The following is a 141219-nucleotide window of genomic DNA, read 5'->3' as shown; positions in this document are numbered from 1 at the left end:
TTTTTTAACATGGTACATTGGCAGATTAACATAATACGATATTTAATGTTTGTTTGTATCAGCTAGCTACATGTCATAAAAAATACAATTTAGGGCAACAGACGCTCTCATTCTGCGGCATCAAGGAAAAGCCCCTTTTCAAACGGACTTGCCATATCAATATCCTAAAGATATTTGCACAAATCAATCAGCTGGATACCTGGTCGAATCTGTTCATATTGACAAATTTTGCTGGTTTGTTATGAAGCTCAATGTTCAATTTGCTGTTGTTTTAAATAATTGGTGCTAATGGCTTTAGTTGATTTTATTGCCATCAATTGAAATGACCTGAGATGTCTTTGTTTTGGGAACATCCTGTCAAACAAGGACAATGAAAACACACACCAGAATGACATTTTTACATCATACGCACATGTACAAGCACACAGGCACACACACTCGCTGACAATGGGAGAAACCCACACTTTTATTTTTTAGTTAAATTTAAAAAAATATTGTATTTAAAGAAACCAGCTGCGTATTTTAACTCTACAGAAAAGTTTCCGTCTGGAGACATGTTACACTGAATTTCAGATTTCACACATTTCCATAACTTTGTGAAATATACAGCAACCTTAGTACATCAGAACAAGAATGAGACTGAAACAGGCATTTTCAGGTCTTCAGGTGAAAAGGGTGAAGTTTCCAGGCTCCAAACTTCAAATGACGGTGCGTCAGGCGCTGGGATTATTACAGCGCGCTCTTTGCCGGCCGCGCTTCCCGCTCCGCGGCGCACCCAGAAGAGCAGATGACAGTAACCCAGCCGTGCGCGCTGAACATCTGTCGAAGCGTCCTTACCCAGAGCATCCTTGCCAGCATCTTGGAACATCAAAGACCAGCACAAGAACCAGCTTGAATTCGTGTTATTGGCTGGGAAGTTACTCCGGGAAGCGATCTGAGCCACTGAGATAATACAATGACTTAATGAGAATTCACCGTGAGTTCATATTGAATGAGGATGGAGGTCTTTCAAAGTGTAAAAATCTAATAAATGCAGCAGAGTTCGCTGTTTTATTAGCATTTTTTTTTTACTAGAATTACTTGAAAAAATACCGTGCTCTGTCACCACACTGAGCTGTACACCTTACTGCTCTTTTTAAACATATTTATCAGTACCTTTTATTTTAAAACCTCCATGTTTTATGCACAATGGCAAACAAAATCAATTGCCACAGTCTTACTTGCCTGCTGTATGCTATAGAATATTTAAAATTCTGTATCATTTAATCCTCACTTGTTTTTATTGGACGTTTTAGTCTCCGTCTTTCTGTATGTCATTTCTGCGTTTGCCCAGCGGCTGTTTTGTTTCCTAAGACAGAGTAAATACTATTTAAGCAGAACTTTTTGATGGTCTCAAACCAGGCGACTATTGCTGTCCTTGCGAAATATACAGGGCTGCCAACTTCGGTCAACTGGCTGGGGTGAGATTTTCAATTCCAGATAAGTCTGCACACACATGCACACACGTTTACATGTTTGTAACAGTTTTATTGCTTGTAAACGATCTGTAGGGTTTGCAGACTACCACCGGCTCTTTTGAGGTAGCTAATTTTGGATTTATAATGGGATAATATAGATTTCTTGCATGACAGTCAAGCCTAATTCATGCAAGTTGGTAACCCTGTACATAGGACGTGAAAATTGATACATCAGTGAATTTTACACAATAGCCTGCAGTCCAAAACTGTCGCATAAAACCCATACATAGTCTTACATACATTATTATGTAGACCACCACTTTACACGCTAATAGCTCTCAAAGTAATGGCTGCACTGGACTGAGGGAGGTAGTGCAGGAATTCCGGAAAGGGGGGAAAGTTAATACCATTCCCTGAGTGACAGAGGATTGGTCTGGGTGGGGGGGCTTTCGTGGGGCCCAAAATCAGCCTAGAGTACTGCCTAGATGCCCTTAACAAGAAAAACATCTGTGCACTGTAGGCAAAGTGTTAATGCTGGGCCTCGCAACAAGAGAATATCCTGCTAGATGAAAGGTAAGAACTACGAAGGAACATCACTTTAAGCAAACTGCAGTGCTCTAATTGTACTGAGCCGTAAGAGGAGTGTTATTAGTTATTTATTAGTTTAAATAGCACTATTTTAGATACCATGTATAAAAAGGCCAGTGTTTTTAAGCTCCTCATCAGCACTCTAATGATGTGCGTTACACTTCACTGGAAGCTTTTCTCATGTGTACCTGAAATATACTTTTGCTCTTTCGATATTCTGCCCGGTGTCTCTTACAGTCTGCCTACTGATTTTATTAATTCATATTTTCAGCTACTTTTGGCTACGTCAACAGCGATTGGACGGTTAATTTTCCATAGGCAATCATATGAAAGCGCGCTTAGAACCAGCGCGTTCATGCAGCAGGTTGATTAACCGGAGTTCTGTTAACTAGTTAACTAGTTCCGGAGCTTGTGGCGGGAGCTTCCGATACCGCGGAACCAGTACCGCCATGGCTGCAGCTGCGAGGGCTTTTCCGGGTAAAAGCCAAGATGGGAAACAGTCAGTGGCGTGCACAGACATTTTGGGGGGCAAGTGCTCCAGGGGGAAAAAAGGGCACTTTTTGCATATGTGGAAAACCTTTTCTTTTTATAATAAAAAAAACGCACAGGTTAAATGCAATTTGACTTTTATTTCAAAACATTCTCTAAAAATCAAAAATCACACCTACTAAAGACAGTCAAAGACATTAATTTCAATCTTACCAAAGTAGGACAGTAGTTGAGGTTAGTTATGGAAAGGCTAATCCACAAAAACGGAGAAACGTCCATAATTCTATTATTCATAATCATGTCAAGGTTTTAGGTTTTTCTGCAGTTCCATCTCTAAAAAGTGTGATGTCTTCCCGTCACTGACTTCAGTTTGAAAACTTTGTATTTATTCACAGATTTCCGTGAGATCATCCTAAAATTTGTAACGAAAAATGGGCTCAAAAGAGCCCTCTGCCTAACGGCATGTAGCCTATAGCATAACGTGATATTTTCAATAGTGTATGCAAAAAGGTCGGAATTGATGGAGAGTGGGGTTGCCTAAATGGTTTAGGTTACATTTTAAATGTGTCGTTTTTTTGTTTATCCATATGGATGGATGGAGGGGGCAAGCTGGCAAAGTTTGTCATGTGCAGTTTCTGACAGGCTACTTCACAACAAAACAATTGCAGGTTGGTCTTAGAGGGCAAACAGAATAATTTCACTCGATTCATGGGTTACCTGACTGGTTGGGAAGGGAAAGAGCTGCCGTGTTGTCCGCCGTGGCTCCCAGTCGCTATAGTTAGCCTACTATGCCTACTCCAAGTAGTCCTATGTCATGCCGCTGCTACACGCCTCACAACAAATGAACTGCAAGCGTGTTCACGTGACACGGTGACAGTGAAAAAGCGACAGGGTTCGGGTGTCTTTGAAGAAGGGGCACAAATCAAGCCATTATTTTCACACCTTTTTAAATCGCGCAGCTTTAAAAAAAAATAAAAATCACGTCTTTCAAAAGGGCACTTTTTTGGACTGAGGGCAAAAGGGCAAGTGCTTCAGCACCATCTCGTCTCTATCTGTGCACGCCAGTGGAAACAGTGTTACCACGACCTTCCTAAGGCTCTTGACATATCATTTAAGAATTGTCTGTCTAATTTGATGAAACATATAGAGGTAAGTTTGTCTTTTATCTTACGACTTAATCATGTCATTTCGGCCTGGTTAGTTAGGCTTGTCTACCGCGAACATTATACATCCTAAAAAGCACAAAGTTTGTGATGACGTTTGTCGATTTTTTAAGTTATCAACATTGAACAAGGCTAAATTAATTATTTTGTTTGCTGAGAATTTCAGCTATCTTGTCTAGCTAGCTATGGAATCTATTACAGGCTGTCACTGCCATTAATAACCTGATGTAACAGTGCTATTGTGAACTGTAGCTTGCTCAAATTGTGTTTTTTTCTTTGAAGGTTCGAAGTACTTGTTCATCTGCAGGAAAACACAGTTCTTAATGCTTATCATATAATGCTTACCCTTTTGCTTATCCAGCGTAACTCAAACAAATCACCAAGCTTCTACTTATTTTGATCAGTAGAGTATGTTTTACTTTCCAGCGAGAGAAATAGGCACTTAAACTGGTGGAAATAAACCATGCTGGATTTTGTTGAAGCACGGCTTCTAAATTTAATTTTTGGACTCTGTTACCTTTTGTCGCTGTTCCTCAGCGCCCCTATGAAAGGAGACAGTTCGGATCTGTGAGTGACATTCACAATGTCTGGGCCGCCCAGAGCAGAATGCGAGCACTGGCACATGGAAGACGCGCGTAATTGGCCGTCAGTCGCTCACGTCTTAACGGTGCCGTTTCAGCGCTTGGCCATTCATGCCATGTCAACACCCCAAGGGCCTCGAATAACGAACGCGGGTGGCTATTATAGACACTATAATTTTTTACATAGTTAAATGGCTGAAGTACAGTGTAAAATGAAAAATTTTATTATTTCCATAATTACTGCACTATAAGAAACCTATGATAACATATCCGAAGTGTGAATGTGACTGTCAGAACCATTCTGCCCATAGTGGGTCCCCACAATTACTGCACATCCAGTGCCCGGTCCAGTGTACTGCACATCCAGTGCCCGGTCCAGTGTACTGCGCATCCAGTGCCCAGGCTGCTTTTTTCACATTATCTTTGACAGAGAACTGCACCCTTATGTTTCCACTTTCTAAGTCCTGTTCCAGGCTGCATTGTGCCCCCCCCCACAACAATGTGAAATGTTGAGATGTTTCAGCGTCTGACGCTTTCTGGCTCATCATCTGCCCCAAACCCAGAAAAGGCCCTGACTGGCTCTCAGAGTGCGGCTGGACCAGCTCTCCAGATCATCCATCCTGATATAATGAAACTAGCCCAGCTTTTATGGCAGGTGTGATCACTCAATCATGATTGGACCAAAACAGTCACGTGACACGCAGCTGGAAGGCGTAACGTGTAATATTTACAAAATATGCAACTTTCCAAACTTTAAACAGAATAATAATTTTGCAATTTAAATGCTACAGTGTAATGAAAAAAAAAAAAAATTTTAACACTAGCAAAATTTTCTGAGAATACCATATCTATAAGAATCTACAAACACATTCATAGCACATTATAATGCTTTATAAATGCATTATAAACATGGCTATAAACATTTTTAAAGGGATCACATATTATAGCCTTAATTATGCATTATTAATGCTTTATGACGCTCTCATCTATAACGTGTTATAGATACCCTCATAATTCAGACAATCACATATCAATCAATCAATTATAATCCAGAAGACGGAACCACAACACAAGAACATTTGTATCATGGTTTTGGTCTCAGTTCCAGAAGTGTTACACCACTAATATTTTTGATTTTACATCATTAAATTTTTATTGGAACGTAAAACAATAAATATTTGCTAAACTTTCTGTATAAAATGCATGCATGTGATCTTAAAAGTCTCCTGTCAAACTTTTTGCCCTTAATCTCCAGTGTACATAGCATCATTTTGAACTTTGATCTTTGTGTCTAAATTATAAGAGCTTTTATATACCTTAATCTGACATAACTCATCAGAAAGATCTATGTTGAATCATTTTATTTGCCACATCTATTAAAGGAAAAATATTTTTGGAGATTAATCTCAAATAAATACTGAATGTGAGAATAGATACATAGAACATGACTGTCCAAGGCTTGTCTAATAGCAAACAAATATTTGTGTGATTCCTGTCTCTAATGCATATCGTGTCATTTTTAAAAAATGGTTGACATAATGAGCATCTTTATACTTCCTAAAACTGTAAGCACCTGGCATGCTGAACACTGCGGTCCCCTCAGGACTGCATTGACATTCACCGCCTCTCTCTGCTCGTCCTTGTCATCGCACTCGCACAAAGGTCATCGTAATGGTAATACTTTGGACTTTGTCTGTGAGGAGACGACTTACTTGAGACTAGCTGGCTTAATGAGACAAAATGATCTTTTGATGGTTCTAAATGTGACATATTTGCCTTCGGCGATGAACATACAGTTTGACAGCAATTATCTGACCGTAGCGAGATTATTCCAACGGGAAGGTGTTCATTAAGGAAAATGGGGGAAATCGAATGTCTGCAAGCTGACTGAGCTGTTCTGAGAATCGATATCCAGGCCTCCCAAGAACTGAAAAAGCTAATCATGGAAGCGTGTGGTCTGTGCACTGCCTTCTCATAATTTTGCATCATCATTACATTTTTATTCAATTTCTTCAGGTTTTATTACTCATATTTGACCTCTTTAGACATTGAACTGGTGAAATATAGAACTCAGCATTTGTGCCTTTTGTGAAAATGACCTTTTGTCATAATATTTACAATACAGCATCTGACTAAACTTAGGTCTTTAGAAGGTGGATGTCACGGGATTTGTCTGTGACAGTAGTGCGTGACACTCTCATTAACTCCCCAGCCAAAGCGTGGTCATATCACTCGGTGTTGCACTTTATGATCGTCTATTCATTTAATGACTAGCATCTATGTGTTCCCCCCTCCATCTCTGAAATGGTCTTGGGGGAGGGGGGCTGGATCCTACCCATGATAGAGTGCAGGGCACTGAGACGAACACTAACATGATGCGAGCAATTTAGAGACACCTGCTCACCGAACTGCGGGATCGCATTGGAGCGGCTGCAGAAAGCCTGAAGAGCACGGGGAGAACATGCAGACCAAACACACACACACACAGCACAAACCAAACACACACACACACACACAGCACAAAACAAACAAACACAGCACAAACCAAACACACACACACACACACACACAGCACAAAACAAACACACACAGCACAAACCAAACACACACACACACAGCACAAACCAAACACACACACACACACAGCACACACACACACACACAGCACAAACCAAACACACACACACAGCACAAACCAAACACACACACACACAGCACACACACACACACAGCACAGACCAAACACAAACACACACAGCACAAACCAAACACACACGCACAGCGCAAACGATTCCTATCTGTACTTTGCATTCATGCACCTCAGTATACGTCTGATGTAGCTCCAGACCTCCCGTGGTGCTGTAATTTGGATGGAAGCTGCAGTTTGCAGTGTGGACGTGGTGACGGCAGTAATGACACACTGCCATGGTGCTGTAATTTGGATGGAAGCTGCAGTTTGCAGTGTGGACGTGGTGACGGCAGTAATGACACACTGCCATGGTGCTGTAATTTGGATGGAAGCTGCAGTTTGCAGTGTGGACGTGGTGACGGCAGTAATGACACACTGCCATGGTGCTGTAATTTGGATGGAAGCTGCAGTTTGCAGTGTGGACGTGGTGACGCCAGTAATGACACACTGCCATGGTGCTGTAATTTGGATGGAAGCTGCAGTTTGCAGTGTGGACGTGGTGACGGCAGTAATGACACACTGCCATGGTGCTGTAATTTGGATGGAAGCTGCAGTTTGCAGTGTGGACGTGGTGACGGCAGTAATGACACACTGCCATGGTGGTGTAATTTGGATGGAAGCTGCAGTTTGCAGTGTGGACGTGGTGACGGCAGTAATGACACACTGCCATGGTGCTCTAACTACTATATCTTATTCAATTGTATATTTTGGGTCTTTGTGGTGAAGAAAGATGAAAAAAGTGTAAAAGGTTTTAAGCATTTGAAATCCCTAAGAGCACTGTGCAGGTCGACACAGAATCCCACACGTTTTCGTCCATGAGGACTGGAATCTCATTTTTGACGTCTAACTCTGAAAAGGTCAGTTTGGGACCAGAGGGCCCATGACTAAATTCCTCTAACCGCTGCAGGGCATGTGACTCACAGAGACGGGAGAGTCAGAGAGCAGCAGTGGGGCTTCCCTAGTGAGTCACAGCGGAATGACAGCGGCTGCCCGGCAGTGAAGGGGAGTCAGTCGCTGGACCTTTTCATCACGCCGGTGGCGGTCCGCTCATCAGGGCTTACCATAGTAAGGCCACTACAGTGGTGTTCTGGTTCTTTCAGGGGGAACTTTCTGGGATTATGCAGAAGCATACTGGTTTCAGGTAGGGACTCAGAAACACTGATACATTCATACACCAAATGTGGCAGTGATTCAACGTCACGGAAAACATGGAAAAGCGCTCTTAAAAAAATAAAAGTCTGCGTGAGTCTTCAGAATCGTCATCTAATCGTAGGAGATTTAAAAGCTGACATGTGCCTGCAAGTCAAAAAATACAGTAAACAGTTTAAAGCACAGTCCCTGAGTGGGGGTGAGGGGCTCACAGTCCCTGAGTGGGGGTGAGGGGCTCAGATTTAATCAAAAGTCTGATCATGGATATGTGTGCACTTAATAACTATAATATAGTTTTACCGTACTGCTTATGGGTCCTGCGCTGTGAATAACGATAACGTCCTGCTCACGTCGCCGCCCCACATTTCACTGCCGCAAACGAGCTTTGCACCGAGATGGCCTCCCGGCAGATCACCCGGCGTGGGAGGAAGAGGACCTGAGTCGACGGAAAAGAAGCTCACATCTGCCGTGGGGGGGTTAATCTGCTGGGAAATTGAAAGAGAGCTGGGAAAAAAGGCAGGTTCCTGCATGCCCTGAATTCTCCTGAATGCAGAAAGGAACCCCCCTCCTTGGGCTGAGCACTGACACGTGAAATCTACATGAGGGAGAATGCAGTGTTAATAGCAGTATTTTATATTCATTAAGCAAGCTGAAGGCACTGATCTGAGGCTAGAATAATGAAATACATATGTTTAAATGTAGCGCAGATGGGAGTATTCTCACAAATGTGTTAAAGTACAGCTTTGTTAAGTTTAAAATGTGAAAATTGAAAATTTGATTTCAATTCATCAACCAAATTTAAGCAAAACAATGCTAAACTTTTTAAAGCTTTGAGCTACACATTTACAATTCAGTTACTGCCTCACAATTTTTTATTAGTTATGTGGCATTTGTTACGATAAAGGTCTGTTTGTTCAAGCAAATCAAAATTAACTATATGAAATAAAACTGAAACATGATAAAAGTCCAAAACTAACTTGTAGTTGGGACATAATTAGACTTGACCTACTGGTTTGTTTCCAACAGGAACTTAATTCCAGTGGGAGTTTCCTGGTGTGTGCATGACCACCAGCACTGGACAGAATCCTGCAGTTCCCACGGAGCCTTTTCCAGTTATGCAGTATGAACTGCATTGTTTACTTATGAATAGCACCAGAGGTTCATGAGTAGCTATGATCAGAAATTAGGAATAGCTTCCTTCAGTGTAAATATCACTGTACAGGAACGTTTCAATAATGAGAAGATGACATCACAAGGATAAAGTGTCACACTGACTGGAAGCTTACCTGGGCTGACACTCATCGAGCGTGGCTGAATGTCACTGACCCGGCGTGACGGCCCCCACCCTCTCACCCCCTCCTCGGCATGGGGGGTCAGATTGCGCAGACAATGCTGAGTGGGCTCTTATGTTTAAAACATGATCAGTTGGATTAATTGTCGATCAGGAGATCTGACGAGTGTCATGTCATTACAAAGTTAATGACCTTGAAGTCTTCCAGTGGATTTGTGACATTCAGGCTCACTTTCAATATTCAGGTCTAGACTAAAAACACACAGGTCTGTTTAGTTTAGCCTATAGGGACTCTAGTTCCAGCTCCAGCTAACTGCTCACCCCCAGTTAGACCTACAGTGTGAGGTGTAGAGCTGGGTGGGGATCGGTGCCATTGGCTTTGGATGAACTGAACTGTCAGTCTGTCACTCTAGGTTCACCCCCCCCCTTGTGGGATTGGAGTGCTGACATTCAGGGACTCCCCATGCCTGCGTTCCCACCTGCCTCTCCCTCCTGCTTATGCTGCCATAGCCATATCTGCCATAGCCTACATACTGCACTCACCTAACTGTTAGCACTGCCTCTAGTCTCCCCTACTTTGGCTAATTGCACATTTTATTTCCCCTCCTCCTCCTGAGCTGTGCTGCCTAGAGACTTCAAAATATCAAGATATTCTGCCCACCTGCTGCCTTTGATGCCTCTACTACCTGCTCGCCCCTCTGCCTGCTTGCCCTTCCGGCCTGCTCGCCCCTCTGCCTGTGACGCCCTTCCGGCCTGCTCGCCCCTCTGCCTGTGACGCCCTTCCGGCCTGCTCGCCCCTCTGCCTGTGACGCCCTTCCGGCCTGCTCGCCCTTCCGGCCTGCTCGCCCTTCTGCCTGTGACGCCCTTCCGGCCTGCTCGCCCTTCCGGCCTGCTCGCCCTTCTGCCTGTGACGCCCTTCCGGCTTGCTCGCCCTTCCGGCCTGCTCGCCCTTCTGCCTGTGACGCCCTTCCGGCCTGCTCGCCCTTCTGCCTGTGACGCCCTTCCGGCCTGCTCGCCCTTCTGCCTGTGACGCCCTTACGGCCTGCTCGCCCTTCCGGCCTGCTCGCCCTTCTGCCTGTGACGCCCTTACGGCCTGCTCGCCCTTCCGGCCTGCTCGCCCTTCTGCCTGTGACGCCCTTCCGGCCTGCTCGCCCTTCCGGCCTGCTCGCCCCTCTGCCTGTGACGCCCTTCCGGCCTGCTCGCCCTTCTGCCTGTGACGCCCTTACGGCCTGCTCGCCCTTCCGGCCTGCTCGCCCCTCTGCCTGTGACGCCCTTACGGCCTGCTCGCCCTTCCGGCCTGCTCGCCCCTCTGCCTGTGACGTCTCTCCTGTATGCCCTGCTGCTGTACCACTGTTCATCTTGCCATCAGAAGCAGCACCAGCACCTGCCTGCCCCCCGCATTGAGACTCAATTCTTGAAATTTGGACAGTGTAAATTAGGTTGGGCTCCCCCTCTGAGTCTGGTTCCTCCCAAGGTTTCTTCCTTCTAGGGAGCTTTTCCTTGCCACTGTCCCCTCTGACTTGCCCACTGGGGGCTTTGGGCAGGGATAATGTAAAGCGCTTTGAGATGTTATGTTGTGAAAATGCGCTACATGAATTGAATTGAATTGAAGCCACTAAAGCTAGAATGACAAGCATGTGCAGTGTACTCAGCCTTGAGCCAGCCAGCATAAGCAGGGCCCCCTGGAGGAGAGCCACAGCACTGCAGGAGCAGTGTGAAATGCTGGCTGCTCAGAATCGCCACTCAGACAGGTTTCTGCGAGCCTCCAGCCCAATCGTTGATGTTGACTTTATTGGTTTGGTGACAGTGAGGTTAGGGTTGAAGGTATGGAGGACTCCCCAGTCCCCAGGTAATCTACTGGAGATGCTGGGAGACCTCTTTCAATCTCAAAATGTATTACTTTAAAAAGCTTTAAGGTGGCCAGTATAAATCAATGGGAGGTAAAACCATTAAAATCTTGTCAGGTGCAAAATGAGATATCTTGCCTGTCTCCTACCTACATATTGCAGGTATCAATCTACAATAATGAGGTAATTTGTCCAAAATATATAATCTCCCACTGAGTCTATGGACGTGACCATTAAAATTAAAATGCAGCACTGCATTCCTGCTAATGAGAAGTGTTCTGCAACTGTTGTGTGCCTCAATAATGGAAAACTGTGCAATATATTTAAAGGTGTTTTTAGGTTGAAGCATTTTAGGAGAAATCATGAATTGGTAAGTCTGGTCATGTGATTAAACCATTGCACTTCTTGATTTAATATACATATTTCTGTATATTTATAATCTAATACAGGCGCTCCTCTACTTACGAACAGGTTGTGTTTCGAACAGCCATTCGTAACTTGAAATGTTCGTAAGTCGTTATTCAGCATCATTTTAAGGATATAAGCAAGTACACAGAACTAGGATGCTGGGAGTTCGCACGCTACGCTGCTGCGCGGCGGGAGTAACGGCCAGAAGTCATACTAGGCGGAATTGGCGCGCAGAAAAAAAAATTGATGTTGCGGACAGGAAACGGGAGCCCAAGGAACATAATTTGGACTTACAGTCCTCTTCGTTCGTATGTCTGAAAGTTCGTAAGTAGAGGAGCGTCTGTATATATATATATGCATATATACCGTATGTATATATTCCCCCGATGGTGAAAATAGACCTGCATCCTTAGTAACAAACGCATTCTACCTAAGCATAAAAGTATAAAAGTGCAGAGTGTTGTGCATTTATTGTAAGTCGCCTTTAGACTAGTGTAGTGTTAGGTACTGAGGCTGGACCTCTGAAGCTGGACCTCTGAAGCTGGACCTCTTCATAGCTTATTCTGCTTGATATCACGCCACTGAATGAAGATGATCATCTCTTCAGCACCTAATGTACTTTATTGCATTTCTGCAGAACTGTTTTGCAGTTATACCCCACTGCTAGTTAGAATTACACACAAAGCACAATAGCAATTTATCTGAATTACAAACATTTCATTTTCTTAGCAACAGGTGACAAAATATCAACATGTAAATAGCAACGAACACTTTTTCAATGACAGTTACAGTTTCTAGCAGGAGTCCTTCATCTTCATGACAAATCCCTAAATAGCAGCACAAACACTTCCAGCTGTTTGCTTTCACATGTCATTAGCAGATCTGTCCACCCGGCTCTCAGCTCCAGGCTCACACTTAACTTAGGGCTCCTTCCCCTCACCTGTTGTGATTTGTCTCCTCTGAACATAAGAGCATCTGTGGGAGCTGGGAGTCTCCCCTGCAGGTGAGTAATGACTGACGGCACGGAGATCACCGGGGGACCGGCTGACTCAATCGCATTCATTGACCTTTGTGCCTTTGTGGATTGTGTGCAAACCGAACTCCCACTTGACTCTCCTTAAGCCATTCCAGGCCTCAGAGAGAGAGTAGCCTTTTGTTTTATCCCCGTACTTGTATTCAACCTCTCGCCAGACGCAGTTAGTGCATCTCCAGTGCTGGTCTAGAACCCGCTCTAGAACGGAGGTCAGGAATAGCTCTGGGGGAATCTCCAGGCAGTTTCCTCCTAATACCAAAAAGGAGCATTTCATTTGGGAACGGAACCCAAATGGATTTTGCTGGCTGTGTATAGGAATATTATCACTGTTATGATGCAGTTCATGGCTGGATGAAGCTGTTAGTTTTTCACCACATTGATCAATGCAAGAAGACACCTTTATTGTTTTAAAATGCAATAAATGAGCAAAAACAAAAAAACTATTCTGAATTTTTTACAGCAAGCACTTGGCAGACTGTGTGCAGCAGCATCCGTGTCTCCAAAGCTCCGTAACCAGAAAACGTGTCACTTGGCATTTGATCTGCTCACATTAATCCGGGAAAGAAGAGGAGGCTGAACTGCACACAGAAGTTCTGCTGATTCCCTGGGGGCTGTTTATGCAAACACCCCCCGGGAACAGCAAACAGGGGTACCGGGTGCGAGAATAATTAGCACGCTCGCCTCACATCACAGCCCAAGGAGGTTATTCCCGCCAACGGGAAGCCTTTGTTTTCTCTTTTAATGGAATCTTCCGGCAGCGTGACCTCTGTGTTCTCCAAGCGAATGCTTTCCACGGCGAAGCCCTTTGGCTGAGTTTTAGTTGTCTGCCTATGGTTCAAGTGTCAGAAATGGAGGCTGGAAGCACCACGCCAGCTGATGGATGAGCGTGAGGACAGCGGAGGTTCACCGTCAGCCAGGCTGAGGTGGTGACGCCCCTGCAGGTCTGGCTGTGTGTCCTGCTCCGACGCTGGAAGCTGCCTCCAGCCGTAAAAACAAGTAACACTGTTTCGCTCATCGCCAGACAGGGTCCAGTGAAATGCCATTACATGCATGGTGAACAGAGGGAAAAATATATACTTTTCTTCTCTTTTTGTCTCACCATGCATGTAATGAGATTTCCGGATAATGCGAAGATGAATTACAGATGTGGGAACACCTGTGTGTCCATAAGGATGACAGACTCACACACCCACTGCAGATGATCTCAGAGCCGTTCTTTGAAAGGAATCGTACAGATGGTTAAGAAAAGTGAAGTTAGTTTTGAGTCAAGGTCTAGCGATATTCGTTTGCACAAAGGAGACAGCTCTGTTCAGCACATCAGCAGAAAAGAATCAGTTTAATCTCCCATCTTCCACAGTTGGCTATATTGTTAAAAATGTTAAATATGAGGGAATGTGAACAGAGAAGATCAAGGCAGACCAGCAGCAGACAGACAGGCTAATTATAGGTAGAATGAAGAAAAACAGCAGCAGTACACTGGAGTCTCCAAACACCCTTCGAGGCCACTGTACACTGTACACTGTGTTTGAGGCAATATTTAAATAATGCATGACACAAAAGGCACATTTACTGTATAAGGAAACTAGCTTTCTAACTGCTTCTTAATGCCGTTCTTTATTGACACCAGTCAAAATTAGTCAAAGTTCTCCAATTAATGACTCCTCTGCACGTTCTGGGGCGCCATCACATCCCGAGTTCGTTACACTCATCTGCTCTGCAGCAAAGCGTTTCGTCTTATAGAGCCGTTCCCGATGCTTGTTAGTTTATCGAAATGCATCACTATCGACACAGATTCTCACTGCAGTGGTTAATAACAAGACCATCAGCCACCGTGCTCGTCTGGTGTGATTGCATTGATATTCTATTGCATTGATATGTATTTCAGCACCTTGGATGCATGTATGAGGAACAACACAGTCACTTAATGGAAAGTCTTACAGTTCATGGAACGTTCATGCATGACATGTTACAAAGACAGTAGCAAGTGAAAAAACAAGATACAGAACTTCCCAGATGGACCCGACTCTATAAGGTCCTGCATCTCTCTTATGGCAGAATCCAGTAAATATTCCCATAATATACTGGGTTCATTTAAATATCTGGCCAATTTCCACGAGTTCTTAAAATCATTTATCAAGTATTCATCCAAAGCCATAGTATTATTCCCCAAATTTTAGCAAGACACACAGTCATGCCAACAATGCATGCAACTGCTTGGAAACCAGTATAGTAGCATTATGGGTGAGTAAGTGTGAGTAAAAGGAGATGCTGTGTGTGATGTGTGGGTAATTAATAACCAGGACTGGGTCGAGTCCAGCAGCCCCAAGAACCAGAGTTATAAATGATAAACAAATGAATTATTGAAGCTGTAACATTACTTACCAAAATCTAATGAAAACGTGCTGCTGAAAATGTGTGATTCCCTCCAGGCCCCCTATTTCGCGGTTTGTTTTTAACACCCCTACCCTGTCCGCCCCCCCCCCCATCCACTGGTATGACTGACTTCCATCTGTTCCCTGTGGCTGGAGGCTCATATATACAGGACCTGGGATGATTTAATGCCACTCGGATCCGGGCTGCAGCAGTGCGGCTCTCCTGCTGGGCCGGTGAAAGTGTGATGAAAGTGTGATGAAAGCGTGATGAAAGCGTGATGAAAGCGTGATGAATGTGGCAGGGTGAGCGGATCGAAGGCCTCCACTGCGGTATGATGTCCAGCAGAAATCGGAAAGGTGGCCCTATTTCTTTCAGCGTGACTGGAGCGGGGGCCGGGTGATCGCTGGCAGGACTGTGGCTGAGGGCGGGTGCAGTGATGGCCCAGGACCCAAGAGCAGCTCATCCAGCTTGCAGTGATGGCCCAGGACCCAGGAGCAGCTCATCCAGCTTGCAGTGATGGCCCAGGACCCAGGAGCAGCTCATCCAGCTTGCAGTGATGGCCCAGGACCCAGGAGCAGCTCATCCAGCTTGCAGTGATGGCCCAGGACCCAGGAGCAGCTCATCCAGCTTGCAGTGATGGCCCAGGACCCAGGAGCAGCTCATCCAGCTTCCGACCTGTCGTGTAAAATTCCTCACCTGGGAAGATGACCTCAGGTGCCACTGAAGGCCTCATCTGTCATTTCAGTTATTAACATGATCCATCTCATTCCCACCTGACCTTGGTGGTAGATGGTGTTTAAAGCATAAACAATGGAAGTTTAGGAAGGATTTAGTGTAAAGAATGTGGCCTTCCTTCAGTCTGGCACGGGGAAAAAAAAAAAAAAACAACATCACAGAGTCACCTCTAAAGTTAAACAGTGAAAGCTTTCTCTCACTGTGCTTTCAGATGAAGATTGGCAAAATTATCAGGGAAAACTGAATTTGTAGTGATGAATTTGACTCTAAATAACCTTAAATACAATTTCTGAGGGTAGTCGGAGAGAACGGGAAAAATTAATCTAATTCAGCGAGAACTAAGTAGACCGTTGCAATTTAATCCACTGATGCAGGCCCTCTGACCTGGCAAAATCAAATCTTAGAAGTCACCAAGAGCGTGGAGATGCATGGGCTCCTAGTAAAATGGTCAAAATATAGTTTCCCCATAGTATGGTTTCTCCATAGTATGGTTACTCCATAGTATGGTTACCCCTCCACCACACTGCGATTCTCTGCTGGACAAGCAGTCAGAAAATCTAAGAATCAAATTTCATTTGGGGCGGTCCATGTTCCAAAATGCAATAATCTGTGAATTGATTTTCAATACTGTTCAGAGATTATAAGGTAAAAGAGAAAAATATTCTTGGTGTGGGCACCATGGAAGATTAAGATCAGCCATGACATCTTCTGCAGACATGTTGAGACATGACGAACCACAGTCACACCGAGAAGGACTTTGTTTTGAAGTTTTAGATGATACAATGGTTCCTCGTCAAAAATAAAAAAACAAGATCCAAAACAGGAACATGTACATTCACAAATGTTTCCAGCTTAGCGCACACATAAAGTAGATGAGAATGTAAGGTTTGCTTTTAATGTAGCCTCTGAGGATCTGATGGGTGACATTCTTATGAAGCGTAGGTGTGACTGGACAGGCTCCTTCGACACCATCTAAATGCTCCTGTTTGATCCTTGTTTGTTAAGCAGCATCACTGCATCCCGGGTTTGTGAATCATAGGGATGACTGGCCATCCAGGGGCAGCCCAACCAAAACCTACAACAGGTGTGTGCTGATACCTACGTTGATTTCCTCTGGCGCCTTTTAGTTTTTGCTTTCTGGCAAAAGCGGCGTAGCAGGGAGGCTACGTGTGAACCTTTCAGCCACACAGGGTCTGTAATCCCCGCCTCCGTATGCGGAAGCAGTATTTTGGAGGAGAAAAAAAACAGACACCTCAAAAATGAGGATGGTTCCAGTTACCTGGAGGACACCTCTCTGCAACAGAACTGGTCAAAAAACACCCCCCCCCCCCCCCAGCTCACAGCCTAACCATCTCTAAGCTTATCTCAGGTGCAGTGCTGATGCATTCACCCGAAAGGACAGGGACAGGATTCATATTAGCTGGCCATATGTAATATTTATCCATGATACTAAAAGATATTGCATTTTGACCAAAGTAAGAAGGAAAGTCTACACAGCAGATAGACCACGACGGTGGTCTTGGCTGTCTGCATGTGACCTTAGCCGATTCCCTGGCTAGATCACCACTGACATTTACGGTCTTGTAACTATACCAACTCCATATTTTCCTATTTTTCTGACCTTTTCAAATGCTAATAGATTGAACTGTTGAACGATGTACAGAACCGTGTTGGAAGAATGAATACATTTGCCGAGTTATCAGGCGGCCAGGCAGAGCTCCCCATTGTCTGCTCGCCGACTCACCGTTTTCCAGACATGAATCCCCACTCCATGAGGTGCAAAAAAACCTATTGAAATCAAGATGAAAATACATCACCTTTGGATGTGATTTGTCGGAGCTGACCAAGCCATTGTCCGCTATCGTGTTATCAGTACGTATTGTAGGACTGCCCCACCACAGCAACGGTCACTGGCCTTGCAGTTATCAAAGCAGCATCTGAGTCACAGTCAATCCACAGATCGACTTCAGTGCTAACACAAGGGTAGCATGTCAAGGAGGCCCTGATTTGATATGCATGCAGATGTGTGAGGTAAATAATAATTCATGTCTGAACTTTAAAATCCGAGTCTTGTCATTTAAAATTGAACGTCTGCGAAATGCAATTGCACTCAAGATCAGAGGCTTTTTGTTCAATTTAGAACAGAAGGTAAGAATCACTCTGAAAGGTCTAAAAAATTACAGGCCATTTTTCTTGGAAACGAGTTATAAAAATCAATTTGTGGCAAAAAATCAACAAATTATTAATGTTTTGATGAATTGCACTGTAGGCTTTGAGTGTGAAATCAGACACAAACTGCTTTCATACATCTTTCCAGTCACAGACTGAAAATACTTGTTTCTAGATTAGAAATAAATATTCAAATAAATGGTAATTAATGTTTGTCTGGCAGTACTTTTAGAAATCATAAATGATCTGTCAAAATGTTTGGGTAGTGTGCTGGATAATAGGTTAGCCTTCAAATCTGGACCTCGATTCCAGTAGCTGACAGGTAAAGGAAGGCTGGAGACTCAGCAGGGCTCAGAACTTAAAGTCTGTGATTTAAGTAGCCCTGGGTTAGCCAAAAAATTCCAGTGCTATTAGAATAATGCACTATAATTTATAAAATAAATACTATGTACAATAAATGTACAGACGCTCCTCTACTTACGAACTTTCTACTTACGAACTTTCAGACATACGAACGAAGAGGACTGTAAGTCCAAACTGTGTTCGTTGGGCTACCGTTTCTTGTCCGCAACATCAACATTTTCCGCCTAGTATGACTTCTGGCCGCTACTCCCGCCGCGCAGCAGCGTAGCGTGCATACTCCCAGCATCCTAGTTCTTTGTACTTGCACATACCCTTAAAATTATGTTATGAACATTTCAAGTTATGAACGGCTGTAAGTAGCGGAGCGTCTGTAGTAGCATGTTTATTTATGTATTAAGTAAATATATGCTGTCCAAATAGTAATATTACATTCTAGGTATCTAAAAAAGCTGAGCTCTTGAGGATAAAGCTGTAGAGTGATACTTCCCAGTAGTAACCATAATCATTAGAAACTTATGATAAAATAGCTTCCAGTTTAATTTACAATGCAGCCCAGTGCTGTTATAATAAGTGGGCTCTCAAAAATGAATTATTTACTACAAGGGCATCTGTATCTATTTGATTTAGCAGTCAAAGTGGTACACAGTATTGTCCTGACATTTCTAAATAAATTAGAATTGTGTTATTCCAACGACAAGGCCAAATTAGAAATGTAGTTTTGTAACGCAAAAGGTCGCTTCTGGCTTGTAGCAGAGACCATTGGCTATGATTCATTTACCTTTTTAAATGTCATTTGAGTAAGACAAAAGCACTACAGTGTTAAAGACGACAGGCTATATCACATTTAAAGGGTACCCAAAACCTAAGACATTTCTACCTCAAACACGCATTTGTATTTAACAAACTGTAGAGTAAATAAGAATTTTAATGACCTTTAGTAGTCATGTATGTAGTCCTGCTTTTTAAAGAATGTGATTCTAATCCAGAAACATCACTCTAGATTATTAACCAGCCGATATAATTGATTGTGAGTCAAAGATTGTTGAATGTTGGCCAAGAGGCAACATTGTGTGGAAGCTGTCACTCCCCACTGAAGTTCTGCTGAAGGTCATCATGTTCTCAGCTGGACTGCCTGAGACCTGTCACTCAGGAGTGGGGATGGTTACTCTGAGGCAGGGGGGCGAACGCGCTCACCCCAGCGCCGTGGAGCAGCCAGTAGGAATATGCGGGAGGTGGGCTTCAGCGAGTCACTGCGCATTGCACCTAGACTTTACTGCTGCAAACGGGAGCCAGCTTTGATGTTCACCGTGCTGCCCAGTGAGTCACTGCGCATTGCACCTAGACTTTACTGCTGCAAACGGGAGCCAGCTTTGATGTTCACCGTGCTGCCCAGTGAGTCACTGCACATTGCACCTAGACTTTACTGCTGCAAACAGGAGCATGTTTTGGTGTTCACCGTGCTGCCCAGTGAGTCACTGCACATTGCACCTAGACTTTACTGCTGCAAACGGGAGCATGTTTTGGTGTTTACAGTGCTGCCCAGTGAGTCACTGCACATTGCACCTAGACTTTACTGCTGCAAACGGGATCATGTTTTGGTGTTCACAGTGCTGCCCAGTGAGTCACCTGTTTCCCGCTACCCTCTGTGTTACCATGCTCTGTTGCCCAGGTGAAAGTACACCATATTCTTGGGTGTCCAACTGCTGACTGAAATTGTCCTTTGATAAATGTTTCTCTGATACACACTACTGCAGTAAATACTTGGCATTGTCAGTGATTCAGTTGCTCTTGTTCATTAGATCCTGCCTCTTTCCCTGTGATATCGGTAAAAAGCAGTGACGCAGTTGTCACCCATCCATCCCTGTTTGCATGGCAGCCTGTCCAGTGCAGGGTTACTGTGACTGAACTGCCGTTTCCATTGTGGTGGTTACGTAGTCTGTCTGAATTCTGTATAGAATATGCTTTTATTATTCTTAGAAACGTCTCCTGCTCCTTTCTCCTCTCACCACAATGTCCCAGAAAGCTCACACTGTGAGGCAGGGGGCCATTCGAAGATAAATTAATGCCTTTAGCACAGAATGTATTACAAAAGCATACGGTATGAGAACATTCAGCTAATTTATGTCTTTATTATTCAGCGTATTACAGAAGCACTCTTAAACAGTGTTGAAATTTACAAAATGATATGCTATGCAAATTGTAACATTTATAAATTAAAGAAAAAAACAAAAATGTTATTTACAAAAGTTAATATTAATGCTAATCATAATGAAAATATATTATATTGCTGTGTAAAGTATAAAAGTTGTTTTTATGTTATCTGGTCAGTGGTTCACATTCTCATTAACTCTTAAGTCTATACTGGTACATTGACAATCCACTAATTAAAAAAAATTATTATGATTGAATTTTACAGTATATGAATTTCAAGATTTTAACGGCAACCATGATAACCTAAATGTAGGCCTACATTTAAAATGAGCATAATCAGCATAATCAGATTCTCTTAAATGTTGCTAACAGACAGATATCAATGATAACAAATCACTTGCTTTTGCTCAATATCCTCTTTTTGGAATCCAAAAATATTTCCATTTCTTGTTTGTTCAGCTCTTTCATTTTAGTTAAATGTCTTGCAAACCTGCCACACTCAGCACAGCAAAGACAAAGCTGATGATGATGACTGACAGGGAGGAAAGTCTTTGCTTTTTACTAAAACTAATAAACCTTCAAAGTAGACAGTGACTAAACAAAATATAAAAACATCTTCATGTTCATATTATTTTAGCGGATTTTTTTTCAGTTTCAGTCATTGCATTTCATGCTTGACCTTTGTAATATGGGTACACTTTTATTTTAATTATTTTGGAATTCATTGGAATGCTGAGACATGATTTTTTTTTAATAGGCTTCATTATATTAATTACATGACATGAGTAGTGAGAGCGCAGAATTTTCTTTTGGGAATCTGTTCCCCACGTTGGATGTTCTTTGAGACAAGGCTTAATTAAGCGAGACCGTTAATCTGCTCCAGAGCAGACTTGTTCATGTTACCATGGCAGCTCGGCGGGGATTCATTTAAGACACGTTGATGGAACGGAACTCCCACTTAAATGAGCCAGACTTGTCGAAATAAGTCAGACTTTCCCTTAGTCCTGCTTCGTGGAATACCCCCCAGGAAACACTGGGAAACTACAAGTCCAAAGAAACACATCAAACATAACAACACCCACAATGACCAACAGAAGAGCAGGCCAAAGGCAGGCACTAAAATGCCCTGATAACAAGACTAGCCGAGGAACAGGTGAGAACCATAACCAATTAACCAATCACTAAGGACTCGGGACAACAAGGAACAGGTGGGGTGCATTACAATTTACAGGCACAAATAACTAAGAAGCATTAACAAATACTTAGGGTTTCCGATGCCAGGAGAAACCTGTAACACAAGAAAAACAGAACATAACTAAATAAAACGCAGGCAAGGTAACTATTAACAAGGACGAAACAGCAAAGACCTATTTTACAATACAGGAAACCAAGGGAAAAATAAGATCAAAAAAGCTCATGACGTAAAGGCTGCCTGCCTCTTACCCACCCACTCAGCGGCAGGACCTGGACCAGACAGGTACCGATCCTGACAGCCTTTCACAGGTAGCTGGGAAACACACGAAACGGGACGGTCAGCAGGACCTAGACCAGACGGGTACCGATCCTGGCAGCCTTTCACAGGTAGCTGGGAAACACACCAAACGGGACGGTCGGCAGGACCTGGACCAAACGGGTACCGATCCTGGCAGCCTTTCACAGGTAGCTGGGAAACACACCAAACGGGACGGTCAGCAGGACCTGGACCAGACGGGTACCGATCCTGACAGCATTTCACAGGTAGCTGGGAAACACACCAAACGGGACGGTCAGCAGGACCTGGACCAGACAGCTACCAATCCTGACAGCCTTTCACATTAAGAAAGGTAATGAAACGTGTGGCTATGCCTCTTATTCTGATCGATTTTACATTCCTCCAGTTATAACCCCATATTTGTCCTGCTCTTTTACTGTTTTTTAGACGTTTTTCCATTTCCTCAGGGTCCCTACTGTTCATTTGTCACATCTAGTATGTAAATTAATTAATGGAATATTTACTATAGAGAACTCATTGTAATTCAACGCATATAAGTACTAAGGAGCTTAAGGAGCAGATGGGTGTAAAGTTGAAACAGATGGAATGCCAAACTATTCTGTACACATACTGTATAGTGGAGGAATATATATTATAGGGTTAGAAGTATGAAAACTCACATCTGTTTGTTTATATGCTATAACATAATCAATAAAGCATCCAGCCACTGGTCAGTTAATTAGGTAGCTGCTCATTAAGGCAGACAGCCTGCGTCTCCAAGCAGTGAGCCTTACTGCTCCTTAGTACTTATATGCAAGCAGCACGCAGACAGGGCCGCGAGCTTCATTACTGTTCGACTGCGCAGCTAAGAGCCCCGATGTATGCAATTTTCAGCAAAGTGTGATAATGCATGGCGATTTCTGGGATTTTCACATAGTACAGAGAATGGTGGGGTTGTTGATGAGAGGCTCCAGAGAGGAACATACGCATCATGCTAATAATTCGGTATCCTTTAAGCATTACTCACAGAATTGCAGTTTCGTGATATTATTATCGGTGCTGTTTTTACACACCACAAGAAGGTTTTTTTATATTTTACCATCAACCAGCAATCCCATAGCAGCTCCAACAGAATGAGGAAGTTTTATCAAATAAACAACAGGTAATAACAAGGTGAACATTAGGTCCCGAAAAGCTCAGAAATACTCCAAAATACTCCAGCGCTGTTTTGGTAATTTCGTGACGCATAAAAAGAGTGAGTTACAAGGTAAGCATGTATGATAAGGCAGTTAATAGAACTTAAAAATATGACTCATACGTAAACAAGCCAATATAAACCGTGGGGCGACCATGAGCAAAACCACTTAGGCGAGTAAATGGCAAGCACTCATCTACTAACTTTTTATGCCCATGCTTACACACCCACAGACACACTTTTTTTCGGTTGCTAATTGAGTTATGCTCTTCTGCGCTCCATCACTCGATTAGAATAGCAGTAATAATAACACACAAAATAGATAAAACACAAACAACCTTGGATAACGAATCGTATGCAGAACTGCACTGAGAATCGGGGAATCAGAAGGGGGATGTTTAACACAGAAAATGACCCGTCTGCATCTTTTGTTTGCAGATGGAGAGCTTAGGACGTGACTTTTCCATTCTCGTACTGATCCTATGGCCGCAGAAACTTTACACCAGGACAGAAATGCTTTTGTTCTCGGACAAAAATAATTGAAAGGAGAACAAAGGCATATGATCTGCCTCGATTTACCATCAAGCTGTTTAAAGCTCATTATACCGGTGAACTGGCTGCACTGGTTACTGTCAGGCATCAGCATCTTCGGAATTCGCGCACAGAAGGAAACATCTGATCTCTGTGAGTCACAATCCAATTATAAAGTCAGGCACACTGTAATTGTCAGATTAAAAAAAAACACATTGCCATGATAACTTTTCTTATTACATAATGGAACTGCTATGATCCTGTGGATTGTGAATTTTTGTAAATAACTATCTGGTTTCTGACTTTCTGAGAGTATCAAGGTAATGTATACATCCACCTTCTCCCTGTATACACCCACCTTCTCCCTGCATACACCCACCTTCTCCCTGCATACACCCACCTTCTCCCTGCATACATCCACCTTCTCCCTGTATGCACCCACCTTCTCCCTGTATACACCCACCTTCTCCCTGCATACACCCACCTTCTCCCTGCATACACCCACCTTCTCCCTGTATACACCCACCTTCTCCCTGCATGCACCCACCTTCTCCCTGTATGCACCCACCTTCTCCCTGTATGCACCCACCTTCTCCCTGTATACACCCACCTTCTCCCTGTATACACCCACCTTCTCCCTGTATACACCCACCTTCTCCCTGCATACATCCACCTTCTCCCTGCATACATCCACCTTCTCCCTGCATACACCCACCTTCTCCCTGTATACACCCACCTTCTCCCTGCATACACCCACCTTCTCCCTGCATACATCCACCTTCTCCCTGCATACATCCACCTTCTCCCTGCATACATCCACCTTCTCCCTGTATGCACCCACCTTCTCCCTGTATGCACCCACCTTCTCCCTGTATGCACCCACCTTCTCCCTGTATACACCCACCTTCTCCCTTCTCCCACTTACTTTTTCATAAAGTAGGGATTACGTTGGAGGACCTATCTAGGAAAGTTCTGTCAGCCACCTGTGAACTTCCTGAACAGGCTTTTATTTAGAAATTACAACTTCAGAAGTAATTACTGTTTAAAAGCTTTTTATGTGGAGTGCTTAGTGCTCAAACTGCTGCTGACATTAGAATAATCACTCTGTTAGCCATCCCTGCATAGCATATTTCACCTGGGCTTTGGAATGACAGAATCACCTCCTATACGACTCCTTGTCCTCCTTTCACGGTATGAAGGACGCTTACGTTTGACTGTAACCACATCTTCCAGTCTCCTTAAGCAGGGAATAACATTTACAATTCGTTGAAGTATGATACACTTTTGCAACTGAGGAAGTCTGGTTGTTTTGAGTTTGAGAAAACCTGTCAGCCTGAATGTCGCCTGTGCACAGCTGTGCACGAACCTGCAATGTAAACAGAGGTCTAGAGCCGCGTTTTAGTTTTACTTTTCTTATGCTCCATTGAGCTGGTTTTAAAACGGTGCTACATTTAAAATGATGTATTTCTTGCCATGTCGTTGTCCAGGTGACAAATAACAGCCTCGTAATTGTCACGGTGCCTGAGCACAGGGCAGAGATGACACAAGTGCCCTCAGAAAGGCCAGGTTTATGAGAAGCCAACAAGAAAACAAAGCGGGTGAGTGAGGAGGTGGAATTTAAAAATAAAATGCAGCCGGCAGTCAGGGGTTCGATTCAGGGCTTGGTGTGACAGTGGTCACTGTGCAGGTACGGCTTGGGTATGGTCTTGGCTAAGGCTCGGTTATGGCTCGGCTATGGCTCGGCTATGGCTCGGCTACGGCTCAGCTACGGCTCAGCTACGGCTCAGCTACGGCTCAGGTACGGCTCAGCTACGGCTCAGCTACGGCTCAGCTACGGCTCAGCTACGGCTCAGGTACGGCTCAGCTACGGCTCAGCTACGGCTCAGCTACGGCTCAGCTACGGCTCAGCTACAGCTCAGCTATGGCTCAGCTGCAGCTCGGTTCTTGGTGGCAGTGGAAAAGGGCCATTTACCTGTTTTCTTTTGCTGCTCTTTTGTTGTTTCCTTGTATTAATGATGTACTTGGCAAACAGTAATGAAAAACTACCCAGCAGGCCGTTTTCCCCACAATGTGACTCAGAAACACACCCCCGCAGACGGAGGAGGCTGGGGCCTGCAGCCTCCATCCCACCCATTAACACCGTGTCCAAGATCAAGCCCGGTAATTTGGAGCCTGAGGAACGAGAGGCCATTCAGCAGCTGTCACCCCCCTCCCCCGCACACACTCACCCACACTCAGATCCTGCTATTTTTTGGAGCGCAGTGAAAGACAGAATGTTGGACATGTTATTGTTTCCTGTTGACGTTAGCAAATGTTGGACAGGAGTTTGTCTTCGTCACGCGCCGACACTGTCACTTAATAACACAAGTAAACAGAAAACTGCCTGTCTGCTGTATAGAAATGCTTACATTGATTTCTAAGGGGGTCACCATATTAATTGCAGTGAATATGGGTTCTGGGCCAGGTGTTGCATTCTCCGCAGGCTAAAAACACATAAATGTGAGGAAAATTCAACAAACGAAATTGCCATGGGTGGGATCACACGTTCTGTTTTTAAAAAGCGCAGCAGCGAATGGTGGTAATTTCAACGGCTTCATTTTTCTAAAAATCACTTACAAAATAGCACAGAGTGGATCATTAATTGCTATGAACAGCTGCAGTAATGACCAACCAAACCAAAATAAAAAGTATAAACACGGCTACTAGGAGAAGGATCGATTGTCACCATCCACACCGGACTAGTGGAAACACCAGTACCATAGCAGGTTGATTCCTGATGCTGTAGTTTTCAGTATCTGAGGCACAGTGGGATCTTGCAGTGACTCAGAAGGTGAGAGCTAAGTGAAGCAGGATGAAGTCAGGCATTGGTCCATATCTGCCCGTTTAGGGAATTCATAGTCACAGAGTATAGAGGCCACTGAATCTGCACTGAATCTGAATCTGCATCACAGAACGCCTGGACAGGAAGCCAAATGGCAGTTGGTAGTTAACTCCAAGCATGCAGTAATAATCATTGGCAAGTTCATCCCAAACATGGCCTCTCGCACATCAGATGTCCTGCTGGGATTCAGCCCTAGTACTTCTGTTACTGACATCCATCCACAGCCTGCAAATACAGGGGATCTCGACTCCACCCCCTGTGAACAATGGTGGCTACAGGGGCTTGGAGAGCTGCATCCATCGCATATCCACCTGCCGCACATCCACCCCGGTCCACTGCACATCCACCCTGCCGCACATCCACCCCGGCCCCCTGCACATCCACCCTGCCGCACATCCACCCCGGCCCCCTGCACATCCACCCTGCCGCACATCCACCCCGGCCCCCTGCACATCCACCCGCTGCAGCCTGTGACCTTGAAGACAATATGCCTGAAACTAATTCCTCTGAACGGATAACCGGGAAATTAGTCTGACAACTTCTCTGACCCCTTGGACTCATCATCAAAGTCTCCTTGCAGGCATGGGCAGATTGATGTTTGTGGCGAGTGGGAGAGAGAGAGAGACCCAGCTGCACGGTGAGGCGGGCGCCCGGTGCAGGGTGTGATCCAGGAGAGGGCCAGTGCAGATGTGTAATTTCACAGTGTCCTGTGCAGGCGATGGGGAGGAATTGCTATCAAGGAGTAAACGGAAAAGCGGCTGCAACATTTCTAGGCACCTCATTGACATGTGATCCGTAAGCAGTCAGCAGAGGCTCTCAGGGGACATGCTCAGGTTTGCATCCCACAGAAAGGGAGGCTGAAAACTTCCTGGGCCCTTTTGTGACAAATACAATTTAAATACCTCACAGCATGCAGATTCCTGCTAATGTATTCAAACAGCGGTGCACCTGGGGAGAGGGGGATGTGGGTGGAGATGGGGGTGGGGAAGGGTGGAAGAAGGGCTGTTCTGTGCTGCTGCAGTGACATACTCCCCACTGTGTCACACAGTGTGTACAGTGACATATTCGCCACTGTGTAATACAGTGTATATGGTGACATATTCCCTACTATGTCATACAGTATATACAGTACAATGACATATGCCCCACTGCGTCATGCAGTGTTTACAACGTCATTATTTATTTTGCCATACAGTGATGTATTCCCCACTGCATCATGCAGTGAATACAGTGACGTATTCCCCACTGCATCATAAGGTACTGTATATACAGTGACATATTCCCCACTTCATCAAAATGGTAACGTTTGCTGACATTATCTTTGAAATATATGAAACATCAGAGCCAGTCATTAATACTGCTGAAAACAGGAGTGTATGTCTGCATTTGCATTTATTGCAAATAAGTACTTAGAAATGCTTAAATAATTATAGGCAATAATTGTTTATATATTAATTTTCTTGCTGCTGTTACTGGACAGACATTTCAGGTTCTTTGTGTTATTTAACATTTTCTTTACTGTATCTCTGATCTGTGAAGGGATTTCACTGTTCCGGGGGGTATTTCCTATGGACAGCTGTGTATTTAAATGGAATTCAGCATTATTAGTGGGTAGCTGGCATTCTGGCCCACATCTAAACACAGTTGTGATGGCCGTGTTAGTGGAGTGGGACATTATCCCGTCTGGAGGTCTTGCTGTCTATACTGCCCTCTTCTTACAGAGAAGGTAGCCTGAAGCCCTTTCTGTCCCGCCACTGGTTTGGAGCCTCTCTGGTTTAGCAGTGCCGAGGAATCATGTGATGTCCTTATTGCACACTGCATTTTAAAGTGCTGCCTGTTCACTTCATTTTTAAGATATTCATAGCATCTTTATACATGCCATGTATAACCCAGAGTGTCATATAAAGGCATTGCTGTTTCACTGTTCCACCCACTCAGCTCGCAATCGAACGCGCTAGTTATCATCGCCCGTCACCGTGAAGGTGGTCAACATAATCAGCACACGACAACAGTGAAGTCAAGCGCACAACAACAAGTACACTATAACCTTTGACAAAAATCATTTTAAACCGTGGAGGAAAAGTAAAAAATAGCCATGAAAACTGAACATGTCCCGGTGTAATGCACGCCCCAGGGCATGCTGGGATTGATCTCCCAGAGGTACATAGATTTCAGTGCTTCTGCTGTGCTGCATTACATAAATAACGCTTTTAGGTGTTTTCAAATTTTTCACTTTGCATCTCGCAACTTTTTGTTTTTTCCTGTGCTGCTTTTCTGCTCCCATATTGGACCCCATTCTGATTTAAGAAGGAGATTTATGTATAATTTACCCTAAACTAAAAGTGTCACGCCCGGCTCGTCCGATCCTCGTGTGTGCCACGCCCCCCTCGTTACCTCATGTTAATTCCCGATTGTATTCACCTGTTGCCTGTTATGTTCAACCTATCCTGTGTATTTAGTCTGCGTCTGAGTCAGTATTCCCCAAAACTGTCATTGATGTTAGTCTATCGTTGTTCTGTATATAAAACCCGTTTGCCTGTATTACCGGCTCGGCTCGCCTGCTTGCCGAGAAAAAGCTCTTGAAGGGATGGCTTAATATTTCAGTAGATTTCATATAGCAGTCGATTTTACTATAATACGTGTTTTCCAGTTTAGAAGGGGGCATTTTCTCCATTGTGTTATGGGTATATTGCGGTGTGTTCAGTACTGACCCTGCATGTGTGTTGGGCTCGTTTTGGTGCTCAGTGTCCTGTGCTCCTCCCTATCCTCTCGATGAACGCTGAAGCATCCAGCTCTCGCTGCCACGCCATGATGTCTGTGCAGGAACTTGCCACCACTGCAGACAAGCTTAAATGTCCAATGCAGAATTTAAAAAAGTTGCTGTTGTAAACAGGTCAATAAACAAGTTTTCTTAAAAAATAATGAACGGCACTTCAGAGGGCACAAATTGATTGTCTTCATATTAGTACAGATCATTAACTTTCCCAAAAAGAAAAGACTACCTGAAAAATCCAGATCCTAAATGCCAAACAGATTTCATAGGCACCACTGGAACAGGGGGGGTGGGGCGGGTTTTGGCTGGGGTCACAGTGGCTCCCAGTCAGATGAAAACATCACAAAATGTGAACAGCCGCATAAAGTGCACCCACCTATATCCGCTGAGAGAGATGCTTCTTGGTGGTTTCTGGTTCTTGTTGGAAAAGATTTCTATAATAAAAATACTACCCTGTTAGGGGCTGGCACAGAGGTTAGCACAGTGGTGCAGTGATAGCACTGTTGCCTTACACATCTGGAACCTGGGTCTATTGGGCCCCCGCCATGTTCTCCTCATTGTCGTGGGGTTTCCTCTGGGTATTCTGGTTTCCCCCCACAGTCCAAGAATATGCTGAGGTGTGTGAGAGTGCCCGGCGATGGGTTGGCACAATGGGTTGTTCCCCAGCGGTTACAGAAAATGGATGTACAGTATGGTTAGATGGATGGATCATCCTGTCAGAAACACAGTCAGAGATATAGCTGTGGATTCCAAAACATCAATATGACTCCAAACAGCTACAGAGTCTTAATTAAACCAGCGTGTGAATGAATGGTGTTTATTCACCTTGAAGGGTTACCCCCCCAAAGATGAGACAATAATCGGCAACAGTGTTTGGGAAATGGAGGCATTTTTACAAACATGCTTCATCCTGGTGGACTTCAGACTTCCCATTGGGCGCTGCTGTGGCTGATTCTCCAACTAGAGTGATATCTGCACGATGAGTATATTCAAATATTGGGAGACATTATTTATTACAAGCAGGTCCTCAGTCTGCTTTCCCGGCACGTGGTGAGTGGCTGGCATTAAGAGTGTTACTCCTCTCTACCTGTAGGCGGAGCGAAGAGCCGCCGTTCGCACCTGCGGTGCAAGGCAGGGCTTTGGGTCTTAAAGGGGATTATATGCTGTAAGGTGCCCATTATTTATGGAAACGGGCTACCACAGGCTTTTATGATAATTGCTGATGGCCGATAAGGTTATCCGCCGATGCAGAGAGCTACTATCTCTGAGGCGGTAAAGGCGAAGGGTTTAACTATTTTGCATGCTGTAAGTAAGGGGCTAGTAGAGGCAGGTGGCAGGGGGGTCGTCCAGCAGGAGCGTGCTGTGGGATGGGATGGAATGGGATGGAATGGAATGGGATGGGATGGGATGGGATGGAATGGGATGGGATGGAATGGGATGGGATGGGATGGTATGGGATGGGATGGGATGGGATGGGATGGTATGGGATGGTATGGGATGGGATGGGAGGCAGGGCTGCTCCCCCTGGTGTGAAGATCAGCCCATGGACACAAACCACCGGCTGAGATCTGCCGCTGCAGCCACTGCCCAGATGTTGGGGCGCCAGAGTGAAGCTCCTGTCCGTATTTTAAAGCTTAGGAGCAGGACAACATTGTGCCAAACGATAATGACTTTAACAGCCACTTCCTGTCCCTTAACATTGCTGTAATCCTTTAGGAACCACCAAAAGCGATTCAGGGTCCCACGTTTACTATGACGACGCTGTCCTTACTGACGACTCTGAGCGTCTGATCAGGCCATTGACGTCCTGTTGATGTCCAGCACAGGCCAAAGCGTCGCCCGTTTCTGCGTCCAGGCGGAAGCTCTCTGAGGTTCGGTTTGCTTTCAGTAAAGCCATTCACATTCCGTACGGCTGGTTACATGTACCTGCTAATGAGCGTCAGGTCTCGCTTTCTTCCTGCTATTCTGCCTCTCTGCGCTAATTAGGGTGGCATTCTCGTTAAGCTCCCGCTTGTAGAGAGGCACCGGGGATGTGATGGTGTCCTGATGTGTGGCACAAACGCAGACGGCATGTGGGGCAGCGTGACGGCCGAGGTGAAGCCCCAGAAAGAGACCTGGGCTGCACCAGTGGGGAAAGTCACGTGGTGAACATTAAACTGGCCCCATGATTGCGTTAAAAGAAAAACATGACATAACCTCTCACAGCACCAAGGTCACATGATGCACACAGCACTAATTACTAATTCTTTGTTCAATGAGGCTGGATGCTCCACTGTCACAAGCTACACCAGCGCTGTGTTCCCTTCCGATGCAGCTTGAATGCTCTCTATCGCAAAACGTTTGCAAGTTCCAGGGCTGTGGGAGTCAGGGACTTATTTTTCTTGAGATTGTTTGTGATTCCTAGCCTGAAGACAGACGTAACAGAACCTAAAACGTGTTTTTCGCAACATTTTTGAGGTGTTCGCACTCCTGAAAGTGCGTAGCTTAAAACGCCAGGCTAGTGGTTTCCGGATAATTCTTTAATCATCCTGACAGCGAGGCCAAAGAACCAAGGGTCTCAAAACTCAATTACTGGGTTTATGCAGGGTTTCCCCTATTAATTAATTTTCTTTATCATTTTAGTTCTTTTGACATTTTTAAGCCGATAAAATTCATTTGAGGACAGAGGCTCCTTTCAGTATTTTTTAGAAAAAGCAGTTTTTAAATGCCAGAAACATTGATAGTGACAGCAGAGATAACCAGACCAATTAAGTTAGTTGCATGGGTTTGAATAAAAAGCAGACATGTGTCCCACTAGGGTGTGAGATCGAGACCCCAGGTTTGAATAAACCTTAATCGCTAGGCAACCCTCCAGGCTCCTTAGACTCGGGCACCTCACATCATCATCATCATCATCATCATCATCACAAATCACCTATAGGACTTTGTGGTTGCTTGAGAAATTTTTATGTAAAATTAACAACTATATTCTGAAGTCAGTGTGGAAATATCCGGTGATTAAGCGGTACACAGTATTTTCATCAATCTCTCTTTGGACTACGAGCCGCTCGCTTTGCCTGCTTGAAGGAGGCGTCCAACCTCGTTGTGGAGAACCTGGACTGGCTGCTCTCTACAGGCAGACCAGCAGCCGAGTGCATTTCTCACTACAAGCACTAGTGATGCAACTGTTAAATGCACTTTGCCCTATATTGTGTAAAAGAGAAAATGCTTCACTCCATTTTGCAGGGAAATAAAACACATGTTCCTGTGTGAAATGGAAAATAATTAGTGCAGAAAACTTGAAAAATTATTTTTATAAAGCATAAAATAAGTGTGATAGACATTTTCGGAATTTGTGGTAACGATTTCTTTATACTCATTTGAACTGAACATCCTTACATGAAATCTACCATGTATGTATGAATCACAACACAAGATGGAATTATTAATAATATCAATGTTTTAGGTATCATTTAAATATTCAGTATGTAATATTCAATTCAACATTCAAATAATCTTATGGTTTGGAGCAACATATATTTTTTAGTATTTGTTCAGTATTTAGTACTAAAATGAAAGCGGTCTTTATAACATTGCATGGCATTCTCAATCCAGAAAGTAAACGTGCAAACTCTGACGCATGTACATTTCGGTTCTGAGTGAATGACTTGCAGTAGTAAATTCTGCAGGTCCTGCTGCCTGTCCATTTATACATGCATCTCCTGCTCACGGCCTGCAGACACGGACACACACACACGTGAAGCACAGATCATGGATTTCGGCACCCAAGATAGATTTGGTCACATTGACGGAGACCTTCAAGGACGTGAGAGTAAAATAAAGTGCCACAGGGTGTTATGTTGCTTGATTATAGTCTGCTGTGAAATTACAAAGTGAAATCTGCATTCTCCTGGATCATACAGTATGTGTCAGTCTGTGTTGTGTAATAAATATTTTCTAGTTGATATTTCACCTGTGCAGCCCACATAGCTTGATTGTGCAGTTTTATTAGGCTCTTAAATGACGCGACTGTAATGCAGCTGCTCCTGCTGCAGTCTGCAGGCCTCAGACGATCATTGTACGGCTCTGTGCAAAAATTACTAGCTGGTTGATGCACGGGAAGGGGTCACTCACTGCCTGGACCCCCTCATCCAGCGTTAGCGCATCAGCACCTCTCCGAAGGCTGGACCACAAAGTGAAATTCGACTGCCAGACTTTGAATGACACAGAGCACCAGAAACCTGCCTACCATAAATCCGGAGAACAAAGCAGGCGCGGGGGGCTGCGCGTCAGACACGTCAAAGACAGCTTGGAGCGGCTTAAATATCCTCAGCTGCGCAGATCCTGCAGCCATGTCAGACGCAGCAGGCTGCCTAGGCCCGCTCACAAGCACGCATCACCGCAGCGGACGCATTACCTCCTTCGCCAACGGGAGCCTGTCTCTGAAAGGGGATTGTCATTTTTCACCCCTAATTTAAAGACGACCCCCAACGTGCATTTAATAACAGCCTCTGTTGTGGCCACAGAAAATGACAGTGAAATATTACTTCCATTCTAGTACATGGGGTACCAAAATATGTAATTAAGATTATATCTGGACTTAAAAAACTTGTTTTAATTAAATGCAAATGGGACACCAACCAAGATGTAAAAAAAAAATATTTAAATATATATATATTTGGAACGGCATTCTAATTCCGGGAAAGTCCCCATTTTGCTCTCAGAACGGCCTGAATACTTTGTGGCAAGGACTCAGCAAGGTTCTGGAAACATCCTTTGAGATTCTGCTCCATGCTGACGTGATTGCATCGCATAATTGCTGCAGAGTTGCTGGCTGCACATTCATGCTGTGAATCTCGTGTCACACCGCAGCCCAAAAGCTCCGCATTAGATTCAGATCTGGGGAGTTGTGAGGCCGAACTCATGAGACCGGTCTGTGACGACTCGTGCTGTGTCACATGCAGAGTTATCCTGCTGGAGGTAGCTGGCAGAAATTGGGTAAATTGCAGCCATAAAGGGATGCATCTGGTCAGCAACAATACTCAGGCTGTGGAATTTAAATGACCCCTGACTGGTATTATGGGGTCGTATGTGTGCCAAGAAAACATTCCCCTAATTACGCTGCCACCAGCAGCGGCCTGGACTGCTGACACACGGCAGCTCGGGACTCTGGATCCATGCCATCTGCGCCAAATTGTCACCCTACCATCTGCAGGCCGCAGCAGAGTTAGACATTCATCAGACCAGGCAACACTCTGCCAGTGTGACTGTCCAGGTCTGCTGGGCCGGTGCTCACTGTAGCCTCGGAGTTCTGTGCTTAGCTGATGTGGTTTTCTGTTGTAGCTGCACATCCACCTCACGGTTAGAGGTGTTGGCCATTCAGAAACGCTCTTCTCAACACTGCTGTACAGAGTTACTGTAGCCTGTCTGTCTGCTCAGACCTGTCTCTCACCAACACGGCATTTCTACCCAATAAAGCAGATTTTTTTCTTTTTTACTGATTACAGAGCTTCCAGGGCGTGTTACAAAGGTGGCGCCATCATAGGGACATTTGTCTCTGTCCTGTAAGCAAAGATGGGATAATCACGACTAATGGATAGACAGAGCACACCGTGGCTGACATGCAGTGTGCAGCACTGCACAACTGTGTCACAGCAGGAGATGCCCGTGTGCAGCACTGCACAACAGTGTCACAGCAGGAGATGCCCGTGTGCAGCACTGCGCAATTGTACACAGGAGGAGATGCCCGTGTGCAGCACTGCACAGCAGTGTCACAGCAGGAGATGCCCGTGTGCAGCACTGCACAACTGTGTCACAGCAGGAGATGCCCGTGTGCAGCACTGCACAACAGTGTCACAGCAGGAGATGCCCGTGTGCAGCACTGCACAGCAGTGTCACAGCAGGAGATGCCCGTGTGCAGCACTGCACAACTGTGTCACAGCAGGAGATGCCCGTGTGCAGCACTGCACAACTGTGTTGCAGTAGGAGATGCCCGTGTGCAGCACTGCACAGCAGTGTCACAGCAGGAGATGCCCGTGTGCAGCACTGCACAACTGTGTTGCAGTAGGAGATTTCATGTTGCCGTAAAACTATGATATTATGTCTGTCAAAGTGTTTTAGCCATTTCAGAGCCTCTGCTAAAGCCACCCCAGTACTTGCAGCTCCCTTCCACTACACCCTTGTATTTTTCGATTCGACCATAAACACACCTTGTATGGCTAATCAATATCTCATTGACTTTTGTAAACTGATTAATTAATGAAGTGAGCTGGTGGTGAAATTTAACAAATACATGAACTGGCTGAGGTGCCCCTGAGGAGAGGTTTGGAAACTGAAGCGGTGAAGACATTCTGACTAGTTTTTATTGTGTTACTCCTAATTTGTATATGTTCTAATACTGTGTTATGTGTTTTGTTCTGAGTAAATGTGCACTTACTACCCAGATAAACAGCTTTAAACATTTCCTTTGACTGCATGAGACTTTTGCACAGTGCTATACATGTTCAAAAATGCGCACGATTAATATCCCGAGTATCATCCACTGTGGAGTGCTGGGATCAGTTACTCTCCTCAGTGCGATTCATGCCTGGAAGCTTCCATGCCCTGAGAATGAGATCAAACGCGCTCACACACACGTATTCTAAGATAGAGCGAGGAGTGTGACACAGAGTAAGCACAGATCACTTACTGCTTTGTTGAATCATTCATTTCAGGCATTTTTCAGGGCTGTCCTATTATACAAAAAATATGCTTAGCAACATTCCAAAAGTGATTTTCCTTGTTGCATTTCAGAACGATTGGAAGTCAACAATCAGTTCATCCATCCATCTACGGCAATTGCTTCTCAGTGCAGGATTAAGCTAATTGAGAGACATATACACACACTTAAACACAGACAGTGACACACACACAAACACAAACATAAACTGCACCGTAATTGCGGAGCTGAAGACCAGATACTGCTGCTGGTGCCCCATGGATACTAGAAGGGCACACAGCCAAATGACAAAAAGCGAGAGCAGCTGGCTGCAGTATATGCCAGGCTTGGTGATCACACATCACAGGAGCACAGACGCTTACTGATGGAGGTGAGCTTCTACAGGGCCAATAGAGTCCATCCATCCATCCTGGCCTGTCCTGTACAGGATGACAGAGAGTCTGCATTCTACCTCAGGCAGGACAGGACACCATGGACGGGATGCCAGTCTAGCACAGGGCACAGGGCAGGGGACACCCTGGGCGGGATGCCAGTCCATCACAGGGCGCAGGGCAGGGGACACCCTGGACGGGATGCCAGTCTATCACAGGGCGCAGAGCAGGGGACACCCTGGACGGGATGCCAGTCCATCACAGGGCGCAGGGCAGGGGACACCCTGGGCGGGATGCCAGTCCATCACAGGGCACAGGGCAGGGGACACCCTGGACGGGATGCCAGCTGAGCAGCAGTTTAATCAAAATAAAAGAAGAGAAGTGAACACAGTGACCATTTAAATAAATGTAAACTTTTTAACTTTACAAGCACTGTTCTGGCAAACCACTTCCTGATACATATGTGTGTGTGTGTGTGTGTGTGTGTGTGTACATTACTATATCACAGGAGAGAGGGCTTAGAGAGGCCAGGTTATGCTGTTTATACAGTAAGTCCAGCTCCCAAACTCCTCCTCTGATCCCTGGCTGCTCCTGGGACTCGGTTCTGCTCTCAGTTCATGGATTCCCTAGAGTATGACTCCAGGCTCCAGTCTCCCATCACACAGATCTGCATAATCTTGATGGAAGCAAACCCCACACATTCTTCTGATGTGACACAACGTCTGTCCCCAGACACATGGGCCTTGGTTTCTGATTAGCGAAATTTCCCCTGAGAATCACAATCCCACCAGACTGAGGTAAGAGGCAGAGGGCAGGCGGGCGGCTGAGGGGGGGAGCGCTCCGCTTTTGGCAGAGAGAGGCTGAGGGGGGAGCGCTCCGCTTTTGGCAGACGGCAGGCCGGCGGCTGAGGGGGGAGCGCTCCGCTTTTGGCAGAGAGAGGCTGAGGGGGTAGCGCTCCGCTTTTGGCAGAGAGAGGCTGAGGGGGGAGCGCTCCGCTTTTGGCAGAGGGCAGGCCGGCGGCTGAGGGGGGAGTGCTCCGCTTTTGGCAGAGAGAGGCTGAGGGGGGAGCGAGCTCCGCTTTTGGCAGAGAGCGGCTGAGGGGGGAGCGAGCTCTGCTTTTGGCAGAGAGAGGCTGAGGGGGGAGCGCTCCGCTTTTGGCAGAGAGAGGCTGAGGGGGGAGCGAGCTCCGCTTTTGGCAGAGAGCGGCTGAGGGGGGAGCGAGCTCCGCTTTTGGCAGAGAGAGGCTGAGGGGGGGAGCGAGCTCCGCTTTTGGCAGAGAGAGGCTGAGGGGGGAGCGAGCTCCGCTTTTGGCAGAGGGCAGGCTAAGGGGGGAGCGAGCTCCGCTTTTGGCAGAGGGCAGGCTAAGGGGGGAGCGCTCCGCTTTTGGCAGAGGGCAGGCTAAGGGGGGAGCGAGCTCCGCTTTTGGCAGAGGGCAGGCTAAGGGGGGGAGCGCTCCGCTTTTGGCAGAGAGAGGCTGAGGGGGTAGCGCTCCGCTTTTGGCAGAGAGAGGCTGAGGGGGGAGCGCTCCGCTTTTGGCAGAGGGCAGGCCGGCGGCTGAGGGGGGAGTGCTCCGCTTTTGGCAGAGAGAGGCTGAGGGGGGAGCGAGCTCCGCTTTTGGCAGAGAGCGGCTGAGGGGGGAGCGAGCTCCGCTTTTGGCAGAGAGAGGCTGAGGGGGGAGCGCTCCGCTTTTGGCAGAGAGAGGCTGAGGGGGGAGCGAGCTCCGCTTTTGGCAGAGAGCGGCTGAGGGGGGAGCGAGCTCCGCTTTTGGCAGAGAGAGGCTGAGGGGGGGAGCGAGCTCCGCTTTTGGCAGAGAGAGGCTGAGGGGGGAGCGAGCTCCGCTTTTGGCAGAGGGCAGGCTAAGGGGGGAGCGAGCTCCGCTTTTGGCAGAGGGCAGGCTAAGGGGGGAGCGCTCCGCTTTTGGCAGAGGGCAGGCTAAGGGGGGAGCGAGCTCCGCTTTTGGCAGAGGGCAGGCTAAGGGGGGAGCGCTCCGCTTTTGGCAGAGAGAGGCTGAGGGGGGAGCGCTCCGCTTTTGGCAGAGAGTGGCTGAGGGGGGAGCGCTCCGCTTTTGGCAGAGAGCGGCTGAGGGGGGAGCGAGCTCCGCTTTTGGCAGAGAGCGGTTGAGGGGGGAGCGAGCTCCGCTTTTGGCAGAGAGAGGCTGAGGGGGGAGCGCTCCGCTTTTGGCAGAGAGAGGCTGAGGGGGGAGCGAGCTCCGCTTTTGGCAGAGAGCGGCTGAGGGGGGAGCGAGCTCCGCTTTTGGCAGAGAGAGGCTGAGGGGGGGAGCGAGCTCCGCTTTTGGCAGAGAGAGGCTGAGGGGGGAGCGAGCTCCGCTTTTGGCAGAGGGCAGGCTAAGGGGGGAGCGAGCTCCGCTTTTGGCAGAGGGCAGGCTAAGGGGGGAGCGCTCCGCTTTTGGCAGAGGGCAGGCTAAGGGGGGAGCGAGCTCCGCTTTTGGCAGAGGGCAGGCTAAGGGGGGAGCGCTCCGCTTTTGGCAGAGAGAGGCTGAGGGGGGAGCGCTCCGCTTTTGGCAGAGAGTGGCTGAGGGGGGAGCGCTCCGCTTTTGACAGAGAGCGGCTGAGGGGGGAGCGAGCTCCGCTTTTGGCAGAGGGCAGGCTAAGGGGGGAGCGAGCTCCGCTTTTGGCAGAGGGCAGGCAGAGGGGGGAGCGTTCCGCTTTTGGCAGAGGGCAGGCTGGCGGCTTTGGGTGGAGCATGCTCTACTTTTGGGAGGGGGCAGGCCGGCGGCTGAGGGGGGAACCCGCGTCGCTTTTGGCAGAGAGCGGCTGAGGGGGGAGCATGCTCTACTTTTGGCAGAGGGCAGGCCGGCGGCTGAGGGGGGAACCTGCGTCGCTTTTGGCAGAGGGCAGGCCGGCGGCTGAGGGGGGAGCGCTGCGCTTTTGGCAGAGGTGCCTCCCATTACCTGTGCCACAGGAGCAGCAGGCTGCCGGGGCAGAGATGGCACTAATCAGCGTCACATTCCCACCCAGCCAGATCGTTATGGTCCTTAATCATTCCCCCTGTAGCCCGGGCCTCTTTCTATCCGAATTGTTGTAATTACCAGGTGATTTGTCACCTTACAAATGACCATATGCCATAACGCAGCCGCCTCCAGTCCCATTATCGGCCCATTTACGTGGTCAGCTGAAGCTCAGTGACACTCTCCTGCACCCGGGATGTCTTATTTTCTGCGCCCGGTGAGTCGGTCCCTGGTGGGCCCCAGGGAACCTGTGATTTTTCATCCAGATTTCACCTCCGTCCAGCCAGGTCATTTAGCAGGAAGCATGGCCTGCCTGTCAGCTTTTGCAAACGCCTTGTGCCTCCTGATGGAATCATGCCTAGTGATTGACCGGTTAGCTGAGCTGGTTAGCACATAGTGCTAATAATGGCAAGGTCGTGGGGTCACTCCCTGATTGGCTGGTTAGCTCAGCTGGTTACTGCTTGGGGCTAATAATTCTAAGGTCATGGGGTCGCTCCCTGATTGGCTGCTTAGCTCAGTTGGTTAGTGCATGATGCTACTAATGCGAAGTTCACGGGGTCGCACTCTGATTGGCTGGTTAGCTCAGCTGGTTAGCACATGGTACTAAAAATGCCAAGGTCGTGGGGTCACTCCCCATATCTGCCACACCTCACTTTAGTTCAGGCTTCTCCAACCACAGCTAGTGTGGGAAACACCTATCTGTTTTCCTGTTGGGACTGGGGCACTCAGGTGTCTATGGGCCAAGTGTTACTTTCAGCGAACCAGTTGATTACATTGTGAGTGTGACTGTTTTACTCACCTGGCTGGATGAAACAAAATCATAGTCTGGATTTGTACTTTCTGAGCCTAAACTTCCCACCTCTGAACATTTTAACATGCACAATGAAGGAAACCTGTCGGCAACGGCCGCTGAGTTTTCCTCTAAAGAGCCGGAACATCTCACTGAATTCATTAACTGTTTGCAAACAATTATTTGAAAGACAATCCACAGCAGCAATGTTCATTTTTTTATCGGCAGGGGCAGTAATAGTAAGGTCACCAGTTACCGCTAATGATACGTGACAGCATCCATAAAATGTGAATCGCAGACCTTATTCATACCATCCAGCTTTATTCGTTTCCAGTTAAACGAGCTCTCTGGGGAAGGGAGGACATGCTCATTCAGCCAGAGTTCCCCTCCATGGCTGAGGACGCTTCAATGGCTGCTTAAGTGTGGCCACATTAAGGTAAGTCAGAAGTTATTATGCTGATAACACAATTTTTATTGCAAAAAAGGCATTTTTGATCAAAGGAAACCTTTTCTGGGAAACTTAGGCTAATATACATCACCTTTCAGATGGGATGAATGCATGTGTCCTTCACTTAAAACCTGAAGGCTAGATTCCTGAGATCAGAGATTATTTACCTTGAGAAAGACATTTGTTACCATGGGGAAAGAAGAGCTTCATGGTGTATGCAGGGTAATTTGAAATATTGATTTTATTCCTGACATCATTCTACAAAGCAAATACTCTCCAAAGACCGCGCACATTTTGCAGAAGTCGCACATGTATGTGTGGGAATGCTTGTTTGCTTTTGCTTTTATATCATTATATCATATACTACACTGAAGAAGTCATTGTCAGATTTTTAAAAATGATACAGTGATCACCCGCTATATCGCGGTTCAGCTATCGCACCCCTGCCATTTTCCCCGGACGCATCACAGTTCTCTCCACACACATGAAACCCAGGCAGAGACTCGAACCCAGGCCCCAGAGATGTCAGGCAACTATGCTAACCATCACACCACTTTTGCAATATTGCTTAATTTATTCAAAATAAAACTTTTTTGTCTTTATTTTCCATCGGTGTGCTACAGTACCTGCGTTATCCTTGGCAACTCTGCAGCAGCTGATCAGAACCTGCATTCGTTCCCTTGACAACGGCTACATTTTCTGTATTTCTTCATTAACAATATGCTTCAGGAGGAGGAAGAAATGGGGTCAGGTGACCACAATTATTTGTTTTGATTGGTTACACCCGTCTCCCATTCCTGGTATTTGTACCTAATGACTTGCTCTGGGGAATCTGGGCCAGACCCTCCTTGGTGGAGCACAGCGGGTAACATGAAACCTTTGTGTTTTAGAGCTTGTTAATATGCAAGGTCAGTTTGACTGCCTGTTCCCTCGTAATTCTGGAGAAGATGGTGCCACGTCGGCACTCCGCTCTGCTTCAAAAGCTTTGGTCCTGACCACCACACTGGCTCTGTCACACAGGCGCAAAGCGGTTTGTCTTCACTCAGGGAATGCACTGGTTTGCAAAAGGAAGAATCCAGGAAGCTGCCAAAAGCCCAGCACAGTAAAACGACTGCACCCCCCAGGCACAGGGTGCCAGGGCGGGGGGAGAAACGTCATGCAAGTCAACGATAAAAATTACGATAAAAATCCAGGCTCCATCATGCTGCTCTGTGACGAACTATGTACATTACAATGAATATTTTCATTTTCCAATGTCAGACTGGTGTTTTCTGTACCATGTCATACTGTAGTACCATTTCAGATCGGTGCTAAATATTTTCAATAATCAGATTTCATATGGTAGAAGGTTGATGATTCAGATCTTCATTCGTTGCCTATAGGAATACAGTGAAGACAAAGGTCAATTTTTCATGAATAAGCGTCTGCACGCATATGTCTGTCATTGTTGCTCTGTTTTTGTGTCGACCGTTGTGGGCAAAAGTTTTGAGAATGACAAAATGCAGTGCTGGCCCTTCTTTTTCAAGACCTCTGCAATTCGCCCTGGCGTGCTATCAGTCAACTTCTGGGCCAAATCCTGAGTGTTGGCAGTCCATTCTTGTATAATCAGTGCTTGGAATTTGTCAGAATTTGTGGGTTTTTGTCTGTCCACGTCCTAGCTGGAGGATCAGCTGGGGGTAGGGAAGGCTGCAGGGATCTGTGGTATCCGGGGTGAACTTCTCCAGGCTGGTGGTAAGGCTGTCCTCCTGGCATTGCAGGCAATCTTTGCTTCCATTTGGGAGTCAGGCATCATCCCCACTGACTGGAAAACAGGACTTGTAGTCCCTGTCTGGAAAGGGAAGGGTGATCGCCTGGATTGGGGCAGCTACAGGGGGATAACACTGCTCTCAGTGCTGGGTAAGGTCCTTGCTAGGGTCATCCTTAACAGGATCCATGATTACTTGCCTATCTGTCAGCGACCAGAGCAGTCTGGTTTTACACCTAAGAAGTCTACCATCGACTTCATCCTGGCACTGAGGGTTCTCATCGAGCGCGAACATCGGCAGAGGGTCTTTGCAGCCTTTGTCAATTTTCATAAAGCATTTTATCCTGGTTGATCGAGTTGCCCCGTGAGACACCCTGAGACTTCGCAGGGTCCCCCCAAAGTTGCTGGACGTCATAGCCGGCCTGTACACTGGTACTGTGAGTGCAGAGTGGAGGGGGAACCTCCCCATTCTTCCCAGTTGATTCTGGGTTCGCCTGGGGTGTTCATTGCATGTTGGGCAGGGTTGTGGGGTCCAGCAGCTGTAGCTGTGGGGCACCTGTTGGTGAAGGAAGATTTACTGATCTTGACTTTGCCGACGATGCTGTGATCTTCGCGGAGTGACTGGAGGCTCTGATCGGGGCTCTCAAGGGGCTGAGCGAGGAGTCTGAGTGTCTGGGCTTGTAGGGTGTCCTGGATAAAGACCAAGATCCACAGGCCTTTAATGACTTCTTGGGCACAGCCATCAGTAGTGTGTCTGTCTGTGGGCAGAATGTCGACCTTGTCGAGAGATTTACCTACATCAGCAGCGACATTCATGTCTCTGGTGACTCTTCCTATGAAGTCAGCAGACGGATTGGGAGAGCATGGGGGGGTCATGAGGTCGCCGGAAAGGGGTGTGTGGCGCTCCTGATATCTTTACAAGAGGACAAAGGTCCAAGTCTTTAGAGTCCTGGTGCTCCCTGTCATGCTGTATGATTGTGAGACATGGACACTATCCAATAAACTGGGACGAAGACTGGACTCCTTTGGTACTGTGTCTCTTTGGAGAATCCTTGGGTACTGCTAGTTTGACTTTGTGTCGAATCAGCAGTTGCTAGAGGAGTTCCGAATGGGGCACATCACTTGCATTGTGAGGAGGCGTCAGTTTCTCTGAGGGTCTTCTGGCTTGCAGAATGGGATTAAAGTCTGGGGAGTTTCCTGGCCACGGACCCAAAATGTTGATGTTTTGTTCCTCGAGCCACTTATCCTCGAGCCGTTATCACTTTTGCCTTATGGCACGGTGCTCCATCATGCTGGAAAAGGCATCATTTGCCACCAAACTGTTCTTGGATGGTTGGGAGAAGTTTCTCTCTGAGGATGTTTTGGTACCATTCTTTATTCATGACTGTGTGAGTGAGCCCACTCCCTTGGCTGAGAACCAACCCCACACATGAATGGTCTCAGGATGCTTTACTGTTGGCATGACACAGGACTGATGGTAGTGCTCACCTTTTCTTCTCTGGACAATCGTTTTGCCCCAAATAATCAGAAAGGGGATTCATTAGAGAAAATGTGTTTATTCCAGTTGAATCCCTGTAGAATATCAGTCTGTCCCTGATGTTTTTTTTGGAGAGAAACACCTGCTCTGTACTGGTGGTGCCTCGATCCCGCAGCTGAATCAACTTTAGGAGGCTGTTCTGGCGCTTGCTGGACTTTCTTGGCCGCCCTGAAGCCTCCTTCACAACAATCAAATCTCTCTCCTTGAAGTTCTTGATGATCCGATAAATGGTTGATTTAGGTGCAATCTTACTAGCAGCAATATCCTTGCCTGTGAAGCCCTTTTTGTGCAAAGCAGTGATGACTGCATGTGTTTCTGTGCAGGTAACCATGGTTAACAGAGGAAGAACAATGATTTCAAGCACCACCCTCCTATTAAAGCATCCAGTCTGCTATTCTAACCCAATCAGCATGACAGAGTGATCACCAGCCTTGTCCTCGTCAACACTGTCACCTGTGTTACCGAGAGAATCACTGAAATGATGTCAGCTGGTCCTTTTGTGGCAGTGCTGAGATGCAGTGAAAATGGGTTTTTTGGGATTAAGTTTATTTTCATGGCAAAGAGGGACTTTGCAAATATTTGCAATTCCTATGCTCACTCTTCCTAACATTCTGGAGTATATGCAAATTTGCATCTTAAAAACTGAGGCAGCAGATTTTGTGAAAACCAATACTTCCCAAAGCTTTTGCCCACGACTGTATGTCATCAACCCACTGAAAGAGGTGTCCCCTCCTATGGTGAAGTGAAAGTGAAAGTCACCTGCTTGACCTCAAGGGCCTATGTTTCTATGCTTGGTTCCAACACTGGTAGGGATCGGATCAGCCCTGCCCCCCAAACAGACACGGACGTGTCCCCACCATCCATACCCAGATCTACACCCAGGCTCCACCTGAAAGCCCATGGCAGCTGATCCACATCGTATTTCTCACTGCCGAATATCTCAGTATTTCAGCTGCACCTTCAGAAACGCCTCGAGGAACGTGGCGACCCTGACAAATGCGGTCTGTCACCCTGCTAAGCCGGGAGTGTCATGCAGGCCACGGCATGTCAGTGAAACGGAGGGTCAAACGCGAAGGCCGCTCTGGCGTGCGGCTGCCAGCCGTGTGACAAGCTGTGTGACGGGTGACTGTTTCAAAGCAGATTTTCTATACATATGTTACTGAATTCACATGTGAGATGGAAGCTTGGGCAGAGTAGAGAGATTATTACTCTGATACACCAGCATGCAAAAATGTCTAACACTGCTGTTTTGCTTCATAAGGTGTATCATATTGTTTAATTAGAAAATTATGCATGCAAACATTGATGTAATTATGTAATTAATACTCATAATTAAACTGCAGTCTAGTTTTCCTTCTTACCTCAGTTTGGTAGCAGCTTTAGTAAAATGCTTGATAATGTACAGCTTTTTTTAGGTTGTTTTTTTATTTTATTCCAAAGAGTTTGGTTTTACGATTAGTTGCTTTGTTTCTTGCATAAGCTCTGGTGTGTAATCCTGTTTTAGGGATATTTTTTATTTTTTCTTGAGAGAGAGTCTTTTTAGTCTTTACTTTGATCTGACTTCTTCAGATATGACATTAAGTTGAGGAAAATGGGCACATGAAAGATAACAGTAGCTTCTGTTTGGCACATAAGCTCAGAAGTGAGTCATAGCGGAAGGGAGCTTTTGCTGGGATTTTGGGTGGTAAAGACTGGTCTGTGACACTAACCGGGCCGGAAAGCGAGACTCTGCTGGACAGGAGTGGAAGAGGCCCACGTTCCGTGTCTAATGCCACTGAGACGGGTCTGTGACAGTAACTGGGCCGGAATGAACTGCTCATAAGACATGCAGAGGATGGGAGGAGCTACATGGATTAGGTGAGGCGGGACCGTACCGGACTCCGCCTCTCATCACCGGCCAGGATGTGGGTTCCTGTAACTTTCCAAACAGCTGGGATTTGAGAATCATTTCAGCTCTTATCTCTTCTAATCATACTGCATCTGTTCAAATGGGGTTTTTTATTTTTTGTTTAAACTGTGCTTTTGTCTGGCCAGGACTTTGTTTGCCCTTATCTGTTTGTTGTGCTGGCATTTGTCACGTAAATGAACCATGGCAAACTATGGTAATCCTCATTTATTTTTTCCCTCTCAGCCACAAGCTTCTGGTTACTCTGCAGTTAAAATCTTAATGTTCTCATAGGACGATCATCCATGGAAAACAGAAGACATCTAATGGTGGCAACTGCATGCATGCTAATGGTTTGGAATTTGGACATTTAATTCCATTTTCATCATCCTTCAAATGAAAAAAAGAACTTTCCAGTAACGTATTTGTCATCCTAAATCAAATTGCACAGCACACAGTAACAAGTTGGTGTTAATCATTGAGTATTCTCATTTTTTATTGTATAGTTGAAATTGTTTTGAGGTTATTTGTTTTTACAACTAATTTTATTTAACATATACAAAGAAACTACTTGGAAAACTTTTAAATTATTTATTGCAGTTTAAAGTCGGTAAATAATTTTTTGCATAATGTAATATCTGTACGTTCACTCTACAACAAAATTAGTTTTCAAATTAAACAGGAATTTAAATGGGAATGCTATACGTTGTCATAAAACATGTGTTAAAGATTATCAAGTGAAATTCATTTATATTTTAGAATAATACAATAAAATGGGTTATTTTTAAATGCTGGAGAGTGGTGACGATGTAAATATTTATGATTTAATTTTGAAATTAAAGAGGTGAGCAATAACCCTAATGGCTGTGTGTTTGTGTGTGTGTGTGTGGGTATACGTGTGTGTGAGTGTGTGTGTGGGTATACGTGTGTGTGTGTGTGAGTGTGTGTGTGGGTATACGTGTGTGTGTGTGTGAGTGTGTGTGTGAGTGTGTGTGGGTATATGTGTGTGTGTGTGAGTGTGTGTGTGTGTGGGTATACGTGTGTGTGTGGGTGGGTATACGTGTGTGTGTGAGTGTGTGTGTGGGTATACGTGTGTGTGTGAGTGTGTGTGTGGGTATACGTATATGTGTGTGGGTATACGTGTGTGTGTGAGTGTGTGTGTGGGTATACGTATGTGTGTGTGTGTGTGTGTGTGTGGGTATACGTGTGTGTGTGTGTGTGGGTATACGTGTGTGTGTGTGTGTGTGTGTGGGTATATGTGTGTGTGAGTGTGTGTGTGGGTATACGTGTGTGTGTGAGTGTGTGTGTGGGTATATGTGTGTGTGAGTGTGTGTGTGGGTATATGTGTGTGTGAGTGTGTGTGTGGGTATACGTGTGTGTGTGTGAGTGTGTGTTGGTATACGTGTGTGTGTGTGAGTGTGTGTGTGGGTATACGTGTGTGTGTGGGTATACGTGTGTGTATGAGTGTGTGTGTGGGTATACGTGTGTGTGTGAGTGTGTGTGTGGGTATACGTGTGTGTGTGTGTGTGTCTGGGCACAGTTGCAGAGAGATCATATCCACGTGCTGACGGTGCAGTAACACTGAGACACAGCTGCTCCAGCCGAGGTTCACGGGCCACCGTGTTTAATTTGTGATGTATGTTAACGAGTCCGCTGGAGACGGGAAGCCACCAGCCGCGTGTCCCATGTGCGTGTCGTGTGTCCCATGTGTGTGTTGCGTGTGCGTATAGTTACCACGGTACCCAGTCGCGCTGTTAGTGGCCACATCAATAATGTTAATTAGGGTGAAATTGCTGGATCTCCTTCTCTTTACGCATTTAGCCGACGTGCTTATCTGGCGGTATCTGTAATGAAGCGATTCGCAGTAAGTGCCTCATCCGGGGCAGAAATGGGGGGTCTTTTGCGTGTCTGAGTGGCAGTGCGTTTTACGTGTCTGATTGGCAGTGCGTTTTGCGTGTCTGAGTGGCAGTGCGTTTTGCGTGTCTGAGTGGCAGTGCGTTTTGCGTGTCTGAGTGGCAGTGCGTTTTGCGTGTCTGAGTGGCAGTGCGTTTTGCGTGTCTGATTGGCAGTGCGTTTTGCGTGTCTGAGTGGCAGTGAGTTTTGCGTGTCTGATTGGCAGTGAGTTTTGCGTGTCTGATTGGCAGTGCGTTTTGCGTGTCTGAGTGGCAGTGCGTTTTACGTGTCTGATTGGCAGTGCGTTTTACGTGTCTGATTGGCAGTGCGTTTTGCGTGTCTGAGTGGCAGTGCGTTTTGCGTGTCTGAGTGGCAGTGCGTTTTGCGTGTCTGAGTGGCAGTGCGTTTTGCGTGTCTGATTGGCAGTGCGTTTTGCGTGTCTGAGTGGCAGTGAGTTTTGCGTGTCTGATTGGCAGTGAGTTTTGCGTGTCTGATTGGCAGTGCGTTTTGCGTGTCTGATTGGCAGTGTGCATTGTCTCTCCAGCCCTCCAGTGCTGCTGTTGTGGTTTGGCGAACAGGGCGATCCGTACTGGCACACTGGGGGAAAAAATGGCACGACATGGACACAAATTGGAGATTTGAAATGCTGCTTTATTTCCCATTTTGTACATGTGGAGTATACTGTAGGTACACTGGAATGCTTCTGTCACATATCCCGTCATGCCTTCCCCTGAGACACACACACACACACACACACACACACGCAGCAGAGCTTGGGCAGTGAGCGCTGGGCCTGGCCATTACTCTGCTGCCCCTGCAGCATTTTAGAGGCTAAGGCTCATGCACGAGGATCCAGCAGAGATGTGACTATTCTGCAGAGGCCAGGGCTGGAGTCAGTGACCTTCTGAACAAAGGCAGAGAGGATGAACCTGCCACACATTGCCCCCCCTTGCTAAAGGCAAATTTAAATATAATCTTATAATTTCCCTGAAAGTCTACTGTCCCCTGCCCAAAACTTGGTTTCACACCCCCAGTTAAAAAATCCTTGACTCAGTTTTTCATTCCTGTGGTGCTGAAATCCGTGTCTCACCTCGCGCTAGCAGTGCCCTCCCCCCGCAAGTGCAACACACAGGGTGATGCGATCCCCCCACGCACGCCCACACCCGCCTGCGGCGCCGAGCCACCTTCCGCTGACTGACAGCTGGGGGGGGTGGGCATCCAGTGAGGATTCCCAAGCAAAACAGACATTAAACTGATTGGAGGTGGAATCCCGCGCGCCTGGGGGGGGGGGGGGGGGGAGCCTTTACGTAGCGGGGCTACGGCTAATGGAAGCAGAAAGCCAGAACAAAATCCTACAAAGCGACTTTGAAAGGCATTGCGGCGTCTTAGGGACAGTAGCGGCCTCTTGGGACCCGTCTCCGGGGAAACCTGCAAAGCCCCCTTTCCGAATCTCGAATTTTAAAATGCTCCGACGTGCAGCTTGAAAAAGTAAATATTGAGATAATTGGTAACGACGGATTAATATGATGTGTGATAATAGCACAGTCTTATGCCATTGGCTCTTTCGTCGGACTGCGAATTGCCACAGCTGGAAATACAAAATGACAAACACCCGTTACGTGCTGTTTCTTCACTGCGAAACAGTGCAGCTCGAGTCCCTCTGTAAAGATAGATACTGAATAACCATTCATTCTGCAAGGGAGGGCATTGTATGCATCACCCAGGTTTAAATGGACTGAAAAACAATATGATCAAATAATCACAGGGGGTAATATCGTTAGTGGCCAGCGTTCTTCAGGTGAGTAGTAAATTATATGGAATGCAAGAGTCGGAGCATTTTAGGCATCATGCTAATCAGACGGTGTCAGTCTGCATTGGAGGGAAGCTGTATGACAGGTAAAGCTTCACAATGACTCCTGTAAGGTACGACCCAGGCTTATGGCCTCTTTGGGTCCGTCGTAGCTTGTCGGTGGGGAAACTCTCCCCTGAGTCCGCAACAGGAGGCCGCTACACTTCTGCAGGTGGAGAGGATGATGACCACATCACTGTGCTTCTACAAGGAGGTCACTCAAGGTCTTGTTTTGGTCAGGCTGGAGAGCAGAGGGCCGCGGAGAAAGTCGAGGGCCGCGGAGGGAGCCGAGGGCCGCGGAGGGAGCCGAGGGCCGCGGAGGGAGCCGAGGACCATGTGAGCCGGTGTCTTCATACTCTGGCCAATAGTAGCAGTTTGTTTGCATTGATTTCATTCAGTGTTGCCTTTTCTATGATGTAGTCAGGGAACGTCAAAATAATACCTATCAGGAACATTTGTTCCACCTAATAGTTTGTGGCTTAGAGATTTATTTGACTTTTGTCAAGTGCTTTAGCTTCTTGGATCCAATTATGCTGAATTTTTGGAGCAAATCGCGAAGGTTCCTGGACTTTTTAGCTGTGGACAAAACAAAAGAAGCACATCTTTAACTGGACAGCAGTTCAATGTCCAAGGCAGGTCCATAGATATTGTCATTTTAATCATCTCTCTCTCTCTCTCTCTCTCTCTCTCTCTCTCTCTCTCAGAAAGACCTGCAATTCACATTCTCTTTCTCTCCCCCATCTGATGACAGAAAGACAGAAAGCCTGACAACTTTGTAGTGCATCGCAAACCTCAGCGAACAAAACGGGTTCTGGAATAATCACATGGGGTCACATTGAGTCACACTGAGCTTGTGAGGCTGGTCTTTATCAGGCTAATAGAGACCATAGCAGATACAGGTGACAGGCGTGGTCTTCAGGAATCTTTTCCATTCATAGCTTCTAAGATGCGGCACATGCAGTGCTGCCTTAACGCATCATCAGTCACGCCTGGGCTAAACACAAAAGTAGAGTTAGCACAGAAAATAACATCCCTTTAATACTTCTCAGCCAATCGTTTGAGCAAAGACACACAAACCCAATTTGCCCCAGCAAGGGAATTATTTTCTGTACCTTTATCTCACTAGTGAACTCCAGGAGCTCTTTACAATAAGCCATAAGCCAGCTGGGAGGAAGGATTTTTAAATTGCAAAGTAATTGCTTTACTTTTACTGTAAACAACATTATTAATTTGATTTATCCCATCTCAGAGAATATCAATGGGATTGTGTGTCCTGGAATGAAAGTGCTCTTTTAGAATAAGTCTTTGACTGTTTGCCCTTGATATTATTAACGGGGAGATTCTGAAGTTTATAGCCAGATGCATAATTTAACTCCAGTCTGTGTGGGTGTTTTATTATCCAGTGTTGCTAATGCCACTCACTGCATCCCCTACATGGCTGGTGCTACAAGCGAGATATTTAATGCAAGATTGGGCTTGTATTCCGTGAAAAGAGAGACCAGATAAAAAACAGGCCACAGAATATGATCAGCAGGAGAAGGGCAGGCTGACTACAGACTTATGCGTCCCATTGTCCTTTAGCGTACAGTACCTGTGTTTGCTCGTCTAGTCCACTGTGATGTCTTACACCTGTCTGTCCTCAGTGTGTCTCTGTACTGCCCTGTCCTGTGCTCCCCAGTCTGGTCATTGTACCCCAGTTCATGTCCATATTCCCTCTATGTCTGTGGAAGGACCCACACATTGCAGTGATGCATGTAAAAGCAGGGAGCTCACATGACGGTAGTGAGCTTAGCTGCCAGATAAATCACTTGTGTATAGTTTATATTCATTAAGTAGGAAAGGAAACAGAATATAGACACGAGGAGCTGGATACGGTATATAAAAATATGATGGGAAAAAAATCAAGGTTTGGGCACCTGAAATGTTTGTAATTTTGGCATTACCAAGTGACTCTTGTTAATGGGGCATTTGTTTGCATCAGTGTTCTCAGTATTGCGATGTGAGGCCTGTCACACGACTGTAGGCTTCCAGCGTGCGTCAGGGTGCGACTTTCAGAATTAGGTGGTCATTGTTGATGCACCACAGCACACAACAAAGAAATGTGTCCCCTGCATTTAACCCATATGTCACATAGCAGGGGGCAGCTAATTCAGCACCCGGGGGCTGCAATCTTTCAATTACCAGTGCGCTTCCCTAACCATTAAGCCACCACTGCACCACTGGAGAACTGGGAGGGAGATGGCGAGCTGTGCTGCTGCGGGTAGATTTACCACGCTGCCAAACGTACGGGAGCACGGCGAGTGTGTGTCAGAGCGACACTGAGGGCGGAACAAGGCAGGGAATGCAGCTACAGGCCTGAAGAGAGAGACAACGGCCCCTTAATATGTGTAATTCATATAATTCAAGGAGAAGGAATGTAAACACCCCCCCCCCCCCCCCCCCCAACAGTACAAGGCAATACAATACCCTGCTTGCTTGTTTATGTCTGTCAGGTTAAGTACGTTGATTTTAAAAATGTAAATATATTTACTTGTTATATTGCCGCATAAATAATGTGTCTCCTTGTTGAGCTGTCAGTAATTCTGTAAGTTCACTGTGCTTTGTACCTTTGTGCATCTCTCACTCTAGTCGGTATTATTTATCACTGTCCAGAGTAAACATTTTTCTGTGCTGCTCTGTTGCTCTGTCAGAGTATAAATTTAAATAGAATGAAGCATCATCACCTGCCTGAGCTTTCTGCTTTAACTGTGTTATCCATCAATTTCTAATCATATACACAACTTTGCATCTGCAAGAACAACATTAACTCCCTGTAATTGAACATCAGACATAATAAGCTCAGGCTTATACTAATATTTAATTGTAAGCATTTAAATGAAGCTCTAAACACAAACTTCAGTAAGAAAACAACTTTATATGTGAGAATTGTGTAACTGCCACTGTATGCATCGTATCCGATTTATTAGCAGCTAGAAAGTTGAATTTAGTCAATGAAACTCATTACTGTAGTGAAACAAATTATAGCCATTGCTACTGCAATTTCCAGTGCAATTTACTGGTGGGAAAGCTGCAGGAGTGCAGCTCGGATTTCTGCACTGTACACTGTAATAAGGAGCTGTTCGGGTATCTGCACTGTACACTGTAATAAGGAGCTGCTCAGATTTCTGCACTGTACACTGTAATAAGGAGCTGCTTGGATTTCTGCACTGTACAGTGTAATAAGGAGCTGCCCACAATAAACGTTCTGTAGCCTTTAATGTTGGAAGCTTTGGACACAATAAATGGTTTAGAAAAGCGGACAGAAGATAAACAAGCAGCCGAGTCTGGCTGCTCCTTCGGTAATTGGGAGAAAAACACAGCGTGTGAAAGTGTTAAGTGAGCAGATCTCCGCCTCGCGTTAAGCTCTGCCGCCAAAACGGCACTTTCCAGAACAGAGGGAGCTGCTCACTTTAGCAAGTCTAAGCGTGAAAATAACCTGATATTTAAGGAAAACTTCTTTAAGGACTATTAGGGCTTAAACTCACAAGGCGATCAGCATTACATCTGCAGCACTACGGTTATGACCCTGGTTCCAAAATAGCCCTGCACCTGATCCTTAGCCCCCACACTGGGAGTGGTGAGCCCATTAAATGACGATAACAATACTGATGTTGACGATGATGATGACGACGATGATGATAACAACGATGACGATGATAAGCTGCATGGGAATAAACAGAATTTGTGCTGCTTGCCCTGGCTACATTGTCAGAGAACTTGCTTTGCATAATGAATTTTAGCATATTCCCTGCCCACCAGTGAGATCTGTCAAGTCTTTCTATGACAGCAGGCAGTTCAAGTGCAGGTTACACAAGAATGAGATGGCGTTCTGATCACAGCAGCCAGCTCTGCACCTGCTTCATACAGCCAGCTCTGCACCTGCTTCATACAGCCAGCTCTGCACCTGCTTCATACAGCCAGCTCTGCACCCGCTTCATACAGCCAGCTCTGCTCCCGCTTCATGCAGCCAGTTCAAATCCCGCTTCATGCAGCCAGTTCAAATCCCGCTTCATACAGCCAGCTCTGCTCCAGCTTCGTGCAGCCAGTTCAGCTCCCGCTTCGTGCAGCCAGTTCAGCTCCCGCTTCCTGCAGTCAGTTCAGCTCCCGCTTCGTGCAGCCAGTTCAGCTTCCGCTTCGTGCAGCCAGTTCAGCTTCCGCTTCGTGCAGCCAGTTCAGCTCCCGCTTCCTGCAGTCAGTTCAGCTCCCGCTTCGTGCAGCCAGTTCAGCTTCCGCTTCGTGCAGCTAGTTCAGCTCCCGCTTCGTGCAGTCAGCTAGATTCACACCCTTTCAGCTGTTAGCAGTGTCGCATGCATTCACAAAAGTTCACTCTTCTGTTCTTTGCAAAATCAATGACTACTGGTCCTGGCTTTGTGTGCTGCGCAGTTTGTGCTCAATGAGTGACGAGTCAGTAATCAAAGAGGCCAAAGCTGTGAGGATTACACCAGCTTTGGAAAGAAAGCAATCAGCACCAGCATGATCAGCTTCCTTTGTAGTCTCATGTTTCTGTAAACCCCCGCGTGTCGTCTTAAGCACAAAGCTTTCGGCCTCCTCCCCCGGTGCAGATATCAGATCTACTGCAGAGAGCCTGTTCAAAGTGTCTCGTGCTACAGCGCTAGAATATTCTGCGTAACAAACTCAGATGCAGCCAAACTGAAATGCGAGCCATTTCATTTTAAAGCATTTTCATTTCAAACAGTCTAAACCACACATTTTCACATGAATGCTGAAAGCACAGTTTGCTAATGTCAGTCGAAACATTCATGAAAAATCCCTCTACTTTCCATTATATTTTAAATACGCACTAGTGGCCCTGCTATTAGGTACGAAAACAACCTGAATCATGCAGCTACTGCTGAGGATATGCAGCGTAAAGGCCAGGCCAGGAGGTCCAGCTGCTGACAGGCAAAGCATTAAAACGGCTAATGAGAGCATCTGAAGCTGTGTACGGCTAATGAGCGCATCTGAAGCTGTGTACGGCCAATGAGCGCATCTGAAGCTGTGTAGCACACAAATCTGAAGATAGGTACCCATGGGTGGCAGGCGGCCTCCGGAGAGAGATACGGATCTGCAGCTGAAGATTAGGTTCCATCCCGGCGTCCCCAACGTGACGTCCCCAGGTATCAGGGGACTCGTCCCGTCGATGGGAGATGGCCCGTCATTTGTCGGACGTCACACGAAGGACTGTGGGAGGCTTAACCATTAGGAGAGAGCGATTGAGGGCAGGTAGGAAGCGGCCAGTCTCATTTATCAAGCTGAAAGACTGCTGCTGGTGTGATTAAAAAAGAGCATCAGCGGTGATGGAGCAGCGCATTACACGCCCCAATGGGCCCGAACACCAGGGGGCTGTTTACTGTGACCCATAATATAATCATTGTTGAATTGTTAGTGTACCAATTCAAATCCCATTGAGTGCAGACAATTCTGGGAATGTAGCAAGCATGACCTCTGATATCAGCAGTGCTCACCACACGTCCATTTCCCTGAAAGGCATCAGGTACCCAGACCCACATCCACTTTTGTATTTGAGATCGTAAACACTCTGCCCAAAGGATCCTCATCAAAGGAAATGAAATCAACCTCCTTTTGTAAACTCCGAGTAACTGTTCCGTTGTGCCCTCAGCTGTAGTCAGCAATGTAAAGAGATGTTTTTCTTTCAGGATTCCTCTGCAAACTGTGACAGACATTTGACAAAGAGGCACTAGGATTAAACAAAGAAACAGGCAAAGTACAGGGAGATTAAATTGCTGAGTGTGTAGCAGGAGTCGCTGTGGATGGGGTGCCAGTCCGTCGCCGGGCTGACCATAAAATGTGTCATGAAAAATCCAAACGAACAGCTACTCAGCACATTAACGCAGTTGATGGCTGTCCATCATGCAAGGTCTGTCTTAGGCCTAAAACAAATAAAAGGACCTTCAGTACAATGACACACTCCCTGAAGGGCATCGAGTCTGTAAATGGGTGGTTAGCAGTCATCCACGTTGCTGGGTGACCATCATTTTCTAACAGGAAGGTGTCATGATGGCTGTAGTGCAGCGTGACGCAGCATCGCCACCACTGGTGTCCTGCCAATTTCAAACTGAGATCACTCTTCGTAGGCGGCCTGCACAGCACTGATTGCAGCAGAGAAACTGCAAATGGACTTTAAGTGCATATGTGACCCATTGTGGCCTTAGTTTTAGCTACACAGAGGAATTTTTCCAGAAGATTCTGTAACTTTGAGTGGAGTTATTTTAATTCATGTCTGGTTTGCGTGCTGTAGCTTAACTGAAAGTTACTGCTGTGTACTTATGTGTGCTGTGTGTTTCTGTGAGCTGTATGCTTCTGTGAGCTGTGTGCTTCTGTGAGCTGTGTGCTTCTGTGAGCTTCTGTGCACTGTGTGCTGCATGCCAGAATGCCACAGACCAAATCACAGCAATACTGAAGCTGCTAAGTTCACAGCTGACTGGTGATGTTAAATTAAATTAAACATAAAAGCTTTTTCACGGTAATAATGAAAACACTAGTTTTCAGTTAATCTGCTTAGTGCTATAATTGTTTCTCATGAATAATTTTTTATGCTCCCACCTGGAAGTGACGTTTATCAAGTCTTTAACCCCTCCCCTAAAATATGTCATTATTGGGAGGGGGGGGGTATTTTGTATTACCCTAATTCCATTATTTATCTGCACTACACAGTGATATTTCAGTGACTTGCCACAGTAACATGTCTGCGATACAAGGCAAAGAGCAAACTTTAGCCACTCATCCAGGTGGTTGCAGACACTTGTGTGTTTCCGCTAGCAACCCCCAGGGAAGGGGAACCGGATCCGCACACTGATGTCAGCAGTCGGCTGACTGAAGGCGGATTTGGGGAGTCGGGGTGGACGGCGAGGTCAGCGGCTCCGCTCGCAGTGAAGCACGATGCCGGTTGCTTTCGGGGACTCGGGGTGGACGGCGAGGTCAGCGGCTCCGCTCGCGGTGAAGCACGATGCAGGTTGTACTTTATAAACAAACTGTACTTTAGTATAGTTGACAATACTGAGAGACTGATTCAGTTTTATGACTTAGAGGGTACTTAGAAAAAAGCTTTAATCCTGAACTAAACCTTTGGTTATATCTGATGAATTTAATTTAGATGGGCAAGGTGATATCCTGGCTCCTCTCTAAAGTCAAAAGTTTCTTCATTTAGGTAAATGCTAAGCTCATTCCTATTCGTCCAGCTTTCATTCTTGAACATCACGTTCAATATTAGAATGGTCTACAGAAGAAACACAACAGAGAATCAGCCTGAATAAACATCAAGTGGCATTTTTTATTTGCCTAAATTCTCTTCAAGGGTAAGCAGTTTGTGATTCTGGGTAGGAGCACGTAGCAGGTCCCTTATGGGAGACTCACCAGTCTCTGCTCTCCTTGCTTGGTGGGTTCTGTCACAGAACACTCACCTCCGGACCCACAGAGGTGCAGCTGCAGATGGCCAGGCGCGTCGCAGAGGTCGGAGGAGCCGAGTATCCCTCCATGCCCGTGAGGAAGTCACAAACACAGCAGAGGAACAAGGGGAACAAATAATTCATGCGGATTTGCAAATGCCAGAGAGGCAGATGGTGTTAGCAGAAGCCTAAAATCCCCAAGAAGAGGCCCAGGACAATGTGACCAACCCCAATGAACACAGTGCGATCGCCTGCTCTAATCGCAACGCAAAAATGTCACGCTTTGGGGAATCAGCCTCCTCATTCTACTCTTAATGAAGATAAAGGAAGTACAGAGTCTTAATTTATATCTTAAACCGAAGGACAGTATGTGCCATAGACTGATTCATATAACATCATTCTTAAGATAATTCTGACTTTCTAAAGCACTGTGTCGCTCCATTGTGAAGAAGTTACTGGCAGTGAAAGCTTTGATGGATGGCTGATATGGGACACGACTTATCTAAATTTGAATTTGATTGTCCTACTTAATGCTATTGTGTCTCTAAAGAAATCAAAGCTACACATAAGTATTAATGTTGCCCTGCTCTGAAATTCAGGGAGGATTAAATATAGTTCCATCGGGGACAGTGAAAATGACTGTCCTGTTCTTTGCACAGTGTCACAACCCCAAATAACCCAGCTGTCACCCTCATCAGCACTGTTCTCCCACAACCATGTAAGAAATATAAACCTCCACATGACTGACCCTAAGCACGGCACTAAACACGCTCATGGTTTCTATCTGAGGTCGTAACACATGTAACTCAAGCATGGCGTTAGCAGGATACTTACACGGGACAGTGAAAACTTACAAACAAACAGGAAGTACATCGAGCTGAGGCAGTGGTGTTCATAAATACTCACTGGATGAAAAAAGAAAACATTCAGCTAATGTTTCTGATACACACAACAGAAAAAAACGGCAAGCAATGCAGATGGTACTCGTTTTCGGGCAGAGGGCAAATTCTACAGGAAACGATTCACTATTTGAGGATTTACCTGACCATTTTGAGACCGATTGGTACAATAAGCTAAGAGTTAGAAACGTCTTATATTTCTGCATCTCAAAGCACAATATCAGTATCCAGCTGTGCTATCTGTTACAGGTGATATCAAGTAACATGTAAGTCAAATCTTACCACGCCAGGTCCAAGTCAAACCCAAAGTGAAAACAGGCAAGTCTCGAGTCAAGTCATAAGTCAGGATAGTCTAATACCAATTCAAGCTCCGAGTCAACAAACCAGTGTCTCAAGTCAAGTCATAAGTCAGGATAGTCTAATACCAATTCAAGCTCCGAGTCAACAAACCAGTGTCTCGAGTCAAGTCATAAGTCAGGATAGTCTAATACCAATTCAAGCTCCGAGCAACAAACCAGTGTCTCTATGATTTGTTGACTCAAGACTTGACTTGTTAGACTATCTTGACTTATGACTTGACTCGAGACACTGGTTTGTTAACGCAGAGCTTGACTTGTTAGACTATCTTGAGTTATGACTTGACTCGAGACACTGGTTTGTTAACGCAGAGCTTGACTTGGTGTTAGACTCTCTTGACTTGAGATTTGACCCGAGACTTGCCTGTATCCACTCGGGATTTGACTTGGACCAAGAGTGGTAAGATTTGACCAATTTATTATTGACTTGTTCCCACTCCTGCTATCTACTGTCTAATGTTGTGTAACATGCTGCAGGCCCACAACATTAAACTAAAATGAAACTAAAATGTGTTCAGCGAATTGCTTACAAAATACTGTACATTCCCTTACCTTAGCATACATGATTAGGGGGTACGGTGCTTTGATTATGATATTTTATTTAAAGGCTGCTTGGTGTTGCTTTCTGAGCCGTGCATTTTTCTGTTGCTGCTGCGGTTGCCTAGCTACAGCCATCGGAAACACCAGTATGCTTATGCATCACAGGTTCATGTGTGACATGTACGGAAGGAGAAGCAGACGAACGGCAAATAATTCAATGATGTCACCCTGTAATAGGGGATGGAGGCACTGGGGACACACAGGTGAGGTGACTCTATCTGCGGTTGTCAACAGGCAAACTGATATTTTATGTGGCGCCTGCATTGAAGAAACTTTTAAGACTGAAATGGAGCCGCGATACTAGATTAGCAAATCTGAGCAAAGATGGAAGTCGTTTCAGAGCCATTTTCTTGAAAAATAGCTTAATCCATATGCACCAGGCCAATCAATGGGGGGAAAGTCCCTGGGATATTAAATGTGGTGGTGATGAGTCCAGGTCTTAATGAAACTGTCAAGGGGAGATCATTCCAAATGGGGTTCACGCACACTGACCTTAAGGCATCGCTAATGGTGCTGCAGCAGATGAGTGCAATGCCTTATTCATGTATTTATTTATTTATCTATCCATCACAAAAGTGTCGTTCGTTCTAATGTACATGGGTGCTGTAGCGGTTCATTGATCAGCACTGATTCCCCCTGTGGCTACATGGTTTTTCTTATGGGTCTCTAGGGTTTTTGAACTAGTGTCTCTAAATTGCTCTTAATGTTCAAGTGAGTGTGAGGGACTGGCATCCCGTCCAGGGTGTCCCCTGCCCTGTGCCCTGTGATGGACTGGCATCCCGTCCAGGTTGTCCCCTGCCCTGTGCCCTGTGATGGACTGGCATCCCGTCCAGGGTGTCCCCTGCCCTGTGCCCTGTGATGGACTGGCATCCCGTCCAGGGTGTCCCCTGTCCTGTGCCCTGTGATGGACTGGCATCCCGTCCAGGGTGTCCCCTGCCCTGTGCCCTGTGATGGACTGGCATCCCGTCCAGGGTGTCCCCTGCCCTGTGCCCTGTGATGGACTGGCATCCCGTCCAGGGTAGTTGTGGAAGTTGGATGGATGTATGTATGGATGTATGTATGTATGTATGGATGGATGGATGGATGGATGTATGTATGGATGGATGTATGTATGGATGGATAGGGAACAGGGAAGGTGCAGAGCCTCTTGGCCTCTGGGTCGACCTGAACACCTCGCTAGGTTTGCCGCCTCCATCGTTTACTGAGAGGCCAGCAGTTCAGACATGAAGGAATCAAAAGCGACGTGCATCACCGCCGTGTCACACAGGTCCGCTGGCAGGTTTAACGCATCAGCGAGTTCTCTGTACGAGACGCAGAGATGCTGCCTGATACTGACATCAACATCGTGGAGGTGACCTGAGGATCCTTGGAGGCGTGACAGCATGGATGCATTATGTTTGGGCCACTCCAGGAGACTGGCCAACCCAGCCGGGGAAGCAGCGAAACTGCATTACTGGGGAAGTTCTCAGTCATTCCCTGACTTCGGACTGGCAGCTGTCATGTTGGAAGCCGATGTGCTTCTTTGACCTGGTCTCCTCTGCCAGTAATCTACCCCTGCCCCCCCCCCCCCCCCCCCCCACAAACACACACTTCAGTCTTTCCCTTTGCTACACCAGGGACAGCAGGGGAGAGAAAAAAGCAGCGGCTAAGACGTTCCAAGTTCATGTTTCAAACCTTAATAGCTATGTGTACATTATCCAGTGACATTCCTACCAGTGTGCCTTCTCCAGTGACATTCCTACCACTGTGCCTTCTCCAGTGACATTCCTACCAGTGTGCCTTCTCCAGTGACATTCCTACCACTGTGCCTTCTCCAGTGACATTCCTACCAGTGTGCCTTCTCCAGTGACATTCCTACCAGTGTGCCTTCTCCAGTGACATTCCTACCAGTGTGCCTTCTCCAGTGGCATTCCTACCAGTGTACCTTCTCCAGTGACATTCCTACCACTGTGCCTTCTCCAGTGACATTCCTACCAGTGTGCCTTCTTCAAACCATTGTGGCAAGAAATAAATGATAACAAGAACAGCAAATAACATTAATCAGTAAACAGACAATGGTACATGCAGATAAAGAATACAAAAGTGATCTGATGTCAAAGTACAGTCTCCCTGTAGCCAACCAGCAGAGATTTATTAATCAAGAAAACCTTCTGTAAGTCATGGAACACTGTATATTGGGTAGGACTGATTCTTGTGTTTTGAATAAAAAATCCTTGAAACAATGTGAAATGTTGCTTTGTTGTGTGGATTAATGAATTCACAAAGAGACATGAAACCCTCTTTCTCTCAGCGGGGGCTTTTTGAAGTTATTTTAATGTTCTTATGCTGCAGGAAAGCATCATTTTTACTGATTAGGCTCCCCTTCAAGCAGAGCATAAGTGCCCGAGTACTGGCTAATTCTAAAGTGTGAGATCTTTCCTGCTAACAGTACACACTCCAGTGTCAAAGGCACCCTTATTCTATCTGTTCTGTTGTTTGATTTTAAAGAATGTGCTGTAGCTAGGATTTGTACTGGCTTAAATGACTAATAATGATAACTATGTTTTGCATCATCAGAGACATGCAAGTTAAACTGTTAGAATTCAATAAATATGTAAAGTTTTGGGATGAAAAGCATTCAGATTCTGTTTGTTTTATATTTACATTAATGATGACTCACTTTTTGCTGGTGTAACACAGGCCAAAATATTCTGCTTTCATTCCTTTCACAGTTTTTCTCTTATTATCCTGGCAGCAAAACAAATGACACGAAACTCAGATCTCGTCTGTTTGATGTTCACACATCAGTATGTAAATATTTTCTTCATTCCATTCATCCATCTTCCAACTGTTCATCCTAAGCAGGGTGATGGGGGGGGGGCTGAGCCTTTCCCTGGCAGGATGGGGTAGGAGGCTGGGGACACCCTGGGCAGGATGCCGGCCCATCGCGAGGCACACACACACACACACACATGTAGGGTAAACATATCCTTATGGGGACCGCTCATTCATTTCAATGGAAAAAATGCTAACGTTAACTATGACAACCTTAACCCCTACCCTGCCCTAACCATAACCATAAGTAACCTAACAAAATACAAGAGTTTTTGCATTTTTAGTTTTTTCATAGCAGTCACCGATTTTCATAGAATAGAGTTTTCCCTTATGGGGACCAGGAAGTCCCCCTAAGTTGACAAAACCGGATATTTATCACGTTATGGGGACATTATGTCCCCATAAGGATAGGTAAACCCGCTCGCGCACACACACACACACACACACGCACACATCTACCCAGCTCTAACCTTCATGAGAATTTTGACATTTTTACTTTTTTGATTGCATTCACAGATTTTTGTTGTCCCACGACGTCAGAAAAACAGGTTTTTATTACATTGTGGGGAACATTTGGTCACCAAAAAGTAATGTAAACCCAATCCACACGCCCACAGACACACAGACACACACACACCCCTCTTCCTGTAAGTAATTGGGAGGAAACCAAGCTCCTAAATAACTAAATAAAATGTCAAATAATCTCATGGTTGAAATAAAAGAGCTGAGTAACCAAATGAGTAATAATAGCTAACAGTTTATGCATCTGACAAAGTCACTCACCAGTCAGCATGTCATTACTCTGCAAATCCTCTTTGCCAGCTACATTTTCCCAAGCAGTGCAGTGGGTGTATCGCATTAGCGATCCTAAAACCAATCAATTTTCCTTAATCAATCAATATAGTCAATCAATCAGTCAGCGGGACTTTGTGCAGCTCACTCTGTCAAGCAGAGTTCCCTCAAAGAACTTTGACAGCTGGCAGTATGCGGTAGCAGGGATATAAAAAGGTAAAAGCTGAAAGAGTGATGTGGCTGTTTCCCAGATGTATGGTGTGTTAAGAGGGAACCGGCAGATCGCAGCACTCTGACCCAGAGGAGCTGGACCTCTGCCCAGTGAAAGCAGAACAGCGGAACAGGGAAAAGTTTCGGGTGCAAATTAAAGAAATGTCACTGTAATAGTTGCCATGTATCTGACCTATTTTTCCTGCCTTAGTGTAATGTGTGGAATATGTTTCCAAAAACTCCACAAAAGTTCACCCTGGGGCGGTATTAAAATATGCATAATCTGCTAGTTAAAGTTAGTTCACACAGCTTCTCATGTTTGGACTGATTCTGTGTGGTTTAGATAGAATTAGACGTGAAGTTCGAGAATAATAACACGTCTTCTTTATTTCTTTATTGACTTAACAAAATTAGCTGCAGCTGATGTTGTATAACCGTCCAACAAGCTATTTATGAGGCTACTTGTTAGCAAAATCTTAAATTAAATATACGGAGTATTGGGGTTTAATAATGTTTTAATGTAGCTGTGTTTTTTTGCCACTGTCAAATAAATAAGCACATCAAACACACACACACACACACACACACACAGACATCCATAATGTTACATCACTACAAACTAAAAAATAACAAGTGCATTTAGCAGTTCAGTCTCAATGGGCCTTTGGGCTCCTGCTAGGATCTACTGCTTCACACACGAGGATAAGTTCCTTAAAAGTCTCGCTGTCCTTCAAACAGACTGTTATTTGAGGGATGTGACTTTTTTGTTCAGCCCAATGCCTTTAAAGCATTTTCACAATTAGAGATTTTCAGAATTGAGGAATTAGCTAGATGGATATATAATTACAATGATCAAGCGATTCAAAGAGCATTACTGTCTCCAGTCTATTAAGTTAATCATCGTCCCCAATTGTTTTGCCGTTATTAAGAAATAATTGCAGTCGTTAAAATGCCGGACATGAGGAGAAAGTGGCCCACAGCGCCCCCTGCCTTCGTAAGCACGCACTCATCCCTCGCGATTGGCTGCTGCGTCTTCTTTCGAGTGCGTCGGAAGGTGAGTCGCAGTTTTACATCCTGTCATCCGCAGCTGCCGTTTCTGACCGTGGCAAAGAACTGCAGCCTTTTTTATTTGATAAGTAGCTCCAGTTACTGTGTTCCGTAAACAAAGACGCCTCCATCCTGCAATGCGTACCTAACTGGCCCCAAAAATCACACCAGTGTGGCATGTACTGTCAACTGTAAACTGTCAACTGTAAACTGTCAACTGTAAACTGTCATGAAGACCAAAACTCAGGGACACATTTTGTTTAAAAAAAAAATCACTCTCAACATGCCTGAAGTTTAACAGGTTTCCCTGCTGGAAAATGTCCTTTTATTTGATTTTTATATATATTATACATTACATATATAAGTTAAAGCTTATGTAGACTTCTGTTCATCTCATAACTTTAGTTAGTTTTCCCAAAAAAGTTTCAGTCATAGCATTGATAGACTTTGGCAAACATGTAGAATTAAACGTATTTGAAGACCATTTTGAGTTCCACATTTGGTCATGAGATGGGACAAAAATTGCAGAAATATGGTGTCATTAAATACATTGTAATGCTTCCTATTATCAAAGAGCACTAATTACACATTCATAATCCATGAGAAGATGAGTGATATGAGTTCACATGATTTCCGTATATAAGCAGGCAATACATTTACCAGAGAAAAATGCATGCAGTGTATTTACATCATTGTACTGATATTTGCGATAGCAGTAGTAGCTCAGTGAGTGCCCCCCAGCACTGAAGGTGAGCCGTGGTGGTCCAGTGAGTGCCCCCCAGCAGTGAAGGTGAGCCGTGTTGGTCCAGTGAGTGGCCCCCAGCACTGAAGGTGAGCCGTGGTGGTCCAGTGAGTGGCCCCCAGCGCTGAAGGTGAGCTATGGCGGTCCAGTGAGTTGCCCCCAGTGCTGAAGGTGAGCCGTGGCGGCTCAGTGAGTGCCTCCCAGAGCTGAGGGTGAGCCATGGTGGCCCAGTGAGTGCCCCCAGCACTGAAGGTGAGCCGTGGTGGTCCAGTGAGTGACCCCCAGAGCTGAAGGTATACAATAATTCTGCTCTCCTCAAACTATGCAAACAATTTTCCAAAACTTAGGATCTGTCATCCAAAAGGTCACTCGCTTATAGAACTAAAAACTTTAATTGAATCATTCTATTATTTTTTTTTTCTAGTGAACCCTTCGTAATGAGAAATTTTTACATTTCAAACTTTTTTTGTTTTTTTTTTACTTCAGAGAGCATTGATGCAACTTCAAAGGAAGAAAATCAGACCATGAACAGACTTACAGTCTGTATTCAAGGCTAACTTGCTATATTGGCTGAGGTCCTCGGGAGCAGGAAGAGGACACTGTCACAGTAGGAGATATTGGCAGCCGTTCTATTTACATGTGCTTCACTTCACTAACTCCACTGTGGAAAAAGCTGACTGACAGCTTAATAAAAAGACGACATTCCTCTCCTGTAATACTGCTTAGATGCACCCAAGGAACCGGATAGGGAAACTGTATCGGGGCTGCATGCAACAATACTGCAAGCCGCACGATCGAGTTGAAATTCCGTCTTTCAAAGAATGGTGCAGATTCGGCTCTTGTTGAGGGCAGAACCCCCCAGCTGGGGTGCTCCAGAATGCCAGCCTCTGGCCACACCCTTGCCCCATCCATTGACTGCCCTGACCAATCAGAAGCAGGGTGTCACACCTTTCAGCCTGTAAGGTGCCAGCGCTCATAAAGTGATGGACGCTGCTGCCCACTTGGGGTCCCAGCTGGTGAATTCTGATGACGATAAAAAACCAAAGGCACGTGAGCCTTTGCTGTTCTGACGAGGAGCAAGTTCTGTGTCTGGTGGAGATGAAGGAGCAAATAATTCCCAGGCTGCCGGCTGGTCGGCTATAGATGGCTTTAAACTCCACACTCGAGTTTGGAGTAAACGAACCTTCACTCACTTTGGCCCTGTTCCTCGCATCAATTACCTGAGCCGTGCAGCTTTTAGTCTTCAGACATGTAACTTTCCTGGGGTCATTTTTCAGGTTCCTGAGACTCGCAGTGCTGACAGTGTGTGCCTGGACATAATAGATTGTCGCCACAAAACGCCTGAAATCCTCCTCACAAGTGTTTAATTTCTGCTCTAGTAAGCAGTCTAAGCTGATCTGAAAAGTTAAGGCTGCTCTGTGGTTTGCTACTAAAGGACACGTAGCAGATGTGAAGCTCGTTACACTGCAGTGCGCCTTCGAGATTGCTCTTCACGTTCAGTAGCCATTCTTCGTGAACCTCTTCATATCACAATGGGCGCCTGCAAAATGAACTACACAGCTGACAATTTTTACTCTTTTTCCCTGTAAAATGACAAAAACAATCATCTCACAATCTTCTGGTGTCTGATCTCATGTACCTCTATGAATCTGACGTTAAAAAAAAAAGTTGAGAGCTTGGAAAAAAATGATAAGCTGTTGTCTCTAGAGGGCTTGAGGTCTAATTAAAATGTGACTGTCTGGCATGTGGAGCAATAACCACGTCGTCCTGCCAGTGACATTAACTGGGGGGCTGATTGAGGAGCCCTGCAGATGGCAGTGCAGATGAAAGACACCGAGGGCATGTAGCTGTCGCCACTCCTTGCACAGACCTACCGCCGCACGCTGACAAGAACCCGTCTCCGTCATTTGGGTTCTAAAAGTTCTGTTACCTTCATGTGCATTTGCTGGATTGCTGCCTTTGGAGTCTCCGTGTGAAAGGAGACGGCAGTGGTGATGTGGTTTGTTTAGAGGTTCCACCTTTCCGCACTTCTGGCCGGTCTCGATGTACTTAGATCGTGGCATTTTTTCATACTGATATTTAACTGAACTCACTAATTCTATGAGATGTTCCTTTAAAGTACTCACACAACTTTAATTACATATAGTTAGACAAAGCTTTCTGTATCTACCTTTGTATCCCACAGAAAAGTTGGGAGAGGGCTCTTTTAGCATTTCCATTTAACAAGGCATTAAGAGAAAAAAACTTTAAGAATAAAGACAACAGTGCCCCCTAGTGAGCAAAAGTGTAATGTCAGGGCAGACTACCACAGACTATTTGCGTTGCTTTTACTTTAACTCTTACTTCCTCCTTCCTTGATTTCAGTCAGCCATCATTCATGCCATGGATTTTGCTGGTGGAAAATAACCCCAATGGCATCTACATTGGCCATTTGGTGGTTTTCCTTGATCATCGTCTCCCTTTTTTGTATCCCACATTACACCATGATGGCTATAACGTAACTATTTGAAGTTGCTAGGCTGTTTTTATCCTTAGTCTGCTGTGTAGTTGCATTGACATAGGGTTACAATAATATAAAATAAAATAGCAGCATCTTATGTGGTGGTCTAATGGATAAGGGAACACACTTGCAATTGAAAGATTGCTGCTTTGAATCTCTGACCAGCATGGTACCACTGAGCCTTATCTAAGCAAGGTACTGCTCCCTGGGTTAGGGTTAGGGACAACTGTCAGGTAATACCGACACTCTGAGTAGCTTTGTCAGCAAAGAATGTACAAGAGGCTACAGTGACGATATGAGTGGGGTACATTTAGACCCGTGGGTGCTGCAGTGCGTGCCAGTGTCTACTGCCTGATGATTGAGTCCTGTGTTGCAGGGTGAAAGCAGAGTTTCCCCAGGATTTCTCAGTGACCACATTAACCTGTCAGTCCCTTTAAAGCATCAGTTTTTAGTTTCTTGCAGGCCTGTGTGTATAGTGAACTTGTCTTAGCCAGTTATTGATAGTATGCCATAATATTACTCTAATTCAGTGTCATATTGATAAATACTCCTGATGAGTAACTCCTTTCCTTCCACAACCACTCATCACCTGAGAAATGAAGCATCTTATCTGAGCTTGTGCCATAATCCTTGGCAGACGTCGCATCGCATAGCCCACAAAAGGGTAACTATCATTTATTATAAGGTAATTGGAACCACCATGAACTTTTACTCTCTCATCATTCTAACTAATTCTGTTTTTTTTTGTGATGACACAGGACGTCCGTGCACCCAGTACTGGGAGACGCCATGGTAGCATTTCACTGCCGCCACTGACGGCCAAGTTCTGTGTCCAGCCCTCATACAATGTTATAACAACTCCTCACAACTCATTTCCTCACAAACAGATTACAAAAGCTCTAGGAAGATTGTGAAGATTGTGTGGATGTCCTCATATCCTGGCTCAAGAAATGATGCCCTCTAGGCCGTAAGCCTGGTTCATACTTCACTGTTCCGCAGGTGCTTTTGGGTTGGGAACGATCGTGCGCACAGCGGCTTGTGTTCATGCTGTTTGGCCACGGACGCAGGTGGTTGTGGTCGGTGCATGCACGCAGCAGAGATATTCCACCACTGCCAGCAGAGGGCAGATGTATTCTTGCAAACACAGATACAAACACTCTAGTGAAACTGGTAAACTTTTTATTAACAGTTCTAAAGTTGTTAGCCAAGGCTTGGGTGGTATTAAGCTAGCATATCGTGGTGTTTTGAAAACCTTTCAACAAAATTGTGTACGACCCCCCAAGGACACACACTGCCACCAGCACTCTGGTGCAAACCCCTGTTGACGAAATTTACATCACCTCACCTAGTGCACCACCAAAAATATACATGGAAAAGTGAAGTAATTGTCCTTAACAAATAAAAGTAGAGTTTAAAAAGAGTCTGTCATTAATTTAAGCTTTCAGAAGGTGGATGGTCAAGTCCTCTCCTTTAAAAAAATGTTTAAACATTAGATCAACCGGTGATCAACCAGTTCTCTAAAAGAGCTCAGAGGTACATCTCATGAACCTTCATTTGGCATGAATATATTGACAGAGTGCAACACAATGTTACAATTTGACAATGGAAGAAAGAGGAAATCAACAGGGTGAACAGCCGGTAAGAAGATGAGGAGTAAGGCTGCGTGGTGGAAGGGCAAGGAGGCAAAACAGAAGAGGCAGAAGAGCCCAAGAACAGAGGCACGTTCCTGATGAAATAAGGGCCACAATTGTGGATCATTTCCTCAGTCATGGCCGAGGCTGGTCAAAGGGTGCGGGTGAATATGAGAGAACAACCGTGTCAATTATTTAAAGGTTTCATAGAGACAACAGGTATGTAATCCAACTCTCAGCACTGTACTGTAATACTGTACACTTACTGCGATGCTTCATGTTACAGTATTCCACTTGCATTTTATAGTATACAGTAAATTTACTTTATACAGCTACATACCGGACATATACTGCACCACACATGTAAATGTATGCTTATTTACAGTGTGTACTGATGAAATTCATATTTCATACAGAAAAAGTACAACTTTGTACATTTTCCCTCGTTGTCATCAAAACCTTAGCTCTAGTCTCCATTGGAAAATGCCTACAGAGTGACAAAGTGGCTGAGCATTTTGACCATCATGTTTGCGAATGATGACACAAGGACTTGTCATTCTGGTGGCACTGACAAGTTCACTGACATAAATATTTATTTTTGAGGGATAAACTAAAGATTTTGTGAAAGTTATTGGCTTTTGCAGGTAATCAGTCCATCATGTGGTGCTGTTTGTATGAATTCTTTTGAGAAATGCACTTAATGTTTTTCAAATGTTAAGGATGATTAGAGGAATGTACCAAAGCAACTGAGAAAACCCATAAACCTGGTGAATTACCTTCAGGGTGTAGTTTTGATGGTTTGAACAGAAGATGGCAGTGCCGGACAAATACGGGGATTTTTAAAAAGTTACATTAAGAATGGAAAACACTGCATATCTCCATTGGATTATACCCACAAACCTGAATGTACTCAGAATGTTGAAATCGATTGTTATATTTAAACAGGTTGCTTTTCAATATTTAAATTCAGGATTTGGGGAGCTAAAATCAGAGGCTAGTGAAAAATGAAAATACATATTAGGTATTGAAAGTTCTTAGGAAATGTGAGGAACACAGTTTTTTTTAGTCATTTACCCAAATTTTATTTACATATAAAACAGCTTTAAAAGCCTCTACCCACGTCCCCTTCAGATGGCTGTGACTGTCCCAAAGATGTTCCCATTGATTATATGTCCAGGCACTATGGGATTTGCATGGTATCACGTGATATTTTTGTGGGCCGCCTATAGCGTTTCTGGTAATGGATCCCCATGATATCTCCTCTTCCTGGATAAGTGGGCATTTAAAATCACAGGTAAACACGAATATCGGCAGAGGTTCTTTGCAGTCTTTGTCGATTTTTGTAAAGTGTTTGACTCAGTTGACAGAGTTGCCCCGTGGGACATCCTGAGACTTCGCAGGATCCCCCCGAAGTTACTGAGCGTCATGGTCGGCCTGTACACTGGTACTGTGAGTGCTGTGCAGAGTGGAGGGAGAACGTCTCCATTCTTCCCAGTTGATTCTGGGTTCACCAGGGGTGTGTTCTGGCTACTACTCTGTTCAATGCATGAATGGACTGGATGTTGGACAGAGTTGTGGGGTCCAGCGGTTGTGAGGTATTTGTTTGTGGACAAAGTTTTACTGATTTTGACTTTGCCGACGATGCTGTGATCTTCGTGGAGTCGATGGAGGCTCTGATTGGGGCTCATAGAGACTGAGAGAGGAGTCTGAGTGTCCTGGATGATCCAGGCATTTAATGACTTCTTAGGCACAACCATCAGTAGTGTGTCTGTCTGCAGGGCAGAATGTCGACCTTGTCGAGAGATTTACCTACATCAGCAGTGACATTCATGTCTCTGGTGACTCTTCCTATGAAGTCAGCAAACGGAGTGGGAGAACATGGGGGGGGGGGGTTGGGGGTCATGAGGTCACCGGAAAGGGGTGTGTGGTGCTCCTGATATCTTTGCAAGAGGACAAAGGTCCAAGTCTTTAGAGTCCTGGTGCCACCTTGTCTTGCTGTATGGCTTTGAGACATGGACACTATCCAGGGGGCCAAGACAAAGACTGGACTCTTTTGGTACTGTGTCTCTTCGGAGAATCCTTGGGTACCGCTGGTTTGACTTTGTGTGGAATGAGCGGTTGCTAGAGGAGTCCTGAATGAGGTACATTACCTGCATTATGAGGGAGTCCCGAATGAGGCACATTACCTGCATTATGAGGGAGTCCCGAATGAGGCACATTACCTGCATTGTGAGGGAGTCCCGAATGAGGCACATTACCTGCATTATGAGGGAGTCCCGAATGAGGCACATTACCTGCATTGTGAGGGAGTCCCGAATGAGGCACATTACCTGCATAGTGAGGGAGTCCCGAATGAGGCACATTACCTGCACTGTGAGGGAGCGTCAGTTACGGCACTACGGCCATCTGGTACGTTTCCCTGACGGTGATCCGGCTCGCAGGATCCTCATTGAGGAAGTCCCAAGTGGCTGGACCAGGCCGAGGGGACGCCCACGTAACACCTGGTTGTGGCTGATGGCCATTTCTGGAGGGTGGGACTGGACCGTGTGTCTGCCTGGGGGGGCCGCCAGGCGGGATCCCAAGGAGTTTTGCCATGTGGTGGGTGTGGCAATGCGCTGCATCAGTGCATGCTCCCCACCCTGCCCTGACTAACATACATGGTTAGAAAGACAGATTATTCTAATATTAAGCCCCAGTTGAAGCCATGGTCCCATATTTGTAGCGTTTGTCGGAGGTCTCAGTGGGAAGCTGGACGAGCCTCCTTGAAAGCTGAAATCCTCTGTCACCTGTTCCTCCAGCAGGCATCCCAGTGTCTGGCTGCCAGTAAGCTACCTGTGGCTCTTCCTGTACCACTGAGGCAAAAAAACAGCAAGTTTGTCTACTAAATCGGTGCGGTGATTTTATTCAGTCAAAGCTGGCTTGCTGTAAAGACTAAAGACTTCTGTTTTTCTGGAAAAGCTATGTACTTTTCACAAACCATTTCTAATCTTCCTAGAGTGACCTACATTTATGTTGTCACTTTAGTTTTAGGCTATTTTAGGTATTACAACTACTAATAATAACAGTATAATTGTCGCCATTGTCGTCGTCGCTCCCATCAGCAGTGATCTGGAACACTGGGGATCTTAAAACCTAAAAGATAAAAAGCAAACTATCCAGTTCTAGATGAGACGGTTTTAAGTAACAATGTTTCAATAACAGGAATCTGATTCATCTGAGCTTTTGTGTGCATAATTGTCATTACTCTGTCTCAGTTTCGTTTAGGTTACTTTGCGTCATCCATATGATACCTAGCGGAAAGGAGACTTTATGGGATCGCTGACGTCTGACTAGCAAATGATATCTTCAAAAGGACCTTATTCATCATGTTCGTGTTCCCCCTGTCACCGCTGCAGTCTCTTGTGGATGTCGAGAGAGTTGAGAGGTGAAAACAGACAGACCTTTGGGAGGGCGGGCTGAGTGGAAATCCTCGGATGTGCTGTTTTTGCTGAGATTAATATGCACATCTGCTATTAATATGCACTGTTTAGTGCGAGAGACACGTTTGTCAATAACACAGCGTATGTTAACATTTTAAGTTTCCTGTGCAAAATAGAAATACTTCCCACAGTCATATTTCATAAAATTTCAGGTCATGCTTTGTATAAATATCCTCATCTCGTGTGATGTCTCATATGTAGAGATATAAACCTATTTTGTTTTTGATTACATTATGTAACTGTTCAATAATTTCAGGGGTCACGTGAAGTTCTAATATGGATTTCAGTTTTTTACATGCCATGTACAGCATATGATCACGGACGTGAGGGACATTATAATTAGCGTCCTGCAAACGGCTCATTTTATGAGCAGATTTTCGTCCAGCATCACACGCATTTCTAAGATGGAGCTAAGAGCATAAAACAGAAAAGCTTACATGAGGAAGTACCCTGTGGCTAATGAAGCTCATAATTACTGTTATTTATAAGTATATGTTAATATCCTGGAATAGAGCGTCCTGGACGGATATACTGAAAGTCGATTTCCGGGGCGATCACGTGTCATTTTTAATGCGCTACAACAGTAAATTAACGCTGTATTGTAAAGTGTGATGATGAAGATGATGATGACGGCGACGATGATGATAACGTCATTCATTGTCACACATCCGATCATTTTCAAACGATCACATCAGATTTCGCCAAACCTGTTTCATTGTATTTCCCCGCAATTCTTATTGCAGTTAAAATGCTCTACTGCATCGAAAAGTGAACAATACTGTCCTTGTATAACAAAGTTACATATTTATATTATAGCTATATAATTAAAAAATAGAATTACCCGGATTATGTTAATTATTGTGTTATGTTAATATTAACATTAATCAAACTCCCAAAAACCATAAGAACAAGAACAAACCATAAATCGGTGGGGCTGCTATTTCATATATATGTTTAGTAAAAGGCAGTTTAAGGAGGCGATCAAAGGCGAGAGGTGCGGGGAGCGGAGCGAGCGGACCTCCTCATGCCTCCATCACGGCCCCACACTCGCGATCCTGCCCGGCACCGAAAGGGACGTGATTGGCGGCGGTGCGGAGGAGGAGGAAAGACGGCGACGCACACAAGAACAGGCGCTCCATTGGTTGCATCTGCATGGTACCAACAGGGAGGCTGAGGAATTGCCATCCTGATGTAGTATTTCTCTGAATAGACGGCCAGGATCCCGCTGTCCCCTCCTCCCTTTACCTGGATATTGTACGTTGGCGAAGATGGGCTTCAAGACTAGAGTGAAGTATGTCAGTCATGTTTGGATTCTAACGCTTGGCAGAGGAGTATGATTCACAGACAGGTGGTGTTATCCCAGGTAAGCTGTCTTTGTCGATGGTGTGCATCGTGCAGAGAGACACATTGCCCGAGCCGCCAGCGGATCTGCGGCCATCCTGCGGCGGCAGCACATCGCTATGCTGCGGCAAACAGACCTTCGCATGTTTTCCTCCTTGATAAAATATCAAAGCGCCGAACGATACATTTCAGTTATCCTCCATATCAGCACTTATTTACGATTTGTCGTACTGCTTGGTATTTGTGTAATTTAACCCGAAATAAAGCCTACATATTTCTTTGTGTTGTCGATAGATATGTAATCTACTTACAGTAATGGCCTCTCGCTTGCTGCCTTATAGAAAATGCATCGTAATCACCGTACCGGATCCTGTCTTTGCAGGCAAGCATGCAATATAAACATAGCTTGGAATTATGAGCTAAGGATTTTTAGCAATAATAATAATTATTATAATAATTTTAGTATTGTGCATTTTGGAGTACACACGGGCTGCACTGCGCGCATCCTCCCGCGGTCATACGCGGCGCCTCGCGCTGATGCCGTGACGTTTTAACGCTTTGCTGCTCGCCTCGCACCGCCGTACTGCACCATGCCTGTTCCGCCGCGGGCGGCGTCTCACCCAGCTCTCCCCCCTTTGTCAGGTCCCCCCCGCAGTGGAGCGGTCTCTCCATTCGGTGTAGCCCCAAGTAGCTCAGCGGCTTTCTGTGGGACAGCGGGCAGCATGTAACCCACCCCCGGCCGGTTCACACACCTTCCTATGCAAGGTGGGTTGGAGTTTGCGGATGTTCGGAAAATACTCCATGCTCTTCCCGGTTATTGTTACTTTATCATCAAAGTGTTATATATGAAAGTGTACTGATGAGCAGTAGAGTCCAGTTTTACATATTACGGTAATATAGTCATTGTGTAGTACTTATTAAATTGTTGCGAATAAAGGATTTAATCTAAAATGTAAGATAACTGAATATTTAGAGGTAAACCTATATGTGTAATTACATAAACTATACAAGAAAAGAATGTATAATATAAATGCTTCCATTGCTGAAAACAACCTGGAAATATCTACAAAATAAGTCTCTTTAGGTTCCAGGATTGTCCAGGCTTTTTAAATGAAGGCTTTCAGTGTTAAACATGCAGAATAAGCATCTGAATGGCATTTCAAAACCTGGCACTATGGATACCCAGCATGCACTGCGCGAAGACGCCGAACCCGCAGGGTGAAAAGCCAGTGTGGCTTGGCTCGCGCAGTTACTGCTTTCTAGCGTGCTGTGTGTCAGTCATGGCCTCAGATGTCACTGGAAGTACGAAAAATTGGCACGAAAAAACACAATATACACTTAATGTATAAATACTTTGGCTGGCTTTTCAGGTGTTTGAAGATTACCACTTTATTAATTGCACTAAGAACAACTCAACAGTTAATCGCTTATTCTGTATTTTTATTTTCTACATCTTACATGTAGTATGCATAATTAAAAAATGCTTTTGTTATGAAAATTCAGTTTTATGAGTGTTCTCCAAACGGTCTTTCAAATGGTGCTTCTTCATGACTCTGACCCAATAGGAAGTATCAAGTCACCTGAATACATAGTAAAGGTTAGTTATGGGTCAGGGTGATACATGATGTTTAATGATTGTAAATCTACACAGGATCTATAATTACAAAAAAAAAAATGTTTTGTACACTCTTAAAGTAGATCTTAAAGTAAATTTAGGTCACTTATTGGACATGAAATGTATATAGACTGTGTCGCACATACCACAAACCCATCCCCTGCATGTAGACTGTCGCGCATACCACAAACACATCCCCTGCGTATAGACTGTCACACATACCACAAACCCATCCCCTGGGGTTTGGCAAGCTTTTTAAGAATCAGCACAGCACTGCAGGTTCCACACGATTCACGTCCCTATTGTAGTGTAAATCGATGATTGTCTGCTAGAAGGTGGGATGTTCTGCTCATGATGAATATGGGGGGGGGGGGGGGGGGGGTCTGTCACTGTCCATGGAGTCCTGCCTGATGCTTCCACAGGGATGCTGGTTCTGGCTGACCCGGTTAATTAGCTACATGCATTCCTAATTATGAAGTTATATAGCTAAATAGGTTCTGGATGGAAAGGGTATCAGTATGTTTTTGTTGCTGTAATTATAAGTGAAGGTTACATGCATGTGTAGGTAATGGTTGTTCACCAGTCAGCCCCATCACTGTACATTTTCACCAGCACGTCATGAAGTGCATGCCCTCTGTGCCATCAGTCTGGATATTTACCAGCAGGTACTGATGTCAGGAGTACAGTACCTCCAGGTCCCAGCGTGTGTGCTTCCGTCATCACTGCCCTGGAATTTGCTAATAAATCATTCATCTCCTCAGATGCTCACTGGCTTTATTTGCAGAGTCCTTTGGTATTACATTCCTCCTTGAAACCAGACCTGAAATCATTACTGTCGTCACGCTCTGACATTTCCAGTGCTGGCCTGAGGGTGTTTTCCAGCCTAGAGCAGAAGTCCTGCTTAACTGACTTCACATTACATCTTTGGTCCTGTTTGAAAGCTGCAGTTCTGTGGAACTAAAGGTGGGCCTTTGCTGAAAAGGTAGGCCTTTGCTGAAAAGGTAGGCCTTTGCTGAAAAGGCGGGCCTTTGCCAATAAGACTTTTTGCAATAAGCCCTTCGCGTGTGTTACTGTCAAGGTCCTGCTTCCAGTCCTGGAATTTAAATATATGAACTATTGTACGCAATGCAGTCTTACTTCAAAAGCCTTCTGGTTTGTTGTATAGGTTTCATATCATACTGAGAACTCTGGTAAATGTCTGTGTTTTGTTTAAATGGATTGATTTGTACATAATAAGGGGTATTTTAAAGCGTATTTGGAACTCTGTGGACCAGTGTTTAACCAGTTATACCATAAGATGATCACACCCGCTTTAAGAGGGATGTTGGACACGCAGGGCCTTTTAGCAGAGGAACGATAACCCCCCGGTATTGTGATTTTTTGCGTTTTTTTCCCCTTGTGCCACATAAGGGGGCCTGAACTGTTTCCGGGAAACGTTCAGGAGGCTCCCAGTTGTGGGCGGCCAAACTGACAACTGTGGTAGAGTGAGGCGCTCCGTGTTGGCAGTGACCGTGTCACGGGCGCGGGTCTCGCTGGAAGAGTGACCGGCTGCTTATTGATTGCAGCTGAGGAGCAGGACGTCCGGAGGCAGAGCTGCTGCTGGCTGAATACACAGCAGGCCGCAGGAGACAGCAGTATTTGGTATGCACTGATACTCTTTGTATACCAGTAAATATGTAAATGCCGTTACTCATTACTCTAGTCTAAGCAATATGTTTACAGACTCTGGTTGATAATATACTTATAAACCTCAGTACATAGCACTCTTTTATAGGTAAGCAAAGAATAACCATTAACATCCATAATCACTGACGCAGTTAACTAATAACATATTTGTTGTGTGCTTTTATCCATTCTGGCAAAAACCAGTTCAAACATGAGAAGGTCGGTTGACTTGGTGATCAGCGGCACTGCAATGTGCTTAGTGACTGAATGGATCGTCCTGTTGGTGATCAGCGGCACTGCAATGTGCTTAGTGACTGAATGGATCGTCCTGTTGGTGATCAGCGGCACTGCAATGTGCTTAGTGACTGAATGGATCGTTCTGCTGGATACATGACCTGAAATGGATCTAGAGCAGGGATCCCCAGTTCCAGTCCTGTAGGGCCAGTCTGCAACACAGTTTGCAGATTTCACTGCTCAGACACACCTACTAAATTAATTAGCTGATTTATATGTGTTTGAACAGGGAAATCTGTGTTGGTTCTAGACCTCCAGGACTGGAACTGGAGAGCCCTGGTCTAGGGGTTGTTGGGCTTAGTGGTTTTGGAGACCGGGGTCTGGAACAGAGATCTGAAAATGTGCTTCTGGTGACAGAATGTAACCTTTGATTGTAACCTCTCATTCCTTGCTCTGAACGGTCAATTTAATCATGCCCTTTCATTGCAAATTCCTTTAAGTCTTTCGTAATTTGTTATGTAGTGATGCTGTTTTTACAGTGAAATTTAATTTGGACAAGTCAAATTTGGTATTTACAAAGACTAAAAAGGTTTTCCTTATTTCCGTCAGATGGAGAGAGCATGGAAAGGAGACTTTGTATATGTAAATGTTGTATGGTTTTGAGTGAGACATGCATGACAAAATATTTTGGACATTCCTCTGAAACGTGAAATGAAAACAGATAGATGAACTGAACGCCCAAGGAATGTTCCGGTGAAGCAGGACGTAATCCATTTAGCAGATGAAACGGGCCATTTCCAGCCAGCGTTTCTGTGCAAGTGCTTAATGAGCAGAAGCAGCCAGAGTAAATAAAGTGGTGCTGAAAATTACTACGCTGTCGAGTGGCGGGAAGCATCAGAAGCCTCCCTGTTTACGGCCGTGTTTAATTAAAAAAGCAGCCGCATGCATTGCAGCTGAGCATTAAGCAGGAGAGCGCAGTATGCTTGGAGCAGAGGGAAAGAGGGAGAGGGGGAGAGAGAGAGATAGAAAGAGAGAGAAGGAGAAAGAGAGAGAGAGTGACATTTAAAATCCCTTGTCACAAAAGCACATACGACATGAAATTCACAAAAAAATCACACATCCGCAAAAGCCAGAAATGTCATGCATTGTCACAATTTTAACACAAGGCCTTGATCATCACCAAGTTCACACCCCACCTAGGCCCATACAGTCGAGAAATCCTGCAGTACATGGGTCAGCAAAGAGTTTGCATGCTCACTCTGGGCCTCATTGCCACCAGCCACACCAGACTATGGGTCCGTCAATCCAGCCCCTCTCAGCTTATTCTCCTGAGTCATCCAAACTGCAAACTTGGCTTCATGTGGGTTCACACATATGGACGTGTAACATGTGGGGCTTCGCCATCTTGTCCAAGCTGAAAAAGAAAGAACTTGCGGCAACCCTGTCCCTAATCTGAGACATCCCAGTTCGGACTAAAGCCACTTTCACCCATTCATTCAGGAAGGAGCTCAAGTCCCTCTCAAACAAAGCAACGTTCCTCTCCAAATCCTGAAGGACGCTGCTACCCGCTGCCCTTGACTGAGCAGCATCCGGCTGGCTATAAACCCTGACCTGAACCTTACCCACATCCCACCAGGATGCCACATCCCTAAAGTGCCTCTTTTCCATCCTCAATCTTTCCCAGAACGCAGCAAAGCCCCTACAAAAACACCCATCAGGAAGCAACCTAGTGTCGAAGCTTTCTTTAAATCCCCGATGATCCTACCAAAACAGGAAAGATCTCGTGCAATATCCACATCAGGAACAAAAGGCAGCACATTCAAAACTGCAGTTCCCACACTTGGCGAGACCCACTCTCATCAATCAACCAATCGACTAAGTTCATGTCCTTCGAAAATAGCAGCACTGCCTTATTCCTACGAGATGCCAACATAATGCTATTGCATCCTACCTGCTGTCCCACACCTCAGAAGACGTCACCTCGGTGCCACAGCTCACACCCGACCCTGTGTCACGCCCATCAGAACAGGGCGCCATCACAGTGCATCAAAACAAGAAAACACAATCACGCAGCTGCAAAAGAAAATGATATATAAAATAAGACAAGATTATAGACAAGATTGTGTTGATTCACTGAAGTGTGACATGGCCCACAAATACTATATAATGTATTATGGAGAAAATGTCTAAGGAACTTCATTAGAACATGAGAATATTTATAAATATTTAAAGGCTCACTTTATGGGAGATAGCCATCGCTATGCTGCCATTGCTCTGTGGTTTAAATGGCATGCCAGTATGCCAGATATCCCAGTGGGATTTCTGCAGTACATGTAGCAGAATGCCATGCCTTGCTAAGTTTAGATACCTGCTTGTGGGAGTCTGCTGATGATTAGGAGGAGGAGAAGCAGGAGAACATGAACGTTGAGTTATATCTGATCGTCTATCTTGTCCAGCTAGAGCATGGCGCCTCCTGCCTGTATGGCAGATTCATATAACTGCTTTTTCTGAAGTACATTTTGAAGTTGGGCAGTCAGAGCTAAGCAGTCTGAAATAACAGCCCTTCCTCCATTTACGTTTCACGTCATTCTACAGTTCACAAAAGTCAGTATGTTTTTGTGGTTAAGGGTTATCCTAGAGAAGATGGTGTATGTTTAATTTTTGAGGCCTCTTGCAGTTGAAAATATTACTTTTGGGTAAAGGTATGCCTTTGCTTATGAAAACATTGATGAATGTAGCAATTGACAGTATGATATGTACAGCAGTACGTGAGACTTCAAGACAGCCTCACCATGAAAATCAGAGTGACTGGAGGGGTCTCTCCTTCGCCAATGAGCACGAGGCGGGGCGTGGATGTGCTTTGGAAGCTGTGGTTCTCTTAGCTTGCTGTCCCCGTTTGTGCAACCAGGGTCGTGTTCTCTTATTCGCTGTTTTATCACAGCAAACCCATTGCACACACAAAGAGCTGCTGTGGCCAAAAGCTGCTTCTGTTTCTGCTCCATTGTTTAACAGTTTTTCTCTTACTATAAATTTCCACCAGGAGCATAATGGGAAATAATCTCAAAAGGGATCTAGTTACAGTCGTGCAAATAGTGACCCTGTAAGGTCCCCAGCCTTCGCGAGATCAGTCTGTGACAAAAAACTCTGTGACTAATGACACATTGTCTTTAGATCTGAGAGGGTGTTCGACTTTATTGTTTAAAAAGTCTTTTCAGGGTTTTTCAAAGTCTTCTAGTGTATGGTTAGCTTTAGACTGTATCGGCTCTGTGAGGTGACTTGTGAACGACCGTGTTGCCTGGTCCCTGTTAGCTATGTGAGGATCTCAGGCTGTACTTTGTGACATGGTGAGATGAACGTTTGATGATCTGGACCACAAGCAGCTTGTTGTTTGAGTCTCGCTCTATGACTTCTTCACGCAGGTGGCTGAGGCTCTCACTAGTGAAACTCGGACACAACGAGATCACTTTGCCGTTGTCCCGTTATCCTGTTTTGCTCATGGCAGAAACGGAACATTCTAGGAAAGCTGCTTCCTGCTCGTTCAAGGTTCCCACATTCCAGGTTCATGCTCACTTGTGTGCTTAGGATGGTGTAAGGAAGCTCACAGCTAAGACACCATGGCTGCAGCCCTCGGTTCACACACAGGAACACAAATGACTGGCTGCCCCCACATTTCCAACGTTACCTCCAGGTGAAATATGAACCGGTTTCTGTGACGTTGCACCTGAAAGTGCATGCACAGAAACGGAGCTTGCTGTGTTGCCCTGGCCCCCGCTGCCACGACCTGGTTTACCCCCCTGCCCCTTGGCCCCCTCGTTCATTCGCTTCCTTCTCAGACGTGTTTTGCTTTCCTGTCTAACACTCTCTTGCAGGATTGGTCTCTATTTCTCAGACAGTGCATGTCCCCTGCCTATCTCTCTCCTGTCTGTTTGTCCATTTAATTAATTCATTTGTTTGTTTATTGTGCCTTCATGGCTTCTGGTCATGAAGATAGACTTACTTTGTGCTGGCCAAGCCTTACGCTTACTGATGGGTCCTGGATGATAAAGATTATCGGAGAGATGCACAGGTCAAATGAAACCTCCCCCACTGCATGGCTTATAGGGTCACTTACCTGTGTGCTTTTTGCTTTATTGCTGCAAACAATGTTACGACGCAAGAATTGCACGTGCATTAACACTGGATGCAATGCAAGCACGCCCCGAGAAAAAAACAGAGCCTGCTGTCTTGTTAAACTCTCAGCTTTGTTGGAGTAACTTCATGAACTCTTCCTTAGGAATTGATGTGCTTTCAGTTGGCCGGTCGTAATGCTGCTGCACCTCTGTAGTGTCAAGGTCAGTGTCCTTCTTCTGTACACCTCAAGTCACCCATCCCATCCCATCCGAGTTTCAGAGCCATTCATAATGGAATGTTCCGGAGCTCAGCTGCATCACCCTGCTGCCCGGGGCAACCCGCCCTCGCCTAACTGTCCCCTTTTCTGCTGCCCTGCCGTTCATTCGCTATACCTTCAGTCTCTGTTCATATTTCTCACCTCTGACCCCTCTACCCCCCACTCCAACATGGACCATGAAACTGAACACTTGGGATCTGCTGGAGTTGATTTGCGGGAATCGGCAGCGAGCATGAGCACAGTGGTGAGAGCATGTCCCCAGACTGCGTCGCGGTGCTTACATATCAGAGGGATTTGTTCAAAGGGCACTGCTGCAGTGCCACAGGGCAGACAGGATGAGGGGAGCAGAATATTGAACGTCGTACCCCATACTAAAGTCAAAAAATCACAAACGGCTGTTCAGGCAGTGACCTCCCTGTCGTAAACGGCTGCTCAGGCAGTGACCTCCCTGTCATAAACGGCTGTTCAGGCAGTGACCTCCCTGTCATAAACGGCTGTTCAGGCAGTGACCTCCCTGTCGTAAACGGCTGCTCAGGCAGTGACCTCCCTATCGTAAACGGCTGTTCAGGCAGTGACCTCCCTGTCGTAAACGGCTGCTCAGGCAGTGACCTCCCTATCGTAAACGGCTGTTCAGGCAGTGACCTCCCTGTCGTAAACGGCTGTTCAGGCAGTGACCTCCCTATCGTAAATGACTGTTCAGGCAGTAACCTCCCTATCGTAAACCGCTGTTCAGGCAGTGACCTCCCTGTCGTAAACGGCTGTTCAGGCAGTGACCTCCCTGTCGTAAACGGCTGTTCAGGCAGTGACCTCCCTATCGTAAACGGCTGCTCAGGCAGTGACCTCCCTGTCGTAAACGGCTGTTCAGGCAGTGACCTCCCTATCATAAATGGCCTGTAAATGCATGTATGTAACTGTCTTCCCGAAATGACTATTCTTGTCTTGCACACGCAGACACGGAGCGGGGTAGATGAGGGGACTTGGCACACAAGAGGATCGGCATGTTTGGTCAGAAAACTTCATAACAAAATGACTGTTTAGTCTGTAACCTCCTTCCTGAAATGACTTTGTTTTGTAACCTCTCTCCCAGAATGACTGTTTGGTCAGAAAACTTATTAACAAAATGACTGCTTTGTCTGTAATCTCCCTCCCAGAATGATTGTTTGGTCTGTAACCTTCTTCCAAAAATGACTGAGAGATCTATAAACTTCCTCTCAGAGATTGTTTGGTCTGTAACTTTCCTCCCAAAATGACTGTTTGCTCTGTAACCTCCATCCCAAAATAATTGTTTAGTCTATAACCTCCCTCCTAAATGAAACCTTATATTTATTTTTAGTCTTTCATTTAAAGCTGTTTTCCAGGAAATAGAATGAGTAAAGATTACTACATTTTAAGTATTTTTATAATGTTTCCAGCATGTCTGAGAAATAGTTTCCTGATCTTATTTTTGTTTCTGTAGGTTTGGATAACAAATGAAAAAAGAATGAGCATTTGCCATTCAAGAGAATATTGTCTTTGTTGCAGAACTTGATACAACCATATAAGATACCAATATTCTCTTAAGAGGTTTTGGAAAAGAAGTGCACTCATGTTTTTGTTTGGTAGGATTTAGGGTGCTGTTGTCTATGAGTGGAATATCCTAACCCTGAAACACTGTCTACTTTATTTTGCCTGAGTGAAAATATAGAGAAAACTGAAAAGAGCAGAATGTCATTCAGAAACATTGAGATGACTGATACTGAGTCAGTAAAATACAACGTTTCCATATCACATGACTTAAGGGCTGTTCAAGTTAAATTGTTCATATTTCAGGATAAATATCGTCCTGGGCAAAAGAAATGTATTATCTACTGATTGCCTTCCCTCTATTTCTAGGTTGTTAACATCACTGGGTAGGGATGGTGTAAGGAACCAGTCATTTTTTCAACTAGATCTTTAACCCATTGGTGGCGTCTGTGATTGTCATTGTCAGTGGCACTAGTGTAGCATCACAATGGAAACGGAGACTGTTTGGAGCAAACTGATTGGCCAAACGTTCCGTGTCTGTGGCATGGTGATTAGAGTCGGTGATGAGTAGGCCGTGAAACTAGCCAATAGGGAGACTGGGCCGCCCGGTTTACACGTCAGGTGTGAACCTGGAGGGACATCGAGGTTTGTGCTGCTGGCCTCGTGTCTCCAGCAGCTGGAGGAGACCTTCCTCAGCATCTGCACTGCAAAGCAGGATGATGAGCAGATCGATGAGCAAAGCCCAGGACACACTCAGATTGTTACATAGAGATTATTTATAATTTGTCATTAATTGTCAAGATACTGTCTTTTCCTGAAATTATGTTGTACGTTAAGTAGATAAGTATATCATTTTTTTTTATGAATACATAATTTTAGTCATGTACTATTTGTTTATTTGATATTTTTTGTACTAAAGTGATTTTACTAGAAATGAGTAGATGTATTCTCCTGCGAATAGCTTGACCATCACGTATAGAACACTACAATTCTTGTTTCTCTGAAGTATTTACACCGTATTACAGCAGCCTGCAGACAAAGTCAGTGTTACGGAATGTGGCCTGAGCATCCTGAGTATTGTTCTGTTCCAAATTTTCATCGTTATGGTCATGGTCATCGTCATAGTTACTGTCCCATATTTGTGATTCTCTTAGGGCTGTTTAGTGTTTGGGGGAATCTGGTGAATTCTGTAGGTACCTGAGGATAAGTGATATTTTAGGTTTATGTCTGATGTTGCAGAAACAGGAGAAACATGATTTCCTCTCACATGCTGCGCACAAGGCATTCCAGCAAGCTATTCGTTGTTCAGGTCACAACAGATACAGTGTGGGAGTTCAAGTAAATATATACGCGTGTTGGCATTTGGGGCAAAAGCACAGCTTGTCTATCCTCGAGGAAACAGAGCTGCTTTCCGTCTCCCAGGAGACCACCTGGGAGGTTTATGGGATGCTGGTTCGGCTGGCAGAATTAGCACAGAACAGAGAGGGGCTGAGCTGGAAGGGTGGAAGGTCTACGGGGTCGTGGGGGTGCCGACAGAGAGGGGCTGAGCTGGAAGGGTGGAAGGTCTACGGGGTCGTGGGGGTGCCGACAGAGAGGGGCTGAGCTGGAAGGGTGGAAGGTCTACGGGGTCGTGGGGGTGCCGACAGAGAGGGGCTGAGGTGGAAGGTCTACGGGGTCGTGGGGGTGCCGACAGAGAGGGGCTGAGCTGGAAGGGTGGAAGGTCTACGGGGTCGTGGGGGTGCCGACAGAGAGGGGCTGAGCTGGAAGGGTGGAAGGTCTACGGGGTCGTGGGGGTGTCGACAGAGAGGGGCTGAACTGGAAGGGTGGAAGGTCTACGGGGTCGTGGGGGTGTCAACAGAGAGGGGCTGAGCTGGAAGGGTGGAAGGTCTACGGGGTCGTGGGGGTGTCGACAGAGAGGGGCTGAGCTGGAAGGGTGGAAGGTCTACGGGGTCGTGGGGGTGCCGACAGAGAGGGGCTGAGCTGGAAGGGTGGAAGGTCTACGGGGTCGTGGGGGTGTCGACAGAGAGGGGCTGAGCTGGAAGGGTGGAAGGTCTACGGGGTCGTGGGGGTGTCGACAGAGGGGCTGAGCTGGAAGGGTGGAAGGTCTACAGGGTCGTGGGGGTGCCGACAGAGAGGGGCTGAACTGGAAGGGTGGAAGGTCTACGGGGTCGTGGGGGTGTCGACAGAGAGGGGCTGAGCTGGAAGGGCTTAAGTGCACGTTGCTCTGGGTAGCAGGCTGCAGTACTCAGGCATGAATATTAGTTCATGTTTCTCTCTGGTATAATGACCATTTGGTTTAAAAAAACACAAATTAGATCCATCGACATTGGCACCGATTCCATGTGCATCGCATAGTGAGAATGAGCACCTCACTAATACTAGGTATTTTTCATCAGATATGCTGTGGGCATGAATGCTGGTCTGTATTACGTAAGAAGCTGCTGCATTCATTAGTGGGGATTTATTGTACCTTTTCTCTTACTATGTCAAGTTACTATTAATATCCATTCAGCAGCCGTGAGGCACCATTCCTCAGCCTCCCACACTCAGACTCTTACCCAACACTATTGACACTTGTGCTGTCTGTCTTTGAGCCCCCGCCTCGCTTTGAAGCTCACGTCTGCACTCTCCAGAGACTACACCGTTCCGTTCACCTTGACTGCCGTGTGTTTACGCAGTGTCACAGAGTCCAACAGTGCTGTGCGTTGCCCGGAAACCCACTTGTACAGCCAATCGCATGGCGCAGAGCTGACTTGGAGGGATGTCCCATGATTGGCTGATCTCGCGGAGGGGCGGGCCCGTCTCCAATTTGTGTAACGAATAATTGTTTGCCCATGAAGTGCATGTCCTAAGACTTACATCATCACAGGCTTTTTTTCACAGTGTAGGTAAGGAGCCCAATAGTATTACCATATAGCCAGCCAACAATATTACCTTCTTTGAGCCGTTCTGTTATTTTCACAAAATGCTAATAACTACATGGCAAATTAATTTCCCTTGAGCTGATCATCAGGACGTGTCTTGCTGTACATTTCCGAACGGCTGTTCTGCCTGTAAGCGGAGTCCACATCCTCCATCACACAGTGCATGAGGAATGCACCCATGCGCATTGCCATCAACGTCGTGCTATCTACTGGAGCCCCTTCCAGCCTCTCCTTCCGCCTCCACTGTGCATACCGTTTGCTCTGCTCTCTCTCTCCCACTCCCCCAGCAGAACTTGTACCAGAACCGCTTCCTCGGGCTGGCGGCCATGGCCTCCCCCTCGCGGAGCTCCCACGGTCGCCGTCGCTGCAAGGACCCGGCGCGGCACAGCTACAATCCCGAGCAGTTCCAGCAGATGGCGCTGCCGGACGGCGGCCCTGAGGCGACCCCCGCACAGCGATCCACCAGCGACACGGACTTACTCACCTGCCACAGCCGCTCCACACTGGCCGTCAGCAGCTCCTTCTACGCCATCGGCCAGTCGCAGGACATCGTGCTCTCGTGGGACATCAAGGAGGAGGTAGATGCCGGGGACTGGATCGGCATGTACCTCATCGGTGAGCACTGCAACGCCAGTCGGGGAAGCCGTCAGATGTGTCATGTACATCGTTTGAACAGTAAATAAGCATCTCTTCGGTTTTACGTCGCTGTCAGTCGCCTTTACCGAGCCGGCCCTTCTGCAGTGGAAAACCAGACCGAGCTGGAACCGTGCTGTAACTAGTCTCTCTGTGTCTTATGGCTCAGGTACAGCTCGTGGAAAAGCGTCATAAATGTGTTGCTAACAGCTATTTCCCTTAAGGTGCGTTAGGGAATCTCTAGATGCTGAGTGGTCTCCGGTCTTCTCTCATTTGCAGACGAGGTCCTGTCCGAGAACTTCCTTGACTACAAGAACCGCGGTGTGAACGGCTCCCACAAGGGCCAGATCGTGTGGAAGATCGAAGCCAGCTCATACTTTGTGGAGTGTAAGTGTGCGAGATACATGCCAGGCCAAGGGAGGCATAGTTAAAGATGAACCTTCATGGGATGGAGAGCGAGCATCTGACTCCATGGAGTAGTGTGGTCCTGCCCTGTAGAGCATACAGACCGGCTGTAACGCGGAGAGTGAGCGCCTGTCTCCCTGGAGTAGTGTGGTCCTGCCCTGTAGAGCATACAGGCCGGCTGTAACGTGGAGAGTGAGCGCCTGTCTCCCTGGAGTAGTGTGGTCCTGCCCTGTAGAGCATACAGACCGGCTGTAACGCGGAGAGTGAGCGTCTGTCTCCCTGGAGTAGTGTGGTCCTGCCCTGTAGAGCATACAGGCCGGCTGTAACGCGGAGAGTGAGCGCCTGTCTCCCTGGAGTAGTGTGGTCCTGCCCTGTAGAGCATACAGGCCGGCTGTAACGCGGAGAGTGAGCGTCTGTCTCCCTGGAGTAGTGTGGTCCTGCCCTGTAGAGCATACAGGCCGGCTGTAACGTGGAGAGTGAGCGCCTGTCTCCCTGGAGTAGTGTGGTCCTGCCCTGTAGAGCATACAGGCCGGCTGTAACGTGGAGAGTGAGCGCCTGTCTCCCTGGAGTAGTGTGGTCTTGCCCTGTAGAGCAGGCTCTTGCTCCTTAATGAATGTGACATTTGCTCTCTGATACTCGCTGGCTGCCTGTCCGTCGCTGGCTGCCCGTCGCTGGCTGCCCGTCGCTGCCTGTCCGCTGTGTTGCCTTTTCCGACCAGAGACAGAGAGGGCTAAACCTTTCCAGGACCCAGATACTTGTCCTACCCCTTTGATTTGTGTTTCTTCCTTTTCTGCAGCCGAGACAAAGGTCTGCTTCAAGTACTACCACGGCCTGAGTGGGGCACTGCGAGCGACCACGTCCTGCGTGACTGTGAAGAACCCGTCCGCACCGGTGAGTTCACTGCACTGCTGCTGCAGTGTCTGCCCGCTCCTTCCTGCTTTATTTACACTGTACTTCACTGTGTTTGCCCATAGAGAGCTCCAGTGGTCAATAGCAAGGTGTTCTCTTGGATCCTTGTGTTGGGTAACGTCTGAGAATCATGTTTATTTTTGGATAGCTGGGTCATTTCTCTTCTTTTGCCTTATTTTGTTGTTTTTTTTGTCAGTAAAGCAAAATGAACCACACCTGCAGAGTGTGAGTGAGCAAGTTCTAGGACTTGTGTGGGTGAGCTTGTAGTCATAAGTCCGGTTTCTTAACTGAATTGCCACCCACTGCATTGTTCTGATGTTATCCTTCAGAGGTCGTTCTGTTGCGTTCTGTGGGAGAAGTCTTTTATATCTCATAATGCTGTAGACCAACATCTTTCCCCTCAATATGATAAACAGCTCGTGTCCAGCCGTGGATTCCCATATGGCAGGGAAGGTTAGTCAGGAGCAGGATGGAAGCGTGAAGGTGGAATCACATGATGAGTCACATGACACAGAAACGGGGCAGCCCCAGGGACACCAACATCTCTTTCTCACTTCTGTCACTAATCTGCTCTTAATCCAGCTCACAGAAGCTCAGTTAGACACCTGCCTGTGCACATGATTTCTGAGATGGCGGCCTGATGAGTTCATCACGCGCCAAGGCCACATATGAGTAAATTAATGAGCTAGACCTCTCGATTTCGGCTCCGCCCGGCGTGACGGTTCAGGGGCTCTGCAGCCAACCTAAATGCTTTATTATACATTAAGTGGCAACAGGGCATGCTGATGCTGATGCTGAATTAAACCCTCATGTTTAAGCGGATGATACAGCTTAATTTGGAACGGCCTCAGCTTCCCCCCCACACACACACCTTGCACAGATGGGTGTCGCCTTATGTCCTGTGATGGACTGGCATCCCGTCCAGGGTGTCCCCTGCCCTGTGCCCTGTGATGGACTGCCATCCCGTCCAGGGTGTCCCCCGCCCTGTGCCCTGTGATGGACTGGCATCCCGTCCAGGGTGTCCCCTGCCCTGTGCCCTGTGATGGACTGGCATCCTGTCCAGGGTGTCCCCTGCCCTGTGCCCTGTGATGGACTGGCATCCCGTCCAGGGTGTCCCCTGCCCTGTGCCCTGTGATGGACTGGCATCCCGTCCAGGGTGTCCCCTGTCCTGTGCCCTGTGATGGACTGGCATCCCGTCCAGGGTGTCCCCTGCCCTGTGTCCTGTGTAATGGGAAGCAGATGCTGGGTGATACCTCAGTAAAATGTACGGTGAGCCTATTTCTGACAGTGTGTTTGTGAAGGTCGTGATTGTGAGATGACACCACTGACTGAGTGGAGAATAGGCTGCTCTTTGGGCTGCTCTTTGGGCTGCTCCCTGATTGCAGGGCCTGCCCTTCCCAGAGGCCCCCGGTGCCTTTGGGGGTTGTTCTGAAGGCCACTGATGCCGCTGGTGTATATTTTAAGGTGACCACGGCAGTCCTAATGCCAGCGCCTATGGAGTGCCCGCCCTGTGCCCTGCTCTGAATGTCACCATTACCTGCTGTGCGCTTTAATGATTCATCTCCATTTCTTTTTCCTCTGTAAATCTGTGCATCCATTTTTCTTAATTTATATGATATGATATGTAGCTGGTTTCTATTAGTAATATCTCGGCATTCAGAAACAGTGCTCAAACCTCGGACGATGGGGATCAGTAGATTCTTTCAATGAGCATAGTATGGACCATGTGAACAAGTTAGTATGTCACGATATGGCCCATGTGTGAGAGTTAGTATGTCACGGTATGGACCATGTGTGAGAGTTAGTATGTCACGGTATGGCCCATGTGTGAGAGTTAGTATGTCACGATATGGCCCATGTGTGAGAGTTAGCGTGGCACAGCATGGCCCATGTGTGAGAGTTAGTATGTCACGGTATGGACCATGTGTGAGAGTTAGTATGTCACGGTATGGCCCATGTGTGAGAGTTAGTATGTCACGATATGGCCCATGTGTGAGAGTTAGCGTGGCACAGCATGGCCCATGTGTGAGAGTTAGTATGTCACGATATGGCCCATGTGTGAGAGTTAGCGTGGCACAGCATGGCCCATGTGTGAGAGTTAGTATGTCACGGTATGGCCCATGTGTGAGAGTTAGCGTGGCACGGTATGGCCCATGTGTGAGAGTTAGTATGTCACGATATGGCCCATGTGTGAGAGTTAGCGTGGCACAGCATGGCCCATGTGTGAGAGTTAGTATGTCACGGTATGGCCCATGTGTGAGAGTTAGCGTGGCCATATTTGCTGATTTACATGGTCTATAAATGGGAGAGGATCATGTGAACATTGCTTCTGGTGCAGAGAATGGGTCTGTCTTCTCAGTGTGGAGCCCATGGTCTTTCCAAATGCGCTGGCTCCAAATGGGGCTGCAATTATAGCAGAAACAGCCAATGACCCAGGTAGCCTGTGAGACTTGCTACTTGTGTTACCGTCCAAGACTAATGTGCAGCCCAAACAGGTAACCAGGTTGCCGCATGTGGTGCATTCAGTGGGGCTGCAATTCTTAGTCTGCTAACAGCTCAGCGACTGACAAGCTGAATTGTTGAAGTGAGAGCGCGGTCCTCCTGTCAGCACAGAAATATCCCGCTTCTTTTCCTGAGTTCCTGGTATCCACAGATAACTGCGGATGAGGGCTTTCCTCACCGTTTGCTAGCGAACGGGTTTAGTATGAGGAATCTTTAATTAGCCAAGAATGCCGACTGTGCGGGAAAGAGATCGCCTTGAAACGGGTCCATGACAAAGGCTGTTTCCCAAACCCAGCGATCAGCAGACATGACGGCACCTCCAGTGTCGATCCTCCCAAGCCGTGGGAACATTGAGGTGACCTGCAGGTTTTTTTGTTTATATACTCTCAGTGAGTTTTGGCCTTCTTGGATATATGGGCGGCTGAATTTACTACGATGATCCTGTAATGTGAATTTGAATGGAACATTTCATGCAGCTGCTTCTCTCCTTTTGTTTTTTATTCTTCATTCGTCTATCCATCCAGTAGAGGTTCTGGAGCATATCCCACAGAGAACAGGTCACACAGAGAGCAGCCATCCTATACAGCATGCCAAGCTTTTTAAGAAAGCAATTAAACTAGAACCATAAATTGTATTGCGGTGTTATTTTGGCATATTGCTGGATGGTGTGGGGTTCTGGAACATTCATATACTAATCAAAGTGGATAATCATTGAAGCAGTGCAGCAGTGACTTGCTGGTATTGCTGGATGGTGTGGGGTTCTGGAACATTCTGTTTCCATGCAGGAAGAGGATGGTGAAGCTGGTAGGTGCGGCTGAAGCCGCGGTCTTTAAACAGATAATCAGGCGGGTTCACGGCACGGGCTTCTGGTGCGCCTGATGTTGCCCGACTGGGCCCGTAAATCCGAGGGGGGTGAGACGACCTGTTTTGTGCATCGGTAGTGCACTGGTGCAGTTGTGTAGCCATGGGGTGTCGTGTTCGGGGAATACGACACCCCACGGGAAAGGACAGATAGGAAAGCTGGCCAGTGAGATCCTACCCCCGATTCCGGGCCCTTCCTAGGTTGCCTATCAAAGATCGCTAACAAGGATGCACCAATGATCCGGGATGGGGCGTGCAGGGTGGGGGCTGAGGGGTGTGTCCCACGGACTGGACTGACCCTCCCCTCCCAGCCCCCTATCCCTCTCGTGTCGTCTCTCTGTCCCTCTCTCTCTCTTTCTCTCTCTCGCTCTCTCTCCAAGCCCTCCCTCTTGTTGTCTCTCTGTCCCTCTCTCTCTCTATCTCTTTCTCTCTCTCGCTCTCTCTCCAAGCCCCCCCTCTTGTTGTCTCTCTGTCCCTCTCTCTGTCTCTCTCTCTTTCCCCAGCCCCTCATATCCCTCTCTCGTCGGCTCTCTTCATTACCTTTCTTCTGCATCACCCTCCATTTCCCCCCCCAGGTGTTCAAGCCCATCGTCGGTGAGGACGTTACGCAGACCCAGGGCAGCCGCCGCCTGATCAGCTTCTCCCTGTCCGGTGAGCACCCCCCCCCTCCTCCCCCCCCATTGCTGATGCTAAGGCCACGCCTCCTGTGGGAATTTGGGCGCGAGTGTCGGGGACGGGCCGTTTGACTTCCAGCACTGTATTTTTAAAATGCGCTGAGTCACCTTTCCCAAGCCGCTCTGCTGTACCGCAGCGGGTCGGGGTGGCGCTGAGTCGCTCCTTTTAGCAGCGCGTTTCTGAAAGTGAAAAACGGCCACCCAAATATAGCTCTCCGCGATTAAAGATTCCGAAGATTCTCCCCGACCAGCTGAGTCACGCTTTGGCCTCCATGAACCCCTTTTTGGAAAAGTGAGGCAGCAGATATCTGTCGGCTTGCACGCTGGAGGCGAGATACATAGCGGATTTACAGTCATTCTCCGTGAGGCGCTGACATCTGTTTGTAGACTGCTGAAGGTCTCTGGTAGTCTGACCTTCGGGCGGTGGTCCTGCCCTCCGTCAGGGTCTCCCTCAGCTGTCAGTACGGTGCCTCCTCGGTACAGCGGAGTGCTTTCAGGTGAATTTCAGCAGCCGTCGCAGTCCTAGTTATAAATGTTATTGCAGACCTATGCAGCGACAGAGAGGTACGATTATCCTTCTGCTGACCCTGTGCCCCGTGACCCTGACCGGGATACCTGCTCGTTTTTATCAGTTTGTGTTTAGCGATGTACATTCTGGAGCCTTTTTGCCCGGATGATGCGGCGCTTTGCCGTGATGTAAGGTAACGGAATCACTCTGACCTTAGTGTCAGAGCTCTGGCTTCTCAAATGAAGGCAGTTTGCCTCATACTAAGATGGTTGACATGTCTAAAGCCACAAGCTATGGGTCTTTGCTGGAATTGGTCTTTTGAGAAGGAGCCGACTGATGCCCCGTTTCCACTAATACGGTGCCAGAGCCGGTGCCGGGCCTCTTCTCAATCCAGAGCCGGTGCCGGGTCTCTTCTCAATCCAGAGTTGGTTCCTCACAAAGAACTGGTCCTGGGCCAGAAAAAGTGGCTCCACAGAAAAGCTTGTCTCAGAATTTGGATCCGTAGCACCAGCAAATGTGGGACAGGCTACCGTGTCCAAACCTTCCGCATACCTGGAAAATTCAATCCATACAGTTTTGTCTAATTTCGCCGGTGCTGCTAGTGAAACAATTTGGCAGCTTATTAGCGAAATAACGTTACATAATTTTTTTATTCTGTGAAAAATGAAAGATCAATTTGCTGGCCAGATTTAGTAATAAATTATAAACGTTGCAGGTCAAATATATAAAATATTATAGCACTGGAGTGGCGAGAGATCATGAGGCAGACAGCATAGTTCAGCTTTTAGCAAACTTTTATTATATCCTTAAAAGGATGGCAGTAAAACAGCGAGAGAGACTAAACTCATTTACACACATAAACAGGAGAGGCAATAGAGACAGAGCGCAACAATGTCGTATTCAGCTTATAAGAACTTAAAAACCGAAACAGGTCAAAATAAATCCAAAAAACAGAATGCATTTGGACCTTTACTTTACTCTCATTTCTGCCTAAGTAACATTTGCATTCTGTTTTTTTTTCTAAAACTGGTGGAAATATCCCATAATCCTTTGCACTTGAAGAACTTTGCTCTGTAAGAGCACTGGGTGGTGATCTGTCTCCCTTCTGCCACTGCAGACTTCCAGGCGGTTGGGCTGAAGAAGGGCATGTTCTTTAACCCGGACCCGTACCTAAAGATCGCCATCCACCCGGGCAAGCACAGCATCTTCCCCGCCCTGCCCCACCACGGCCAAGAGAAGCGCTCCAGCATCGTCTGCAACACCATCAACCCTGTGTGGCAGAGGGAAGTGAGTGCACTCTGGTTTTCACCATAGAAGGTTGGCCTTCTGGTCCCATGGCGCTGTCAGGTGGGGAATCCCCATGGCGCTGTCAGGTGGGGAATCCCCATGGCACTGTCAGGTGGGGAATCCCCATGGCGCTGTCAGGTGGGGAATCCCCTGCTGCTTGTACAGGCCTGAGATGTGCGTTGATTAAGGTGCTGCGATGAGCTGCGTCTCTGCCCTCCACTGGCATACAGTTTACTGTGCCAGTGGGAGCTGTGCGTCTCTGCCAGCTGCTCTGGCTGCATTTGCCCCTGGAGATGCACCTTGGGGGAGGCCACCAACATTTCAAGCAGGTGACATGGTTTCCATGGCAACAGGCAGGGCCAGGAGGACAGGGGAGCAGGACCCAGTTACAGTGTCGACAGTTACAGTGTGATCTGGGACGGTGAGATTTAATGACGCGGCTTCTACTAACACGGCATGCAGTGAGCAGCGTCAGTGTGTGTGTGTGCGCGCGTGTGTGTGTGTGTGTGTGTGTGTGTGTGTGTGTGTGTGTGTGTGCGTGCGCGTGTCAGGATCGCGGGAAAACGGGCCGGCGAGGCTGTGTGATATGAGCGTGTCGGCCGGAATGTGGACTGGCTGTTACAATGCGTCTGCAGACCGTCTGCGTGATGAGTCACAGTGCAGGCCAGACTGCAGCACCAGCCCTCAGATTCAAGGTGCTAAGCGGGACGAGATGTGTCACGTCGAGGGTGTCACGCTGCCGGGCCAGAGGGGTGTTACGCGAGAAGGGGGTGGGGGGGCGCGGGACACAGGGCTGCTTTTTGGAAGGCGGGAAGGCCGCCTCCACAGTTTGGGGTCTTTTCTGCCGCTTGTGGTCTTGACTTCGTCTCCTCTGACCGGAACCAGCCTGGAAATAGCATTGAAATGAGGGAAACCCTATATCATTCTAATCAAACTGTTTCAATGTACAGACATGTTCTCTGAGCTCACAGAGCAGAGGCAGCACTGAGGCTCACATTGTGGCGGCCTAGAAATGTGACATCATCTACTGTCAGGAATGCTGGAATTGTCTCTAGCATGTGAAGCTGTTTCCGCCACAACCACACTGTAAGTAGCGTGTCTTCTGAGCCAACAAAGCTCTGGGCTGTGTTACGGGGCTCGGGAAACAAGGGGTTAAGAAGAAAAGGCAGTGTCAGCATCTCCATGGTGACGAGGGTGCTGAGTGTCTCCACGGCGACGGGATGTTTGTGAGCTTAAAGGCACAGCGTCGCCGTGGGGGCAGTGCAGTGGCAGCAGGGTCTCCGTGAGAGAGGTGGGGGGGGTGGGTGGCTGGACACTCCCATTTGTCATTCAGCACCGTCGCTGCCTTCGTCCCACCAAAGACTCACTGCAAGGTCGTGGGATTGGAGGAGCCTGCAGCCACTGGAGGCTAAAAATAGCACCCCCCCCCCACCTCCCAGCCCCATGGAAGATTCATCATAGTCTATTTTTAGCTGCATTAGTGGATTTGAATAATGCAGCAGACACTTGGGGATTCATGTTTAACAGCCTTATGCACCTCTGCCTTTACTGCCCTCACGTGCTGAAAGCACCATAACAGGCCAAAACACAGAATGTGCCCCCCCCCCCACACGCCCCCACATCTCCTCATTGAACACTAAAATGCCATATAGGACTGACATCAATGGTGATACACATTGTTGGGTCTGAGGGGCACCGGCCCAAACTGAAAGCTGACCGCCCCCCAGAATGCTGATTGACCTCCCAGGACCTTCTACGGGCTCTTCTTCCTGTTCCTCCTACCGGCTCTCCTCCTAGCACTACCTCCCAACACATTCTACCGGCTCTCCTTCCAGCACCTCCTCCCAGCACCCTCGTAGCCTCCTGCTGAAGGCACGCTTCATTTCTTACACCCCGCAGGGCTCTGCATCCGTGCCCCTCTGACAGCCCAGGGCACTGTGGTCCTTCATGAAGCCCCCAGCGGCATCCAGCCCCGTCCAAGAGCCCACACGCTGGCTCCTTCACAGCCAAAGGCCTGACTCAGCGAGTGCTCACTTTCAGCTGCAGCATCCCCCCCCCCCCCCCAGGTCACCGTGCCCCCTACCCCCCCCCACCTCATGCAGGCCTGCTTTCACATCACGGCCTGACTGACGGAATACTGTGTGAGGAGTTTCACCTGACTCCGCCTGGCCCTGGGGTGCCCGCACCCCCCCTTCCTGTGTCAGCGCACCCCCCCTTCCTGTGTCAGCGCACCCCCCCTCTGTGCTGTCTGCCACACCATGCAGTTCTGTGTTTGCTCCTTATTTGCTGACAGTATTTGCTTTTCTCGGTGCAGCACTTAAATATTTTTAAATATTTTTTTTTCTCTGCATCTTCATCTTCACAGTGATGACTGGCCACACAGAGGCCACTGCAGGCCGCAGATGACATTCGGGGACAGGGGAGCCGCACTTGGAGACCCGCCCCACTGCCTGTCTAGTTGCAAGCAGGCCTCTGGGATCTTTACTCTCCCAGACCTGCAGCCGGACTGCTGGAGTCACGGCTTGTGCTCTGGGAATCCAAAAATAGCCACCGTCTCCAAAGTAGCTTCAGTCAGCCCTCACGGCCGACGCTGCCCTCCCTCGCAGACTCGCGGTGTCGGCTGCCCCCCTGGATGTTTGGCCCTCCGGGGCCCTCGTGTATGTCGGGTCTGGCCCTCCGGAGCCCTCGTGTATGTCGGGTCTGGCCCTCCGGGGCCCTCGTGTATGTCGGGTCTGGTCCTCCGGAGCCCTCGTGTATGTCGGGTTTGGCCCTCCGGAGCCCTCGTGTATGTCGGGTTTGGTCCTCCGGGGCCCTCGTGTATGTCGGGTTTGGCCCTCCGGGGCCCTCGTGTATGTCGGGTTTGGCCCTCCGGAGCCCTCGTGCATGTCGGGTCTGGTCCTCCGGAGCCCTCGTGTATGTCGGGTTTGGTCCTCCGGAGCCCTCGTATATTTACTTTGTCGCTTTCTTCCCGCCTCCCAGCGCTTCAGCTTCGTGTCCCTGCCCACAGACGTGTTGGAGATCGAGGTGAAGGACAAGTTCGCCAAGAGCCGGCCCATCATCAAGCGCTTCCTGGGCAGGCTGTCCATGCCGGTGCAGAGGCTGCTGGAGAAGCACGCCATCGGGTGCGAGTGGGCGGGGCTGGGGGCGGGGGCGGGGCCTGGGGCCAGGAGAGCCGCTCTCCGCCCTATGAAACACCATCCGTCCAACCAGATTTGTCCCAAACCTCCTTTATTTCAATGAGCTTTTAAGTCTGAATATGAGATTCTCCCTGTTTTGTAAATGCAGGGATACCAGCTATCATGCATCTGGTGTGACACTCAGGGTGTGACCATCTGTCACTGAAATATTATCATGTTATTATCTTAGTCCATGTTCCTCCTCACTGCTGCGAGCACCAAGCCATTCATTTGACATGAAGCATACACCCCTCTCCCCCCACACAGAGACCGCGTCGTCAGCTACACCCTGGGCCGCAGGATGCCGACGGAGCACGTCAGCGGCCAGCTGCAGTTCCGCTTTGAGATCACGTCCTCCATCCATCCAGGTGGCACCGCTCACTGCGTCCCTGTCAGCATCAGCTAGCCTCCGTGTGCCCAATAGCATCAGCTAACTGCTGGGACCCTCTTTAGCACCAGCTAGCCACTGCATCCCCATGCATTAGCTAGCCGCCTGGGCCATAGTCAGCATGGGCTAGGCACCCCATCCCCATTAGCGCCAGGGTCCTAGTTAGCATTAGCTGGCCACCTTGTTCCCATTAAAGGCAGCTAGCCACCAGGGCCCTTGTTAGCGTTAGCTAGCCACCAGGGCCCTCGTTAGCGTTAGCTTGTCACCAAGGCCCTAGTTAGAATCACCTAGCCGCCCCATTCCCAATAGTGCCAGGACCCTCGTTAGCATCAGTTAGCTGATGTGTCCCCATTAGTAGCTTCTAGTAGTGCCAGCTAGCCACCGTGGCCGTCCTCAGTGCCAGCTAGCCACCATGGCGGTCCTCAGTGCCAGCTAGCCATTGCATCCTTGTTAGCACCAGTTAGCCATCCCATCACTGTTGGTGCCAGCTGACCATTGTGTCCCCTGGTAGCACCAGTTAGCTGCCCAGAGACCTCGTTAGTGTTAGCTAGCTGCCATATCCCTATTAGCGTTAGTGCCAGCTAGCTTCTGCATCCTCGTTAGCATTAGCATTAGCTAGCTACACACTTTACACCTGACCTTAAGAACAAACTTAAGCTTAGCTGGTTCAACCCACTGCTGATGTGCATAAATGCAGGTATACGTGGCAGCGGCATGTGCCAACTGTCGGATCTGCAGAGCATGACTCACTGTTGTGGTGCCCCCCACCCCCAACAGATGATGAGGACACATCCCTGAGTATGGAAGCAGACTGCGCACCCTCCACTGCGGCAGCTGGACAGCAGGGGGCAGCAGCGATGCAGCTGGTCCAGGAACCTCAGGACCAGGATACCGTGAGCTTGGGGCCCGAGGCCCCAGAGCTGCCTGCAGACGGGACCCCTGTAGGGGGCGAGGCTGTCAACTTGGCGACCGGTGCCCCCCCCGAAGTACAAACTTCTGGTGATCACCCGGAGCCCGGGGAGGCACCAGGGAGGGTGGCTGATGGGGTTGGTGCCCCCCCCACAGAGGACCCACCTGAGAGCAGTGAGGCAAACAGCCAAGTCCCTGCTGATCATCTGGGGGCCGCTTCTAAAGAGGAAGGGGCCAGGGGACCTGCTGACATCCCCCCAGACAGTTCCCGGGACATGGCGGACGGGGAAATGGTGGCAGAACTCCCCCCGCAGGCTGAGGAGGGGGACGGGGAGGGAGCTGGCGCCCTGCCCTGCATGAGGAGCGCCCCCCGGCGCAGGGGCAGACCGTGTTCGCTGCCGGTGTCCGAGCTGGAGACAGTGATCGCGTCAGCCTGCAGCGAGCCGGAGACGCCCAGGAGCCACTACATCCGCATCCACCACCTCCTGCACAGCCTGCCCTCTGCCCAGAGTGACGACAAGGCCTCCCCCGAGCCGGGCATCCCAGAGCCCCCGCTGGGGGAGGGGGCGTGGCCCGGGGATGGGGCTGGGCCTGAGGATGGGGGGGGGGCTGGGGAGGAGGCAGGAGCAGAGGACGGGGCAGAGCCAGAGTATGGGGCAGAGCCAGAGGATAGTGCGCCCGATTCGGAGCCCCAGGAGGCGGCTCTGGACGGTGCAGAGGCCATGGACGACTCGGAGGCCACTGACACCCTGCAGCCCTGCCCCAGGAGGACGCTGCCCCGCAGCCTGTCCATCGAGCACCTCTCCGACCTGAACCAGCTGCTGGAGAGAGCGGGGCCGTGCCATGGCAGCGAGGGCGGGGCGGGAGGCCCCAGGGGCCTGGGGGATGAGTGCGACCTGTGTGACGCCTCCTGCTATAGCACCTCCTGTTACAGCACCTCCTGCTACAGCACCTCCTGCTACAGCAACTCGGGCTACGAGGGCCGGAGGCAGCTCTGCAGCCACACGCGCTTCTCTTCAGTGGACAGCGCCCACCTGTCGGGCAGCACCGTCTTCTCCTCGCAGGAGGAGGAAGAGGAGGAGGAGGAAGAGGAGGAGAACAGTGCCTTCGAGTCAGCAGCAGACTCCACTCTAAGTCCCGTGACACGGGAGTCCGACGACGGCCCGGCGCAGTGGCAGGGGGAGGGCTCGCAGAGCACCAGCGGGAGCAGGGTGTTGCCGGAGGCGGGGCCCAGTGGGCGGGGCCGAGGTGAGCGGTCACATGACTACCGCGTCCTGGTACTACTGCCACCCGTCCCTGAAGAAGAGCACCCAGCATTTCCATTTACAAACACTTTGTTTCATTTATTTTATTTTTTTCTACTTGAATGTGTCCAGTATCCAGGACACGCCGTTTTCTTCCATCTCTCTCTTTATTCATCTTTTCCCAGTAGTAACTGTGCAGTTGTTAGCTTTATTTTTTCATGTAAATGTGTTACTTTTTTAGATGTTTGTGATTCCACCCTGACCTCTCACCGGTATGGTGGGTCACCGTGTAAAGATAGAGTAGCCATTTATACTTTTTATCATTACCTTGCATCACGTGTTACTTTTGTCTGAAGGATACTCTCTATATACTACAGAGCAGCCCTGAGTCCTGTGCTGATCTGCAGCCGGTAGTCATTTTCCCCTAAACGTATAAATATGTGTTTATTTATTCTTTGATTTTGTGAACCGATTTAAGGGAACAAATTAGGTTTTGATGCCTTATGTTTTCCAGAAATAAATGATTTTTGCAGAAATAGCATTTTTGATATAATTTTTCAAGTAACCTACATATGCTTACCTAAATGCTTGAACTGACCCATAAATCCCTTTGGAAGAAAAAGTTTTTGTGAATTAGATGTCAGTGTAAATTATGTCGAAATCAGCTGTAAAATGAAGTACAACTGATTCCTAACGATTAAATAATGAAACGGCCAATTTCTTTGCTGTCCACAGCTAATGACAGAGAGCTGATTGATTGCTTTGTTCCATTCACACCTTTTAATGGATTTGAGCCAGTGCTTGACACCACCATAACTATTTTTGCCCCGTGTGTATCTTTGTACTGTTGTTTTTGTCATTCTGCGGTTGAGGTTTTCAGTATCCAGCCATAGCTCCTCTTCAAGGATCCAGTGTGAGCCATAGCTCCTCTTCAAGGATCCAGTGTGAGCCATAGCTCCTCTTCAAGGATCCAGTGTGAGCCATAGCTCCTCTTCAAGGATCCAGTGTGAGCCATAGCTCCTCTTCAAGGATCCAGTGTGAGCCATAGCTCTTCTTTGAGGATCCAGTGTGAGCCATAGCTCCTTCTCAAGGATCCACTGTGAGCCCTAGCTCCTATTTGATGACCCAGTGTGAGCCATAGCTCCTTTTTGAGGATCCAATGTAAGCCATAGCTCCTCTTTGAGGATACAATGTAAGCCATAGCTCCTCTTTGATGATCCAGTGTGAGCCCTAGTTCCTCTTTGAGGATCCAGTGTAAGCCATAGCTCTTCTTTGAGGATCCAGTGTGAGCCCTAGTTCCTGTTTGAGGATCCAGTGTGAGCCCTAGCTCCTTTTTCAGGATCCAGTGTGAGCCCTAGCTCCTTTTTCAGGATCCAGTGTGAGCCCTAGCTCCTTTTTGAAGTGCATAGGTCCACCTGTAGACTCTTAAGCCTGTCATTTGAGTGACACCATTTCTGCAGGAACAGGAGCCCCCCTTATTTTGCTGGTTGTGGGCGGGGGGGGCGGCTGCTTTACTCTCTTCTTGCTGACGCCTGTGAGTCCCAGCAGGAGGCGATGTTGTCAGACTTCAGTCGCGTCACTTGCGTTTAGTTGCTTTCAGGGCGGAAGAGAGGCTGGACCCCTGGACCTTATGTCAGCTTATTACATTTGCATGAATCCTTCCGATTTCTCATTTCCCTTCAGTCTGACGTTTGATCTTTTTTCGTTCATAGGCGATTCGCCATGCAGTCACCCGCCAGTCCGCCAGCTCCCAGCTTTGCGACCCGACCCCCATCATTACCCGACTATAGACGAGCCATTGCCACCAAGTAAGCTCTCCTGTAGCTCCTGCTGGCCCCCGGGGGCCTTGCTCCTCTCCTTGCTGTCATTGGTCAGGGGGCATCTTTGATGGAATGCCAGTCCATCACAGGGCACAGGGCAGGGGGCACCCTGGGCGGGATGCCAGTCCATCACAGGGCACAGGGCAAGGTAGCCATTAAGAGGAGAGTGTGCTGCCACCCAGCCATGGCAGTGATTGAGAGAAAGAGAGAAGGTGAGAGAGAGGGAGAGACAGAGGGAGATGAAGAGGGAGACAGTGGGAGAGACAGAGAGAGAGAGGGAGATAGAGAGAGGGAGATAGGTAACGCGAGATCAGGGTGAGCGAGATGGAGATAAGGTGAGCGTGAGAGAGACAGGGAGAGAGAGAGGGAGACCTCTCACATCAGGCTGTGCTTCACTATGCTATGTTCCTCACAAAAGAACGAATAACCAGAGCATCATGCCTTGTTTGCCCCCCCAGACTGGGAGGCGCGCATCGACAGCCACGGCCGCGTGTTTTACGTGGACCATGTGAACCGCACCACCACCTGGCAGAGGCCCACGGCGGCCGCCACGGCCGAGGGTCTGCACCGCTCCGGCTCCATGCAGCAGATGGAGCAGCTGAACCGCAGGTGAGGCCCGGCAGGGTGTGGGTGCACGCCCCCCTCCCCAGGCTGCTGGGGGGATTGGTGCTCATGGACACAGGCGTCATGTTTTACTGACACAGGTTCAGATCCTTGAGAAATAAGTACCCCAATAAAAATGTGTCATGTTTTATAAACAGGTTATTCCTGATTCCCACTCTGGTCCTTTAACATTGCTCAGCTTAAATGCATATCGGCTACAATACACTGTGTTATCAGCGTCAGCCTGTTAAGTTGTGGTAGTTCCCTGTCAGGGAGTCCAGATGTCTGATGAGAAATAGCGCTCTGTTATAGCACCATGTGAAATCTTCACCTGGCATCCAGAGTCACCCCAAGAATCGCACTGCACATCTATTTTGAACAGCACGTGCTATAAGCCCACAACTTTGACACTTTGCTGCCACCTAGAGGTTGAGATTTGCACTGCGCCTGTTCTTTTACTCAGGATACGTCTTACAGTTATTCAGCGGGAAAACTGAGAAAGGTGTTTGGTAAAATGTTACATATGGCTTTGCTTGTTTTCCACCAAGGTACCAGAACATCCAGAGGACCATCGCCACGGACAGGACTGAGGAGGAGGCAGGAAGCCGGCGGGGAGAGCGTGCAGGCCTCGAGACTGAAGGCTCAGCGCCGAGCGGCGGTAATGTAGCGCCGCCATGAGGCCGGCGGGGAGAGCGTGCAGGCCTCGAGACTGAAGGCTCAGCGCCGAGCGGTGCTAATGTAGCGCCGCCATGTGGCCGGCGGGGAGAGAGGGCAGGCCTCGAGACTGACGGTTTAGCGCTGAGCGGTGCTAATGTAGCGCCGCCATGTGGCCGGCGGGGAGAGAGGGCAGGCCACGAGACTGACGGTTTAGCGCTGAGCGGTGCTAATGTAGCGCCGCCATGTGGCCGGCGGGGAGAGAGGGCAGGCCTCGAGACTGAAGGCTCAGCGCTGAGCGGCGGTAATGTAGCGCCGCCATGAGGCCGGCAGGGAGAGAGGGCAGGCCTCGAGACTGACGGTTTAGCGCTGAGCGGTGCTAATGTAGCGCCGCCATGTGGCCGGCGGGGAGAGAGGGCAGGCCTCGAGACTGACGGTTTAGCGCTGAGCGGTGCTAATGTAGCGCCGCCATGTGGCCGGCGGGGAGAGAGGGCAGGCCGCGAGACTGACGGTTTAGCGCTGAGCGGTGCTAATGTAGCGCCGCCATGTGGCCGGCGGGGAGAGAGGGCAGGCCTCGAGACTGACGGTTTAGCGCTGAGCGGTGCTAATGTAGCGCCGCCATGTGGCCGGCGGGGAGAGAGGGCAGGCCTCGAGACTGACGGTTTAGCGGTGAGGGGCGGTAATGTAGCGCCGCCATGAGGCCGGCAGGTACACGCTTGACCCATGTGGCAGCACACACTCAGAGAAACACTGCATACATATCTGCATGTACTGTATCAGAACGAAATGCCGGTGCCCTTACACCCAGCTTTCATACTTTATAATCATTATATGTTCAGAATCCCATCCCTTCTTCCAGCTGTGTCCCCACAACCTCTCCTGGCTATGGCCCCACCCCCATCTCCCGGCTCTGTCCCCACCCCTTACCCAGCTGTGTCTTGTCCCTTTGTCTTTCAGAGTTGAGAAGAGACAGTCCTTCGTCCCCCATTAACAGCCAGAAGATCACAATGCTGCTGCAGTGTCCTGCCGTCAAGTTCATCAGCCACCCGGAGTTCTTCACTGTCCTCCACGCCAACTATGTGAGGATTCAGCCCTCCACCCCTCACCCCCCCGACATAACTCCCCCCCCACGTCCCTCCCCCACCTCCCTCGCCATGTCCCTCTTCCACGTCCCCTGCCACACCCCCCCCCACCTCCCCCCTACATCCCTCCCCACCTCCCTCGCCATGTCCCTCTTCCACGTCCCCTGCCACATCCCCCCCCACCTACCCCCCACGTCCCTCCCCCACCTCCCTCCCTACATCCGTCCCCCACCTCCCTCGCCATGTCCCTCTCCCACGTCCCCTGCCACACCCCCCCCCACCTCCCCCCTACATCCCTCCCCACCTCCCTCGCCATGTCCCTCTTCCACGTCCCCTGCCACATCCCCCCCCACCTACCCCCCACCTCCCTCCCTACATCCGTCCCCCACCTCCCTCGCCATGTCCCTCTCCCACGTCCCCTGCCACACCCCCCCCCACCTCCCCCCTACATCCCTCCCCACCTCCCTCGCCATGTCCCTCTCCCACGTCCCCTGCCACACCCCCCCCCACCTCCCCCCTACATCCCTCCCCACCTCCCTCGCCATGTCCCTCTCCCACGTCCCCTGGCACTTTCAGCCATGCGGCTCTGTCCCTCGCTGCAGGCCGCCTACCGCTTGTTCACCAGCAGCACCTGTCTGAAGCACATGATCCTGAAGATCCGACGGGACGCGCGCAGCTTTGAGCGCTACCAGCACAACCGCGACCTGGTGGCCTTCCTCAACATGTTCGCCGACCCGCAGCTGGAGCTGCCGCGCGGCTGGGAGGTCAAGAGCGACCAGCAGGGCAAGGTGGGCGTGGCAGAGCCTTCCACATGCAGGGTGGGCGTGGCAGAGCCTTCCGCATACAGGGTGGGTGTGGCTGAGCCTTCCGCATGCAGGGTGGGCGTGGCAGAGCCTTCCGCATGCAGGGTGGGCGTGGCAGGGCCTTCCGCATGCAGGGTGGGCGTGGCAGAGCCTTCCGCACGCAGGGTGGGCGTGGCTGAGCCTTCCGCATGCAGGGTGGGCGTGGCAGAGCCTTCCGCATGCAGGGTGGGCGTGGCAGGGCCTTCTGCGTGTAGAGCACAGTGTCCTCCTGGTTTTACGTTTCTCTTCTTTGACCAATCACATTCTTCATTGAATGATATCACCACATTAATTAAAAGTAGTGTTTTCAGATTTCTTAAATACCTGCTTTATTGTGTCTGCCTTTTGTTAATAGATAAAAAACAATAGGACTATGCTTACCTGCAAATGATTTGAGGGGCAATGTAAGGGTGCGTCTTTATTCCCTGATGATGGTAATAATAATAACAAAAATCATAACTAAAAATATAATAACAAGGCTTGAACCACCAACCCCCATCACAAGCACAGAGTGATACCCTGTCTTCAGGTCATGTCGGGAAAATCATAAATACAACATGAGAGCACATGAACGCCACTACAAATCTGAATATCCTCGGGGGGAGTGGGAGTCCCCTCCCAGGGAAGGTGGGGAGTGGGAGTCTCCTCCCAGGGAAGGCGGGGAGTGGGAGTCTCCTCCCAGGGAAGGCGGGGAGTGGGAGTTCCCTCCCAGGGAAGGTGGGGAGTGGGGGTCCCCTCCCAGGGAAGGCGGGGAGTGGGAGTTCCCTCCCAGGGAAGGTGGGGAGTGGGGGTCCCCTCCCAGGGAAGGTGGGGAGTGGGAGTCTCCTCCCAGGGAAGGCGGGGAGTGGGAGTCTCCTCCCAGGGAAGGCGGGGAGTGGGAGTTCCGTCCCAGGGAAGGTGGGGAGTGGGGGTCCCCTCCCAGGGAAGGCGGGGAGTGGGAGTTCCCTCCCAGGGAAGGTGGGGAGTGGGGGTCCCCTCCCAGGGAAGGCGGGGAGTGGGAGTTCCCTCCCAGGGAAGGTGGGGAGTGGGGGTCCCCTCCCAGGGAAGGTGGGGAGTGGGAGTTCCCTCCCAGGGAAGGTGGGGAGTGGGAGTCCTCTCCCAGGGAAGGTGGGGAGTGGGAGTCCCCTCCCAGGGAAGGTGCGTCTGCTTTGTGGTCCTGCAGCTGCTGCATCACGGGAGCCTCGCCGGTCACATGGGTGCCAGCTCTCCAACCCTCGTCTCTCCTCTTTTTATCTCTAGTCGTTCTTCGTGGACCATAACAGCCGTGCGACAACCTTCATAGACCCTCGTATCCCGCTGCAGAACGGCCGTCTGCCCAACCACCTGACGCACAGGCAGCACCTGCAGCGACTGCGCAGCTACAGCGCAGGGGAGGTATGCGGTTCGGTGGGGGGGGGTTCTGGTGGCCCCAGGAGCCGCACCAATTCATGCCACTAGACAGAGGTTCTACTCACATAAAACATTCTTGGTGCTCCATATTTTTCCAAATTTATGTTAGGATTTAAGTTTCATAAGTATCTTTGATTGTTTCTTGTCCTCACATAAATACGAGCTGGTGTTTCCCCAGCACTGTGCTGCTGTCTCCTGCATGCTCTGCCTCCCTCCCAGGAGTCTGTCCCGGCGCCCCATGCGCGTCTGCTGAGCGTGTGTGTGCCATGACTCATGCGCTCCATGCGTGTCTGCTGAGCGTGTGTGTGCCATGACTCATGCGCCGATGCGGCTCTGCATCCCACAGTAAAATTGTGAAACTCTCTTGGTTGCCTGTTAAATGAGACTCACCACCCCAGCACTACTCATAAAGATGGTGACACTGTTTACCCCCAACGGCCCCTTTGCCCTACAGGCATCAGAGGTGTCCCGGAGCCGCGGCGCCTCCCTACTGGCCAGGCCTGGTAACAGCCTTGTGGCAGCCATACGGACCCAGCACCAGCAGGACTCCGCTGTTCCTCTCGGTATGTTCTGGAAGGTTCCATCTCTATTTATGCTGCATTGTATTGGGTATGGGGGCTGGGCTCTGCTTCCCCACCAGGGTGCCGTGCTGATGGGGGGGTCATACTCTTGTCATTCTGGTGACAGCCAAGTGCATCACAAGCACACTGGTGACCCCAGGGATTGGTGCTCAGGGAGCCTGCAGACGGAGGAGCACCTGCAATTGACCGTTATTATATGAGGTTCAGCCCTCATGGTGGTGCTGTCCTCAATTCTCCCATCTGCCCACAAGAATTCACACACAGTCCCTGGTCAGGCCCTCTGCGGCATCTGCAGTGATGCCCTGACAGTAATTACCATTTACATGCAGTCTGTTTGTGTCTGTTTATAATTTACTGAAACCCGGCGTCATACCTGAAGTTTGGGATGTAAATGTATGCTAACTCACCCTGAAACAACGATGTCTGAGGTGCTCCGTGGGGGTCAGAGCCCCCACGCTGCCGTCCAGGTGCCTGAGGTGCTGCAGCATCGCCCTGGGGGTCACAGCCCCCACGCTGCCGTCCCGGTGCCTGCGGTGCTGCAGCATCGCCCTGGGGGTCACAGCCCCCACGCTGCCGTCCAGGTGCCTGCGGTGCTGCAGCATCGCCCTGGGGGTCACAGCCCCCACGCTGCCGTCCAGGTGCCTGCGGTGCTGCAGCATCGCCCTGGGGGTCACAGCCCCCACGCTGCCGTCCAGGTGCCTGAGGTGCTGCAGCATCGCCCTGGGGGTCACAGCCCCCACGCTGCCGTCCAGGTGCCTGAGGTGCTGCAGCATCGCCCTGTGGGTCACAGCCCCCACGCTGCCGTCCAGGTGCCTGAGGTGCTGCAGCATCGCCCTGGGGGTCACAGCCCCCACGCTGCCGTCCAGGTGCCTGAGGTGCTGCAGCATCGCCCTGGGGGTCACAGCCCCCACGCTGCCGTCCAGGTGCCCTGGGGGTCACAGCCCCCACGCTGCCGTCCAGGTGCCTGATGTGCTGCAGCATCGCCCTGGGGGTCACAGCCCCCATGCTTCTATCCAAGGCACTTGGCCAGATGCTTCGTACAGCCGTCCGCTGTGGCACTGGACTCCACGTGGCTTTACAGTAGCTCTGCTCTATTTCTCCAGCCTACAACGACAAGATCGTGGCATTTCTGCGGCAGCCCAACATCCTGGAGATGCTCCAAGAGCGGCAGACCAGTCTGGCCAGGAACCACACACTGAGGTACGCAGGACCAGTCGTCGAACTACAGCAGAACATGCTGACACGTCAACAAAATACACAGCAGACTTGGTATCAGGAATCCATGGCTTTAATTCTTTCATATGAATTGCTTTAGTTCTTAAGGAATCTGTGTAATGACTCTGTGTAAAACAGCATTCACACAGCATGGCTGTGATATACTGTGTCACTTGCTGGACATAAGACAGCATTAGAGTAAGAACACGACAGTGAGCTGGCAAGCAATGTCTGCCTTGAAAGATGTGCCCTGGATGCTGTGTCTCACGTGGTGGCAGGGAGAAGATCCACTACATCAGAACAGAAGGCACGCATGGCCTGGAGAAGCTGTCCTGTGACGCAGACCTGGTCATACTGCTGAGGTGAGGCTCCTGCATGCTCAGCGTTCCTCACTAGCTTTGGAGCCTCTTTGAAGGAGTATTTCTGGTTCCCTTGACTGGTTCCAGTTTGAGGGTTTGAATGCTCTGAAGGGGTCACGTATTATCCTTACTACTGAGTTTGAGCAGCTCTCTGCAGAACCAACTAGTTTTTTCCCCCATGGACATTGATCATCATAAACTCATCATCATACACTGATCATCCTACACTGATCACTGACACTGATCATTATACATTTATGCCTGACACTTATAATCATACGCTGATCATCATACGCTGATCACTGACAATGATCTTCATACATTGATCACTGACACTGATCATTATATTAGTGAATATTTGTACTAACCAACCGAAAAACTGCTCTGACCTGCTTGACTTGCCAGTGATTCTGTTGCCATTAATCTGTCTGCTTTTTTTTCTGGGACCCCAACCCCAGCCTGTTTGAGGAGGAGATCATGTCCTACATTCCACTACACCCCTTTCACCCCGGGTTTGGCTTTTCACCACGATGCTCGCCGGGTTCTTCACCGCAAAACTCCCCAGGTCAGTAAATATGATGATGATGATGATGATGACAATGATAATGATGATGACAAGGACTATGATGACGATTGTGATGGTGATGAAGATGACGGTGATGATGATGATTATGACAAGGATTATGACAGTGATTGTGATGATGATGACGGTGATGATGATGGTGATGATGATGACGGTGATGATGATGGTGATGACCCATTTTCAGGAATATTATTTCCTCCGGAGAAGCCAGTAGATTGTTTAGTTCACATCAAGCAGCATGTAATGTACAACATTGTCTCCCTAACCCTCCTCCTTCCGGATTTCTGAAATTTGCCAAAAGGTAATTCCCTGCCCGTAGCTTCCGGGAGGGGCTCCCGGACCCCTGTGTCCCGGCTCAGGACAAGCAGATACAGAAAGTGGATGGATGGATGGATGGAAATAACCCCATTGTTGACTGACATCATTATTCTATTGGTCCTCTCCTGTCAGTTTTCCCAAAGTACCGAACATCAAAGCAGTTACCGATATATTTATTTTTGCTACAAGACTAAAGCAAACCGTCACAACACAAATGCCAGGTTTGCCTTCAAAGGTCCCATAATGCCAGTGTAATGAATGGAGAAGCTGGAACTCCCAGAAACCCAGTGCAAATGAGCAGGGCTAAAAAAGGATCCCCAGAACGTGGCCAGTCGCGTCTCTCTGTGCTGTTTTGGTGATGGATGTGACCTACAAAAGCACTGCTCTAGTGCCTGTAATGGAGTTACTCTTCTGATTACAGCTCTGCTCTGCTGCTTTTTTCTGACTGTCAGGTCAGCCTCTGTGTGGGGCTTGATGCTGAGATGTTAAGCTGTGGTTGGGTGACTGTGGGCTTTCTCTGTGTCGGCAGGGCTGCAGAGGGCCAGGGCTCCGGCTCCCTACCGCAGAGACTTTGAGGCCAAGCTCCGGAACTTCTACAGGAAGCTGGAGGCCAAGGGTTATGGCCAGGGGCCTGGGAAAATCAAGTAAGCCCCGTCACTGAATCCAGTATTGACACTACTGTGCTAGTAGGCCTATGGTCCTAGAGCAGCAATCAGGGCCTGTCAAGCCAGACAGTACATTTGTGGGTCAGATCCTGCATGGATGATGCATATTGTACCATTAAGAAGGTTTAATCTATTCCAGTCAAGCACTAAAGAAGTTTATAAATTCAAATCCAGTTTGACTGATGGAAGTGAATGGATGCCTTGGGAGGATATTATGCTCTGTTCCATTGACCTTGGAGGTAGGAAGTCGGAGCCGGGAATGATGTCACACCCGAGCTAACCGTTTTTCAGTGCAATAAGTCAGAAAGCCACTTAGCAATACCAGGGACTTGTTTCAAACAGTAGGATTTTCTGCTTGGACACCTTGTGGGATTTATATACCCCATTCAAAATGGCCTCTAGCTTAGTTTAAATACATAATAATAATAATAATAATAATAATAATAATTGATAATAATAATTTATACTTTATTGATCCCCATGCCCATTGCTCTTTGCAGAGTAAGTTGTCCGCGAAGGGCAGCCACCTGTTGGGGCGCCCAGACATTTAGCCCAGACTGCCTTAAATCCCGCAAGTTATCTAGCTAAGTAAGAAATCCTTCTTTCTGAAACAGGTCCCAGTTTAAGCCAGGTTTATTGTTAGCCATTGTTAGCAATACTAGTTGATAACAGCACATTTTGCACATACAAACACTGTAGCAACATGTCCACAGATAGCAGCTGGACAGTCTGTGTGTATGACTGATTTAATGAAACATAAATAGAGATAAGTGCTAATAAACAGTATATAACTACAGTTTTCACTTCTGCTGACAAAGGGTGCAGCCATCTTGAATTCTGAGCTCAGGGTTGCAAAGGGTCTTCCAACTTTCCCAGTCAGAATTCCAACTTCAAGGGGCATTCCAGTTGAAATTTCTAACTAGGAACTCGGAATATTTCCAACTTCCAAGTTCAAATGGAACACAGCATTAATAATCTGATGAAGTGAGGACCAAACGAAAACACTTTTGCAGGTCTTACTGCTTTTCACTGAAGCTCTATGCTAGATGCTCTTTCAGTCATGGCCTGGCTTGGCCTGTCCTGATAGGAACGTTGACCAGAGGAACGCCTCGCTCCCTGCCGTGTTGCTAAGACCACGTCAGGTCTAGCGTGTCCGGCTAGGTGTCAGGCTCCACAGCATCCTAACGATGATTCTGTTCCAGGCTTATCATCAGACGAGATCACTTACTGGAGGGCACCTTCAACCAGGTGATGGCCTACTCTCGTAAGGAGCTCCAGAGGAACAAGCTCTACATCACATTTGTTGGAGAGGAAGGGTATGAATCCAGGCTGGTTTCGTATAGATGCTCGGCTCTTGGTGCATTAACATTATCAGAGATTCTGTCTCAGTACGTCAGGTATCCGACCTTCTGTTCTTAGAAGGAGTTCCCTGCTTAGTGAACATTACCCCCCCCCCCCCCCCCTCTCCACAGTCTCGACTACAGCGGTCCATCACGGGAGTTCTTCTTCCTGCTGTCCCAGGAGCTGTTCAACCCTTACTATGGCCTGTTTGAGTACTCTGCCAATGACACGTACACGGTCCAGATCAGCCCCATGTCGGCCTTCGTGGAGAACCATCTGGAATGGTGAGGAGTGCTGCTCGCTCTGCGGAGCTGGTAACGGAACCCTCTTTTCCGGCACAGTGCTGGTTCTACAGCACATTGACACATTCTTATACCCACAAAAGGCTCAGCTGTCAGGGCTCAGAACATTCTAGAAATGACAATTCCTAATGTAGTACCGTTCAAATGCACGCGATATAGATTCTAGTTAATAAGTGCTTATTATCAGTTCCAGCTGCATAATGAGAAATGTAGTGTCTAACTGAAGCCTCTCCTTTTGAAACGTCCCTGTAGAAGGGCTTCTGTAAGTTTACCTCCTTTCCTGAACTGAAGCCCACATCGATTATGCAAGTAAAGCACCTTTTGAGAGATCTTCTGTCATTTTGACAGCCCTCCAAGACTGGGAATCATAGCCTGTTGTTACTCACATATTTTAACTATAGTCTCAATGGACTGTAGAATATATAGTATTATAGAATATCTGTAATAACATAGATTCACGTTTTCCCTGGCCCGGACGTGGGGCGCCCCCCTGGGGCCAGGCCTGGGGGTGGGGCTCGATGGCGAGCACCCGTGGGGCCTGGCTGGGCTCAGCCCGAGGAAGGAACGTGAAGAAGGAAGCAGAGTCTGAGGACTTGTTATATGAATTTAGCTTTAGTTTGGCTGAAATTCGAAACTGTTAGTTCTACAGGGCTGGAGTGATTACCTGGGGATATTTAGGACATTGGACTCGGTAGAGTCTTCAGAATAAATGTTCTTTCTATGATATTTCCTTTACGAGATACAAGCGTTTTTGCTGGAGGAGTCCTATTCCACGACTGACTCATGCTGACATTTTGCCCTCAGTGAAGCCACTTGGGGAATACAAACATGGCACTGTTTACCTGGAACTAAGAAGGAGGCTCTCAGTTCTTTATTGGTCTATAGCTCTGTCAATCAATACAGAATTGACTCATTTACGGACTTTGGCTTGACCTGATCACAGTCTACACATTTCTTTTCCCAAGCAAACCCACTTCTTCTTTTTCTATAATGTTAGCATGCCCGGGGGGGTTGGGCAGTGAGTTGACCTCTGACCCCCAGAGGTTTTTTTCTCTCTTCTTGGGAGTTTTTGGTTCCTCTCCTCCATTGTCACCTGGCTTTCTTTCATTCATTTCTTTGTCTTTCCATTTCCCTGTTTTTGTATTTTTTTTTTCCTTTGTGATGCTGTACTGTATCACAACTCACCTATGTAAAGTGTGCTATACAAAAATAAATTGAATTGTATTGAATCAGGACCTGTAAAATAGCCAGTGGGTGTAGTCGGGTTTTTAGCTTAGCTGGATAATTGTCGTATTTAAGGTAGTCTGGGATAAATGTAAGTGAACGAAGATAAATTCCACTTAAACTAGGGTATCTGAAATTTGACATGCGACTAAGCAAGAATTCCAGTTTTGTGATACAGGCCCCTGTTCTCTCCTTAGTTTAGGGGACCCCAGATAGACTGTTACAGACACACTCACAACAGACCAGGGGTGAGTTTCTCGAAGCCTTCTTAACGCTATGTCATTCGTAAGTTCTATCTTTTAATACAGAACTTACGAACGATGTAGCGTTAAGAAGGTTTTGAGAAACCATGCCCAGAACAAAGGTGATTTTAGGAATTACAAATGTTTTTCCTGTTAAATTTTATTTACTTTACTTGCGAAGAAATGTAGAAAAGGCTGCACCCTTTGTCATCTACACTTAGCGGTATTAAATTTAGCAGAAGCTATTTGGTCTACTAACTGTTTTCGAAGTGCGCAGAAGTGCTCGTCTGCTAACAAAAAAGTTGGCTTTGCTAATTAGTGAATTATTGAAACTCTGCCCACCACTGAGTATTGATTACCTGACCATTAAGGTGTGCTGTGTTCTGTATAGATGCCCAATGCAATCATTTGTGCTGTGAAGCCATAATGGGATAGCAGAGCAACATGTCTGGGGGTTACTCAGCTGGTCCGGGACACTAGGAGCAAGGAGTCAGGGCCCTCTGCTGTCTGCCCCCCTCCCCAGGTTCCGCTTCAGTGGCCGCATTCTGGGCCTGGCGCTGATCCATCAGTATCTGCTGGATGCCTTCTTCACCCGCCCCTTCTACAAATCCCTGCTCAGACTGTGAGTGATCGTCATGATGCGCTCTGCCGTGCCGTGTCAGTGTAACCGAACACAACACATTCCAATCTGTGAGTGATCTTCATTATGCGCTCTGCCGTGCCGTGTCAATGTAACCGAACACAACACATTCCAATCTGTGAGTGATCGTCATGATGCGCTCTGCCGTGCCGTGTCAATGTAACCGAACACAACACATTCCAATCTGTGAGTGATCGTCATGATGCGCTCTGCCGTGCCGTGTCAATGTAACCGAACACAACACATTCCAATCTGTGAGTGATCTTCATGATGCGCTCTGCCGTGCCATGTCAATGTAACCGAACACAACACATTCCAATCTGTGAGTGATCGTCATGATGCGCTCTGCCGTGCCGTGTCAATGTAACCGAACACAACACATTCCTATCTGTGAGTGATCTTCATGATGCGCTCTGCCGTGCCGTGTCAATGTAACCGAACACAACACATTCCAATCTGTGAGTGATCTTCATGATGCGCTCTGCCGTGCCGTGTCAATGTAACCGAACACAACACATTCCAATCTGTGAGTGATCTTCATGATGCGCTCTGCCATGCCGTGTCAATGTAACCGAACACAACACATTCCACAAGTTAGAATTACACTCAAATTCAAGATTTCTATTAAAAGCTAAAAGCACATCTGAGTATATAGGTACATTTAGACGGTGTGTGTATTTGATACAGGCTTTCTGTTGAAACTGCACTGCTTAGGAAAGCTCTTTACTTTGTAGATCAACAGATCTAAGTGACCTAGAGTATCTGGATGAGGAGTTCCACCAGAGTTTACACTGGATGAAGGACAACGACATCACAGACATTCTGGACCTGACCTTCACTGTGAATGAGGAGGTCTTTGGTCAGGTGAGATAAATGACATCACAGACATTCTGGACCTGACCTTCACTGTGAATGAGGAGGTCTTTGGTCAGGTGTGATAAATGACATCACAGACATTCTGGGCCTGGTCTTCACTCTGAATGAAGAGGTCTTTGGCCAGTAAGATGGATGACATCACAGACGTTCTGGGCCTGACCTTTACTGTGAATGAAGAGGCCTTTGGCCAGTGAGATGGATGACATCACAGACATTCTGGGCCTGACCTTTACTGTGAATGAAGAGGCCTTTGGCCAGTGAGATGGATGACATCACAGACATTCTTGACCTGACCTTCACTCTGAATGAGGAGGTCTTTGGCCAGGTGAGATGAATGAAATGACAGACATTCTGGGCCTGACCGTCACTCTGAATGAGGTCTTTGGTTTGGTGATATCCCAGACAATTTGAGCCTGACCTTGTCTGTGAATGAGGAGGTCCTTGATCAGGTGAGATGAATGACATCACAAATATTCTGGGCCTGACCTTCACTTTGAATGAGGAGGTCTTTGGTCAGTGAGATGAATGGCATCACAGATATTCTGGGCCTGACCTTCACTGTGAAAGAGGAGGTCTTTGGACAGTGAGGTTACACGTTTCACAGATGTCTCTACATGTGCCGTGGTCTGTATCTTTGTACCTTCCATTCCAGGTTACAGAGCGGGAGCTGAAATCAGGCGGCGCCAACCTGCAAGTGACCGAGAAGAATAAGAAGGAGTACATCGAGCGCATGGTGAAGTGGCGGGTGGAGCGGGGTGTGGTGCAGCAGACCGAGGCTCTCGTCCGGGGCTTCTACGAGGTATGGTGGCTGGGTGGAGGTTGTCTGGATGACCTCCTCCCGATTCAGAACCCACAGACTGCTCGTGGTGAGGCACCAAACCCAGCCCTAACCAGCCACGTCGCCCTATCCCTGCCCAGGTGGTGGACTCCCGCCTGGTGTCTGTGTTTGATGCCAGAGAGCTGGAGCTGGTCATTGCTGGGACGGCGGAGATTGACCTCAATGACTGGAGGAACAACACAGAGTACAGAGGAGGTAGGTGTGGGAACCAGCGTACCGAAGTGAATCATCTAGAACCTTTCCAGGTTCTGTGTGAGCTGTGCTTATTCTCTCATGTACTGCCTAGTGACCACTGTATACCCAGCCCATGCTGTACTGCTTTTCTGTGTGTTTTAAACAGCTCTTAGTTGTTAATTAAACTCAGCTCCCCAATGAATCAGATTTTGGCTGTGATTCCAGAGGTGTTTGTGAAACTTTCTGAAGGATACAGTTTGAGAGAATTCCATAAATGCAGGGCTGGGGGGGTAGATCCTGCGGGCCTCACCATCTCGGATACAGTGAGCTGAGCATTATGGGACACTGTGCGGCTGTAAGTTATTGGTTAACAGGTTAGCCCCTCCTCCGCAGGATACCACGACGGACACATCGTGGTGCGCTGGTTCTGGGGTGCGGTTGAGCGCTTCAACAATGAGCAGCGGCTGCGGCTGCTGCAGTTTGTGACAGGCACGTCCAGCGTGCCGTATGAGGGCTTCGGCGCTCTCCGTGGCAGCAACGGCCTGCGGCGCTTCTGCATCGAGAAGTGGGGCAAGATTACCTCCCTGCCCAGGTGACCCACCGTGCACCCAGACCTCAATCTCACCAGCCGCTCTCCCTCACTGCCAGTTCAAACTCACCATCCGCTCTCCCTCACTGCCAGCTCTCCCTCACTGCCTGTTCAAACTCACTGCCCGCTCTCCCTCACTGCCAGTTCAAACTCACTGCCCGCTCTCCCTCACTGCCAGTTCAAACTCACTGCCCGCTCTCCCTCACTGCCAGTTCAAACTCACTGCCCGCTCTCCCTCACTGCCTGTTCAAACTCACTGCCCGCTCTCCCTCACTGCCTGTTCAAACTCACTGCCCGCTCTCCCTCACTGCCTGTTCAAACTCATCACCTGCTCACCCTCACTGCCTGTTCAAACTCATCGCCCGCTCACCCTCACCACCTGCTCTCCCTCACCGTTTGTTCACACTCATCGCCTGCTCACCCTCACAACCCGCTCACACAAACCACCCCACTCACACTCACCACCTGCTCTCCCTCACTTCACTACCTGCTCACACTCACAGCTTGCTCACAGTCACCACCTGCATCTGAGTCACACGACAAGTCTGTGACTTAAAATCAAGGATCCCCAGGCCTGATCTGCAGTGCAGGAGTGGATTAATGCATAGGCCAGGCTTCCCCAGGACAACACAAGCACAGTTTGCAGATTTCCCTGCTCAAACACACATTATTCAGCTCTGCAGCAAGCCGCCCACATTTAGTAGGTATGTTTGAGCCGGGAAATCTGCAAATTGTGTTGCAGACTGATTCTCCTGGACTGGCGCAGGCCATCCTAGGCTACAGCCTGGGGCCCCAGCAGTAAAAGAAGGGGCCCCACCTCGGGAAAAATGACGAGGTTAGTTGGACGGCCAACACCTGTCCGTGCTGATGTCAGCCTGGGGCCCGCAGATAAGTTAATCCACCACGACTTGTTCCATTAATTCATTAGATATGTAGTGAGTTCATTTCCATGCGTTCATGCTTAGTTAGGATGCTCATATCCAAGGGCTCTCCAGGAGGTCCACAGCGCTGCTCGAAGGTCAGCTGACATCATCATGATAGCTATACACCAAACTGTGAGGCTATGACCTCCGCTCAGTACAGACGGGTGTCTCTGACCGGCTTCCTGGTTCCTCTCTTCTCTCAGGGCCCACACCTGTTTTAACCGGCTGGACCTGCCGCCCTACCCATCGTGCACCATGCTGTACGAGAAGCTGCTGATCGCCGTGGAGGAGACCAGCACCTTCGGCCTGGAGTGAGGCAGGTCGCGGAGCCTGCAGCCTGGAGCGAGGCAGGACATGGAGCCTGCAGTCTGGAGCGAGGCAGGCCGTGGAGCTTGCAGCCTGGAGTGAGGCAGGCCGCATAGCCTGCAGTGAGGCAGGCCACATAGCCTGCAGCGAGGCAGGCCGCATAGCCTGCAGCCTGCAGTGAGGCAGGCCACGGAGCCTGCAGCTGTGGAGCCTGCAGCCTGAAGCCGGCAGGCAGACTTGGCTCTTTTCTGATGAATCGGGCTTTCAGCAGACAGAATTGCAATTCCTTGATTTTTTCCAGTTTCTATTTTTTTTTACCGTCTGTGCACATGCATGTGTGACTCCCTGGCTGTGATGTCCTCTCGCGGGGGCTTACACAAACCCAGAAGTATGCAATAGCTGACAACCTACAGCACTCAACGCCTTCGCCTCCGTCCCTCTGACTCACGTTGCGCCTAATTACCCATAATGCCTTGGGTCCGCCTCCCCCCGCATCCCCCGGAGCAAGGCTGCCACTATGCACCGAGACATGGTTCACCTGTGCCCACAACAATGTTTCATGTCAGTACAGGAAGTTGGAAGGCATCTCCCAGAATCCCGTTCAGCATCCCACATGACCTTGAACGCCAGCTAGCAAACAGTGGATACGAGCCAAACCAAGGCTGTTTTTGCATTTATGTTAGAGGAACAGTTTCAGGCTTGATTTATCTTGGAGTTGGAGGTGTGGCCTGTAAGGGGGGGTAAACGAGGCGGCCAGGCCAGAGGGACCATGGGGGTTTATACATACAGAAAGGCAGTGACCACCACGGCAAACCTTCTCGTGCGTCCTGCAGTTTCATCCCTTCATGATGCACATTGGCATGAATGTTCAGTCTGTCTGCAGTGACCCATCATTGTCCTCCTATAAAGGAGCTGGATTTAGCGGGGCTGCATTAAGGAGGCAGTGGATGATCTGATTGTGAAGACGTCCTTCAGATGAAATGACATGCTTCTCAAACAGCATTTTTTTCCACTAATGCCTAAGAACCATTAGTAATGTTTTACCGGGAAATTCAGCCGGGAAACATTTATGTATTTATGTAATTCAACACTCTTATGAAAAGTTTAATTAATTTAAAGATTTTTTTGTTGGTGTGTGTAAAGCATTATGTGGGGGGGGTTCTCTTCTTTTGGTTCTGTTCGATGGCAGGATCTGCAGAGTCCCTTAATGGATGGATGGATGGAACACTTTACACCCGTCCCTCAGCCCAGCCCCGGGGCCCTGTGCCCACAGAGGGTGCCCTGTGCACTTGGGCTGGTTCCCCCAGCAGATCTCTCTCTGTGCCCTTCAGAGCCTTTGTCACGTTATTTAGACTGGATCAGATTATCAGCTGTATTGATCCCAGGGGGACGTTCTTGTGCATAAAGCAGCAGGATCCACACAGCACAGGCAGACCATTCACTTAGTGCTACACAGACATGGTGCAGTGATGGTGCAGAGTCACCTTCCACCAAAGTCGGCATCAGGGGCTCGTTTCGCCATTTCTCGACGTTGGGCCACATGGTTCTTCTTCCCAACCTTCTGCCTGCCCTTTACCCTTCATTTTACACCTGAATCCAAACAAAATGTGATTTACACCGTCTGTTTTAACGGAAGATTATAGCCATGACAGTTTTGCGTGCCGTGTTCCAGATGTGAAAACTGATATTGCCATGTCTCTAATGTAGCTGCCCAAGAACAGAGACTTAGGGGTGTTCAAGGGATCGTTACAGGTGTGAATCCATAAGCCTTTCGCTATATTTATCTCCTAATGTATGTTTATGAAGGAGCTGTTAATCTTGGCTCAGTTTGCCGTTGGTCATCAATAATGTTCACAATGAAAAGTTCACTGGAAGGTGACAGTCATCTAATTTTATTAAAATACATTTATAGCTGATAGGAATCATGTAAAAAGGCTAATATGCAATATGCATTTGTAATTACAATTGTATTTATTAATTTGTTTTATGCTTGATTTATATTTAAAGTATTTATTTATTTGTATATTAATTTGTAACTGATATGTAAAATGGATCCATGCAAATTAAAATCCACAGAGATTAAAATTTAAGAATCTGAATGGCTGTTGCTGGATGGGTTGTGCTGGCTTTGAAACAGTCATATAAGTGGTTGATCACTATAACCATGATCACTGTATAAGCGGGTGATCACTATAACCGTGACCACTGTGTAAGCGGTTGATCACTATAACCGTGATCACTATATAAGGGGTTGATTACTATAACCGTGATCACTGTATAAGCTGATGATCACTATAAACGTGATCACTGTATGAGCGGTTTCCACTGTCGTTAATACATTAACAAAAGCTTAAAGAGCTCCCCTTTTAAATAATATTACTGCCATCAGTGTTCATAAGTTCATACTTAACCAGAATTAGCTTTATGAAAGATATTTTTCCCAGTACTGTACCGAGTCCTCGCTTTGTTTGTAAGCTCTTCTTGATATGGGCATTTCTCTCGGCCGCATTCTTTCAGCATACTTTCTATGCATATTAATTATCACTGACAAAAAATAGAATGAAATAAATGAGAACTACGGGATTACTGGTACATCGGTCGCTGTGTGGAGATAATTTAAAATGTGCCCCTCCCCTGGCATGGCGGATGTAGTCGCGATGATGTCACATGCCCATTCCTACTTTAGGAGAGAATAAAGAAGACAAACTGGTTTTAAAAGTCTGTGTTAATGGAGTGCGTGTCTGCCCTCGGACCCTGGCAGTTAACAGGCCCCGCCCCCCTCTCCACTGCCCCGCCCACATCTCCACTGCCCCGCCCCCTTCACCCTGGACCACCCTTCAGCCCCCCATTCTGACGGTGAGTCTTCATCTCATGTTACAACTGTGGAAATGGAGCGTGTGTCTGCCCTTGGACTCTTGAGGCTTGCTGGCCCCGCCCCATCTGCTCTGGCCCCGCCCCATCTGCTCTGGCCCCGCCCCATCAGCACTGACCCCGCCCTCATCCACCCTGGAATCCCCCCATTCTGACAGTGATGTGGGACTCTGAATTCTCAGGCTGTGCTTTGTACTCAAGCATATCACTGTAAATGAATGTCAATAAACAGTCATTTTGTATCACACTAGTGTGTGTGTGTTTGGTGGTGTGTGTGTATGTGTGTGCACATAAGTGTGTGTGCGAACGTGTGTGCATGTGTAGGTTCGTGTGTGTGCACAGGTGTGTGTGTGTGTGTTTGTGTATGTGTGGATGTGGGTGTGTGCGTAAGTGTGTGCGTTGCGTCTTCTGTTTGCATGGCGATTCTGGTGACACACTCTCTGCATAATTTAATATATTTTTGGGAATCATACAAAATAATCTCTGGGAATTCTGGCACACTATAGGTCATAGGAGGGCGCCACAGCAGCTCAGTGGGCCGCACTGCAGTCTCACACCTGCAGGGCTGCGGGTTCAGTGTAGGTCATAGGAGGGCGCCACAGGAGCTCAGTGGGCCGCACTGCAGTCTCACCTGCAGGGCTGCGGGTTCAGTGCAGGTCATAGGAGGGCGCCACAGCAGCTCAGTGGGCCGCACTGCAGTCTCACCTGCAGGGCTGCGGGTTCAGTGTAGGTCATAGGAGGGCGCCACAGCAGCTCAGTGGGCCGCACTGCAGTCTCACCTGCAGGGCTGCGGGTTCAGTGTAGGTCATAGGAGGGCGCCACAGCAGCTCAGTGGGCCGCACTGCAGTCTCACCTGCAGGGCTGCGGGTTCAGTGTAGGTCATAGGAGGGCGCCACAGCAGCTCAGTGGGCCGCACTGCAGTCTCACCTGCAGGGCTGCGGGTTCAGTGTAGGTCATAGGAGGGCGCCACAGCAGCTCAGTGGGCCGCACTGCAGTCTCACCTGCAGGGCTGCGGGTTCAGTGTAGGTCATAGGAGGGCGCCACAGCAGCTTAACCCTCTGGTTTATATCTCACTGAAATCTTTATGTAGAAATACTGTATGAAGAAAAAAAAAACGCTGGCTAAATCCGTAGGCTAATCTGTCTTCTTTTCAAAACGTCCATTGTCGGAAGTATTTAAGTTTTTAAAATCAGGTTAAATCGGCAAAAAAGTAAACCATGTCACCTTACTTTGTTTTACCTGCATCGGGGGCGTGTACGTAGTACCGCTCTCACCCGAAGATCGCTATTCACATTCTAAATAGCCGCATTACCGCGTATTGAAATCGCATGGTAATCTGATGAACAGTGCAACGGTGAAACGCGATCCAGATACATCCCCATCAGCGCCATAAAAAGGGGGTAGGGACGTGGCCAGGTGACAATGGTTCATTCATACACATTAAAGTTGCTACATATTCAATAAAAGGAACCAGAAATAGTGACATGAGTTCGGTTTTTCTTATTTATTTATCCAACTGAATGTTGCATCTACACCATTTAGTCATCTTCATGTAGCCAAGACTTTGGTGATCAGATATCTGGGATCAAAACAAACTGCCAGCATTGCTTACTATGTACTTTTATAATGTCTCTGCAAGTGTTCCAAACTGCATTTTGCAATGTCTATACTTTGATATCAGATTACAAACTTAACATAAGTCTCACATATTTACAATATACATTAAAATTTGGCATAATGCCAAAGCAAATATATAAGAAATAATTTTTTTGCCATGAATTAAGTTTATGATATTTAAAAAAATGTGTGACCATGCCCCAGTCAGTGAAAGTGTGTCCCCTACCCCAAGACCCCAGAGGGTAAAGGGCTGTGGGTTCAAATCCCACTTCTGTTTGGTTGCAGTGAAATGTTTTAAATGAATGTTAGAGACTTCAGGGCAGGGCAGGTCAGGATAGCCCTGGCGGTGTGTTGATAGCCCTGGCGGCGTGTAGATAGCCCTGGTGGTGTTTAGATAGCCCTGGTGTTGTGTTGATAGCCCTGGCGGTGTGTTGATAGCCCTGGCGGTGTGTTGATAGCCCTGGTGGTGTGTTGATAGCCCTGGCGGTGTGTTGATAGCCCTTTACTGTTTGCTTGAAGCCCGGCACATAACACCCGGCTTATTTGGTGCATGAAATAGGGAATTGGGGATGAAATTAAAAGTAAATTGAGAACTTCTTCAGGAACTGCATCTGCGTTACGAGCTATCACCAGCAGAGGGCGTTTGACTATCCTCCACATCGCCGCTCCATGCGTGATGGAAAATACAGCAGAACCTTGGAACTCGAACACCTCTAAACTACCAACTCGGATGTAGAACGGGTCTGTTTAATTTTTTACATCCCAGTAAGGAATTCTTCCCAGGATTATAATTATATTGATGTTAAATCACCTGAAGTCTTTCTGACTGCTGCATCACTGCTTTTTCCTGGAGTTTTATGAGGTCACAACAGCCAATGGCAGCTACCACAAATCGTGACCCCTCTGATCTACAGAAATAGTCTCAGTCTTTTTTTGGTCACTAAACCTTTTTGTTGTGGTCTTCGTCTTAAATACAAGGCTTGAACATACTTTTGTGTTTTTGTGTTTTATTCTCCAGGTAACTGACGCTCCCTCACAATGCAGGTAATGTGCCTCATTCAGGACTCCCTCACAATGCAGGTAATGTGCCTCATTCAGGACTCCCTCACAATGCAGGTAATGTGCCTCATTCAGGACTCCTCTAGCAACCGCTCGTTCAGCACAAAGTCAAACCAGCGGTACTCAAACATTCTCCGAAGAGACACAGTACCAAAGGAGTCCAATCTTCGTCTCAGCTCACTGGATAGCGACAGCCATATAGTAAGACAGGGAGCACCAGGACTCAAGACTTGGACCTTTGTCCTCCTGCAAAAATATCATGGGCGCCACACACCCCTTTCATTCTCCCCGCAGACAGACACACTACTGATGGTTGTGCCCAAGAAGTCATTAAATGCCTGGATCTTGGTCTTTATCCAGGACACCCACAATCCCAGATACTCAGACTCCTCACTCAGTCCCTTTAGAGCCCCGATCAGAGCTTATATTGACTCTGCTAAGATCACAGCATCGTCGGCAAAGTCAAAATCAGCAAATCTTTCTTCACCATCGGATGCCCCACAGCTGCTGGACCCCACAACCCTGCCCAACACCCAGTCCATACAAGCATTGAACAGAGTAGGACCAAGAACACACCCCTGGTGAACCCCTTGTTGCTTTTCAACTATGGCCGTTCCCGCTTTTAGTCAGGAAAATGTTATTCCCGCTTGTTGTATTTTGGCCGTTTAATACAATGTGTGCTACTAATGTGACTCATATACATTTTTCTGTCCAGCTCTACAGATTTTTGCTTTCGCAGTTGTCTCCAGTTAAATGGTTATTATATACATTGATTTACTCTAATTGTGTTTGTAGTAAAGTGTATTTATTTAACTTAATCCACCAGACTGGTTTGATTATGTTACTCAGTTATGCTTTGGGTGACGCTGAAGCAGGACATTAATAGGACAGAACAGAGAGTCTTTATTGTCATTGTACAGGGAGGAAATAGGCATATGAAAGGTACATATACAGGGGAGCTTGCTGATCCTGATTTATTTTTTGTTAAACATCACATTTCACAATAAAAAATTATTATATAGGTTGAAAAGCAGAGATTTACTGTGGAGAACCAGCACCATGTTGTGTTGCTTTTCAGTAAGAATGATTCCTCCAGCATGGAGTGAGCTATCCCAGCATGCACAGCCTCACTGAGGAGTTTGAACTACAAAGCTCAAACCCTGGATAGAGGGGCTCAGTGAATGAGGGGGTGACCCTGTACAAGAGGGTCAGTCCATCAGTGGTGACTCTGTAGAAGGACAGAGCACCAGCCCCCCAGTCCAGATACACTCCTACTCTGCGGGAGCTTGAGGGCTCTGTGGTTGTGTCAGTGCCTTTATTATTGTGCTGGAGAATGTATTTGCAAGGATCACAGTACAGAACCCATGACTTGTCACTGACACCAAGCAGACAGTCATCCCCTCCTTTCCTCCCGATCCCTTTATAAGTCACTCCTATTTTAGCTCCATCTCCATCCCACTCAGCCTCCCAGTAACAGCGGCCAGTCAGACTCTCTCTGCACAAAACTTGGGGGCAGCCGTCAAATCTCTCTGGATGATCAGGATATGGCTGCTTCTTCCACACATGTGTCACCTTCCTGTTCTCCTCCGACAGAAACAGTTGTTTGTCTACTGTGTTGGGGTCCAGCGTCAGCGGGCAGGAGTCTGTAGGCAGGAGGGAGAATTATTAATACCATCAGGCAGCCTGTACTTTATGTTTCTATACGATATAAAAACAGCACAGCTTCCCCGAACGAAGCGGGATCTGAAGTTTATGAAATAGCTCAGGAAATGTCGGACAAAATGCTGCATGGGATAAAACTAACAGGCTTAATTACGTTAAACAAAATTACAAAGCAACGACATCCATCAGGCACATTAACCACAAAGATATTCACCAGAAAAATCTACACCAAAGACTGATACTAAAAGTCAGTATCTTTACTTTGAATATGAACTTCCTTCTAACAGCTTCGGACACGAAACCTCGGTCAGCAACCAGGGTGAAATCAGTTTTAGGCTGATATTCGACAGATATTCAGATCCACAATCGGCAGAAGCACCGGCGGTGTTTCACTCACGCTAGCTGGCATAAGCGCTCGAAAGACGCCAGTTCAACTACACAGCCTCGCCGCTGATCGCTTACCGGTGACTTAGGGACCGTCGACAAATTACTGCCCGAATAAAATACTAATAGCTGCTAATACTAATACTTAATGCTAGTAATTTCCATGCCATGGGATCCTGTGACTCCAAAATGGGTTCATCTGACGTGAAGCGCCCAAATGATCCCTAGTGTGAATTCTAACATGATTGCACAATAATATCCATCATTTTAATCCGTACAACCTCTGGCGGAGTCCAAGGTTTTGGCCCCTGTAGGTTTCCCTGCGGTAAGAGATTAGGAGAAAGAGGCAGGTTGCGGCGAGGGCTTCAAAGTGGAAAAAACACCCCATATAGGTTCAGAAGTTACCTGTTATTTATTTTATTACTGTGTTTATTTTAACTAATGTTATCTGTTTTTTTTTTTGCAACCAATTTTTTATTGGGTTTGAGCATAATGCACACAAAAGTGACACATCAAAACTGTTCAACATACAAAACAGTAGAGAAAAGAACAAACCCCATGGGCACCCACCCCACCTCACCTCCGGAGCAAGACATTAAAGGAAAAAATGATGGAGTAAAAGTGTAATATACATACAGCAATAATAAATAAAACATTTACACATATAAATGCACATACATGTACACCCCCACACATCTACATACAGAAACACAACACACACACCAAATATATTCGCATATATAAACACATACACATATATATACAGTATATATACAGTATATATATATATATATACACACACACGTACGCATATATACATACTGTAACTGTATCGAAATTAACCAAACACAGTAGGTGATGTGCTCTCCTCAATGTACCCTAGTACAAGTGAAGCATTACGCTCCCAATTGTTGATAGTGACGTCAGAGGCACCATTTATTCGAGCAGCAGACAGCTCCAACATGATCAAATTGTAAAGGGAAGCCCTCCAGACTATGAAAGTGCAACGACTCGGGTCTTTCCACCTTGAGACCAACAGAAGCCTTGCAGCGACAGAGGATCAAGAAATCGTCTGTTGCTGAGAAGGGGAAAAAGAAAGGAGAGAGAAATCTAAGAGTAACAGAGATTGAGGAGAACAAGGGACAGTCACATCCAGCAGATCAGAAAGAAAGGAGGAGACCGCATACCAAAGAGCGGCCACAGGTGGACATTCCCAGAACATACCAAGGGCTCTAAGTGGGCACAATTTACAAAGGGTATCAGGATCGAGAGCCATAGCGAAGCGCAATCGTGGAGTACAGTACAACCTGTGCACAAAACTAAACTGAACGTGCTGGTGATTGGGATTTCTAGAAGCCTGCTTAATATTTTTAAAAATGGTGCGCCAGCACAATGGAGAAGGAGAAGAGATATCACCCCATTTACGGGCAACAGGTGGAATAACCTGACCAGCATTACGCAAAAACATGTCCAGCGTGGAGACTGGTCTATTAGATTTGGACAGGGAAGCCACAAATTTGCAAAAGGGGTGAATAGGCAAAGGAGCAGAGAAGGAAATCCCACATGTTCTGAGGACAGATCGCAGTTGTAGAAAGAAACAGAAGGAAGAAGGAGGGATAGGAAATTTAGAGCTGAGAGCCTGGAACGTGAGGAGGCCAGAGTCATCAAATAGATCACCCAAAACACGGATTCCGGACGAGATCCACCGGGAGTTTGTGATGGGCTGACCACCAATGTTAAGCGCTCTATTAAGAAATACTGGTGTATTTGAGTGCCAGACAGGGACAGAGCCAGTGCGCTTCTCGACCCGATGGAAAATCTGCACAGCATAAGACACAATTGAGCCTAGCACAGGTTTAGCTGCCTTAGCTTTCAGGGAGAGAAAAGGGAGATGTTGCAGCTGATGCGGACGCGCCAGATTCTCCTCTATTGGAAACCAGGAAGGCGGTGATGGGGGAGGCTGAAGCCAGTGCCAGACCGAACGGAGAACAAAGGACCAGTGGTACCATTCATATTCCGGTAGAGTGAGACCCCCATCATCTCTAGAAAGAGTAAGAAAGGAGTACCTTATGCGAGGCTTGCGGGCATTCCAGAGAAAGGACGTTACTGTCGACCGGACATCTTTCAAAAAGTGGGAAGGGGGCGGCAAAGGAAGCATAGCACTTAAGAAATTTAAGCGGGGCAAAATGTTCATCTTGATCGTTTTTTGTGTTGTCTCTTTTTCCTCCTTTGAATGTTGTCTAAAATGTGTACAGTGCACTCATCATAACTGTGTGAATACAACCATAAAGTAGTATTAATGGTATTATTAAAAGCATGCAAACACACTTACATCTCTGTAAGCCTGGTCTGGTCCTGCACTCTCCACTGTGGTCCACACTATAGGAGAAGCAGAATGACATAGTCCTACTGTATCCATTGATTTATTGGTGCCTCTTCTTCTCATACATGTCTTTATAGCAGGGAGAGACACTCTGTACTCACTTCAGCTCACACTTCTCCAGTACAGCCTTGAGCAGCTTCACTCCTGAGTATCCTGGGTGATTGTAGCTCAGGTCCAGCTTTCTCAGGTGTGAGGGGTTTGACCTCAGAGCTGAAGCCAGGGAAGAACAGCCTCTCTCCGTGACTCGACAGCCCGACAGCCTGCAGAGAGACAGACAGAAACTCTCCAATAAACAAGATCACCTCACCAATATAAAATGTGACTACTTTCACATTTACAATGTCACCTCTTTCAATAATTACAGTTTGCAGTGTGGAATGCTCAGGAATACTGACCTCAGTATCTGCAGTATACAGTGTGGAATACCCAGTAATACTGACCTCAGTATCCCCAGTTTACAGTGTGGAATACCCAGTAATACTGACCTCAGTCTCCCCAGTTTACAGTGTGGAATACCCAGTAATACTGACCTCAGTATCTCCAGTTTACAGTGGGAATCCCCCAGTCCAGCAGAGAGCAGCTTCACTCCTGAATCCTGCAGGTCATTGTCACTCAGGTCCAGCTCTCTCAGGGGTGAGGAGTTTGATCTGAGAACTGAAGTTAGCACTGCACAGCATTCCTCTGTGAGATCACAGCTGTCCAACCTGCAAAAGGAGCCATGTTATTATACACACAGAGACCGGTATATAGCCCTGTCATGGAGAATACAGTGAGCATTTTCATTACAAAGCATAAATATCCTGAAAGGTTTTGGGTGCAGAATATTCAGGAGCTGGATCAATCCACTCAAATTTATATATATATATGTAACATTATTGGGAATATGGTCTATATGACTTCTAAATTACAGAGTGAGTACAGAGTATATATATATTTATATCTCAATGTATTACTGCCAGAGCAGACATATTTTCACATCCCCACATCACTTACAGAGCTGTCCTGTAGTTCTTGACCACAGGCAGCAGCTTCCAGTGCTCTCTGTCTGGTCTGATGAATTTCTTCAGATCAAACACATCCAGCTCCTCGTCTGACATCAGTAACACAAAGGCCAGAGCTGAGTACTGAGCAGGTGGGAGGTCTTCTGCTGAAAGGCTTCCTGAATTCAGGTATCGTTGTACTTCCTCTACTAGTGAATTGTCACCCAGTTCAATCAGACAGTGGAACAGGTTGATGGTCCTTTCTGGAGATAAATTCTCCTGTACTTTCTCCTTGATGTATTTTTCTATTTTTATGTTTTTTTATTGCAGTCACAGATTTTTATAAAATTGAATTATACATGACCCTCCCCCCCTACACACACACACACACACATACACTTGTTTCACTATTTCATTGTGATAAATGAAACTTTAAATTCCACATCATGCATATTTTCTCTGAAGCACCACATACACATAGCACACGGCATACAGCTCTTACTCTGCTCCAATATGTCATACAGCTCTTACTCTGCTCCAATATGTCATACAGCTCTTACTCTGCTCCAATATGTCATACAGCTCTTACTCTGCTCCAATATGTCATACAGCTCTTACTCTGCTCCAATATGTCATCCAGCTCACTTTCTGCTTGGGGACCTGAAATAAGGAAGAATTTCAGATTCATTTCTATCTCCAACATCAGTATCTAACAAACTGTTCATCATTGCATTTTTAATGCTAGACGATATATTTATTTTCAAATAGCTTTTCCTCTACATTTTAGAGGAAAAAAAAGAACTGATATAAATATGATTATGCTTCTCTCTCTCTTCACCTGCTACCACTCCTGGGGCCGCCAGAAAGGGACGTCCAAGCATCTTGGTTCTGGACTCTCCGCTCCAGCTGCCTCCAGGTGCATCGTGTTCTTTCCTGGTCCACTTCAAGGTCTCAGCATCACGTACCTCTGGGCCGTCCTCTCTTCCTCTTTCCCGATTTAACTTCTGCAGGTCTTCATGCAGTTTCTGAGCAAGGTCATTCTGGTCCATCTTCTTAAGGATTTCAAGCATGACTTGGAGAGCACCAGCTGCACTGTAAGAACCGATCATCATCTCAACAAGGTCTGTTCTGTCCAAGTTCTTCACCTGACCCTTAGGAAGGGGCTTTAAGTCTTTATGCGCTGAGAGACTCAGTCTGAATTTAAACTGCTTCAGCTGTTCATCGTGGAGCTCGTTCACATAATCCAGCAAGAGGTCGGGGAGCGAGGTCTGGATCGGCAGAATGTCGGAGATGAGTCCATGAGACTCACAAACCCGTACATGGTCACTCCCACACATGCACTGACCATTAACAGCAGTGAGTGTTCCTGCTCACAGTTTAATGTGGCTGCTGGAGACACTTGATGTGATTCTTTTGTTACAATAAGAAGCACACATGTGTGTTTATTAAACCTTCATTTAACCAGGTTGGTCTCACTGATTTTTAAATTTTCTTTTCAAAGAGAGACCGGTCCAATAAAAACAGCAATAAAATAGTTTAAGATGCAATATAGCACATAAAAATAAGGGTCTAAATAACTTAGACTAAACATATCATGTTAAGTCAGCATCCACTATAACTATATATACTTTAAATTAAGTTACTCTGTTCTGTTACGTATGTAACATTTGGTGTAGTGCAGTATGGTAAGGAAGTAGCCTGAGGAAGAGCACTGCAGAGAGTGAGCTTTTTGTCTGCTAAGTTATTCTGTTCTGTTACAGTATGTCTGTAACATTTGGTGCAGTGCGGTATGGTAAGGAAGTAGCCTGAGGAAGAGCACTGCAGAGAGTGAGCTTTTTGTCTGCTAAGTTATTCTGTTCTGTTACAGTACGTCTGTAACATTTGGTGCAGTGCGGTATGGTAAGGAAGTAGCCTGAGGAAGAGCACTGCGGAGAGTGAGCTTTTTGTCTGATAAGTTATTTTGTTCTGTTACAGTACGTCTGTAACATTTGGTGCAGTGCTGTATGGTAAGGAAGTAGCCTGAGGAAGAGCACTGCGGAGAGTGAGATTTTTGTCTGATAAGTTATTCTGTGCTGTTACAGTACGTCTGTAACATTTGATGCAGTGCAGTATGGTAAGGAAGTAGCCTGAGGAAGAGCACTGCGGAGAGTGAGATTTTTGTCTGATAAGTTATTCTGTTCTGTTACAGTACGTCTGTAACATTTGATGCAGTGCAGTATGGTAAGGAAGTAGCCTGAGGAAGAGCACTGCGGAGTGTGAGCTTTTTGTCTGCTAAGTTATTCTGTTCTGTTACAGTACGTCTAACATTTGATGCAGTGCAGTATGGTAAGGAAGTAGCCTGAGGAAGAGCACTGCGGAGTGTGAGCTTTTTGTCTGATAAGTTATTCTGTTCTGTTACAGTACGTCTGTAACATTTGATGCAGTGCGGTATGGTAAGGAAGTAGCCTGAGGAAGAGCACTGCGGAGAGTGAGATTTTTGTCTGATAAGTTATTCTGTTCTGTTACAGTACGTCTGTAACATTTGATGCAGTGCGGTATGGTAAGGAAGTAGCCTGAGGAAGAGCACTGCGGAGAGTGAGATTTTTGTCTGATAAGTTATTCTGTTCTGTTACAGTACGTCTGTAACATTTGATGCAGTGCAGTATGGTAAGGAAGTAGCCTGAGGAAGAGCACTGCGGAGTGTGAGCTTTTTGTCTGTGACAAAGTTACTCAGCTTAAGCTTTCCTGCCTTTCAGTGTCAGGTTTTTACAGACAACATGCATCATAGACTGAAATGTTATAGCCAAACCTCTCCATGGGAATGATGAGCCATTGTTTAGATGATTATGGCTGTAAAGAAACCAGTTCCTGTGTATCGCAGTCTGACTCTGTAATAAAAACCAAAGTAATGTTATCTTTATATGCAAAAGTCAGTTCACCAGCTGTAATATCTTTCTAGCCCAATCAAACTGGTCAGTTTTTATTCACATAAAGGCAGTTTTTAATCACAGGCAGAGATTCGGTCTCCATTGATCATTTGGACTAATAACTATGGGCCGTATTCTACCAAGTGCTTAAGTCAATAAATTGCGTAGTCATTGACATGGGCACTTTTAAGCAGCTTTCCCACTTTATGCTCTGGACGACTGTATTTGTCACAGACCAGGGTTAACAGACTACATTACCCAGGATGCATTGCTACTATATTTTGGTTCCCACGGGCTCATACTTGTTTTCAGTTTGGAATGACCTTATTCTTTGAATTGTTTGCGCCTGTTGGTTTCATTACTTCAGTACATATTTATACTTACATGTTCCTTCAGTATTAAATGGGCACTTGGAAAATGAAACTATACATTTTTCTATCAAGGTATTCAGTGCTTTAAGTGGGTCAGTACTCACAGGCACGCAGTACCAGCACCTCTTTGTTTTTCTCCTCAGAATAACGGCACCTCACAATATCTGCTGAGAGTATCGGCACCAGGAACTTAATAACAAGGGGAGTGCCAGCACCTGCTGTTGAAAAACACAGGAAGTACCTGCATATAGTACTAAATAACATGGGGAGTACCTGCACATAGTACTAAATAACATGGGGAGTACCTGCACATAGTACTAAATAACATGGGGAGTACCTGCATATAGTACTGAATAACAAGGGGAGTGCCAGCACCTGCTGTTGAAAAACACAGGAAGTACCTGCATATAGTACTAAATAACATGGGGAGTACCTGCACATAGTACTGAATAACAAGGGGAGTGCCAGCACCTGCTGCTGAAAAACACGGGGGGTACCTGCACATGGTACTGAATAACAAGGGGAGTGCCAGCACCTGCTGCTGAAAAACACGGGAAGTACCTGCACATAGTACTGAATAACAAGGGGAGTAACGGCACCTGGTGCTGAATAACAAAGGGAGTACCAGCGCCTGCTGCTGAAAAACATTGGGGGTTCAGTACCTGCACATAGTACTGAATAACAAGGGGAGCACCTGCACATACAGTAGTACTGAATAATAAGGGGAGCACCTGCACATAGTACTGAATAATAAGGGGGGTACCAGTACCTGGAACTGAATAATATGGGGAGAATCAGTACCTGGAACAGAATAACAAGGGGAGTACCAGCACCTGGAACAGAATAACAAGGGGAGTACCAGTACCTGGAACAGAATAACAAGGGGAGTACCAGTACCTAGAACAGAATACCAAGGGGAGTACCAGTAGCTGGAACAGAATAACAAGGGGAGTACCAGTACCTGGAGCAGAATAACAAGGGGAGTACCAGTACCTGGAACAGAATAACAAGGGGAGTACCAGTACCTGGAGCAGAATAACAAGGGGAGTACCAGTACCTGGAACAGAATACCAAGGGGAGTACCAGTAGCTGGAACAGAATAACAAGGGGAGTACCAGTACCTGGAGCAGAATAACAAGGGGAGTACCAGTACCTGGAACAGAATAACAAGGGGAGTACCAGTAGCTGGAACAGAATAACAAGGGGAGTATCAGTACCTGGAACTGAATAACAAGGGGAGTACCAGAACCTACTGATGTAGCACCAGCACCAGGTATTACAGTATTACAGAAAAACTGTAAATGAGAAAATTGATTTGATCTGTTGTTCTATGCCAGCTTGTGATCTAAAAGTGATCAGGCTGCTACCCATTATATCTGCTGTAGGGAAATGCACTCCAATGGCCACTAGGGGAGCTCTCGCCTTCTCCTCAGCCTTGATAAGTAATTAATTATGTCATGCAGTCTAGCAAGCTTTATAATCAATGTCAGTGAGCACTGCCTTTACACTGACACTCCTGCTGAGAGGCTAATTTGATTACCAATCTTGGCCTTGTGGTTAAGAACCCATGACCAATAGCATACAAATGTTTAACATTAATCTCTCACTGTTTTATGATTTTCTCCAAGACTGGAACCATACATTTGATTCACTTTTATGCCACAGGTGATTGCGAGCTGGTAAAATGTAAATCACCTTAACATAAAAATTTAAAGTAGCACAGGGACAAATTTTTTGTTTTGTACAGTGCATAACAACTTCAGTGTATTCAAAATATACTCAAAATAGTATGTTGAAACAACTGAAAGTTAAAATGATTTTTTACACTGTACTCCTGGATCCGCCTCCACATTTCCACACTCAGCTCCATGCAGAACCAGCATCCACTGCCCCACTGAAAGCTGACTGCCTGTCACTCACTTCAGGACTGTGGCCAGTTCACACTGGAATCTGGTTTTGGCCACATTTTATAAATATTGTGAACAAGCTAACAAAGAAATCAGATCTGAGCAGAAAGTCCAAGTTGAGCACCTGGACTCGCTGTGTTCTCACCTTCACTGAGAAAATTTGGTTATATTTTTCCCAAATTCTCTACACTGAAAACTTCACTTTGAAGCGACTCATATTTCTGATGCAGCCAGGTAACTAATTTTTGCAAGTTTTTTTTACAGTAAAGGTGAAAGTTTTAAGGTTTTTGTCTGTTGTGTTAGGGAACTTCAAAATATATGATGCAAAATTAAATTTTCATTTTCGAGGTCAGGTACTCGTAAAATAAGAAATGAATAAGTTTCCATTTTATACTCTGTGCTGAGTCTGATCAGACAGGTCCAGCGAGTTGTACAGCAAGTATATGTAACATGTACAGTACAAAGAAAACAAGCCCAGCGTTTATTACTTTCACATTGGTAATGCAACAAAGTACCGTGTAAGTAAGAATTCCTGTACAAAAGATCTCACAGAGGAACACTGAGATACAGGCAAAGATAGTTATGGCTAATTGTTTCATTCTTATGTGGCTAATTATAGTGATTTAAAATAATTTATTTGCAAGAGTTTTTTTTTTTTTATTGTTACCTGGGTGTTCAGCATGCCACACTTCAAGTCCTGGAATTAAAAATCATAAACTGCTACTAAAGTAACTAATATCATTTGGCTAAAATATTCTCCATCTTACCTTGAATGAGAACCATGTGAGAAGGCAGACAGAACGAGGCGATACTGGCCTTGGAGAGAGAAAACGCTGGTTAATAAGAGGTAGGGACTTCCTGTACGGGGCGGGACAGAGCACAGGAAGTGTAAAAGGAGGGTGCAACAGGTAAGCAGATAGATAGATAGATAGATAGATAGATAGATAGATAGATAGATAGGACAATTTAAACTTCATTTTATATTGTAAAACAAAAAACTGTACAAAACTGTACACTCAAACCAAAAGTACCATTCGAGTAAAGTGTTTTTTTCTTAAGATGTAAGAAAAGACATTCTGGAAATGATGGCTGTTATACATAAAAATGTAACTTTTGGCTAGCACTGCTCCTTTACACGTCTGGGACTTGGGTTTGAGTTTCTAGCAGGGCTCTGTGTGTGAGGACTTTGAATGCTCTCCCTAAGTTGTAATGGGGTTTCCTGCAGGTATTCCAATTCACTCCCCCAGGGTCCAAAAACATTCTGAGGTTAATTGGAGTTACTAAATTGCCCCTAGGTGTGTGAATGAATGGAGTGTGAGTGTGCCCTGCAGTGGGTTGGTGCCCCATCCTGCCTTGTGCCCTGCAGTGGGTTGGTGCCCCATCCTGCCTTGTGCCCTGAAGTGGGTTGGTGCCATCCTGCCTTGTGCCCTGCAGTGGGTTGGTGCCCCATCCTGCCTTGTGCCCTGCAGTGGGTTGGTGCCCCATCCTGCCTTGTGCCCTGAAGTGGGTTGGTGCCCCATCCTGCCTTGTGCCCTGAAGTGGGTTGGTGCCCCATCCTGCCTTGTGCCCTGAAGTGGGTTGGTGCCCCATCCTGCCTTGTGCCCTGAAGTGGGTTGGTGCCCCATCCTGCCTTGTGCCCTGAAGTGGGTTGGTGCCATCCTGCCTTGTGCCCTGAAGTGGGTTGGTGCCCCATCCTGCCTTGTGCCCTGAAGTGGGTTGGTGCCATCCTGCCTTGTGCCCTGAAGTGGGTTGGTGCCCCATCCTGCCTTGTGCCCTGCAGTGGGTTGGTGCCCCATCCTGCCTTGTGCCCTGCAGTGGGTTGGTGCCCCATCCTGCCTTGTGCCCTGCAGTGGGTTGGTGCCCCATCCTGCCTTGTGCCCTGCAGTGGGTTGGTGCCCCATCCTGCCTTGTGCCCTGAAGTGGGTTGGTGCCATCCTGCCTTGTGCCCTGAAGTGGGTTGGTGCCCCATCCTGCCTTGTGCCCTGAAGTGGGTTGGTGCCATCCTGCCTTGTGCCCTGAAGTGGGTTGGTGCCCCATCCTGCCTTGTGCCCTGCAGTGGGTTGGTGCCCCATCCTGCCTTGTGCCCTGCAGTGGGTTGGTGCCCCATCCTGCCTTGTGCCCTGCAGTGGGTTGGTGCCCCATCCTGCCTTGTGCCCTGCAGTGGTTGGTGCCCCATCCTGCCTTGTGCCCTGCAGTGGGTTGGTGCCCCATCCTGCCTTGTGCCCTGCAGTGGGTTGGTGCCCCATCCTGGCTTGTTCCCTGCCGTGTGCCTGTAGTCTCAGGGATAGACTAGAGGCTCTCCATGATCCTGAATAGGACAAGTGGATCCAGAAAATAGATGGATGGATGAAATGCTTTGCGTTTAAATAAAGTTTATTAACGCTGACAGGTATGTGGCGTTGCAGTTTCCAGCCATCTGGGAGTCTTTATAATGCCATAGTGAGGAAGCATACAGGCTAAATGCCAGTATTTACACTGTTCTTCCTCAACCAGCTGTATTTGTTTTCATTCTTCAGAGAATGTAGAAAAAGGAGTTTATTACAATCTTCCGCCCAGTGCCCTTTCTGACTTTCCGTTTCTTTTCCCTAGTCAGGGAAATGTCACTGTCACAGGCATGTCTATGTCACTGAACAGACTAGGTTGTTTCAGTTTTCAGAGGGTACACGCCCTGTGTGATGTAAACAGTTTTTGGGGTAAAACACTTCCATTTGCACATGTAAGTACAGGTACAGGCAGCTTCTCACAGGCTACACAGATCATTAGCCTTTAATGAGTCCAAGGTGTCTTGCCTATGGCCTCTACAACAATTCAGTACTGGATGTAAGCTTGCCTGCATGCTAGTACAAATAGGGTGAGCAGATAATCCATGTCAGGGGGGCACACTGAGCTACTTCAGGTTTTACAAACTACTTTAAAACTGAAACGCCCCTGTGCTTGGCTAAATAGTTTAGTTCGACTTGTACTTTTTATGATTTGTTTCATTGATTGAAAGACCAGCTGTTTCAGATTATCATTAGTGACACGTGCATTATTTTTGGAGACTAACCAGTTAGCACGCAGCACACAGGAAGAACTCAGAGCTTAAGTGAAATCCAGGTCCCTTTAATTAAAATGGTAGTTTACAAATCCTGTCCTAGCTTGAAGTGTCCTTCCTGACATGGATTAAATGGTCACCCTCGTACAAGGCTGGGTGTGAACAAGCAAATGTGCCTGCATTTCATCATCTCCCGCTTCAGAGACCCCTGACACATACCTACCCTGCATTACATCATCTCCCGCTTCAGAGACCCCTGACACACACCTACCCTGCATTACATCATCTCCCGCTTCAGAGACCCCTGACACACACCTACCCTGCATTACATCATCTCCCGCTTCAGAGACCCCTGACACACACCTACCCTGCATTACATCATCTCCCGCTTCAGAGACCCCTGACACACACCTACCCTGCATTACATCATCTCCCGCTTCAGAGACCCCTGACACACACCTATCCTGCATTACATCATCTCCCGCTTCAGAGACCCCTGACACATACCTACCCTGCATTACATCATCTCCCGCTTCAGAGACCCCTGACACATACCTACCCTGCATTACATCATCTCCCGCTTCAGAGACCCCTGACACACACCTACCCTGCATTACATCATCTCCCGCTTCAGAGACCCCTGACACACACCTACCCTGCATTACATCATCTCCCGCTTCAGAGACCCCTGACACACACCTACCCTGCATTACATCATCTCCCACTTCAGAGACCCCTGACACATACCTACCCTGCATTACATCATCTCCCGCTTCAGAGACCCCTGACACATACCTACCCTGCATTACATCATCTCCCGCTTCAGAGACCCCTGACACATACCTACCCTGCATTACATCATCTCCCGCTTCAGAGACCCCTGACACATACCTACCACCAGACACTGTGTCTCTGCTGGATAGACTGTCAGATTCTCCAGTGATGGCAAAGCAAATCAGTGTGGACAGTGAAAGACCCAGTACTGTCACTGGTACAGAGGTATGTGATGCAGGACTGGAAAACTGAAAATGAAAGCTCCATATGGCAGAGAAACGCCAGACGTGAAGGAGAGGTTAATGAAAACAAAGTGCTGATACAGACAAACCGGTCTGACACGTCCATCAGTGTCAGGTGTGCAGGAATTCAGGCGAGGCGGGATGTGAGCAGACTGGGCGTGACGGAATGGAGGCTTAACTGACACAACAGTAACTTACTGCCTGCTGTGCTGTATTGCTGTTACCATCCATATGTGAAAATACAGGACATGCATGTAAATTCAAAGCAGCTCAGTACTCTCCAGTTTATGCTGGTGACTGGTCTTAGCTGGTTTCAGCTGGTCTAAGATGGTCTTAAGCATCTTTCAGAGAATATGGCACGGGGCGGGCCTTAGAAAATATTGGCTGTGCACTTGGTTGCATCCCAGCTGTTGCCTCAAAATCCTCCATAGCACCTGCATTCTCAGAAAATAACCACTAAGTGGCGCTTTAGCACCGCTTGTAACTCTGGATCGCGTTGATTTGGTTCTTTATCAACTCTGAAAATGCTCCTCTAGTCGAGCTTAAAGCTTTCAAGCTTTTTCAGTTTCTTCCCATCAAGGCTGGTCTATCGCCTTTGACTATCACCAGAGGTAACCTTGCTTTCTGGTCACCATATTCCACTGGTGCCAAAACATATCCAAGCAATGGAATGCTTTCTCCAGAGTAAGCCTTTAGTTTAATGTTAGTTTCTTTTATGGGCAGGTGTGGAAATTTTCTCTGGTACAAAACTTCAGATGCCAAGGACACTGCTGCCCCCGAATCTAACTGTATGCTAATGTCGTCATTATCCAACTTCACATTAACCGCGATGCACCAGTCCCCACTGGATGCAGTATACACTGTAAACACTCCTAAAATGTCATCTTCATTGACCACTGTCTGATCCTGATCTGATTTCCACAAACTGGGTTTTAGCTGTTCAGCTCTTGTTTCTACATGCTCTTGCAGTGTGTCCAGTTTTTGAGAAGGCATGACATTTCTTATTTTTAAATTTGCACTCTCGTGGCGAATATGTTTTGCGTTCAGCAACGGAGGCGAGCAGGGAAGCAGGCGAATCAGCCAGGACGTCAGGTAACGGGGATTTATTGCACGCAGAAGGCTGACACTCACAAACAAGGTAACAATACAATGACGGATCTGCGGGATAGTGGGAGACAGGGACTAATATACACGGGACAGGGTGGAAGTAACTAGACATAGGTGGAAACAATCAAGCAGAAACAGGAGGTAACGAGGTGGGCGTGGCACACATCGGGAGCGGACGGAGCAGGGCGTGACAGAACCCCCCCCGAAAGGCGCGCACACCGGGCGCGCCCGAGAGGAGGCGACGGACGGGACCGGGAAACAGGACCTGGAAGACAAGAATAAAACCATCAACGAGACCAGGGAAACAGGACAGAGACACAGAACAGGAACAAAGACGAGAAAAACGACAAGACCCGACAAAGAACAGGAAAGGCGGACAGACAGACAGAGAAGGGAGACACAGAGGGCACAGAAGGAACACCCACAGGCGACACGAAGGGGCCAGGGGTGAACAGAGGAGGAACACAGGGACGAGGAGCAAACACAGGCGGGACGAAAGGAGGAGGAGCAGAGAGGGGAGACCAGACAGGAACGGAAGGGGGACAAAAGGGAGCCCGAGAGAGCCCAGGCGGGCAACGGGCAGCGGCTGGAGGGGCCGCAGGCGAGAGCTAGGAGGGAACAGGAGGGGACCAACCAGGGGCCAAGGGAACGGGACGAGGGAGTGACGGAGGGGACACGGAGGGAGCAGGAGGGAACACCGGTGCAGGCAGGCAGGAGGGGGAAGCCGCGGCAGGCGGAGGCGCAGCCGGAGCCGGGGAAGGTGCCGTCCGAGGCCAAGCCGGAGCAGGGGGGCCCGGAGGCGGTCGACACGGAGCCGGAGGCGGGACCGAGGACCGGCACCGAGGAACCAGGGGGGGACCCGGAGGGGACCGCCGACCCTGAGCCGGAGGACCCGCAGGCAGCCACCGAGCCACAGCCAGGGGCCGAACGGGCGAGCCAGGGGGCAGGGCGGGCGGGACCCGGGCCCGACGCTTGTGTCCCCGTCCCTTACGGGACACTGAAAGGCGGGGTCCTGGGGGGTGTCGGCCTTGTCGGGGCAAGGGCGAAGGAGTCAATAGGGCTGGGGGAACTAGAGGCAGGGCTTCTGATGAGGCAGCAGGCGTGGCCGCAGGCGGTGCAGCCGGAGCCGGGGACAGGACTGGCTGGAAGGGAGAGCCGGGCAGATCAGGCGCCGGCAGGACAGGCGAGACAGGCAGATCAGGAGGGGGCGCCTCGGTAGGCGCCTCGGCCGTGCGGCCAGTAGGGGGCGCCTCGATAGGCACCTCAGTCATGTGGCCAGCAGTGGGCGCCACGGGCAGAGCGGCTTCCTCCGCTGCAGGCGGAGGCGAAGCCAGGCCCTCGGGCGGTGCTGCAGCGGGCACCCTCAGTTCCCGGCCAGCAGGGAGCGTCGCGGCGGGCACCTCGGGTTTGCAGCCAGCAGGGGGCATGGCCGCAGGTAGAGCGGTGTCCTCAGGCAGCGCAGCGACGGCAGCTGCAGCAGGGGTTGCCGCGGGCCAAGCGGCGGCAGCTGCAGGAACCACAGGCAGGACGAGCGGGTCAGGCGGTGCCGCTGGCAAAGCGGCGGAAGCTGCAGCTGGTGCTGCAGGCGGTGCCTGCATAATTCACGAATTATGTAGGTGGCTAAAAGAGTGGGTAATTCTGAGCTGTAAAACATAGAGCCGATGTTGCTACTATTTCCCACGATTGCTCGCTTTTATTTTATTCTTGATTTATTTATTTCAAAGAGGCTACGTGCAAGATAAATAGAAATATGGACAAGGGATATATTCATGTATGTAAATGCAGATTTCAAATAAATTAATGTTTTAAAACATGATAGTTATTTTCAATTTTCTTATCTTACTTTCTGATACATACGCAGCTGTTTATTTGGCCAATTTTGTGACGTACGATACCGTGTACTGTGTTGCGCTACTTTCACAATCAGGAAAGCTTGATATAATGCAAAGACAATGTTAGAAGTGTGTAAACAGTGAAAAGACAACATGTTCTGAAAGATGTATTGTTGCTTTTTCACAAGTCTCATTGGGGTCACAAACACTGACATCAGATGTCAGAAAAAAGTCACCCTTTTGCCGGAGCTGACCTGTACATCCCAGTAATTAATTCTTTCAAGGATTATAATTTCTATTGACGTTAAATCACCTGAAGTCTTCCTGACTGCTGTATCTCTGCTTTTTCCTGGATTTTTACGGAATCACAGCATCTCATAGCAGCTATCACAGCTAATCGTGACCCCTCTGATCTTCAGAAATGGTCTCAGTCTTTTCTTGGTCACTAAACCTTTTTGCCGTGGTCTTGGTTTCATCCTAAACACAAAAGTAAGTTCAAGCCTTGTATTTATATGTTTTGAAAATGCTTGTAAAAATTTTCGCGGTGCGACTTCGGCTGCGAGCACGACCAGCAGAGGCAGCAGGCAGAGGCTGCTCTGTTGGATCGAGAAGAGGCGTGCTGCAGCTGGGAGACCCAGATCACTGACGAGCGCCGCGAGCTTGACGAGCAGCGGGAGCAGAACCACTAAGACTGGGATCGACTGCGGGAGTTCGTAGAGCAGGAGCTGCAGGAGCTGGTGCAACTGCGCAGTGAGTTGGCCAGCTGGAAGAAGGAGCGTGACCGCCAGGTATCCCTGGCTGAGGCAGCGGAGGCGGCATTACGAAGCCGCAAAATGGTGCTGCTCGGTCGGGAGGAGGCATGTCGCAGCATGGAGGCCCAGCTGGCTAAGGAACACCGCAGGCTGCAAGAAGCGGAGGTCGTGCTGCATGGCCGAGAGGAGGCGTGTCATGCACTGGAGGCCCAGCTAGCCCAGGAGCGCGGCAAGCTGGCGGCTCGACCAGAGCAGGAGCTGCTGTGCAGGGCCACACGACCCTGCGAGCAGGAGGCCCCGTGACTGTCAGCAGACCCCTGGGACTGGCATCAGCACTGAGGTGGAGACTGGGGTTGGTGGTCGCCGGGATGGTCGACCTCAGAGGAGGTCCCAACACGTCCTACGTGCAGTTGTAATTAGCCCTTGTTGTGTTGTTGTTAATGTTAATGGTTACATTTCCTTATTGTTGCGCGTGTGTGTTTACCACCCGTGTCTTGTGTGTACCCAGTCTTATCCTCGTGTGTAATTAGCTTACGTGTATTTCCCACTGTGTATGCAACTTACAGTTTGGTG

The 141219-nt window shown here is 47.6% G+C and overlaps 2 protein-coding genes and 1 long non-coding RNA gene across 7 annotated transcripts; 1 reads left to right on the top strand and 2 right to left on the bottom strand.

The window, feature by feature from the left end:
- Positions 1 to 73055: 73055 nt before the first annotated feature.
- On the top strand, positions 73056 to 118283 carry hecw1b (HECT, C2 and WW domain containing E3 ubiquitin protein ligase 1b). 4 transcript variants are annotated; one of them, XM_072711038.1, is made up of 29 exons: positions 73056 to 73397; positions 74018 to 74140; positions 85994 to 86318; positions 86616 to 86723; positions 87538 to 87632; positions 91589 to 91664; positions 93313 to 93482; positions 96462 to 96604; positions 96926 to 97026; positions 97824 to 99203; positions 100912 to 101007; positions 101478 to 101628; positions 102171 to 102280; positions 103234 to 103355; positions 103961 to 104206; positions 105440 to 105574; positions 106044 to 106152; positions 107274 to 107370; positions 107664 to 107747; positions 108203 to 108309; positions 109175 to 109289; positions 110513 to 110626; positions 110783 to 110935; positions 112943 to 113041; positions 113794 to 113923; positions 114588 to 114734; positions 114854 to 114968; positions 115341 to 115539; positions 116663 to 118283. In XM_072711038.1, the coding sequence occupies exons 3-29, from the start codon at positions 86030 to 86032 to the stop codon at positions 116772 to 116774; spliced, it is 4803 nt and encodes a 1600-aa protein (XP_072567139.1). In that variant the 5' UTR covers positions 73056 to 73397; positions 74018 to 74140; positions 85994 to 86029; the 3' UTR covers positions 116775 to 118283. The 4 variants fall into 4 exon arrangements, with proteins under 4 accessions (XP_072567139.1, XP_072567140.1, XP_072567137.1 ...); XM_072711039.1 differs by having other exon boundaries at positions 85991 to 86318; XM_072711036.1 differs by lacking the exons at positions 73056 to 73397; positions 74018 to 74140 and adding an exon at positions 81108 to 81220.
- A 4915-nt stretch (positions 118284 to 123198) lies between these two features.
- Positions 123199 to 128477, bottom strand: LOC111837780 (ribonuclease inhibitor-like). Of its 2 annotated transcripts, none has more exons than XM_072711057.1 (6): positions 128340 to 128477; positions 127735 to 127831; positions 127272 to 127445; positions 126843 to 127001; positions 126691 to 126737; positions 123199 to 123955 (listed from the first exon to the last, which is right to left on the bottom strand). In XM_072711057.1, exons 1-6 carry the CDS (start codon positions 128422 to 128424, stop codon positions 123420 to 123422), a joined length of 1098 nt encoding a protein of 365 aa, XP_072567158.1. In that variant the 5' UTR covers positions 128425 to 128477; the 3' UTR covers positions 123199 to 123419. The 2 variants fall into 2 exon arrangements, with proteins under 2 accessions (XP_072567158.1, XP_072567159.1); XM_072711058.1 differs by lacking the exon at positions 123199 to 123955 and adding an exon at positions 125158 to 126400.
- Positions 128478 to 128581: 104 nt separating this feature from the next.
- Positions 128582 to 133760, bottom strand: LOC140588805 (uncharacterized). The gene is made up of 4 exons (XR_011990001.1): positions 133673 to 133760; positions 131103 to 131216; positions 130510 to 130588; positions 128582 to 128989 (listed from the first exon to the last, which is right to left on the bottom strand). It is a non-coding gene; the product is annotated as an uncharacterized lncRNA (long non-coding RNA).
- Positions 133761 to 141219: the final 7459 nt, after the last annotated feature.

This window comes from Paramormyrops kingsleyae, chromosome 4 (genome assembly GCF_048594095.1).
Source record: "Paramormyrops kingsleyae isolate MSU_618 chromosome 4, PKINGS_0.4, whole genome shotgun sequence".
NCBI classification, from domain to species: domain Eukaryota; kingdom Metazoa; phylum Chordata; class Actinopteri; order Osteoglossiformes; family Mormyridae; genus Paramormyrops; species Paramormyrops kingsleyae.
This window is presented reverse-complemented; position numbering and strand designations above follow the sequence as displayed.

Excerpts from the sequence above, each read along its gene's own strand:
- LOC111837780 (XM_072711057.1), bottom strand. The coding sequence starts at position 128,424 with ATGTTGGAGATAGAAATGAATCTGAAATTCTTCCTTATTTCAGGTCCC. Across the intron at positions 127,832-128,339 it reads GGATGACATATTGGAGCAGA|ACGAGGAGCTGGATGTGTTT; the intron begins GTAAGAGCTGTA and ends TACTGATGTCAG. Across the intron at positions 127,446-127,734 it reads AAGAACTACAGGACAGCTCT|GTTGGACAGCTGTGATCTCA; the intron begins GTAAGTGATGTG and ends CTCCTTTTGCAG.
- hecw1b (XM_072711036.1), top strand. The coding sequence starts at position 81,194 with ATGCTGCTGCACCTCTGTAGTGTCAAG. Across the intron at positions 103,356-103,960 it reads CTGTCCTCCACGCCAACTAT|GCCGCCTACCGCTTGTTCAC; the intron begins GTGAGGATTCAG and ends CCCTCGCTGCAG. Across the intron at positions 113,924-114,587 it reads ATGAGGAGGTCTTTGGTCAG|GTTACAGAGCGGGAGCTGAA; the intron begins GTGAGATAAATG and ends CTTCCATTCCAG.